Source organism: Grus americana, chromosome Z, assembly GCF_028858705.1.
Source record: "Grus americana isolate bGruAme1 chromosome Z, bGruAme1.mat, whole genome shotgun sequence".
In the NCBI taxonomy this organism is placed as follows: Eukaryota; Metazoa; Chordata; class Aves; order Gruiformes; family Gruidae; genus Grus; species Grus americana.
The window spans coordinates 60,686,875-60,831,053 of NC_072891.1; positions in this window are offsets into that span (position 1 = coordinate 60,686,875).

The following is a 144,179-nucleotide window of genomic DNA, read 5'->3' on the forward strand; positions in this document are numbered from 1 at the left end:
ACCACCCCACCAGCGAGTAGGCTGGGGGTGCACAAGGAGTTGGAAGGGGACACAGCCAGGACAGCTGACCCCAACTGACCAAAGGGATATTCCATACCATATGATGTCATACTCAGCATATAAAGATGGGGGAAGAAGAAGCAAAGGGGGAACATTTGGAGCAATGACATTTGTCTTCCTGAGTAACCATTACGTGTGATGGAGCCTTGATTTCCTGGAGATGGCTGAACACCTGCCTGCCCATGGGAAGTGGTGAATGAATTCCTTGTTTTGCTTTGTTTGCATGTGTGTCTTTTGCTGTACTTATTAAACTGTCTTTATCTCAATCCACAAGTTTTCTCATTTTTAATCTTCCAATTCTCTCCCTCATACTGCTGGTGGGGGAGTGAGTGAGCAGTTCTGTGGTGCTTAGTTACTGGTTGGGGTTAAACCATGACAGTCACCAACTCTAAACTGTTACAAAAGGATTGTCTTTCAGGAAGAAAAGTCTATTCAAATAAATGTTTTCTTGTCCAGCATGTTTCTACTTTGCTAAGGAAAAAAAAGGAAAAAAAACCCCACTCAACTGTTGCCTGTCATTCGGTCAATTGTCCTTACAGAGAGATGCCAAAAATCATTCTGAAGCTGATTGCTTCTCCTTAAAGAAAAATATGGCAGTGGTACATTTGCAGAAATGTCACTATATTGTAGTTGTTCTTTGAACAACCCTTCTGGTCATGCTTTCCTGTTTTTTCCTCTGTTCTGCAGAAGTTTCAAAGCAGCATTGTGCTTAAACTTTAAATGATATTTCAACTTACTGCAAAACCCCAAGGCGCTGGCACACTTCCAAGGCATTTAGGACTTCTCCCCCTTTTTAAAGAGAGAGGAAAGAGAGTTTGTAAGAGAGAGAGAGAGGGAGAAACAACTTGTAATGAATTCCACACCTGCATAGCTGAAAGGCGTGTTATGTATTAGAGGTCTCTGGAGTTTTTCAGGTCTGGAGATTATAATGTAGCAATTAAAGCAGCCATTGTAGTAGTACTCATTATCTTAGCAGATCTCTATCATCTGTAATTGACAGAGAATGTTTAATTTGAGATATTTAGTAAAATAATGTCTGGAACAGTCACATTAAGTAGAGGGGAAAGAAACCATGGTTGGGGTCATATTACATTTCGAAACATGAAATAAGCAATAATTCTGTGGAAACTTCCATTTCCAAGGCAAAACAACAACATAGATGTGGTTCTTGCAGCAATAATTAATTTGTGGGGCTGATGCATTAATAAAAGGATTAATTGCCAAGTTTCTTGGGTTTGGCTTCTAATAAGTCATTTGTGATTTTACTTCATCCACTAACCGGAGCTGCCTTCACTTCATTTTGGAGTAAGTGCCAATGTTTATTTAAAAAGTGAATATTAGTCATATCAAACACGCTAAAATACTCCAGCTGGGGTCACTCTCTTAACATCAGTGGAGACATTTGAGATCCGTTACACCCATGCCAAGGGGAAACACACTCCTTTAAGTAAAACTATTCTTTTTTCCAAGTAGTGGATCCAAATGATAGAAAATTAAGTTGTCTGCTCCTGTGACTACATCATATCCAGCTATAATTCCCATTTTTCATTTATTCTCTACGATCTAGAAACAAGTGCTATTACAATATTTTTGTTGGTGTAAATGGACTGCAGAGCTGCAACTATACCATTTGATGTGTGCTTATTCATAAAATAGACCACAACCTTGGCTAGGTTATGTTTTTTTGCAGCTGATATTATTTACATTTGGAAACTCTTGTCCAGTGTGTGAGAAAAGCTGGAGATATCAGCACAGCTGCAGTTGAACACCAGGTCATAGGTGCTGAAAGAGTTAATAGATTCTAATCACTCCTGAGGAAAAAAACAGTAGTGGAATGTGAAATGGAGGAAAGTTGGAATTCAAGCTGAAAAGTTAGAGTTTACAAATCAGAAATTCAGGCAATTTAATTTAAAAATCTTAAAGGCAAACTATCAAAGAAATAGGAGAAGCTCTAATACCCTCTCCACCCCACACTTCTTAATTCTAACAATGTTATTGTATAAAATTTGGTAAGCTGCCACATTAAATGAACAAATATTATTATCTAGGAGTGGTTTTCTTCCAACCATTCTTCCAGATTATCTCACAATCCAATTTTGCGAGATTGTATTGGATATAAAAGGACCTGTGGCACATATACTCAGAAAACATACAACATCAACAAAAAGCACTTCTTAGCTGTTACATAGCATTAGGAGAATGAGGATAATGTGGAATATGTAGTTTAAAATTTGACAGTGCCTGGAGTAGTTTGTTGTTCAAATCCTTTCACAAATATCTTTCTCAATGGGAGTGTAATAAGACTAATTTATAGGTCATAAATTATACTTCTGCTCCTCAGAAAAGTACACACTGTGCATGCTCTAATGGAGACTAAATCCTCCATTGAGAAGGATGTAATCATTTACAGTGTGCTAAGGAAAACAAATCTGTACCCTGTCCTCCACAGATCTACTGGAATGACTTTCTGCTGCTTTATGTTATATATCCCAGCTAAAGGAAGTGACTGCAGTAACCTGAAAATTCTATGTATGAAAATGTTTTAGCCATTTTGTTTACTTACCTCTAATTCATGGGACACTGAGAAGTCATTGAGAAAAACACATGCCAATCTTTTATGAACTCAGGAAAAGAAATGAGCATCCAACTCATTGATGTCATACTGAAAAACCCATTTTATGTTTCTACCTTCCAGAAAAACATGGGAGAGAATAACAGGAAGCAATCTGAAAGAGGATCTCAGGAGCAATAGCATGTAGACTGATTCATAAAACATAGCAGGGAAAAAAGCACAGCTTTTTCATAAATGTAAAAAAACAGCTGGCCCTTGGCAGATATATGCAATTATTGACCAAGAGGACATTATATGAATAAATATATACCTACAGAAAACCAAGAGCAGGAGCAAAACCATTAAAGAAATGCCAGTAATTGAAACTAAAAGTAAAATTCCACAATAGCACACTTTTTCATGGTTACTTCTAGACATTAGTGCTGTATGGAAATACAGAGTTGGATTAAAAGCGGATGGGATTCTCGGTGAGACTTTTTTTTTTTATCTTGTCTGCATGCTTTGTGTTGTATTGCCAGTTTCTTCCACTTTTCTCTATTTTTATCTTTTCTTGAATAGCTTCTGGCCTTTTTAGAAGGACTGATACAAATGGGGACAGCTTCATGTTTTTTTGTTTCTGTGTACACTCTGGCATCAATAGTTTCCAAGGTACACAATCAGCCAAACATGTATGGTAGACACAATTTTTGCTACTGCAGATGCTTCCCAAACTGATCTTCTAAGTTTATTTCTCCTGACTACCATGTATAGTAGATCTTGTCTGACAGTCATTAATTTATGGTAAAGAACAAAATTATTTTTGAAAATCAAAATGTCATGTTCAGTTCTCCTAATTAATTCTTCTATGCGTAAGCATGGGTGTTTCCCTCTTTCTGAGTGATGTTTTGCAATATCCAGAAGCTCAATGGAAATCTCCAAGGTAAGAGGACAGATCAGCTGGTGAGAAATTCTTCTTAAACACTTTACTTTCTTTCTGACACTACTCCCATTATCAACACTACTTTGCTTCAAATATCAAGAAAAGATGGCATTTTCATAGAAGCTGAAATACTGAGATAAGCGTACAATGTACTCACAGAACTTTAAAAGCATGTGGAAGTACAGATTTTTTTGTGGTTTTGTTTGTTCATGTGTTTGTTTTACTTATTGTCCATTTTTAGATTGAGTCCTTTGTGTTCTTGAATAACTCAGAAAACATCATCTGGGGGGAGAGGTGAGATGAAATTCATGGGGCAAGAGAAAGCTCATTCATGCAAGTTCCCTGCTGACCTTGGTAGCTGATGCCAGAGCTCCTGGCTGCAGCAGACAGGGCTGCCCCATGCAGGCACCCGTTGCCAGGATTGGTTATCCTGGGCACAGTTGCTTGACTCACCAGCTGTTTGGGGTCCAGATGATCTCCATAGCCATACAAGCTTTGCCAGGATTTGCCTCATTTAGTACTCAATAATTAGTTATGATGACTTTGTCCGGTGTTTCATGTGGTGAGGGAGAGTAAATTCAGAAGAGAGAAGAGAGTTTTATGAATCCTGAAACTTTCACTGAGATCACCATTTTGTTTTGTGAAGAAAGAAATCCTCGCAGCTATACACCTTCCTTTTGTGGCTTTTTAGTCCATAAGTGCTGCTTGCATTGGTAGAAATCTGCAGACAACAGTCACAGTGATAATATATAAAAAAAAACCATGCCAGTTTGGCTCTAGAGTTGAGAAAAGGGTTGAGCTGTGGCAGAGGCACAGTTTAAAAACAGTTTGTGAATGTATAACAGGAGCACATGCTTAGATTTTTTTTTTTTATAATTTTGTGGGGCAAATGAATCTAAGCCTGCATCTGCTCTGACCCCTCCATATTCTCTTTATCATGATGAAAATTCACATTTCTATTTTTCTTTGCAATATTTCAGGAAATAGCCTGTACCTACAAAAAGCAAGTGCATGTGATCTAGGTGAAACCAGACGTGGAACTTAAAGCCCAAATGACTACATATAACTTGTGTCAGCAGTATTTTCAATTACACGAATCAGATTTAAGCAGCTGGCAGCTGCATCTCTATAGGTAATAGCATTAAAATGCTTAAATTTCTGAACAATTAACAACTTATTTAACAGCATTAACAGTTTGTGGCTCCATTTTAGGCTGTTAACTTTGAAAATGACCTTTCAAGCTCAATATGATTGATTTCAATTACATTAATACTGATGTCACATTCTGGAAGTTTCTACAGTAACACATCTGTGGGATGTGAGGTATGTTCCAAAGGAAGACTGGGAACTTAATGTTAGCAAACCTAACTAGATAATAATGCAATCTTTCTATACATTAGTACAACTTGATTATAAAGAGATTTCATGAGCAGAAAAAAAAAAAAAGTATCTCAGTCTCTTATGTAGCACTTGAGTGACATAATATAGAAACAGGAACTCCTCCTTAAAAAGAAATCCAGGCCTTGATATTCCTGTCTGTCTTTTAAGTAATTTTAACTGAGGAGTGTCTGTGCCTGGGCCTGATAAGTAACCACTATAACTTACAACGTTAAATAGAATTAGTGTTATCTACTGAAATAATGTATTCTAAATTAAATATCCTTTCTCAGCATTATTGCCTGGCAATTTTTCTTTTCCCGTTGTATGAGATTTATTGCTATTTAGCCAATGAGAAATATTATATATTAGTATTTTTCCCACCCTGATAGCTTTGAGATATAACGAGAAAGCAACCCAGGACTTACAGGCCTGTTGCTGGTAACTCATTGAGCATGGGAATATCAACCTACACTGATGCCCATAGTGCCAGCCTTGTGGTCTGAGTTCTTTTTTCCTCTAAGTTATTCATAAATGGAAATATTTTCACATGGTTTATGCCAAATCATTCATTATGAGAAAATAAATTATTTCATCACTTACTAAATCATATAATTTTAGGATTGTGCCACTTAGTTTAACTAGTTTTTATATTAACTTCCTGTTATTTGCATGGTAAAAGCTTGGCTTGAGATATCTTTGGCTGAGTTGCTTCTAGACACTATTGTTTGTAAGAATTACTTTATGCAAAGAATAGAAAAATACTGTAGCTCATGAAACTTTCTCATAATACCCCCTTCTACAAGGACAGAGGAAGGTGATGACACACCTTTGTACAAACAAACACAATCAAGGTTGAAAGGCAAGTGCTTTGACAAAAGCTTCCAACAGATTTAGTTGCAAGAGAAATTTCACACCTTCTGGTTTCTGAAAAAAACCTAACAGCCTTATTTTACTGCAAATCACAAACTGATGGTAATTTCAATGGGACTGCAACTATCTCAAAACTTTTCACACAAATCCCTAGATTTATAAGAAGGAGACTGACAGAGTGTGCCTTCTGATACGTTTGAAATTTGGAGTTGGGGAAGAGGGCTGTCTGCGTGCATCATGGTCTACTACAGAAGTGGCTGCAACCAGCAAATACATTGGTTTATTTTAGTCCAGAAATGTCCTCTTTGTTTGTATAGTATCTGAATGGAGCAGGATCTGGATTCTGGGAATAACCTCTAGTTACAAGGCTAATAACAGCAGCAGCAGACTGGATAATTACCTAATTTTGTTTTATCTAATTGCATGAGATTGTGGAGGGCTAAAAGGCACTTATTACATTGAAGAATGTAGACACTTAAAGTGGGCTTTCTGGTACTGAATGCTCTTGGTAAGCTGCTTCTTCTCCCTGGGAATACCTGTACTTAAATGCATTAGGCACTTAGAGTTGTGTTTTTTCTCTTGTACAGGGCAAGTGCAGTGCAGTGCATGTGTCATGGTTTAGCCCCAGCTGCTCGCTCACCCCTTCCCCAGGTGGGATGAGGAGAATGGGAAGGCAAAGGCAAACCTCATGGGTTGGGATAAGGACAGTTTACTGGGACAGCCAAGGGAGAGGGAAATCACAACAGTACTTAGACCAGAATATACACAATGGGTGATAACACAAGTCAATTTCCCAACCTGACGACTGACCAGAAGCTCAGCCCATACTCAGACCGTCCCGGAGCGGCTCCGAACTGCCTCTCCCTGACTAGCCCCCTTTTATGGTGAGCATGACATCACATGGTATGGAATACCCCCTTGGCCAACTTGGCTTACCAGTCCTGGCTCCTTGTGAAAATTAACTCTATCCTAGCCCAAACCAGGATGTTATCTACCCCTTATTCTATACCATCTACATCATGCCCAGATCCTACACTTCCCATTAATCACTACCATTTTCCCCATCTTTGAGATATATAGGTATATACATATATGCATACACAGATATAATTTCCTTAGTCTACAGGCCATCCCTCTAAAATGTCCATTGAGTTCATTAAGTCCATGACTTTGGGCATAATAGTCTCTCAGGGCAGGAGCGATGCTGTGTGCTGTTGGATTGTTGCATGCTGCATCTGGAGCTTGCGGCTGGTGTGCCTGGTATGGTCTATGCTCGCAGTCTGCATGTTGAAGATGTTGATTTTCAAGGAGGTTGGTGGGCATCAGTTGCTGAAGTCAGTTCTAGTTCCATCATCATGGCACTTTGCTCAGTTTCATCAAAGTTCACCCTTCCTTAATTCGGGTGATTCTTACCATAATACCACTGATATGGTATATAGCAATTGTAGCAATGATGAAATATAATGGCAGGGTTATTTAGCAATTAACATTATACAATTTAATTTATTGACTATTCTCACCCCAAATCAGATCCCGTTGAGGTACACATCGAACTTCCCCATCCTTCCACATCACACACCAAGTGCACCCTGGTCCCCAAGCAAAAAGCAACCCCACAGCTGGGTTTGCCCTTACCTGAAGCAGGGATAACCCAGACTGTCTTCCTCAACATATTTTTCATGTGCATTACAGGGACTTTATCCCCTTCTGCTGGGTGTGGAAGTTTTGATTGGGCAGGGCCAGCTTGATTGGCAGATCTCCTAGTGTTAACTAACCAGGTGGCCTTTGCTAAATGTGTGTCCCAATGTTTGAGGGTCTCACCACCCACTGTTCTCAGTGTAGTCTTTAGCTGTCCACTGTATCGTTCAATTTTCCCGGAGACTGGTGCATGATAGGGGATGTGATACACCCACTCAATGCCATGCTCTTTGGCCCAGGTGTCTATGAGGTTGTTTTGGAAATGAGTCCTGTTGTCTGACTCAGTTCTTTCTGGGGTGCCATGTCACCACAGGACTTGCTTTTCAAGGCCCAGGATAGTGTTCTGGGTGGTGGCACAGGGCACAGGACATGTTTCAACCATCCGGTGATTGCTTCCACCATTGTAAGTACATGGGGCTTGCCTTGGCAGGTTTGGGGGAGTGTGACATAATCAATCTGCCAGGCCTCTCCACATTTATGTTTCAGCCATCATCCTCCATACCAGAGAGGCTTTAACCACTTGGCTTGCTTGATTGCAGCGCATGTTTCACATTTATGGATGACCTGTGAGATAGCATCCATGGTCAAGTCCAGCCCTCAATCACAAGCCCGTCTATATGTTGCATCTCTTCCTTGGTGGCCTGAGGTGTCATGGCCCACCGAGCTACAAATAATTCACCCTTACGCTGCCGTTGCAAAACCACCTGAGCCACTTCAATCTTGTCAGCCTGGTCCACCTGCTGGTTGTTCTGATGTTCCTCAGTGGCCCAACTCTTGGCTACATGGGCATGTACGTGATGTACTTTTACATCCAGCTTCTCTAGCTGGGCAGCAATATCTTGCCACAATGGGGCAGCCCAGATGGGTTTGCCTCTGTGCTGCCAGTTGCTCCGCTTCCACTGCTGTAACCACCCCCACAGGGCATTTGTCACCACCCATGAGTCAGTATAGAGGCAGAGCATCGGCCACTTTTCTCATTCAGCAATGTCTAAAGCCAGCTGGATGGCTTTCACCTCTGCAAACTGGCTCGATTCACCTTCTCCTTCCGCAGCTTCTGCACCTCATCTTGTACAGCTCCATACAGCAGCCTTCCACCTCTGCTGCTTTCCCACGATGTGACAGGACCCATCAGTGAACAGGGCATATTGCGTCTCATTTTCTGGTAGTTTATTATACAGTGGAACTTCTTCAGCACGCATCACCTCCTCCTCCGGTGACAGTCCAAACTCTTTGCCTTCTGGTCAGTCTGTGATCACTCCCAGAATTCCTGGGTGATTGGGGTTTCCTATTCCAACCTGCCATGTAATCAGTGTGACCCACTTACTCCACGTAGCATTGTTTGCATGATGTGTAGGAGGGCCCTCCCTTTGAACATCCAGCCCTGCACTGGCAGTCGGGGTGCCAGGAGGAGCTGTGCTTCAGTGCCAATCACCTCTGAAGCAGCTCGAACCCCTTCATAGGCTGCCAATATCTCCTTTTCCGTTGGAGTGTAGCGGGCCTCAGATCCTCTGTATCCCCAACTCCAAAACCCCAGGGGTCGGCCTCGAGTCTCCCCTGGTGCTTTCTGCCAGAGACTCCAGGTGGGGCCATTCTCCCCAGCTGTGGTGTAGAGCACATTTTTCACATCTGGCCCTGCCCAGACTGGCCCCAGAGCTACTGCATGAAGTATTTCCTGTTTAATTTGTTCAAAAGCTTGTCGTTGCTCAGGGCCCCATTTGAAATCATTCTTCTTCCGGGTTACGTGGCAGAGAGGGCTTACTATCAGACGGAATGTGCATTCTCCAGAAATGCACAACACCTAAAAAAGCCTGTGTTTCCTTTTTGTTGGTTGGTGGAGACATGGCTGCTATTTTGTTGATAATATCCATTGGGACCTGACGCCGCCCCTCATGCCACCTTATTCCTAAAAACTGGATTTCCTGCGCAGGCCCCTTGACCTTACTTTGTTTTATGGCAAAGCCAGCCTGCAGCAGGAGTTGGATTATTTTCTTCCCTTTCTCAGAAACTTCCTCTGCTGAGTTGCCCCATACAATGATGTCATCAATGTATTGCAGGTTCTCTGGGGCTTCACCCTTTTCCAGTGCAGTCTGGATCAGTCCATGGCAAATGGTGGGGCTGTGTTTCCACCCCTGGGGCTGTCGATTCCAGGTGTACTGGACGCCCCTCCAAGTGCAGGCAAACTGTGGCCTGCACTCCGCTGCCAAAGGGATCGAGAAAAATGCGTTAGCTATATCAATCGTGGCATACCATTTGGCTGCCTTTGACTCCAGTTCATATTGAAGTTCCAGCATGTCTGGCACGGCAGCGTGACTTCATTCAGGCCACGATAGTCTACCGTCAGCCTCCACTCTCCATTGGACTTCCGCACTGGCCATATGGGACTGTTAAAGGGTGAGTGGGTTCTGCTGTTCACTCCCTCACCCTCCAGTTGACGAATTAGCTTGTGGATGGGAACCAGGGAGTCTCTGTTGGTGCGGTATTGCCGCCGGTGCACAGTTGTGGTAGCGATTGGCACCTGTTGCTCTTCAACCCTTAGCAACCCTACAACAGAAGGGGCCTCTGAGAGACCGGGCAATCTAGACAATGGTTCAATTTCCTCTGCTTCCAAGGCAGCTATTCCAAAAGCCCACCGGTAGCCTTTTGGGTCTTTGAAATACCCTCTCTGGAGGTAGTCTATGCCCAGGATGCACGGAGCCTCTGGCCCAGTCACAATGGGGTGCTTTTGTCACTCATTCCCAGTTAGACTTACTTCAGCCTCCAACAAAGTCAACTATTGGGATCCACCCGTTACACCAGAAATAGATATCGGTTCCACCCTGTGTTGGGTTTGCGTGGCAGGGTTTTGGTAGCGGGGGGGCTACAGGAGTGGCTTCTGTGAGAAGCTGCTAGAAGCTCCCCCTGTGTCTGATAGAGCCAATGCCAGCCGGCTCTAAGACGGGCCCGCCGCTGGCCAAGGCCAAGCCAATCAGCGCCTCTGTGATAACATATTTAAGAAGTAGAAAAACACTTAGAGAGAGAGAGCTTTTGCAGCTGGAGAGAGGAGTGAGAAGATGTAAGAAACTCTGCAGACACCAAGGTCAGTGCAGATGGAGGGGGAGGAGGAGCTCCAGGCGCCGGAGCAGAGATCCCCCTGCAGCCCGTGGTGAAGGCCATGGTGAAGCAGGCTGTCCCCCTGCAGCCCATGGAGGAAGGATGAGGGGGTGTAGCGATTCCACCTGCAGCCCGTGGAGGACCCCACGCTGGAGCAGGTGGAGGCACCTGAAGGAGGCTGTGGCCTGTGGGAAGCCCACGCTGGAGCAAGTTCCTGGCCGGACCTGTGGACCCGTGAAGAGGGGAGCCCACGCCAGGGCAGGTTTGCTGGCAGGACTTGTGACCCCGTGGGGGACCCCATGCTGGAGCAGTTTGCTCCTGAAGGTCTGCACCCTGTGAGAGGGACTCCATGCTGGAGCAGGGGAATGATGAGAGGAGTCCTCCCCCTGAGGATGAAGAGGCGGCAGAAACAACATGTGATGAACTGACCGTAACCCCCATTCCCCGTCCCCCTGTGCTGCTGAGCGGGGGAAAGGTTGAAGCTGGGAGTGAAGTTGAGCCCGGGAAGATGGGAGGGGTGGGGGGAAGTGTTTTAAGAGTTGATTTTATTTTCTCATTCCTCTACTCTGTTTTGCCTAGTAATAAATTAGATGAATTCCCTCTCTAAGTTTGGTCTGTTTTGCTCGTGACAACAATTAGTGAGTGATCTCTCCCTGTCCTTATCTCGACTTACAAGCATTTCGTTATGCCTTTTCTCCCCTGTTTAGTGAATGAGGGGAGTGAGAGAGCGGCTCTGGTGGGCACCTGGCCTCTAGCCAGGGTCAACCCACTACACCCCTTCATAGCTGAATGGCATTAGGGTACACTGTGCACCGGTGTCCACTAGGGCCTTGTACTCCTGTGGGTCCGATGTGCCAGGCCATTGGATCCACACAATTCAATATACCCAGTTGTCCCTTCCCTCCACCCGACTGGAGGCAGGACCACTCTAATCCTGCTCGTCATATTTGCTACTCACTTCTTGCAGAAAGGACTTAGAAGTCCCTTTAAGAGGATCACAAGTACAATCAGACCTTTCACTCAGTCTGGGGCACTGCTCGCTGGAAACTGGAGTGGCATTTTTCCTGGAAGAATCCCCTTTTCTGAATGTTTAGCCTTGCAGCTCAAGTACTGGTGCCCATAGGGTTGAGGTGGGTTTTCCATCCCACTTCCTCATGTCCTCTCCATGGTCATGCAGGTAAAACCACAGAATGCCTTGGCCTCTCTACCCTCTAATTCCACGCTACTAATCCTGTTATCCCAGCATCGGAGCAGCCAGGTAATGATGTACTCACCTGGATGATGGCTGAAATCTTTTCGCATCTCTCACAGCTCACTCAAGGTCAGGCATTGGGTGATTACCTCTGGTTCTGCCGCTTCCTCCTGTTCTCCTGATGGTCCTGGTTCATCGTCATCCCTTACTAAGCACACTGATTTCTTTGTGTATGTATTCTTGTGTATAGGGCGACTGACACCAGCATGGGTTGGTTTTTAGGCTCAGCTGCAGTCCCTGTCACAGGGATTTGAGTAGCCGCAGTGCCTGTTGCTCTGTTTTCCCTCTCTTCCCCCTGATGGTGCTGCCTAATATCGAGCAGTGTTTGGTAGACAGTGGCCAGGGCCCAGCACATTGCAGTAAGCTGTGCCTCTTTGGAATAGCCACAGCATTTTCCTTTCCAATAGTCCATCACTTTATCAGGGTCCTGTAGTCGTTTGGGAGTGAAGTTCCAAACCATTGGAGGTTCTCTAGATACCTGCCCATATTCTCCCACGTGCCATGCCACCCTTGACTATTCAGCCTCGGGGCAGATCTCTGAGTGGTATTTTTAAAACAATTTTTTGTAACCCTAAAGAAGACTTGGAACACTTTCATAAGACATAGCAATAGAAGCATGCTGGCTTGAACATCCCAAGGGTGTTCAAAATTCTCAAAAGCTGCTGTAACCAGCCTGAAGGGAAAAGGGGAGGTGAAAGAGAAGAGAAAGTATCCCCCCCGTCTTCCCCATAGATCGAGTGCAATTATTAATCAATTCTGAGAGATGTCGTCTGAGGTACAGGCATGACAGCAATGCCATATACAAGTATCACCTTAGGCTCATGACCAGTGATGTCATAAGTCAGTATGACATGATAGAGCAAAATGAGAATCCAGACCCCTCTCCCAGAGGTGATAAACAAGCCGGCAGTGATCACACAGAGTAAGTACTGGTTTACATACCACCGCCACGTGATGAGACATAACATCATTGTGACAAGTGACTGTTTAAATATCATTATAAATACTTATCACAATTTTGTTTTTAACAGGCTCCTGTCAGATCTGTCGTTATCACAACCCTTTGTGCCCCATGTTGGGCTGTCATGGTTCAGCCCCAGCCGCAGTTGAGCACCAGGCGGCTGCTCGCTCACCCCTCCCCCCTGGGGGGGATGGGGAGGAGAATGGGAAGAAAAGGTGAACCTCATGGACTGGGATAAGGACAGTTTACTGGGACAGCACAGGGAGAGGGAAATAACAACAGTACTTACAGTGGAATATACACAACAGGTGATAAGGCAATTTACCGACCTGACCACCAACCAGACACTCAGCCCATGCTCAGACCATCCTAGAGCCACACCAAACTGCCCTCCCTGACTAGCCCCCTTTTATGGTGAGCATGGCGTCACATGGTATGGAATAGTCCCCTGGCCATCTTGGCTCACCTGTCCTGGCTCCTTGTGAAAATTAACTCTATCCTAGCCAAAACATGGACAGCATGGTAGGTTCACACCTGACTGGCCAGATCTGGATCACCAAACTAGGTATTTCAGCAGAGAGAAATAAGCAACCTATTGAAAACTAATGCAAATGAACAAGATAGTGGGCTGCACAAAATGGCTTTGTGAATTCATTATCTGATAAATACATTTGCCAAATAGAGAAACAAATGATTGTTGTTGAGATGGTGTCTTTTGTTTATATTAAGCTCAGTGCTTGATGAGTTCAGTCCTATAGCACCAACTGTTCTGGCAGATACATTCAGAAATCAAAATGATCATGAAAATCGGTCTGAAGTTAACAGGTTGAAATTTAGCATAGACAAGAGTACAATACCAAAAAGAAAAAAGAAAAACAAACAAAAAAAAAGAGAAATCAAACAAACAAAATGGGAAATATCTGGGTAGGCAGCCATCTATTAGCAAATATCATGTGGTTCACACATTACATACAAGTCACAAAAAAGATATTTTTGTGGAAAAGTCATCCCTTAGTTGATCCTACCAGAAGTATTTTATGCAGAATATTCAGAAAAATAACTTGGCTTCCGTCTAGCTCTACTTACAGCAGTCAAACCAGTCGCAACAGTTATTAAAATTAATTAGAAGGAGATTATTAGTATATATTAGTATTACAGGAGACATAACATCATTTGTCTCTGCCATAAACTTTCATATTCCTGATTAGAAAATCTCAAAACATTATGACTGATTACTGAATATATTAGGTGACTGTCATAGATAGGACTTGATGACCTCTTGAGGCCCCTACCTACTCTACATTTCACTGATGCTAGGGTATCTTAGTTTTAGTTCCAAGTGACACTCTGTAGGACCCTATGCCATGATAAACCCATTTTCTAGATTTTGGAAAGGAAGTTAATAGGTTATTGAGATATTAGCCAGATACTTAATAAAAAACCATGATGTTAGTCAGGTTAAATATTTCTGGAACAGTAATTGCAGGAGAGATGAAGGCACCATTCGATGTTTTGCAAGGAAGCAATATGTTCCATTTATCCCAGCAAGTCAATCATGCTTCATACATCAGAAGGTATAAGTCCCTTAAAGGGTCCTGCCAATCTAAAAGAGTGGAAAATTCCTTTCTTAATCAGGGGAGAAAGGTATGTCTGACATGTACCCATAGTTGGTAGAATCTATCTATCATCTGAGAGCACAGACATGACTAAGGCTGATATGTGCCTCAGAGGAAACCAGGGAAAAAATCCAACCCCAGAGATCAAACTATCCATCAAAGACAAATCTTTCCTGACCTCTATAGATTATTAAATGAAACTTAAAGTATGAAATGTGATTAAGTTTATTATCATGATATAGAACTGCAACTGTTAAAGTGATGTTACTCTTGGTTTGTTTGGTTGGTTGTTGGTTTGGGGTTTTTTTGAGTAGAAATTATGTAAGAAATTGTATCTTAGTGGTTAGCACTTTTTAATCCAATTGTGATTCCTAGTGTTAGTTCAGATATAAATGCTGGCATCAAAACCAGTCCAATTGTAAACTGGATCTGGACATAGCTTCCATCAGTCCATTTTTAATAAGAATTGCATTTTTTTCTTAGTATGAATAAGGGAGAAAAGAAATTAGAGTGCTGTGAATTTGGTCCTCTTACCTACCCACTTTCTAAGCAGTGAAGTAAAAATTTAGAGGTTTTATATTCTGCACATTGCATCACTCACAATTTATCTAAGCACTATAGAGTATAATTATCTAAAACAAATACTTGCATAAATTAATTTGGTCCTAAGTCAACATGATTTTCTGAGTTTCTTTACAAGTTTGATTGCTCCTGCAAAGCGTTAGAAATTGTTCCTTCTGTGACCATTCACAGTGGCAATAAAGTACAGGATCTTGTGATATATGAAACTAAAATGCTCACTGTTGATTCATAACAAAATGTCATAATTATTTTGAAATTCATCAGGGGTAAGGCAAAGTCTTTTTGAGATCTATCAGCCTTTTGAGTGTCTATCATGTATGGCTTTTATTCTGAGGAGTGTTATTCAAACATATTTGAAGTTATTGTCTAGCTGGCAATAAGAAGTTCTCTTAGCAGTTACTTTGTTTGCAAGGCCATTAAACTCCTTTGTAACTTGGCCTGAGGTCCCTTTAGTCACTCAGAAGAGGAGCTGCTAGATGAAAATTAGCAGCATTTTTATTAACAGTGTAAGTGCTTAGCTCCAGGTCCTCAAAGGTTTTTAATGCATCCAATCACTATTTAGGCAACTACTCTGCATAACTTCTAACTCTGTTTAACCTTCTGGAAATATCTGCTCATTGCACGTACCAAATGGTTAACTCCATCATTAGTCCAGCAACTTCCTCACTTACCATTACATCTGTCTGTAAGCGTAGATACTCCTATATAAGCCATTTATCCTTACCTGGTTCTCCTCTTCATAGATAAGTGTCAGCATTTTTTTTTTAATTGCTGAAGACATGGTTTGATACTAAACATAAAGTGAGAATGATGATATTAAATAAAATATTAGTAAGTGAGAACATACCATTTTTATGGCAGAGGTATATGGCACGCTAACACAATGTAACCATGCAATTGATTTCATATGGATTTTCAATTTTTTGTGCTTTCAGCTGATCTTCAGAAAAACAAAGGAGGAAGGTTTCTCCTCTTCATTAATATCTCCTGCATTCCCAAAATGCTTAAGTGAATTGTTGAAGCCTTTAGCCTTCCTCTGCACATCAAGCATTGATCCTTGCCAGAGGCAGGAGACCTTGTTAACTAGGAGTCAGATCTGTTACATATTCCTTAGTTATAATAGATTTCGAGTATCTTGCCTTTGTTGGAAAAGGGAAGGGTATTTTAACCAAAATCTAGCCTGAGCTATGTTTTGCAATCCCATTGTTGTCATCCTGTTCTTACCAAGGTCTGCATTTAGACCAATTTGAGTTAAAAAGCACAGAAGGAAATTCTCAGTATTTCTTTTACATGTTAATGTTAATTTGTTGATTAAATGTTAATGTTAATTAAGTGTTCATCCTTGTTAAATTTAAATTGTTAAGTCCAGGATTTTGATTCAGAATATTTTTACACTTTAGCATGATCTTTAAAAAGTTTTCAAAGTAGTTCCCTGGTGGTGAACGGAGTTCCCCTCTGCTGAGTGGACTTGCATGCCCATTATCTGCGCAGATACTTGATAGATTTTCTCAGCTCCTTTTGGATCACTTCCCAGATTAGTAGATGGCACATTTCCATAGTAAGCCTGTTTGAGCCCATCTTTAGAAAATCTGGAGATATTACTTTGGTCAGGATCATTTGCACGTATGATGTGAGGCAGGGAGGTTTAAACCACGGAATTATTTCTGATGTTTTCAAAAACCATTTTGACTTGATACTTTTCCACAGAATCAACCTCTTTATTTTGATCCACTTTTAGCAGAAAAAATCACTAATGCAGAAAACACAGTTATATTTAGTTCTTTCTGCATTAAGGCTACTGAAAGAAAAAGCAGTGACTGAATGGCTATGAGGAGGAAAATCATAGCAACAAAGTAGGAAAAGAATATGGCCTTCAAAATACCAGAGTCAGTGAAATCCTGTCCTCCAAATAATAACTAGTTTAGCAATCTGAGTAAGAGTCAGAGCTGGCCAGCTAATGACCTGAGAGTCTCAGCTTGGGAGATTTTCACTAATCATGGTCAGAATTGGTTTATCCACCAGCAAAACCAGGCCATGTCTTATTTTATTGGTGATAACAAGCTTTGAGCTGCAATCCTAAGATGACCATATAATATTTTTTCCACAATTATGTTCTGGATTGTGGAAGCACATAGTTTGGGTAGTCACAATGTTCATGGGAGAACAAACACACAAACAGCCCTGCCCAAAACCTTGTTTAGTAAACTGTTCTTGTATGTCACACTAAAAACTGATCTCTCAATTTATGTGAGCACTTACATTCCTCAGAGATCATGCAGATATACCTACAGTATTTTGCTTAGGTATAAACATAATTTAACATGCTTAGGCTTTTTGAATAATTTCTTTCCACAAAAAGCAGGCAAAACAACTTTTCACAAGATGCATGTGTGCCATATAGATCTCAAAAAACATTTATTATGATGTTTGTTGCTATATGGGCAGATCCTGTAGCTGGCTGCTGACAAGTGAAAAATACATTCAGATGGACAACAAATCAATTGAGCTGTGGCTATTAGTGCCCTTTATGAAATGTGCTATGGCTAATAATGGTCAATTTCTTATTGCTACACAGCCAACATGACAATAACCACAAGTGATCTTTGGTTTCTCCATATATTCTGCAAGAACTTTTCTTATACAGTCAGGGTGACTCAAAAGGCTTTTGTATTCTGATGACAGAGTTTGGGGGAAAAAACCCAAAAACACCCCAAAATAAACCAGGTAAGATTGAAATTATCTTCCTAATGTTTTTACATGTTTTGCTTTTCCTTTAGGGTCCAACTTGTGTCTCCTCCTTTCTTTATAAAAAAAAGGATAATACTTTCATATTTGTGTTATGAATTAGAAATGAAGACTTCCTTTAAATGTATTTTTTCCTAATTTTTCATAGTAGACTAACAGTTTCATTTAAAGTATTGATTAACTTGGAGACAGATAATGCCAACCACAAGCCTGATCGGTGCATTCAGTGTCAGTATAGTTCTTTATTCCAAAAATTCCAAGAAAATTTAAAGTCTTCCTTAATAAATATTCCACAGTTTCTATTGCTTCTATTTTATTTTGTTTTTAATGCATTTGCTGTGATGTGATAGCAGGTATTAAAAAGTTTATGACTTAAAAATTCTGCTTTTTTGTCACTGTCAAAACCTGTGTATAATAAAAGAAAATACAGGTTACTACCAGACACACAATAATTCTGTGCCAGACAAAGATACATGTTTATTTTTTACCAGAAAGTATTTGGCTTCCCATTAACTCAGCCAAAAGCATTGGAATCCTTGGGATTGTAATAATACATTACAATCTCAGTGTTCATTATTCACTGTGGAAATTTATGGGATCACTGCTGTGGACTTTCAGACCTTTTCTGAGGGTGTCTAGGATGAGGGCATCGTTCATGTCGGTTGGCATTTGGTGATGTAGGCCAGTTGGCTATTTTTGTATGTTTACTTCACAGCTCTCTACTTTCCTCTGTCCCAAAGATGTGAAGCATCCTTACTGAACTCAGTGATTGCAGCACTACAATTCATTCACCTTTAAGGATCAGATCATCCATAACAGTTAGCTCTTCCTGAAATGTCTCTTTTGGCAGATACAGTGATTTTTCTTTTGTCCAACCAGCAATGATGATTTTCAGCATTGATTGTTGAATGAAGGAAGTGACGATTCAATAGGTGTCACTCTTTCCTTTGATTCAAAACTCAGTAGGCTTTGGAACATAGGTTTCTGAAGGTATCTTCCATGGAGAAATAAAATAGATCTGTCTTTACTAGTTTAAGAGGAAATGACATATTTAATAAAGTAGATGACCACATCAGGCCTCCCATTTTGGCCACATTTCATTTTTGGTAAGGCGTTGTGTTAGGTTTGCGTGGCAAGGTTTTGGTAGCGGGGCGGGGGTGGCTACAGGGGTGGCTTCTGTGAGAAGCTGCTAGAAGCTTCCCCTGTGTCTGACAGAGCCAATGCCAGCCGGCTCCAAGAGGGACCTGCCGCTGGCCAAGGCCAAGCCAATCAGCGCCTCTGTGATAACATATTTAAGAAGAAAAAAACACAGTTAGAGAGAGCTTTTGCAGCCGGAGAGAGGAGTGAGAAGATGTGAAACAGCCCTGCAGACACCAAGGTCAGTGCAGAAGGAGGGGGAGGAGGTGCTCCAGGTGCCGGAACAGAGATCCCCCTGCAACCTGTGGTGAAGACCATGGTGAAGCAGGCTGTCCCCCTGCAGCCCATGGAGGAAGGATGAGGGGGTGTAGAGATTCCACCTGCAGCCTGTGGAGGACCCCACGCTGGAGCAGGTGGAGGTACCTGAAGGAGGCTGTGGCCCATGGGAAGCCCACGCTGGAGCAAGATCCTGGCAGGACTTGTGGCCCCATGGAGAGAGGAGCCTATGCCAGAGCAGGTTTGCTGGCAGGACTTGTGACCCTGTGGGGGACCCCACGCTGGAGCAGTTTGCTCCTGAAGGTCTGCACCCTGTGGGAGAGACCCCTGCTGGAGCAGTTTGTGAAGGACTGTAGCCTGTGGGAGAGACTCACGTTGGAGAAGTTTGTGAGGGACTGTCTCCCGTGAGAGGGGCTCCATGCTGGAGCAGGGGAAGGATGAGAGGAGTCCTCCCCCTGAGGATGAAGAAGCGGCAGAAACAACGTGTGATGAACTGACCGTAACCCCCATTCCCCATCCCCCTGTGCCACTGAGCGGGGGGTGGAGTTTGAAGCTGGGAGTGAAGTTGAGCCCAGGAAGATGGGAGGGGCGTGGGGAGGTGTTTTAAGAATTGCTGCTCCGGCGTGGAGTCCTCCACAGGCTGCAGGTGGAATCTCTACACCCCCTCATCCTTCCTCCATGGGCTGCAGGGGGACAGCCTGCTTCACCATGGTCTTCACCACAGGTTGCAGGGGGATCTCTGCTCCGGCGCCTGGAGCACCTCCTCCCCCTCCTTCTGCACTGACCTTGGTGTCTGCAGGGCTGTTTCACATCTTCTCACTCCTCTCTCCAGCTGCAAAAGCTCTTTTTCCTTCTTAAATATGTTATCACAGAGGCGCTGATTGGCTTGGCCTTGGCCAGGGGTGGGGCCATCTTGGAGCCGGCTGGCATTGGCTCTATCAGACACAAGGGAAGCTTCTAGCAGCTTCTCACAGAAGCCACCCCTGTAGCCCACCCCCCCCCCCCCCTCCCCCGGCTACCAAAACCTTGCCACGCAAACCCAACACAGGCGTTTTGGCCAATAATTTTTTTTAAAAATTGAGTACCATACTCTTGTTCACTTCTCTTCAATACTCTTCACTTCTCTCCTGCTAATTTGCAGTGAGGCAAATAACACATAGAATTACATCACACACTAGAATATGAAATAATGATTGTAAATTCCTAATGCTGCAATTGTGTATTCTGTGAAAATTAAGCAGCCAACTGTTGTCAAACATTCTGAGCTCCTTAAATGAAAGCATCTGCATGTAAATTAAAGTAAATTAAAGTAGATGCATCCCAGGGTCTGGAGTGAATTTTCTGGTGTAGTTGCCAAGCCACTCTTCATCATATTCAGAAAGTCATGGTGGTCAGGCAAAGTCCCCAGTGACTGGAAAAAGGGAAACACAACGCCATTTTAAAAAAAGATAAAATGCAGGACCCTGGAGACTATTGATCAGTGAGCCTCACCTCTATGCCCAGTAAGATCATGGAGCAGATCCTTCTGGAAGACATGACAAACATATGGAAGACAAGCAAGTGATTAGAGACATGATTAGGTAGCATGGCTTCAACAAAGGCAAATTGTGCCTGACTATCTAGTCACCTTCTATGATGGAGTGAGGGCATCAGTGGACAAGGAAAGAGCTATAGATGTCATCTACCTAGATGTCATCTACTCTGAGGCTTTTGATATGGTCCCCCACAATGTTCTTGCTACTAAATTGGAGATATATAGGTTTGATGGATTGTGCTGGTATGGCTGGGACAGAATTAATTTTCTCCATAGTAGCTAGTATGGGACTATGTTTTAGATTTGTGCTGAAAACAGTGTTGATAACACAGGGATATTCTAGTTAGTGCTAAGCAGTGCTTACACAGACTCAAGGCCTTTTCTGCTTCTCACACCATCCCACCAGCAGGTAGGCTAGCGGTGCACAAGAAGTTGGGAGGGGACACAGCCGGGACACCTGAGCCCAAGTGACCAAAGGGATATTCCATACCATATGATGTATACTCAACAACAAAAGAGGGGAGGTTACGGGGGGGGAAGGTGCACTGCTTTTGGACTGGCTGGTGGAATTCCAGCTGGAATTGGTCAGTTGCTGGTAAGCAATTGTTTTCATTTGCATCACTTGTCTTTCTTGTGTTTTATTTCTCTCTCTTTGTTATTTTCCTTTTAATTACAATTTATTATTATTATTGTTATTGTTGTTATTATTATAATTATTATTATAATAATTATATTTCAATTATTAAATTGGTTTCATCTCAACTCACGAGTTTTCTCACTTTTGATTCTGATTCTCTCCCTCCATCCCACTGGGGGGCAAGTGAGTGAGTCACTGTGTGGTGTTTAGTTGCCAGCTGGGGTTAAACCATGACATGGATGGACTTTTAGATGGAGAAGGAATTGGCTGGATGGCTACGTCCAAAGAGTTACAGCGAATGGTCAATGTCCAAGTGAAAACCAGTAATGAATGGTGTCACTTAAGGGCCTGTACTGGCACCAATACTATTTAATATCTTCATCAATGATGTAGGCAGTGGGATTGAGTGAACCCTCAGCAAATTTGCAGGTGACATCAAGCAGAGTGGTGCAGTTGATTTGGTAGAAGGAAGGGATGCCATCCAGAGGCACCTTGACACATTTGAGGACCAGGCCCATGTGAACTTCATTAAATGCAACAAAGCTAAGTGCAAAGTCCTGCAGCTGGGTCAGGGCAATTCCCAATATCAATACAGACTGGAAGATTAATTTACAGAGAGAAGCCTTGTGGAGAAGGACTTGGGGATACTGCTTGATGTAAAATTGTACATTAGCTGGCAATGTGTGCTTGCAGCCCAGAAAGCAAATCATATCCTGGTCTGGATAAAAAGCAGTATGACCAGCAGATCAAGGGAGGGGATTCTGCCCCTCTGCTCCACTCTGGTGAGACCCCTCTGCAGTACTGCGTCCAGCTCTGGGGGCCCCAGTACAAGAGAGACATGGAGCTGTTGGAGTGAGTCCAGAGGAGGGCCACGAAGCTGATCAGAGGGCTGGAGCACCTCTCCTATGAAGACAGACTGAGAGAGTTGGGATTGTTCAGCCTGGAGAAGACAGGAGTCCAGGGAGACTTTCTATATATAAAGTGGTCTGTAGTTACAGAAGGGGCAATGGTTTTAGACTAAAAGAGAGTCAATTTAGATTGGATATAAGAAAGAAATTTTTTTACAATGAGGGTGGCAAGACACTGGAACAGGTTGCGCAGAGATGCAGATACCCCATCACTGGCAGTGTTCAAAGTCAGGTTGGATGGAGCTTTGAGCAATCTGACCTAGTGAAATAGCCCATGGCAGGGAGGTTGGACTAGACGATCTTTGAAGGTCCCTTTCAATGCAAAACATTCTGTGATTCCATGATTCTATGATTCTATGATAAACATGAAGTAGTTTAGCTGTTAATCAATTTTTTTTTAAGCCAAAGTTTTCATTCATCTCTACCTGTATCACTAGGGATCTATTCTATGTTTTAATAATGTTTTGACAGGGTTAATTTCTTGAACCTTGTTGTCATGCAATCATTTCAAGTTTATTAGCCTATTCCTGATGCAGAAGTGATTAGTGTAAGAGCTCATTAGATTTAAGTACTCTGTAAGATAAATAATGTAAACATTAATAAAAATTTGCTCATGTATATCACATGTATATGTAAATGAAAGTAATTTAGATATTCCAGATACTCTGCTAAGCTTTTAAACCCAGGCAAGGAAAATACATCACAGCAAACTTCAACTGGTTTTAATATGACTGGGAGAGGTTCCAATAGATCAGCCAAATCCTTTGGATTTTGTCTGCAGGTAGACAATAAAGTGGAAAATGGCTTGTTTCTGGTTTTGATATAAACTAAGCCAAAATTTCCTGTTATCAAGATTTTAGTGTCTTAGGATACATGTGTAAAACTTATTTTGTCTTTTACACGATCTTACCTAGTAACCAAAAGTAAATATCAAGGTATCAAAGACTGTTTCTCCACACTATGCTTAAGGTTGTCAAAGTTTCTTTTAAAGTAAGTTGTCTGTGTTTATAATGTTTCCAAATAAAAGATTCTTCCTTACTGTTTAATTCTGAAAGTGGTTGAGCATACCATTTTCTAATCATACAAGTATATGAGATTTTAATGTTCATGGAATTTTAAGCCATGTATCTATGTGAGTAAAATATATTGTTGAACTAATTAAAAAAAAAAATCAAGTCTCAGTAAGTCTTGTGCTACTTAATCATTATTCATCTCTTGTCAGTTAAGAGAGAGAGATCATATTCCCTTCATGCTCCTACAATGAGAACTGATAGTGGGAGATTACCATATCAGGGAACAACCTGCCCTTCCACTGACTACTTCAGCTTATGGCCAAAATAGCTTTGGAAATGAGTTACACTGATGATATGTTTATATCAGATTTACTTGTACCTTTGAGTAACTTTTTGCTGTCCTTTTAACTTCAGAGAATTGCACCACTTACATGAAAGTTGAATTTGGCCTCATGGATTGAAAGTCTACTGACATTCAGAGAAATAGGTTCATGACAATGCCAACAAAATGGGATGAAAAAGGTCATGCTTGTACTAGATAATAATACACATTTCAGAACTCTGAAGAGAATAAGAGAATATCTTGCATTATTTTCTTGATACACTAAGCTCAAAATAAAAAGCTCTTTTTCCCCTTCATCAACTATAATTCAAGAAACTGGAGACTAGAATGGAACGATTTGCTTCCTCTGGTGGACAAATTCCAGACCTTTTCTTACCTTTTCTACCATTAGATTCCCTCTCTTCCTTACTTTAGCCAACATCAACCTCTTTTCACATTAGTATCATTCAGAAGTGGAGAATAGAGAACACCTTAAGGGTGAAATCAAATTACTCAACTGATTTTTTTCTCCCTCTATTTAGTACCTCATGCATGTGCCTATTTTTTTTTCCCCACAGCACATATGTGACAATTACAGGGAAAAGAGCTAAGTAAAGGTTTGACATGAATAATTTCAAAAGAATATTGTCTGACGTTGTCTGAACACTTGCTCTGTGGTCATTTTCTGCTTCCAGATCTGTTGTAGCACATTTGAAATGCAGACTTCTAGCTATCATTTTTCACTACTTACATATGTTAAACATTCTTACTGAGGGCACTTTGTTCTCCTAAGCTATCATTATTCTTTTGGTGTTTAAGTATGCACTTCTTTGTCCTCAGCTGTTCAAATTCCTTTCAGGTTGGCAGTCATCCTTCTAAGGATAATAGTAAAATGATATAGTGAACAGTAGTAGCACACAGTCCTTCAGAAGGTCCTTGAAAGGCACAAATTAGAGATGCTTTATATATTTATTTTTTAAAATGTTCAATTTGCTATGCACTTATGATCCCACTGAAACATTAGCCTTTATTTCTCTACGAGCTGAGCCGGCAGTCTGTCCCCTACACAGTGGCTAGATTATTTTACGCCTCCCCTTCTATGTTGTCAACCTGTGCTAATTGAAATGTTTATAAAATGCTGATACTAAAATATTGCAGCTTAGCAGTTCAATAGTTCTTTAATGAGCCCTCTGCTTTATTAATAAAATGATTTATAGAAATACTTAATCTCACTGATTTACCATTAGCATTAATGAGTCTAGTTATTAAGCACTTTATTTCAGAATGCCACAAAAATACAAACCCTGTAAAACATGCAGTATCTTGTACTAAGCTATTTTGCTTTTAGAGGGAATCAGTGGTGTTTAAATCGCACAGTTTTTCTTCAGTGAAGCAGAGTTATTCATTAGCATAGAAATAGATGACTCTTTTATATCATTTCCCTGTCATTATCAGATTTTATCCAAATAATTTAGCACAGGGCCAATCACAAAAGTAATCGCACAGACTGAAAATAGAAGTTCATATACAATCAGTAGAAATAAAGGTTTTTCCATTGTCCTTGAGTATTAAGCAAAGACTGCTTCATTATTGACTGTTAGTAAGAATCTGATTCTTTATTACTCCTATTCTAATTTCTTGAGAGAAATAATTTTCTAACACATTGTAGTCTATTACAAGATATATTAAAATAATACAACTATCACTCCTCTTTATATGTACCTTCACATCGTTGTACAAGTGAAGCACTATTAGTTAGACAGCTTTCACCCAGCCTCATGCATTAGGAAGTTCATAAAATGGTCACTTTATTTTGGGAGTAACTTTCTACCATGATGAGCTCAATGAAAAAGCTGCGAAAGTGACTTTCAGAGGCCTGAAAGGTGCCACAGGCAAATTGTTTCCCTCATTGACCCTTCCCAGCTTCAGCCTCAGACATCTAGGAAAGATAAACTGGGGAAAAAAATATTTTCTTAGTTCCATTAGTGCATTTGACCCATTTTTTATGCTCTCCTGTGGTTTTAATTGGGAAGAAGGGAGGCTTTTTTTTTCAGTCAGAGGACTGGGACTTCCCCCCACATCCCCCCACCATATCTAGGCTTTGCCACATAGATTTGCATTTATACATTTTCATCTGTGTTTTCCTTAATTGGAAAATTTGTTTAATGAAAAATTTTGGTATAATCAAGGCAATCAATTTTCAGTTAAATACTTTTTTCTATCTTTTCCTATTTAAACAAATCAATAAAATGAAACCTTTTCACAAAACCCACTAGATTTGGTTTCATGTGGATTTGCTGGAAGGCTAACCAAGGCCTCCCTAAATGTCTCTAAGTGTCATTAGACCTTCTGAGAGATGTCATAGACCAGGGTGTATGTGACATATTTATGTCATGTAAAACCAGAGCAATCAGTGGGTTTGCAGGCGATTTCTGCAGTCTTAGGTTCATTCTGCAGAGTCTGTTTTTAGAGACTCACTTCTCCTGGTAAGAAAGAAGTGGTGCTATCACAGCTGTGATTAGCAGAGAGCATACATGTAGGAGCACATGCAGGCAGGGGCTTGTGTCTCTTAGATAAAGTTTTAATTACACAGAACCACATATGCATTACTGTAAAAATCCGTGATTTACAGTGGTGGATTAGACCACCATTTTTATAGGAAAAAGTTTTTATGAAAGGGTGTTTTACTGGAGCAGCTTTTCTCTGACTAGGCAGATGTGCAGATGTGGCAATTACACCAGAGTGTAAACTACACTGTCTGGTGCTAATGGGAGGAGATAATGGGGGGGATAAAAGCTCCCTTTTCTGCAGGGTAAATAATTGTCTGATCTGAACTGAGTCTTCATGTACAGAATTCACTTTTTACATTGATCTGAAGTAAACCCAGACACTCAGGCTATACTCTGTATTTATTCTCTGTTGCTGCATTGTAAATTGCTGCATCTGTTTTTACTGTACTTAGAGGCATTTCTGACTGGTCTGAGGATGATAGGATGTCACTTGCACTTCCAGTATTATTATCATTATTTCTATTATGATTGCTCTTACTTCTGCTATTATAATATTGTACTTTCACAGCAAAAGAGAAGTGCTAACTCTACTTGTTTGGTTTATATTATTTAAATACAAAACAAGAAAAAAAGGTATGTTGAATTTTAGGAACATGCAAGCAAAGTGAAAAAAAACCCTCATAAATAAATATTTTCCAGACAATTTTAGCCTATTAATCAGGCCATAGTTGCAGCTTTTCCCCCTAGCTGCTTCCTTGATGTTTTCTGTGAGGAGAAGCTGCCACTATCCTTTCCAATAAAAGACAGAACTGAAGGGAAATCTGGTGAGTTTAATTCATTTTGATACACTCTGTTTGTATGAGTGTATATGTGTGTGTGCATGTGCACACATGTGTGGATGTGTGCGGATGATGAACTGCTGTCATTTTTAAGAGTGTGCTCTGTACCATTCATCTGTGTATTTAAAAAAAGTTGTTGGAAATATACGATACTTCAGCCTTAAGCTGTCAAAAATGAGATTCCAAAGTATTCAGCAGCACAAAATAGCATAAAAAGAGCTTTGCCACTATTTATCTCTGCTTGCCAGCTTGTAATGTTGATGTATGATATGTCATAATAAAGCACTGAAATGAATACAGCTACATAAAAAAGTGAAGCTACATGGCCACAGACACTGAAATATTTCTGATTCCTCCCTGTCTCCCTCGTCCATCCACACACACATACGCTCAAAGACACACACACTGACAGTGATCCTGTTATAAATCTGCTACTTGACAGCATACAGATATGATGTACACTAGAGCCTTCCAAGTAATTGCAAAGAAAATGGTAAAAGTTGTTTTATGTATATCCCAAATTCATAATTTCCATTGACCTCAGTTACAGTGATGAGGCTCAACATCTTCTGAAATCCAAGTCTACATCAGATTTCCCCCCTCCATACAATTTCATCACCTTTTAAATTTATTTTAAATTCTTCATATATATGTGTGTCTGTGTATATATATGGTTTTTAACTTACAAAAATGCACAAAATTTGCTTTTTTCTCCCTTACGTGATATGAATATACATACAGAATACATAAATAAATATAATGAACAAAGCAAGACACTCCATCTGGTAAATTTAACAAATTTTAATGTTTATTAAGGGAAATCCATTCACAATAAATCACTAAATCACAAGTTTTTACAGTATTTGTGAGAAAAGACAGTATTTCTGATTTTTCCATGCTTATTAAAAGAAATTGCTCTGCAATAAATGAAATTAACTAAGAAAAAAATTTCCCCCAAATGGACATGTTAATAGGAATATCACTAAACAAAATCCCTGTGTTAAATAACACTTTCCCCTTTAGCTGTTGATCTGGCAGCAAATCTCTATCACAGACCCCATGTGGAAACAACAATGAAGTACGGGATTACTAGCTTAAATAAAATATGTGACACTTTTATAAATTAATGAAAAAAAGAACAGTTAAAAATCTATTTCTTTTAGCACTACAACTGGTTTCCAACCAGTTCTCAATATTACATTCCCTCTGCTAGGTCAGATATTCTGCTGATTTATGAATATCTGTGCCATAATTTGTACTTTGTGCAATCACCAGTCCAACCTTAACAGTTTTACAGATAATTGACTTTCAGAACAAATTTAGTTACCTGGGTGCAATAGGAGTCAGAATTTATTCTAATTTTTTTATCACGTGAGATTGATTTTTTCACCACGAGTATATTTTCCTTCATTTCCACTTCTACTTTTAATTTTTTATCTTTATTCTTTTTCTGTTTCATGCTTTGAGTATGTCCATTCCATGTAGTGTCCAGATTTGTTTGTGAGGTTATTATTCTATGGCAAGCACTTTCTTATACTGAAATTAGCAGTATTATTTCTGTGTGCCTAATAAACAAAAATGTCACAAAAAGACTATTCAAAATTGCCCAGATGTCTGTCTGTAATGTATTATGTGAAGGGTAATTAACTATTGTAATTATATGCAAGTATTTTATCACACAAATTACATACATGTACACATACATGCACAGAAATGACATACATTTAGTAACTGCTTATGAGCATAGACAAGAAGCATATACCACCAGAGGAATATACAATTTCAGAATGTGTAGTCCATTGTTTGAAAGCAAAAAGGAAACAGCATATCTGAGTGACCTATCTCTACTGGAGAGCATTAGAAAAAGAAAATGCCCTGAAGGCAGTTGCTGTTTGTTTCATTAGTCTGTGGATTTTTTAAAGTTTACAGTCCTTAGACATTCTGTGAAGAAACATTGCTAAGATGTTCTTGCCGTGATGTCTCTGTGAGGATATGGATTTCCACACATTTCAAGATAGAAATGTTGAAATCATTACTCCTCCTGTCATCCCAAAATATTATCAAAGGAAAGCAACCCACTGTCACAGAAGAGGGCATTACATTGGCCATCCTCCATCTTGAATTTCACTTCCTCTTCTCACTGCATCTCTCTAAGGTGACTAGTCCCCCGTTGATCTTACGTGCTGATTATGGCAGCCATTGTATGCTGTTGCTATGGCCACAGACACTGTGCTGCAAAACTGCAGATTTTGATTTTCCTAGCATTTTCCACATGTTTCATGCTTCAGTTTTAAAAGCAAAACAAATTCTCTGATCTTGTATTTAGTTTATGAAAAAATATAAGGGGCAATTGCAGATAAAAAGGGGTTTTTTTATTACCTCTTAACATATGTATGAACAGAACTATCGTATGTTAACATTACAACAGTCTTTTCCACATTAGGACTTTAACATGGGTTAACAAATGTCCTGAAAAGCATGATCAACAAACAAAAGTTCCTGTTTTATCAGAGCAAGGAAGGTAAACGTCATGAGAAGATGAAGCCTGAAGGTTCAGTATGTTCTATTCCTTGCCATGAATCAAGGAAGTGGAAAGATCTTTTAGAAAGTTTCTTAAGCTCTGTCTTAAAATTAGCTACATTTCTGTTAGATACTAGCTAAATTATGTATGGAGGCAAGTTTCTTTGAAATTTAAATGCCCTGATAACAAGTTTTTTTCTTAATATCCATCCCATGCATCCATTCTTATATCAGCTCAGAGATTCATTTATGCAGAATATTTATATATATGTGGAGATTCATTTCTAGGCAGAACTCAGATCATGCCTTTTCATGGCTAGACTATGAAAATCAAATTCTTCTCATAAAAAGGATTTTTCTCTCCCTCAAGAATCCTAGTAGCCCTTCTCTGCACCTGCTCTAAAAAAAAATTAATTAATCTTTCTTCATTGTGGGTCAGCACAGATATACTTTCTATATATCCCACAAGGTCTAAAAATGTCTTGTATTAGGAAATGAACGGTCCCCCAACTCTCCAAGAAACTGCTAACCCACCATCCTAAGGTAAAATGTTACTCCTTTTCATCCATCTCTCTCTGAATCGACCTGGGAGGTGTGAACCTCTCGTTCAATAAAACTGAAACCTACGGTGCTAGAAACTGAAAACTGACTGGTGGTCTTATAAGAAGAGGCTGTCAGTGCTATTTAATAGAAATCAGACTATAAGATGGCAATTTAAAACCATTTAAAACTAAAGAGGTCATAATAAAATGTTCAATGTCACAGATTTCATAGATAACTTTTCCAGAGTTCACCAAGGTAGCCAAGGAATGTGCATAATGGAATTCTATCCTATGATAATTTCAATGAAGATAGAGAAAAAAGAAAAAAACTTTAAGATGCCTGACACTAGAATGGGATCAGGTGCCTTGAAAAAACTGTAGAAAAATGATAAAATCCCTTTTAGATCATCTTTTAAAAATATTAATTGATGCATAATGTAGCAGCTGCCAATTTCCCTGAAAAATCAGCTGTTGCCATTATAAAGTCTTTTTTGTCTCTATTGAGGGCTTGATAACATCACTGCAGTGTACTGTAAAAGTGAGATCTTCAATTTATAGTCAGTGGTGGGGACACATGCATGGAAATTTTGAATCTTTTCCACTGTAGATAGATTTATTTGAATGGATAGTTAGAAAATGCCCCATATATATTATGTGATAAATCTTAATGCTTTCCATTTTTAAAACCTCATATTAAAATGGTCACAGGACCAAATTTAGATTAGATTTTAGGAAGTACCACCATAAAAAGGCTAATGGAATAGTGAATTAATTTTTTTTTTTTAGAAATTCCACCATAAAATTTGCCGACATAGCAAGAGTTAGAAAATACTAGGGACTATATATCTTTAACTGAGCCAATTACTCATTTCTTTCAGTTTCATAAAAAACATTGCTCAGTTCTGGTAATGTTAAAATCAATAGTTTCACTGATCCTAACTGCAGCATGATAAGACGAGTAATAGTAATACTTACGAACTCAAGCACTCACATGTGGTATTAGTAAATGCACAGGACTGTACTTGACCTTAAATAATCAGTGAAGGAAAGCACATAATAAAGTTGTTCATAATAGAGATTGTAGAGTGACTGATTAAGTGATTAATTTTCCCGAGAGAAAAAATATGCTGACCTAAATCTTAGCACAAACCTTTGAAGAAATTTGTTGGGTCAGTCTCCTTCCATGTAAGAAGTTTCCATGTGGAAAACTGAGTATTAACAATAAAATTATTAGTTAAAAAAAAAGTGATAATATAAAATATTTTTGTTAAATATATAATATTTAACAAAATATTTTAAATTATATATTAATATAATTACTAATATATAATTATATTAAAATAGATGTCTTTTTGTATAAAAGACATTTGTAGCAGACTAGGGATTTGTCTTATGCTTCCAAACACATTGAAACAAATGAAACTTACCACATATATACACAGTTCTGACTATTTATCAAAGAGCTGCTCACAAGATGGCCTTTGAGGTGAACCAAGGCAGTGCCACACACTCAGAGTTTTGCTGCCCAGGAGTTCAGATTCAGCCGTGGAAGAGCCGTGGTTGCTGGTGCATTAATGGGGCAGGGAGAAGGTGCTATCTCCCAGCATGCTCCTGCCCACAAACAAAGGCAAGAGAGAGGTTGCAAGAAGAGAAATGTTCTGATGATAGGCATGGTTTACAGAGAAGGGAAAAAACAAGAAAAAATTGGTATAGTTTACCCTGCATATGAATGAAAGAAAGAACCAGAAGTGGGATAGTATCTTTGTTTTGACAGGCTGAATATTGCTGAATATACATGTAATTTAATTAATATTTTATTGCCAAGGAATACAAAGATAGTAAGTTTCTAGTTTAGAAAACTGCACCAAGTAGAAAACTGCATATACACTTTCCTCATTAAACAACACACAGGTCTTTTGTTGTGATTCTGCCCCAGCCGCAGCTGAGCACCAGACAGCTGCTTGCTCACCCCTCCCCCCTAGCGGGATGGGGAGGAGAAGCAGAAGAAAAAGGTAAAACTTGTGGGTTGGGATAAGGACAGTTTACTGGTACAGCAAAAGGAGAGGGAAATAACAACATCACTACTTATAACAGAATACACAAAGTGAGTGATACACAATGCAATTTGCTCACCACTTGGAACCCAATCCTGATCCCAACTCTGAGCAGCAATCCCTCCTCCATGGTCAGCTATCCCCCTTATATACTGAGCATGATGTCACATGGTATCGAATATCCCTTTGGCTAGTTTGGGTCAGCTATCCTGGCTGGTTCCCCTCCCAGCTTCCTGTGAAAATTAACTCATTCCCAGCCAAAAACCAGGACAGTCTTAGAAGAAACTATTTAATTGATCAGAAGGATCTCTAGAACACAGCTGCTATAATAATTGTTAAATCTTTGCAACAGTACCTATCAAAGGTTGTTAAATGCTTAACTGGCCATGTTTTAGACCTTTACTAGACCAAGTTTCAAAAAATACAGACATATCGGATTCATACTATGGGTGAAGGTATCTCGAAAAAGTGGTTTGGAAAACATACTTTAAATAAAACATTAGCAAGTCAAAATACTTGGAAGGAAAAATGTCTCAGAGCTGAGAGCAGAGGAGAGGTCATAACACCATTGACTGAAGCTTTGTGCCATGGGATGATATGATGAGTTCCTATGGGAAAGTTTTATATATATAGATAGTTAGATATAAACCTCCCATATATGTACTTGTATATTTACAAATCTGTTTTGTTCCTTTCCTGTGATGGGGAACATATGTGTAGGGGGTGGGGAGAGAGAGAGAGAGGGAGACAAAGAGAGACAGAAGTTTTGTTCCTTCCCTGTGATTTAATCTGAAGATGTTCAGACTAAATCTATTTAGGAAAGTCCTATCTAGGGATATAAACAAACTTTTCACACAATTTTTTTCCTCTTACACACTGATATTCTTTAACAAGCTTGACTTTTGGAAATGCACTGTTGAATGCTGCAAAAATTCAGCCAATCTTTTCCTTCAGGATAAGAGGTATCCCACAGTCACATGAAGGAAAACACAAAGAAGGTAGGTACCAACCTGAAACTATCTCTTGGAAATGCAAATCTCCTAATAAACAGTGCTACTCTGCTTAGTGTGGCACTCCAACTGTTGACAAAACCTCAAGAGTACCAGTGGAGAGGTGAGAACTGGAGGTTGTGGTCTGAATTGCACTAATGAATGTAATTTCTACAAATTTTTTCACTTGTGCTCCACACCGAAGGATGGTTTTTAGAATACCTTGCAAAAATGCAGTTGTAGAAGTGAGATGTTCTGAGAGAGATCTGCTCTTGCTTTATTACACAGTTTAAAATATTTGTTGGGAGAAAGGGGCCCTGATTTAAAAGGTAAGACTGCTTTCGGAGGACCTCCTCAAACACTCTTTGCTGTGATTCCTACTGTAGCCTAGCTATGCACTTAGAAAGTCACGTCAAAGAGCAGCCAAAGGTAAAAAAGTTTTATTAAACATGCTTTGAGATAGTTTAAAGCCTGTGGATAATGTGCCATGTTCTTTGATTGTTTGTAATTGGCCAACTTGAATTGTGTTTCAACATACTTTCTTGAATTACCTACTCAGATGAGAAATCCTTTTGACTACAGTGAGTTTATTGGTATAGGATCTCATAGTCTGATTTATATGATTGGGACACAGATATTTTGCCTTCCTCCCATACCAAACTTCTATGATTTATGTTCTTCTTTGATCCAGAAGTTTATCTGGATCAATGCATTTTGTGATTTTGAAAACCTAAAGTGAATCATAAAAAAGTCAGGTCCTCTCCAGTAAGAATAAGATCACCCTTACATTTCTTTACAATGTTTGTCTTTGATGCCTGATTTTGTTTTATTCACTTCATGATGTTTCCATCAATATTGAATTAGGCAACTTGGGTGTACACTTCTCAAGACTTAATGCATATATAGTCTTACTTCCTCTATTCTACCATACTCTCTTACTTGCCCATCTGATTTTCGCCTTCGATGCAACTTTAGTGAGCAAGCCAGTTTCTCCTTCAGAGTGAAATAAATTTCTTCTTGTTATTGTTGTTAGCCATCAATACAAATTGCCCTATTTTTTTTGTTTGTTTATTTATTTCTTGGTAAATAACTTCAAATTGCTACCCTTATTTTCATTTCTGTTAATTGATTGTCTTGTTTCTTTTTCTTCTTTAAAGTGTACGGAAAACCAGTACATGATGATGTAAAGACTACCTATTAATAAATAAATGGAAGCAGAGCACAAACACACTTGAAAGTGAAAACTTAAATACTGTTATTAATACGAAGCCATGTCTGCAAAAAAATCTTGACAAATAAAAATGAAGTGCTCTGTGTTATAAAATAGAACCATGAACCACTTCTACTTCAGGCCTGTCCTTTCTGATATGAAGAGCACAAGAGTGAATGCAGAATTCACTATGACAATATAATAGTTTATCCAATAGCAGTAAAAGTGTGTAATATCTTGCCATTTCTTAATAAGGCTGCCAGGCCTTAATTTCCTCTGCTCAGAGGAATAACAAAATATTTCCTGTATGTTGCAATATGAAGAGCTTAGAAACTCTTCTGTAAATGTGTTTAGTCAGAAAGTTGCAGTCTCTATTTTTAAATTTAGCCTTTCCAAAATGATCCATTTTGATCAAGTTTTACAATGACTATTTTCTTTCCTTAGACTTTCATTAACTGAGAACTCCATAGTAAACAACATTGCTTGTGTCACTGGAGGTTTTATTTTAAAATCTAATTGGCAAACCATTTTCTTTAGAGAAATGTTCATGAAGAAATGATTCTGTATATGACCACACTCTTCTACAAAGTTGTTTATTATTATTAATATTATTATTATTTCCATTTAATAGAATGTGCAAATTGTGTAAACTTGCTTTTGATACTATCACCTAGAGTACTTCAATGAGTAATAGACAAATAAACAATGAAAGAAAGCAGATCAATCATTTATCTTTGTGCTTTTCCTTCCATTTAAATTTAACTAAGCTTATATTTTCTCCAGTTGGCATTTATCTTTTTGTCCCAGGCCCTCTGAGAGCTGTGTAAAGAAGATGACTAAACCCATTCCTTCCATTGAAGAAGACAGATTAGTGTTAGGAGAACATACCGGAAACTTCACTGCAATTTCCTTTGTATTCTGCTTTTAAATCTTTGGGAATGTGTATTTGGGAAAGAGAACATCTGGGTTTGTGTACAGTCCCAGCAGCTATGTTAACTAGCTGTTTGGATGCCCTGCTAGGTCTTTTCTTGACAAATACCAGCTATGTACATGCAAAAGAAGTAATTGTCTCAGCATTATGCCTTGAGAAACATTATTAACCTAAATAAAGGATCATTGTGTGTGTTATCTCTACCTCTTGACCGGCAGCATCAATGGCTGGGTTTAATTTCTACTTATCATTATTAAATACTGTTGGAAAACTCACTGGGAAATTGGGGAAATTACATGAAACTGACAGAGTGTTCAATGAACTATTCGTTTCCACTGACAGGTGATGAATCAAATGTCCTTTACAAAACAGCATGATAGGGGAAAGAGGAATGAAAATGAGAGCAAGAAAACAAAGTGTAACACGAGGCAAGTAGGTACTCTTTTCCCAAAGGAAAACAATGATGGTTTCAAGCACTTCATTCTCATATCTTTGAGAGACAACTGATAAGTCTGCTGGTTGCTTTCTATTGCTTGTAGTTTTTCCTTCATGGTAAAGTCCTGTAACTTTGTTATATACCCAGCTAGGCTTCACATATTAGTAATTTCCTGTATCAACTCTTATTTTCCACTGGCCTTTCTGCTTCCTCAAGGGCCTTCGCTCTTCAGAAGGAATACCACAACTCATAGGCCCATCTTCGGCTCCTGACTGACAGAAAACACTGTCTTCATCTCCTGTTATGTGGAAACTTCTGCATGCTAAAGCTTCAGGTTATCACATTGGAAATTTACTCATCCCAGGCACATTTTTTAGCACCATTAAATTGCCCAGAATTGCAGATAGTGCAAACATGCCCATAAAATATGACAAAACATAAATACAATGAAAACATAAAATGCAGAATGAACAAGTTTCAATGACTGCTTTCATTCAGTTCCCCTTCTGTACATCAGACACACAGAGCTTTCTTACACCTTGGGCTTCTAACCCTGCTAGCTTCTCTGGGAATCAGTACACTTTGCCTTAGGTCTCATCCACCTTTATACAGTTTGAAACTGAGGCACTGCAAAATGATATATTTAGCCCGTAGTCACTAGAATTCATGGCAGAGAGGAACAATAGATCCTGTTTTCTGAATCTGATGTCTTAGGCAAAAACTCATCAACTATCTGGAAATTCAGCAGTATCGCTCCAAAAATAACCTAGCAAGACTTAACCAAATGAGACACATTAACCAAAAATTCGCATTTCTACAAAATGGGTTGTGGTGGGTTGACCCTGGCTGGAGGCCAGGTGCCCACCAGAGCCGCTCTATCACTCCCCTCATTCACCAAACAGGGGAGAAAAAGTATAACGAAATGCTTGTAGGTCGAGATAAGGACAGGGAGAGATCACTCACTAATCGTTGTCACAAGCAAAACAGACCAAACTTAGAGAGGGAATTCATCTAATTTATTACTAGGCAAAACAGAGTAGAGGAATGAGAAAATAAAATCAACTCTTAAAACACCTCCCCCCACCCCTCCCATCTTCCCGGGCTCATCTTCACTCCCGGCTTCAACCTTCCCCCCCTCAGCGGCACACGGGGAATGGGGGTTATGGTCAGTTCATCTCACGGTGTTTCTGCCGCTTCGTCATCCTCAGGGGGAGGACTCCTCCCATCATTCCCCTGCTCCAGCATGGAGTCCCTCTCACGGGGTGCAGACCCTCAGGAGCAAACTGCTCCAGCGTGGGGTACCCCACGAGGTCACAAGTCCTGCCAGCAAACCTGCCCTGGCGTGGGCTCCCCTCTGCACGGGTCCACAGGTCCGGCCAGGAACTTGCTCCAGCGTGGGCTTCCCACGGGCCACAGCCTCCTTCAGGTGCCTCCACCTGCTCCAGCGTGGGGTCCTCCACGGGCTGCAGGTGGAATCGCTACACCCCCTCATCCTTCCTCCATGGGCTGCAGGGGGACAGCCTGCTTTACCATGGTCTTCACCACGGGCTGCAGGGGGATCTCTGCTCCGGCGCCTGGAGCACCTCCTCCCCCTCCTTCTTCACTGACCTTGGTGTCTGCAGAGTTTCTTACATCTTCTCACTCCTCTCTCTGGCGGCACAAGGTCTCCCTAACTGTTTTTTTCTTCTTCTTAAATATGTTATCACAGAGGCGCTGATTGGCTTGGCCTTGGCCAGTGGCAGGCCCGTCTTGGAGCCGGCTGGCATTGGCTCTGTCAGACACAGGGGGAGCTTCTAGCAGCTTCTCACAGAAGCCACCCCTGTAGCCCCCCGCTACCAAAACCTTGCCACGCAAACCCAACACATGGGTTTTCAAATAATTTTGAGATTGAGGACATATATTTAAAGTAGGTATGGTGGCCGACACTTTTTTTTTTAATCAGAGTCAGAAAACCTGTGAAAGTGAAGAGCAATTTAAATAAGCTATATGAACACAGAACAACTAATTATTTTCTCTTTTTCTAATGTAAAGCTACTGCTAAAATTGGTAAACTTCTTGTATTATACAATCTAACTCTGCAAATTGTCTTTAAAAAAGGATTATTCGGGTAGGACTAAATTTTTCTGAGTTTGTTTTTTTATTCAGTTTTAAAACAATTATATGGAAGATAGAAATATGAGGGGAAGAAAATGAATACAGGCACTCAGGTATGACATTCATTCATATCACTTTCTGAAAAGCACTTTCCATTGGATCTTGGAAAGAAATAGAGAATTTAGTTACTATTTATGTCCCATTTGTACTGATTTTATTTTGCAGAACAGGTCAAAACTAAAGAAAATATCTTAAGGTCATGCATTTACTGTTTATCTTTCATCTCTCATCCATATAAATGGAGGCCTCACGATTTCAGAATTTACATCTGGGGCAAGGAAGTCAAAGCAAGCTTGTAGTCTGGAGGGAGAACGTCTCTTAGTTCCAACTAAAATGCGCAATCCACACTTAGTAAAATAAAAATGATAGGATTTTTTTTTCAAAGAAAAGGACTAATGTTTGGGTTAAGCCTCCTGTGGAAAGATCTAACTTCCACACTTACTATTTATGGGGATTTTCAAGCTCAATTTACTTACCTATTCAATAAGGGAAAGTAATTGTTATCCCGTTCCTTTCATTACAAATGCAAATGCTATCTCTACAGTACAGAAATGCTTCTTCAAATTGGATGACAGAATATAGGGTTTATTCCAGTAGTTTGAACATGCATTTAAGGGACAATTAATCTATTTTCAGTGAAAAATAATTTTTCTGAGTTTGTTTTTTTATTCAGTTTTAAAACAAATAATTATATGGAAGATAGAAATATGAGGGGAAGAAAATGTATACAGGCAATAGCTGGTTTATTTCTGATTTGCTTCTTAGTCCAGGCTTCCCTTATATATATATATATATATATATATATATATATGTAATTTTTTTAAAATTTTTTATTTTCTGAAAGGCAAATCGAGTTCTTTGTATTACAACTGTGTATAGATATGTGGAGTAGTGGGCTTCTGTATCAGATATGGTGCAAGGTAAAAGACTCTCACCACTGATTTGCAGATGCTGGCCTAAAGAGAGCACATTGGTATGTTTTTCTAGGCAATGAGATAAACTGCTCTGTTTAGGACAAGCTGTAACCTCCAATCAGCTGAAAATCAGATTTCTGTGGTAATTCCTGGAGAAATTGTAATCCAGGACAAGGAGAAGAAAAAAAGAGTGACTTCAAAGCCCGTATGATTCTTTAAGGGTAGCTGGATGACACTTAGCCCTGGGCCAGCTCCAGGATGAAAGGGGTGTAACTGTGTTCTGGCAATAGTATTGTATTCTCTGATTCCTTGTGGTCTACAAGAGAGGGTATCACTACATCAGTTCCACAGCTTCTGCCAGAAGCTGTCATTGGATGGGTACAGGTATAGTATATCAGAAGATATTTGGGTATGAGAGGTAGAAGACAGGGGGCATGAGTTAGTCTTGATTCTCAGAGGTCTGTAAGAACGTGTCAAATTCACACAGCTCTTACTCACTTACTCTTCTGCACTTTGGTGAATGAAACTGATGTGATCTGCTTTTATGAGTTCGGGATTTGCCAGATGTGTATAATTCATATTTCTTTACCAGTTATATTTGGAAACTTTATTTATTCTTTCCTCTTTTTACAGTCTTTTGATAGTCCCAAACCATATATTAATGCTGTAGTTTACTGCTTGAGGTGCCTGAATGTCTTTGTCTTCAGTTACTTTTACCAGAAAGTATAGATGTGGAGAACAAGTACAGAGAGAGTTTATTTCAAGACCTCTGCTGTGTCTGCTAACATTTTGAACTACCTTTGGATTTTAATGGAGCTTCACTGAACACCAAATTCAGCTGCAGCTGATAGAAAACCCCTTGCATGATACAGATCCAGACACTGTAGGACAACAAAGATGCAAAATGAACTCTCATTATTTATCCTCTATCTAGTCCTGCACTAGAGATGTTAATATAGATTGGAAAGTTGTAAGCACTCTGCCCTCAAACAGAAAGAAGTGTCTTGTAATAGATATCTGTGCAGGTACTGAAGGATCTCTGTCAGATGAGTTCTGAGACCTAAAGGTTTTCTGTAAACAGGTCTAGCTCAGTGTGATTGAGCATCCATGACTTTCCATGATTAAAAAAATGTTAAAGAATTTTCCAGTTTCTGTCTTTGTCAAGTGGTGAGTAAATAATTTCCTTGCTTGCCACCTACACTCCCACCAGATTTATCTCTACCTTTGGATGAAGGAGAGAGACACAGTATCTTATCTGTCCCTAAGAAAGTCAATTGACAAGGGATTTTTATGATACAAATGCGGAAAAATACCATTGATATATTAGGAGGGTAAAAATTCCTGGGCTGTAATAAAATTAAATGGAATCTGTATCACCTCCTGTCCTGTCTCGCTATTGACAAATAGGTTGGATCAGCTTAAACGACCACTGGTGTCATCTCTATCTGCTTACTGTTCTTCAAGAAAAATGGCTTGCTGAGATAAATAATTGCTATCTCCTTCAGAAAGGCAGGGAAGAGGAAAAAAAAAACAACACCCCCCCCACCCCCCCATGTTAAATCTTTTAAACTGCTGTAGGCAGTAAGAATATCATATGGAAATTTTCTTAACCTGCTTCAAAAGTAGTAAAAATGCACAAATTTGAATGTCTATTCTGTAAGCAAGATAATTGACTATTTAGATTGAAGAATGTATTCCGAGAAGTCTGTAGCTGTGAGAATGCTGATTCTGAGACAAAGAAGGTGTAAAGCAGAGCTTCTCCGCATTGTGAAAACAGCTCTCTATGTACTAATGACAAGGTCTGGTGGGAAAATGTAGAAGTATTTTTTTGTCATTGTGGGGAATGCAGAAAAAGTGTGATTTTTTTTGTCATTATCACTTACAACCCCCTCAAGCCAGTGTGTGTGTGTTGTTACCCTCTTCCCCTCCCAATTTTTGAACATTATACAGTACACAACAAATGAGGTGAAGAAAAAACAAAAGCAATATCCATCTAGGCACTCCTATATTAAAGGTGGACTTAGGAGTTCTGCTGTGTAAAAGATGAACAATAATTTTGGTTGCTTTCCAGTGGTCTACCAACGTCATATGTTGTAAAAGGCAGGATGAGCTGGTGGATCTAATACTTGTTTTTTCATCTCTGTTAAACCTTCCTAGAACTGAGTTTTGTAGTCTTAATTGATTCACTCCTGAGAGAGTATAGTTTTCATCTTTAAAACTGCTATATATGATTTAATGTTCTCAACTGTTTGACTGGTCTTTTTGATTGAATAAAAAGTTGGAATGCAACTTTATTAAAGGTTATTTTTGCTAACTTACAAATAAGTCCACATATTTTCCTTTTTATCATTTTAAAATAACCTTTTGCATTACCTAGATAAACCATTTTTAGAAAATCTGCACCAACTCCCTTTAAATTGTTATAAAGCCTTGAATAAAGGAATCAAAAAATAATGAAGGAAATATACACAGTATTTATAGAAGTGCTGCCTCCTTAACGCAAATGAGGTTATTAGTTGTGTGAAACACACTTCAGAGTCCATCACATATTACCAAGTCTGGAGTGGAAAATTGAGCACACTAATAAGAAAACTAAAGTTGTAGTTTGAAAGAGTAATAAAGCCTGAGCAAATGCTGGTTATTTTTCTTTCTGGGTTTTTGGGTTGTTTTTTTTTTTTTTTTTGGGTAGTATGACATAAAAACTGGGATATTTTTGAGATGGAGAAAACTATACACATAGTATTCTGAGGTTTTGGAACACAGTGGAAAATTCAAGAATCACAGCCTAACTTCCATTTTGTACTGTTACTTCCATCGTGAATTAGAAGCTCCATTTTTTGCTGTGTGCTCTGGGTCTTATGTTAAACCTTTCTGGAGTTAAATTTATTAGTAAGTCTGTCTCGGAAGTTCAGTCTGGTACTGTAGATACCAGCTATTAAATCACAGTTCATTCTTGTGCTCTCTTAAAACAAGGTCTATTCCTTACTGCTGGCCCAACTCCTGGCAGGATAGTATCATAGAATCATAGAATGGTTTGGGTTGGAAGGGACCTTGAAGATCATCTAGTTCCAACCCCGCTGCTGCGGGCAGGGACACCCTCCACTAGACCACGTTGCCCAAAGCCTCATCCAAACCTGGTCTTAAACACTTCCAGGGATGGGGCATCCACAACCTCTTTGGGCAACCTCCTCCAGTGCCTCACCACTCTAACAGTAAAGAATTTCTTTCTAACATCTCATCTAAATTGACCCTCCTTCAGCTTGAACCCATTACCCCTTGTCCTGTCACTACACTCCCTGATAAACAGTCCCTCTCCAGCTTTCTTGTAGGCCCCCTTCAGGTACTGGTAAGCAGCAATTAGATCTCCCCAGAGCCTTCTTTTCTCCAGGCTGAACAATCCCAGCTCTCTCAGCCTGTCCTCATAAGAGAGGTGCTCCATCCCTCCATACCACCTGTGCTCAGCTGGCCAGACAGTCACCTTCTTCTATTCCTCTCTTCTTTTCCTGCTCAGCTGTGGGCTGGGGAAACCTGCTTTTTGAAGTATCTGGTGAATGAACTTGCAGAAGCCAGAAAGAAACTTGTGAGTTTCCATCTCAATAGCTACCCTATTTTCACAGATCAGTAGTCTCTTCATGGAGGTGACTGGTCTCTGAGCACATCATGAGGCAGAAGTAATGCATACTTTATTTAGGAAGGTTTGCTTTTCTCCTATGACAATCTAGCGCTCTCACATGCAAGAAAACTGGAATGGAGACAGAGGAAGTGGAAACTGTAATATTCTCACGTGATGATTAATGAAAGCTCTTTTAGGAGGACATTATAAATAGGGTGGCCATTTAATATAACATAAAAACTAACAAACATTACAGATATAGCTAGACAGGGGAACAAACATATGCATGTATTCTCCTTAAGGTTGATACCCATGTGTCTTACCAATTCAGCTAGATTCATGCTGCCTCACAGAACCCAAGTCCTAAACAGAAACATGTTGTCATAAGAAGAAATCCATCTAGATGAAAATGCCAACAGGACTTCAAGCCACTTATAGAGATAAATCTGATTTGAAGTGGGTAACAAGAAGCCAAGTATCAACAGAAGTCTGCAAACATATTTGTAAGCAGTTAAGGGATAGGGAGGCACTTAAGGAAGTTGATACACAATTTTTCAGAGTCTAAAGAGCAAATATTTCATTGAAAGAAAGGTTTCAGACAAAAGTGCTCCCAGAGCACCAAGTACAGTGACTATACTTGTCTGAGACACAGCAGACCCATAAACAGCTGACTGAACAACTCACACAAGCGCTGAAGAGGGTCAAGTTGTACGTGTAATGCAGCAACACTTCCATGAAATAGGAACAATGGTTTTCATATTCTTTCGATGCCTGGGTTGAAATTCAGAAGATTTACCGTCTACCTACACTTTTCATTTTAAAAATGCCACAATTCTGTCAAATGAAAATGTCAGTATTCTACTAGTTCATGCTTAAAAGAGGTTATAACAAAAAAGATGGAGTAATTTTACAAATATTTAGAGGGACTCCTGTCAAACATGAGGGAGAAACCAGAAATTATGACTGTAAAAAATTTTTAAAATTACAATTTGCCTTTTATTAGCTAGGATTGGCATTTGCTAGTGAAGGAAAATTGCTAGGTAGACAGTGGATAAGCAAGTTAAACCAAAACATTAAAAACATCGCAAATGTTCATATTTAACTGAAATTTATTTTTGGTGGAGTCTTAATAAAATTATTATATTAAATGATCTCTGTCATATTGAAAATAAAATTTAACCTAGAATTGTATTGCCAATATGCAGTGTTTATAGCAACCTTAAAAAACCACACAAACACTCACCCCAAAAAACAACATAAGGATAGCTCAATATGTGTTCTTCTGTTCATAGTACTAGTATCAAGAATAAAAATGTTATTTCAATTGGTTTTATTAATAACATTTTGCCATAGTAAAAGGGCATATAATAATAGAAGGAATAATATCTTTTTAAGATTTGTGTATGGTGTTGTCATTTAGAGATTAGAACAGCTCTTCTGTGTCTGAATTCAATGGCACGTAGGCACATTTCAAAAACATTGCTGAAGTATTGATTTGAGCAAAAGAATGTTTGATGTTAAGAAAATAATCCTTGTATTCCTCACAAATTTTTACACACTATAGCCAGCGACCTTGGCCCAAGACAGCACTGATGCATCCAGGACTTGAAGATTTTAGAGACCTAAATTCACACAGATCACAAGTGTGTGCATGGCTACATGTCTTGTGAAACCAGCTCCTGCTTTTTTGTGCTCCACAGGAAGAGAAGAAGATTAAAACGGAAAATGTTTATTTCCTGCTTTATTTAAAACAGTGAAGCTGCTCATGTCAGGCTATCTAACAAGATCTAGAAAACAGGCAGCAGCAGTACCAGCAGTTGTTCTGTTCTTCCACAAGTAGTGCTGTGGCTGTCCTCTTCTTGCAGCTGGTGGGCCCATGGTTTGTTACATATATACATTATAGCTGAGCTAGCGCTCCTTAGTTTTGCAGCCACATGAGTGATTTTGTTAAGAAATGTGCTGGCACCACTGGGCAGCTGACTAGGGAGAAAAACCTCTCAAACAGGGAGGGTTAAAGGATATGGTTTTGTAGGAACAAAAGTCATTAATCTTAAAGATAAAAGGGGCCCTGTATCATTAACTCTAAAACGGCAGGAACTACTTGGGACTGGCTGTGACACTACAGAGAGTTTATACAACACCAATCAGCAGGAACTTAGACACCGAACCCTCTTTTCTGCTTTGAGTGTCATCTGAACTGTGTGCTCTGGGAGCATTGTTCAGAGAATACCTAGAGATGAAAGAACAGGGTAATTAAAGCTCCCCAAAGTTGAATATCCTCGAAGACGTGGTAGATAAATAATAAAGGTAAAAATGGTGCTTTATTCTGTTTCTAAAGGCAACGGGCATGAATAAAAATGTATTATCAATAGACTTCCGTTTTAATACAACTAGTGCTGAAGCCACCAAAGTTTTTAATAATTTAAAGTAAGTTTGGGCAGAGGAAGACAACTATGAATCCATATTAAGTTTCTGTGAGAAGTACTGTCTTACATCAAAGAAGGAATTATATGACAAACAGAGGAGGGGGGGAAATGTACAAGAGTTTTTAATTATCTGAGCCCCAAAAAACAATTTTACAATTTTTCAAATCTTGATAAGAAGTCTAGAGCAAAAGATTCAGAGAGTGAAGGAGATGCAGGAAAAAAAAGCCTTACCAGTGTAGTGGAAACTTGCCAGGCAAAGGATACTCTCACTCCCCATGGAAGATTACTGGATATTGAGAAGCCTCTGAATGTTAGAGTGAATAAAAAACACTGGAAAAGAGATTTGAGACAGAAAGGCTCGATAATCAAAACCAGAGTGAAACAGGAAAACAACAAACTGCAAATGCTTTTGTAAACAATACAACATCTGATTTTTTTTTTTTTTTTGGGGGGGGGGAAGAGGGTAGCGGAAAAGCAGCACATGGCATCACTTTGCATGAGCTTCCATGTGATATTAAACTCATTTTGCACGGTGCTCAGAAGGTTTCTTCATATGATCACAGTGTGGCACAGTGTGAATCCAGCTCAGAAAACCCAAGGAAGATGAAGGATTTTTTTTATAATATTAAATTTAATATATGTGCATGAAAAAATGTGATGTTGGAATGACTGGACTGGTGTTACAATTGAAAGATCGACCCTCTGCCAAAAAGAAGTAGAATGAAGAAAACTAAGTAAAATTTAGGTAGAACTCAGAACTTTTAAAGGACCATGAATAAAAAAAAGTGAGAAAATTACATACTGAAGTTGTATTGTTACGACATTATGCAAGGAATATAAAATATTGAGTTATATATATGTCAAATCTTCGGTCTGATACATTCATTGAAAGGAAGGAGGACTGAAATAATGGAGAAAAAGCTTGAGAAAGTTAAGGAAGATTTTAACTGAATAAAAATATGATTAAATGAGCATGCATGTTCTTTGAGCATTGGCCTTAGAATTCCAATTTCTTCAAGCAGACAGTTGCTAAAATAAGATAAGGTGTTAAGCTGCTGTTCTTTTTTCCTGTTGAAATCACTGGGTGAATAAAAGAACTGAGTACCAACACAGTTGTTCATCACTGTTGAAGAAAATGCATGAAAAATGTTATTTAACTGTAAACATCAGATATCTACATAAATGTATAAAGCTGAAACATTTATTGCTAACTAATGGGGAAATTATTGGTGAAATGGCAGCTGCCAGCTATTTCTCTTTACTCTGTTGTCTATCAGCAGGGTTCTGAATAGTGTCATTACAAAACTATATACATTCCATATCTGATTGAGAGACTTAATTTCTTTGTGCAGCTGTTTGTGTTGTTTTAGGCTCTTGAGTTGTTTCATGGGAAGAAAAAAAGAACATATTTTTGATTGTCTAGAAAATTAAGGGGTTTGTGTGTGATAATGTGAATTTAGGTGAAACATCAGAAGATTCAGAGAACCTTGGAGGTACCACTCCTGTAGCAAAGCTAAGCAAGTGATTATATATCCTACATTAAAAAAAAAAAAAAGTATCTCTGGTAATAATACAATAAGGTGTGCTTTAATATTAAACAGGACTGAGGTCATCAATTTTGCCTCGAGGAACAAATGCAAACATGAAGATTACTTGGCAAGGTAAAAATTAAGAAAAAATTATGCTAATCTACAATAATATGCTACTGTGACATACATATTACATAACAGAGACTAGGAGTTAGTGATTCTAAATACCAAGGTAATAGGTTTCTTTTCAAGCCTTTTTGGAAACCTGAAGACTAATTGGATACATAAGTAAGGCTCTCAATTCTCCCAGATAGCCCCATTGAGGACAGCTCATAGCAGGAGTTTACAAGAAGTTACATGCAAGCTATGGTGCAATAAAAGACCTTTTTGCACTCAGAAGTGGAGGAAAAATGGATAGTGGGGCATTATTTGCCCAAAGATACCTCACCAAGAGAACAAAGGTGGAACCCATCTCGCAACAGTGATGATGATATGCCATGAAAGACTGCAAGGCTCAGAGATCAACTTTTTGAAGGTGTTTAGACTTCTGTATTATGTTATTGTTAATTAGAAGTTGCTATTATTATCTTTGAGGCAGAAAACTAAGGGGTTCTTAAGAACATCTGTAAGTAGTCCTACAACATTTTTTGTAATGCTGAAGGATTAGAATTCAGACTTTAAATGAGGCATATCCTCCAAATTTTTAAGGCTGTAAAACAACTATCAAGTGTGCTGGTCTTAAAACTTACACAGACTGGCTGACAACCCTTCTGGTAGGTTTTCTTTTGTAGAAGGTGGCTTATTTTTAACAGATGTAGCGGATGCAGGAATAAAATTTCCCTACGACATACCAGGACAGAAGTTGTGATCAAGTCTGAGACGTAGGTATCCATGCTATATTTGAAGTAACATCACTAACCATTCTTAATTATCAGAGTTGAAATACCAGCTGACAGTAGTATGGGAGTGCTACTATCTGCATGATATTTGAGTTTTAGTATTAACCCTTCTTTTGCAGCCATACATATATTTGGATGCAGCACTGACATTTTTAACTGAAAATAGAGTAAACTTTTTCTCTTTGCCTTTTTTTTTTGTTGCTCTTTCTCTTCCATCTGTCTTCAAAGCGCTCTGCCTATTTTACATCTGACACCAGACACCTTAGGAGAGCAGGCTTTTAGCGGCTTTTAGAAAACTACCAAATTTCATATCCATTACTTGCTTTCCATTTGGTACAAGCTATTTAGACAGTTATTACAATAAAATTTAATTTTTCAATTTGTACATCTCCAATGATTCCAAAAGTCTTAATTTGATTTATGCAGCTCATCTCTTTCAGTTCTGCTAGTGCATCTAGTACAAAATTTTGAATGTGCCGGTAGTCATATGTAGTTTCAAATTATTGGGGGAAAAAAACCCCTTGACCTATAATTCTACTGTTTTCATTTCTAGATTTCTGTTATATGTAAATAAGTAGTAAGATGGTAAGCAGACCTAGTTTTGGCTCTTGGAAATATAACATTTATGGTTTTTTTAACACTGATTTTTGTTATATTTGTTTTAATGTTTTAGGTCCTGAGGAAGAACCGCTGCAGTATTCACACAAGAAGGGCTCTTATTTTCTTGATGAATTCCTGGCTGTACTGAAGTACTATGCGAGGATTTTCACTGAAGCTCTCTGTGGTTCCCATTTTCCATTAATGATATCTGGATGCTTTACTGTGCAATTATGACTCAGAGTACACCAACTATATCTACCAAAATCTTGAAAGCAGTATGTTCTTACATAGAGCCATTTGGACAGTCTTACTGTGTTTCTTTCCATTAATGTACTATACTTTCAAAAGCATACTGTGAGATTGGATACAATGTCCAGATTGTCACAAAAATTGATTAATTTTGTTCCAATTCTAATTTTCTCAACAATATTTGCCTTATGAATGGACAAAGATCATTTTACCCTGAGTTCTCTTTAGTCTTAAGATTGTCACAACAATGGATTGGGTGTCATTTTCTCTTCTTGTTACAGTCTCTGTCATGAGTTCTCACAAACCTTTAATATTTTCTCATTCTCATCACATATTCTCATTCCCATAACAGATTATAATGAGAGAAGATGTCATAAAATTAATCCATTCTCATAACAGACTGTAATGAGGACAGAAAATGGAACAAAATTAATCCATTCTCATAACAATGTGAAGATTGTAATAAGAACAGAAAATGGCATGAAATTTATCCTTCTTGTGACAATCTTAAAATTGTACCAGGGCAGGAAAAGATACAAGATTAACTGGCCCTCAAGACAAAAGCTCTAGCTGGAACTGAACATTGTACCAAAGTTATCCATTCTTGTTGTAAAAACAAAAATGTAATTCTATGCTTGTGTGGAGATCCCATATATAAATCACTAACCACTTTAAAGTGCCCTAAAATAGCTTGAGACTTATACCTATTTTGCCACAGGGGACTAAAAAAAGTACGTATAGTTTGTAACACTCAGACCGTGAGGTCAAAATTTCAGCTCATGATTGGGAAGAATTTATGGAAGTTACACCAATAAAATTTAGTGTACTTAAGTATAACGTGCCTAACTCTGAAAACTCATTATTTGTATTGAACAAATTTGACCGAATATTAAAGCAGGTATTTTTGGTGTTGAGGCTTTTCTTCCAGATTATAGAAAAACTTTAGCACCTCTCATTCCTCATATATGTGGGGCTTCATTCATAAAAGGCTTCAGGTACTAAACTCCTCCTTAACCCTCAAATTAAGTTTGTCAGTCAAAAACCACAACCCACAAACGTCTCCTCAGCCATCCCTTCCTGACACCTGGAGGTACTGGGAGGAAGATTTTAGTATCAGTTTTCTATTTGTAAGTTCTTCAGTAGTTTAGGGTATGTTCGCAGATGTGATGTGCCCAGGTTTTACCTTGACAGTCATGATCATCTCCAGGGGATTTAAAAACTGAGTGGTCCCTCCTGCTGACTGTCATTAAGAAATCAGCATTTGCCAAACACTGCCATTTACGGGCATAAGCATGCTTTAAACAACTTGAAAGAAATATTTTTTTATCCTAAATTATACTGCATTAAGATGAAACAACTTGCCATGTCTTACAAGAATTTAGTAATCTATACTGATTAAAAAAATACCCAACACATAATCTTCTATGATTTTCTTGAAAGTAATTGTTTTTGTATGGCCTCATGAATGAAAATGACTTACTGTTTCTGACTCCTATCCACTGTGTTTGATAGGGTGCACTCTTTTTACCAAGCTGTTAATCTATCTTCTCTTGTTCCCTGAGTATTGATCTGTCCAAGAGAGTTAGACTTTTATTTTTACCACTATAAACATGCACCATTACAGCTGGGAATTTTTGCTCATTGCTGTTCTTATAGTGCCTTCTGAAAACTGTAACCACAGAAGCTTTCCTATCATTTAACTCCCAAGAATTTTAATCCTGTACAGTACTGCTTATATAATTATGTAGCATAAATGAAAGCTAACTATTCTTGTTCAAACTTACGTCTCATTAACATAAATAGTACTTTATTCTTTAACCTACGTAAATGAGAGGAGTAATATGTGAAGAGAGCAACAGAAATAGTAGTAATTTCTGCTTTGTGTCATCCTTCATTCAGTTGTTTGTTGGGGGTTTTGGGTTTTTTATTGGTTAAAATTTGCAAAGCCTGATTATGAGCATTCACAGTTCCAGATGAATTTTGAAAAATAGTCCTATGCGTTTCCCAAAATGTTTTGTTGAATGAACTGTTCACTCTATTAGCCTTTCTTACTCCTTCTTGTCCACTCAGGTCAAAAACCATTGTCCAATGACACCAGTGAAAATCCTTCTATACGTCTAGTCTTTCCGTATCTTAAATGTGGAGTGGACACTGCTTGCTTTATCTCTTTCTGAAGTACCATATATATGTGCAAAGCCATAGGCTTATTTTTCAGAAGCTCTTACTTTTTAGCAGGTCTCAAACAGTAATATTTCCTAGCTGCTCTTCACCTCCAAGGTCTAAAAACTCTAATTCCCTCAAAGCTTCCATTTGCTGCTGAATCATCATTTCCAGTAAACTACATTCCTCGCATTTGGTCAAGAAGGGCAATGAGAATAAAATGGCTGAAGTTCAGACCAGAAATACGTTGTTGTAAGGATAAAAACAGTATGTTATCTAAAAGTGACCAGGGGTTATTACAGCTCTATATAGTTTTAGTTAGTGTTCGCCACTGTCAAGGCAAATTTCTGTGATGGGGTGCTTTTCTAGTGAAGAAATCCTGTAAACCATCTTATGATGACTGTTACATATTTTATACACAATTCACTAACAAGTTATAATGGCCTCTTTGTGATGTGGATCTTAGAGATTCCTTTCATGTCATATAGATATATTACTAAAAGGATAATGTACATGGAATTAGAAATTTGCTAAGCAAAATAATTTGGTATGAGTATATTCTATGTAAATATGTACATTTCATAAATGATATGGGTATAATTTGGGATGTAATTTACAATTTCACTTTACACATCCTGAAAAAACATCCTGTAGGAACTGGTGACCCTCAAGTACAATTTATGGTTTTATTCTCATGTTTTACTATCATTTCTTCATAAACAGTTGGCCTAGATATATTCTTACAAGTGGGGAATTTGAATTCTGAAGAACTGTAGGACCTTCCTCTCTGTCAGCCAACCAGCCCTGACTCAATGTAAGTCACATCTAAAAAGTAAAATATTCATTTGACTGTAGACGGTTCATGACTTATTTATAAATAGAGAAGTTTTTACAGGGTGCAGAATTAACTCTCCTCTTTAGCAGAGGAAAAAAAAGAGTAAGGGTAGGCAGACTGCCATTGCCAATGCAGTTGCAGGCAGAGCATACAAATACTTTTTTTTTTCATTTTACTTCTGACAGTAATCAAGCATTTAACATTTTGTGGCCCTCTATTCCATAACCAAAATGGTACTGGAGTGGTTGGAAAGACAATGAAATTAAATATTCTCAATAATGGTGTATATATGAGTTTTCTTTACACATTTAATGTAATGGTCTTGGCATCTTTCCCCAGCAAAATGTAGCTTTGTTTGTTTGTTTGTTTTTTCCCTTGAATCTGCCTCTCTGATTTAAAAACTACAGTACAGTGAGAACCCTAAAGCTCTGTTGCACAGCCAAAACTTTTACACATTGGGGAGCTGAACCATGATGAACAATATAAGTGCACAAAATCAATAAATTACATTTATAGGATTTTTTATGCTAAAGAGATATTCCATGGCCAGATCACTTGCTGTCCAATTAAGCGAGAATTTGTTTCCAAGTTTTCAATAAAATAGGGAAAGTGTTATTTCCTAAAGAAGATGACAAACTCAATATGATTTTGGCATCAGTCAGTTATCAGAAGAAATGAAGTCCTAGGAGCCCAATCGATTCTGAATGTCCTAGGTTTATACTGCAGGTCTGTATTATCAAAGAACACATGCAGTTCATGCAGCTTATTCAGAATGCATGTCGATGTGTGGAAATGGTATAAATCTGAGATAGCCAGAATTTACACATAAAACTAGTTGCACAGAACAAGCAAGTATTTTTTATGTATTTGAGATGCACTGCCTCACAGCCTTGAAGTTGGTATGTCACCCAGTTACAGAACCATTTATGTTGGCAGGGACATCTTGAGATCAGCTGGTCCCACTTCCCTGCTCAAGAAGGCTGCCTGGGACCATGTCCAGTCATGTTTTGTATATCTGCATAGATGGAGACTCCACAGCATCTCTGAGCAACCGGGTCCTGTGTTTGCCCATCCTCACAGTAACAACACAATTCCCAATATTCAGAGACAGCCTCCTGTGTTTCAGTTTGTGTCCATTGCCTCTTGTCCTGACACTGGACACCACTGAAAAGAGCCTGGCTTTATCTTCTTCATTCCCTCTCAACAGGTATTTGCACATGTTGGTAAGATTCCCTTAAGCTTTCTCTTCTATAGGCCAAAAAAAAGAATCAGCTCTTTCAGCCTCTCCTTGTATGAAGAATGATGTGACAATTTCCTTTAGAAATCTAGGACACTGACGACCAAACTCTTTAACTGAGCTGTCTGAAAAGGGCTTGAACTCTAAGATCTATTACTGCAATTGGCAAAGACCCACAAAAAATGATGGTTTTCTGTCAAAACCATGTATGCATTATCAAAATAGGCAGGATATAGCACAAACTGATTGTGAAAGGGTTTGGGGGATAGCTCAGTTAGGCTGCTTTCATGCATTACATACACTTCTGATTTGGAAGTAGGTCCAGAAGTCTTTTTCAAGGATACAAAAATTCTTGTCTAATTCTATACAATTTATTCCTAAGGAAAAATGATGTTCATAGCTCTTTGTCCAGCTTTGTAATAGTGCAAAATCATGCTAGGGCTGAGGGAAATAAGAGAAATTCCTCCTTTGAAGACGTAGTTTGTGTTGTAGTGCCAGGGAGCACGTGCTTCCTGAACTGTTGCTTAGGATACAGTAATATCCTGACTGTCCACATCTGTTCTATGAGGGGGAGAAAATCAAGAATAAGCCTTCCAGGCTTGTTCTTCCCCGTTTTATTAGGGCTGTCATGCACTATTTCACTGTCCAGTGCAAACCTGCTTCCTCCATGTCCCAGGTGCCAAGAAACCAGGGAAAAAACACTTAGGAATACTGTACCTACAGCTGAACCTAAGCTTACCTATCTTTGCTCTCAGCAGAGCTTATAACTTAAGCTTAGCACTGTGCCAGTCACTTTCTAACGTCCTCTGGTTACACTGGGGAATAAAAAGCTGTGCATGTTTTACCCGTGATGCACTACTGAGATTTGCCCAGCTGGTTAAACAGCAGACTTTGGGGTGGGTGGCTTCCTCTCCCCAGCCCTACCAACAGAACTGGAGGAGGGGAGAGCCTGTCACAGTCTGAGAAGGACACCACCACCTGCAATGGGTCAGCACAGGGAAAAGGAGGGGGGGAAGCTCCTTCCCTGCTCCTGACCCTCAGAACTTCACTAGACTGGTTTTTATGCTACAGTTTATAGGCCAATACCCGATTCACTATTTTCTGTAGCTTTTAATTTTGTAACAAACCCAAGACTTTCTAATTTGTTAAGGAGACAAAGAGTTCTGCAAAAATTAGATTTATTTTAATTCCTATTTACTGGTTGTTATATCTAGCAGACTGATACTACACAGAAATAACAGTTGCTTGCTCTACAATTATTGATCTGCTTTCTGGTTTGATGAGAGAAAGTGTGGAGAGGAAGTGGAAGCCCCAGAGATCCGCTCTCAGTATGAAACACAAATGCCTTTCCCAAACTTGTGAATTCAGGTCTCCTGTTAAACAGGTAGCTGTGAAGGTTCCACCTCAGGATGAACTTCCCTAAAGCCTAGCGATATTCATATCCAGAATTTTGCATAAAATTGTAATCCCATTATTTGCTTCAGCTAGTCAAAGATCATCTTATCCATCAAATAGCTATTTAAAATATGCTTTTATGAATTAATTGGTTTCCTACAGAGAGGCCTGCAATGAATTGAATTTTGTATCCTTCGGTTTATATCTGTGTATGTGTTAGTGTTAAATTGAAAATTACAGTTTGGCCAACTGATTCTGTCTACTGCATACTTGTTTATTACTTTGAATACATCCATTGGTGTTCTGAATTTATTTCAGAGGATGCATAGTGCATAACCTATGAAAGATGACATATCTTTTAAGCTTGACACTAGAAAAGGGGCTAATGCCTGAGGAGAGAGACTGCGTGTGGGTGGTGCCTACACAGCCTCATGCACTGAGGCATAATTTCACTTTGTTCTCAGTGTTGGGATCTGAGTGGACATGGTAGCACTGTCTTTTAAAGTTCTTTATTTAGAGTGATTTAACACTGCGATGCTGATAGCAAGATACTGGGACCTGTAAGTGGACTTTGAAAACCAGATTCTCAGCTCTCTGTAAATCTCCCAGTTTCCAATGATTCAAAGAGGATTAATTGTTACCTAAAATAGAAAGGAAGAAAAAGGTAATCTTTCTTTCTCATTGTTTTTTCCTGGTTATAGGGGATATACCTGTCCTGGTTTTTGGCTAGGGTAGTGTTAATTTTCATGAGAACCTAGGAGGGGACAGAGCCAGGACAGGTAACCCAAAGCAGCAAAACGGGTATTCCATACCATATGACATCATACTCAGGATATAAAGGGGGCTGGCCAGGGAGGAGGGGCCACTGCTCGGTGATGTGCTGGGCATCCGGTCAGGTGAGCAAATTGCATTGTGTATCACCTGCTTCATATATCCTAAGTATTGTTGTTACTTTCTTCTTCCTTTGCTGTCCCAGTAAACTGTCCTTATCCCAATCCACCAGTTTTACCTTTTTCTTTTGACTCTCCTCCTCATCCCACGGAGTGGAGGTGGGGAGGGAGGGCGGGGAGAGGTGAGCGAGCAGCTGCCTGGTGCTCAGCTGCCAGCTGGGGCTAAACATGACAATCCTTTTTGGCACCCAACATGGGTCCTAAAGGGTTGAGACAATGACAGATCTGACCAGAGAATATTAAAACAAAGTTGTTATATGCATTTATTATATTAGGTAAACAGTCGCTGGACACAATGGTGTTTTGTTTCTTCACATGACTGTGGTATGTAAACCCCTACTTGCTGAATCCATTTCCTGTGGTGCTGTTTATCACCTCTGGGAGAGGGGTCTGGATTCTCATTTTGCTCTATCATGTCATACTGACTTATGACATCACTGGTCATGAGCCTAAGGTGATACTTGTATATGGCATTGCTGTCATGCCTGTACCTCAGACGACATCTCTCAGAATTGATTAATAATTGCACTCGATCTATGGGGAAGACGGGGGGGATACTTTCTCTTCTCTTTCACCTCCCCTTTTCCCTTCAGGCTGGTTACAGCAGCTTTTGAGAATTTTGAACACCCTTGGGATGTTCAAGCCAGCATGCTTCTATTGCTATGTCTTATGAAAGTGTTCCAAGTCTTCTTTAGGGTTACAAAAAATTGTTTTAAAAATACCACTCAGAGATCTGCCCCGAGGCTGAATAGTCAAGGGTGGCATGGCACGTGGGAGAATATGGGCAGGTATCTAGAGAACCTCCAATGGTTTGGAACTTCACTCCCAAACGACTACAGGACCCTGATAAAGTGATGGACTATTGGAAAGGAAAATGCTGTGGCTATTCCAAAGAGGCACAGCTTACTGCAATGTGCTGGGCCCTGGCCACTGTCTACCAAACACTGCTCGATATTAGGCAGCACCATCAGGGGGAAGAGAGGGAAAACAGAGCAACAGGCACTGCGGCTACTCAAATCCCTGTGACAGGGACTGCAGCTGAGCCTAAAAACCAACCCATGCTGGTGTCAGTCGCCCTATACACAAGAATACATACACAAAGAAATCAGTGTGCTTAGTAAGGGATGACGATGAACCAGGACCATCAGGAGAACAGGAGGAAGCGGCAGAACCAGAGGTAATCACCCAATGCCTGACCTTGAGTGAGCTGTGAGAGATGCGAAAAGATTTCAGCCATCATCCAGGTGAGTACATCATTACCTGGCTGCTCCGATGCTGGGATAACAGGATTAGTAGCGTGGAATTAGAGGGTAGAGAGGCCAAGGCATTCTGTGGTTTTACCTGCATGACCATGGAGAGGACATGAGGAAGTGGGATGGAAAACCCACCTCAACCCTATGGGCACCAGTACTTGAGCTGCAAGGCTAAACATTCAGAAAAGGGGATTCTTCCAGGAAAAATGCCACTCCAGTTTCCAGCGAGCAGTGCCCCAGACTGAGTGAAAGGTCTGATTGTACTTGTGATCCTCTTAAAGGGACTTCTAAGTCCTTTCTGCAAGAAGTGAGTAGCAAATATGACGAGCAGGATTAGAGTGGTCCTGCCTCCAGTCGGGTGGAGGGAAGGGACAACTGGGTATATTGAATTGTGTGGATCCAATGGCCTGGCACATCGGACCCACAGGAGTACAAGGCCCTAGTGGACACCGGTGCATAGTGTACCCTAATGCCATTCAGCTATGAAGGGGTGTAGTGGGTTGACCCTGGCTAGAGGCCAGGTGCCCACCAGAGCCGCTCTCTCACTCCCCTCATTCACTAAACAGGGGAGAAAAGGCATAACGAAATGCTTGTAGGTCGAGATAAGGACAGGGAGAGATCACTCACTAATTGTTGTCACGAGCAAAACAGACCAAACTTAGAGAGGGAATTCATCTAATTTATTACTAGGCAAAACAGAGTAGAGGAATGAGAAAATAAAATCAACTCTTAAAACACTTCCCCCCACCCCTCCCATCTTCCCGGGCTCAACTTCACTCCCGGCTTCAACCTTTCCCCCGCTCAGCAGCACAGGGGGACGGGGAATGGGGGTTACGGTCAGTTCATCACATGTTGTTTCTGCCGCCTCTTCATCCTCAGGGGGAGGACTCCTCTCATCATTCCCCTGCTCCAGCATGGAGTCCCTCTCACAGGGTGCAGACCTTCAGGAGCAAACTGCTCCAGCATGGGGTCCCCCACGGGGTCACAAGTCCTGCCAGCAAACCTGCCCTGGCGTGGGCTCCCCTCTTCACGGGTCCACAGGTCCGGCCAGGAACTTGCTCCAGCGTGGGCTTCCCACAGGCCACAGCCTCCTTCAGGTGCCTCCACCTGCTCCAGCGTGGGGTCCTCCACGGGCTGCAGGTGGAATCGCTACACCCCCTCATCCTTCCTCCATGGGCTGCAGGGGGACAGCCTGCTTCACCATGGTCTTCACCACGGGCTGCAGGGGGATCTCTGCTCCGGCGCCTGGAGCTCCTCCTCCCCCTCCATCTGCACTGACCTTGGTGTCTGCAGAGTTTCTTACATCTTCTCACTCCTCTCTCCAGCTGCAAAAGCTCTCTCTCTCTAAGTGTTTTTCTACTTCTTAAATATGTTATCACAGAGGCGCTGATTGGCTTGGCCTTGGCCAGCGGCGGGCCCGTCTTAGAGCCGGCTGGCATTGGCTCTATCAGACACAGGGGGAGCTTCTAGCAGCTTCTCACAGAAGCCACTCCTGTAGCCCCCCCGCTACCAAAACCCTGCCACGCAAACCCAACACAGGGTGGAACCGATATCTATTTCTGGTGTAACGGGTGGATCCCAATAGTTGACTTTGTTGGAGGCTGAAGTAAGTCTAACTGGGAATGAGTGACAAAAGCACCCCATTGTGACTGGGCCAGAGGCTCCGTGCATCCTGGGCATAGACTACCTCCAGAGAGGGTATTTCAAAGACCCAAAAGGCTACCGGTGGGCTTTTGGAATAGCTGCCTTGGAAGCAGAGGAAATTGAACCATTGTCTAGATTGCCCGGTCTCTCAGAGGCCCCTTCTGTTGTAGGGTTGCTAAGGGTTGAAGAGCAACAGGTGCCAATCGCTACCACAACTGTGCACCGGCGGCAATACCGCACCAACAGAGACTCCCTGGTTCCCATCCACAAGCTAATTCGTCAACTGGAGGGTGAGGGAGTGAACAGCAGAACCCACTCACCCTTTAACAGTCCCATATGGCCAGTGCGGAAGTCCAATGGAGAGTGGAGGCTGACGGTAGATTATCGTGGCCTGAATGAAGTCACGCTGCCGTGCCAGACATGCTGGAACTTCAATATGAACTGGAGTCAAAGGCAGCCAAATGGTATGCCACGATTGATATAGCTAACGCATTTTTCTCGATCCCTTTGGCAGCGGAGTGCAGGCCACAGTTTGCCTGCACTTGGAGGGGCGTCCAGTACACCTGGAATCGACAGCCCCAGGGGTGGAAACACAGCCCCACCATTTGCCATGGACTGATCCAGACTGCACTGGAAAAGGGTGAAGCCCCAGAGAACCTGCAATACATTGATGACATCATTGTATGGGGCAACTCAGCAGAGGAAGTTTCTGAGAAAGGGAAGAAAATAATCCAACTCCTGCTGCAGGCTGGCTTTGCCATAAAACAAAGTAAGGTCAAGGGGCCTGCGCAGGAAATCCAGTTTTTAGGAATAAGGTGGCATGAGGGGCGGCGTCAGGTCCCAATGGATATTATCAACAAAATAGCAGCCATGTCTCCACCAACCAACAAAAAGGAAACACAGGCTTTTTTAGGTGTTGTGCATTTCTGGAGAATGCACATTCCGTCTGATAGTAAGCCCTCTCTGCCACGTAACCCGGAAGAAGAATGATTTCAAATGGGGCCCTGAGCAACGACAAGCTTTTGAACAAATTAAACAGGAAATACTTCATGCAGTAGCTCTTGGGCCAGTCTGGGCAGGGCCAGATGTGAAAAATGTGCTCTACACCACAGCTGGGGAGAATGGCCCCACCTGGAGTCTCTGGCAGAAAGCACCAGGGGAGACTCGAGGCCGACCCCTGGGGTTTTGGAGTTGGGGATACAGAGGATCTGAGGCCCGCTACACTCCAACGGAAAAGGAGATATTGGCAGCCTATGAAGGGGTTCGAGCTGCTTCAGAGGTGATTGGCACTGAAGCACAGCTCCTCCTGGCACCCTGACTGCCAGTGCAGGGCTGGATGTTCAAAGGGAGGGCCCTCCTACACATCATGCAAACAATGCTACGTGGAGTAAGTGGGTCACACTGATTACATGGCAGGTTGGAATAGGAAACCCCAATCACCCAGGAATTCTGGGAGTGATCACAGACTGACCAGAAGGCAAAGAGTTTGGACTGTCACCGGAGGAGGAGGTGATGCGTGCTGAAGAAGTTCCACTGTATAATAAACTACCAGAAAATGAGACGCAATATGCCCTGTTCACTGATGGGTCCTGTCACATCGTGGGAAAGCAGCAGAGGTGGAAGGCTGCTGTATGGAGCTGTACAAGATGAGGTGCAGAAGCTGCGGAAGGAGAAGGTGAATCGAGCCAGTTTGCAGAGGTGAAAGCCATCCAGCTGGCTTTAGACATTGCTGAATGAGAAAAGTGGCCGATGCTCTGCCTCTATACTGACTCATGGGTGGTGACAAATGCCCTGTGGGGGTGGTTACAGCAGTGGAAGCGGAGCAACTGGCAGCACAGAGGCAAACCCATCTGGGCTGCCCCATTGTGGCAAGATATTGCTGCCCAGCTAGAGAAGCTGGATGTAAAAGTACATCACGTACATGCCCATGTAGCCAAGAGTTGGGCCACTGAGGAACATCAGAACAACCAGCAGGTGGACCAGGCTGACAAGATTGAAGTGGCTCAGGTGGTTTTGCAACGGCAGCGTAAGGGTGAATTATTTGTAGCTCGGTGGGCCATGACACCTCAGGCCACCAAGGAAGAGATGCAACATATAGACGGGCTTGTGATTGAGGGCTGGACTTGACCATGGATGCTATCTCACAGGTCATCCATAAATGTGAAACATGCGCTGCAATCAAGCAAGCCAAGTGGTTAAAGCCTCTCTGGTATGGAGGATGATGGCTGAAACATAAATGTGGAGAGGCCTGGCAGATTGATTATGTCACACTCCCCCAAACCTGCCAAGGCAAGCCCCATGTACTTACAATGGTGGAAGCAATCACCGGATGGTTGAAACATGTCCTGTGCCCTGTGCCACCACCCAGAACACTATCCTGGGCCTTGAAAAGCAAGTCCTGTGGTGACATGGCACCCCAGAAAGAACTGAGTCAGACAACAGGACTCATTTCCAAAACAACCTCATAGACACCTGGGCCAAAGAGCATGGCATTGAGTGGGTGTATCACATCCCCTATCATGCACCAGTCTCCGGGAAAATTGAACGATACAGTGGACAGCTAAAGACTACACTGAGAACAGTGGGTGGTGAGACCCTCAAACATTGGGACACACATTTAGCAAAGGCCACCTGGTTAGTTAACACTAGGAGATCTGCCAATCAAGCTGGCCCTGCCCAATCAAAACTTCCACACCCAGCAGAAGGGGATAAAGTCCCTGTAATGCACATGAAAAATATGTTGAGGAAGACAGTCTGGGTTATCCCTGCTTCAGGTAAGGGCAAACCCAGCTGTGGGGTTGCTTTTTGCTTGGGGACCAGGGTGCACTTGGTGTGTGATGTGGAAGGATGGGGAAGTTCGATGTGTACCTCAAGGGGATTTGATTTGGGGTAAGAATACAATACAAATTGTGTGTGGTCCAGATACACCCACCATGACTTCCAGATGCAGCATGCAACAATCCAACATCACAAACTACCCCTCCTGCCCTGAAATATTGTTATCACAGATGGATCCCAAAGTCATGGATTAAATGAAGTTAATGGACATTTTAGAGGGACAGCCCAATGACTAAGGGTATTATATCTGCATCTGTATATTTACATATATATATGAAAGACAGGCAAAGTGGTTGTGATTAATTGGACAGTGCAGAATCTGGGCATGACGTAGATGGTACAGAATAAGGGGTGGATAATGTCCTTGCTTTTGGCTAGGGTAGAGTTAATTTTCACGAGAACCTGCGAAGGGACACAGCCAGGACAGGTGACCCAAACTAGCCAAAGGAGTATTCCACACCTTATGACATCATGTTCAGCTGTGTTGGGTTTACGTGGCAAGGTTTTGGTAGCGGGGGGGCTACAGAGGTGGCTTCTGTGAGAAGCTGCTAGAAGCTTCCCCTGTGTCTGATAAAGCCAATGCCAGCCGGCTCTAAGACAGGCCCGCCGCTGGCCAAGGCCAAGCCAATCAGCACCTCTGTGATAACATATTTAAGAAGAAGAAAAAAAACACTGAGAGAGAGCTTTTGCAGCCGGAGAGAGGAGTGAGAAGATGTGAAACAGCCCTGCAGACACCAAGGTCAGTGCAGAAGGAGGGGGAGGAGGTGCTCCAGGCGCCGGAGCAGAGATCCCCCTGCAGCCCGTGGTGAAGACCATGGTAAAGCAGGCTGTCCCCCTGCAGCCCATGGAGGAAGGATGAGGGGGTGTAGCGATTCCACCTGCAGCCTGTGGAGGACCCCACGCTGGAGCAGGTGGAGGCACCTGAAGGAGGCTGTGGCCCGTGGGAAGCCCACGCTGGAGCAAGTTCCTGGCAGGACCTGTGGAGAGAGGAGCCCACGCCAGGGCAGGTTTGCTGGCAGGACTTGTGACCCTGTGGGGGTCCTGAAGGTCTGCACCCCGTGAGAGGGACTCCATGCTGGAGCAGGGGAACGATGGGAGGAGTCCTCCCCCTGAGGATGAAGAAGCGGCAGAAACAACGTGAGACAAACTGACCGTAACCCCCATTCCCCGTCCCCCTGTGCCGCTGAGGGGGGGAAGGTTGAAGCCAGGAGTGAAGTCGAGCCCGGGAAGATGGGAGGGGTGGGGGGAGGTGTTTTAAGAGTTGATTTTATTTCTCATTCCTCTACTCTGTTTTGCCTAGTAATAAATTAGATGAATTCCCTCTCTAAGTTCGGTCTGTTTTGCTCATGACAACAATTAGTGAGTGATCTCTCCCTGTCCTTATCTCGACCTACAAGCATTTCGTTATGCCTTTTCTCCCCTGTTTAGTGAATAAGGGGAGTGATAGAGCGGCTCTGGTGGGCACCTGGCCTCCAGCCAGGGTCAACCCACCACATCAGCATATAATGGGGGCTGGCTAGGAGGAGGGGCTGCTGCTCAAGGACAGGCTGGGCATCTGGTCGGGTGTGCAAATTGCGTTGTGTATCACCCAACTGGTATATTCTTTTATAAGAATTGTTGTTGTTACTTTCCTCTTTATTTGCCATCTTAGTAAACTGTCCTTATCCAAACCCACTAGTTTGACCTTTTTCTTCTGATTCTCCTCCTCTTCCCACCGGGGTGGGGGAGGGGCAAGCAAGCTGCTATGTGGTGCTCAGCTGCTGGCTGGGGCTAAACCATGACCATACCATTGATGGAAAAGTGTCCCATTATTCCTGTGCCGCTCGTTTCTGGGAGAGGCAACTGGATGGTTTCAGGCAGTGTTTTCTGTTAGGCTAATTTTTTCTGGTGGTTTCAGTACTGGGAAAATGGAGAGATTTTATAGGGTTACTCTTCTGGAAAAAAACAAACCAGAAAAAAACTCTAGAGTTGCCTTTCAGTAGGTGATGTCAGATATGCAAAATGACTGACATGATTCAAGTTTCTAACTGATTGATTAAAATGAGTGGGAAGCACACATCCAGAAAGTACCTGTTTACACTGATAACCATCAAAATGCCCTCAGTGAGTTGTATGCTCTTTCTGCAATGATACAGAACTCTACTTTTCAACTCTACTTTTCCTATCTTCAAACGATGTTAAAATATTGTGCTCTTTAATCTGGTAAGTATATTTCTTCTCTTTTTTCCAAAGTATTTAGAAAGTCGCAGAATCATTTGTAAAGGTAGCAGTCTGCCTCTTTTCTACAAACCTACTGCTTTGGAAAGCATTTATGACATTTCCTCTTCCTTTTGATCTGAGGAGGTTAATTTGGATGTAGTTCAAGCATGTCTGAGTGTCTGTTTCTCCATTTGCCTTGTTTTGGATGCAAACTGAGTACTCAGAAATGTTTCTCCTTTGACTCAGTTTATGTGCGAGCAAACAAAGTAAAAATTAGATCCTCAGATCTTTGTAAATTTATTTTTTGATCATAACAATGTTTAAATATTTTTATTTAATATCTTTACCCTGATCTGAACCATTTACATTTTCTTTTCACATGGGAGTCTGTTTTACCTAAGCATTTCAGCTGCACAGGTAGGAAAACAGATGCCAGTAAACTGAAGTATCAGTGAATTGTTAAGGACCTTCTGGACTCTCCATTTTAGTCTAAGTACTGGATGACATATTCTTAAGATACTGTATGATGAAATAAAAGTCATCAGCTTTCTATAATTATATTCTGCCAGTCAATCACAGTATAATAGAATCATAGCATGGTTTGTATTGGCACTGGTATTAGCAGTAGGAGTCAACTTTTAATGGCAACCCTTAGCACAATACTATCTGAAATGTTCACCTACCCACAAATCATCTGGTTCCTATAGCTAACCCACAGCCAGGATTCCTGCATTACATGTGACAGTCTGAAGTAACCATTGGTAAAGATTTGATTTTTAATAGCTGTGCATTTAATTATGTTTGCAAAACCCTTGCAAGTTAAGTTAAAAATAGTACTGCCATATGAATGGCTAGAAAAGAAGGACTCAGTTCATTACAGGGAATGACACAACTAGCATGGAGCTCTCTGAGATGACTAACGCAACATCAGTATTAACAGCTAAATAATACAAAAATATGTTGTTAAGTAAATGTAAAATGGGAATTTGCATGTATCTCAAATCTGCTTTGATTTATTTATTCCAAAATTTCAATTGATAATTACAGAATCCCATTAAAAGAGACATATATAAATGAGAAGTGAAATTTGGCAGTTTATTCAAAGTTGTCTGCTAGAAAGTAAAGTGAAGGAATATACAGAATATAGAACCTCATTAAACCTTTTAGTCTTGGCCACATGTTGAAAACCAACTCTCAGTTTATCCCATCTTATATTTTAGCTTTTTTGCTATAAAGCACCAGACTGCTTGTACTTGCTGCTGAGTTATGTATTTTATTGTATTTAAATATATCGCTATTTCAATTCAAATTGCCTTACCTAGTTTTCTTTCTAGCAATACAGGGACAAGACTGAAAGAAATAGTGTGTTTCAAAAAGTACATATTTCTGTTTACTCTTTATATAGTATTTCATCCACAATCTATCCCTTCATTTCTGTGGCTCACGAGGATCCTCTGCCAGTACCACAAATCTTTATTGACTTGGCTACACTTTGCTCTTTAACTTCCCAGCCAGGTTGACTTTTCTGTAGTACACTGTGTGGGGGGCATAAACATGTCGGTGGGATGTGGAGCCCTGCTTCCTTCCAAAATGTTTTGAAAGGTGGAGCTGAGGCATGAACGTGATGTGCAAGGCTGAAATGGCAGCAGCAGTGTGGCATCGTCATCGCTAACTGGGTACTAAGTGTGCTGCCCTAAGATGCTGGCAAGGCACCTGCACACATAGTGTCCTGTGCAGAGTTTTGCTATGAGCAAAGAAGATTGACAATGATTAATGCAATGAGAAGAATGTACACTTCTCAGCCATTCAGGAAATTACTTAGACCTGTTTTCTCAGCCCCTTCTTCATTTCATCTCAGAAAAGTAAGACCTTTATTTTACTTCTACTGCAAACTTGATAACTCAGACCATTTTTATTTGCATGTGTATGAAAAGGATTCCTAACTTTTTCTCAGACATCCTGTGTCAAAAAGGATGAGGGTGAACACTCATAATCAGACACATTGGTACAAATCAGGTGACCTGTATTTTCTGCAAGGTGGAAGCTGCAGTCATTGGTGTACCAATGATGGGCTACCTCAAATAATAGTCATAAAACTTATTCACAAAATAAGTGCATATCGCAGACAGATTTTCAAAGTTCCTAGAAAAGAAAAGCTAAAATCATAAATTGAAAAGCATGTTTTTGTTATTTCAGATGCTTACAGCTAGCATAACTATCAGGGTGGGTATCATTGTGTCCAGATGAACTGCAGGGTGAGGAATGATTACTTCATATGATCCAAATAATGGAATGTAATGTTGCAAAACTCTGAAATAATTGTGGATGTTAAGAATGGAGACAATAAGTTAGTTTTCAAATTATGGCCATCAGTGAAACTTATGTTGTGTGGAATGAAATACTGTGTAAAAATTATTAAGCTTTAGAACCTCATATATTACAGTCTCTGTGTTGCAGCATGAAGGATCTGGTATTAAGTAAGCCCCATACAGTGTAATTGAATGTGTTCAAAGAAGAGCTAAAAATGTTTATAAAAAAGCTGCAGTGGGAATAAAGACAGAATGTGAAAACTTTCTGTAAAATTAAGTTGTATGAAGGGATTTTAACTTAAACAAAAGCAGAAAAAAAAGAGAAAAATTAAATACAAAATAGAGATACATATTAAAAATCAAACTAAAGCACTCCTGAAAGACAGGAATACAGGACAATCAATAATTATGCATTGTATTCACTCAAAGATGGGAGAAATTCAATTAACGTTTAGCCTTGTAAAAAGGTTTAAAATCAGGTTTTGTTTATTTTTGTCTGAAAGTTTTCATGTAATTCTACAGGAGAAGATTTAGTAAATACCCTCTGCATGGATATTAGAGGAATTTACTAGTTGCTAAACTACTGGGGGGGAGGGGAAGTTGTTGCAATGGCATATTACATTTGGCTACAAATCCACACACATGGAGAGTATTTATAAAGTCTATGCAAGACTGCCCAAATTTTTGAGCCTAAGAACTGTAATTCTTTCAGGCTGCACATGGGAGAAGGGTCCTAGCAAATCATACTTCTCAAGAGTGAAGCAGATGCTGACCTTAAGCAAATTAAGGTAATAGCTGAAACATTCAGAATTGATTTTCATCTCATAAGTATGTTCTCTTTTTTTTTTTTTTACTCTGTGGCAAACAGGGTGGGGAAGTGAACTAGTGGAATGGTGGACAACTAATAATAGAAGTGAGCTATAGTCCTTTAATCAGCTCTCAATACATGCGATGACACTCATATCAAAGCCAATTGCAGTTAAATCCTGAAAATTATCGAATGCTTTGGAGAAACAACCAAACAAAAAAAGCAGTTACTATTTCCGTTATCTATTAGGTTTAGAGTTTCTTCAGATAAATAAACAAAAGCAGGTCTGTCCTTTATGTACATTTCTTATACTTCCAGTGAAAACTAGGAGATCATTTTCAGTAAGTCTGTTCTCATCACCAGCCTGAATTTTATCTTTTACCTTTTGATTCCTCATTATTGAGGCATCTGAGCACTTCTTAAATTCCATACATCCTCAGAACATCCTTATGAGGCAGGAAACTGTTGTCATCACCTATCAACACAAAAGAGCACTTACCAAGTTCTTTGGGAGTAAGTTTGAATCCTTGGTATTGATTCATCTTTTGGTAGGTATAGAAACCAGATGTGGGGTAATGTTTCCTTTGAAATTTGTCTTTTTCCTTTTTTTTTTCCAGTTTTCCATAGATCATTTTAAAAACAGATGCATGCATAGAAGTAGGTTGATGTATATCAGGTAACTGCTTAGTCCTTGGCATTTAGCTGCTGCTGGACTAAGGCTGCCTGTGTCTATGCGGATTAGGTATTTGCTGCAGTCTGTGACCTGGTAGCATCAGGATGTAGATATAGCATGTGGCTCTTTGCTGGAAGCAGGTCTGGAGAGGGGCCAGCAGCATAGCTTCTTCATCAGCCCTGCTTCAGTGTGGCTGTAAGAAAGAGAACAATGCCATCCAACTGTACACCTGAGCTGCATTCTCCTCCTCTTTGTTCACATATTTGTATGCATGGGTGGGCAGCTGTCTTGACTTGCACCAAGGAACTAAACTTTATGCTACAACCCCGAGATCAGGAGAACATAAAAAGACACTTCTAAACCTGTCAAGACCTCAGGATTCACTTCAAATTATTCTATGTTTTCATGAAAGAGAAGTAAGATGCTTTTTATTAGTATTAATTTTTTTCGGTACTGAATGTATATACCCAACTTCCCATCTCCTGTGTTGCAGCATAACTTCTGAAGACTTTTTTTTCTTATGAAGCATGTATTTTATTGTCCTTCTAAGTTCATAGCTCCCGAGGGCAACATTTTACAAGAACAGAAAATGTCTGAGACCAAGAAAAACAAGAATGGAATTTCTAGAAGAAAAAATTACATCTACAGCTTTTGCCAATGTTGTGACCCAAGTGTTTGTGCCTTTCTAAAGGATCATTTGGTTCAATTATACACAGTTTATTTGCTGTGCTTGTTGCATCACTGTTGCTCTTGAATCTTATTTTATGTGGGTCCAGGACAAGCTGAAGCATTCATTTTCTGTGTTTAGTGAACAATATGTTCTACAGCATTAGTATATCAAAGTCACTGGTTCTTTCAGATCAAAGTTGCATAAATGTTTCAATTTGCAGTGCCTTAATACATGATAAAACTTTTCAGAATAGGCCATAAGTAAGTATAAATTCTTAAGACTGTTCTTGCCCTGAATCTATTTGCTACTGTATGATCACGTTCAGACTTTGTGGAGGTAACTGTGTGAGTGTGCCTTAATTTCTGGCAAATTTATACACAACAAGAACAAAGGCAACCTCTCCTGTCACAGAAGGTACAGAGAGATACATTAAAACTAACAAAGCAGAAAGGGGGCTGAAATTGAAGCAGTTTTTAAAATGACAGTTTAATGAAAGCAGTGTGAAAATACTGTCAGTCTGATGGAAAACATCTGCCCTCAACTATTCTTGAATGATGGAAGGTTGTGAGACACTTCAAGAATTTTTTACCAGTCTATGGTTTTATCAACAGTAGGTCAGGTATAACTGTCTCTTTTAATATCATAGTGACACTCCACAACATAAAACGTGGCAGATGATCTGTAGATCCTGTATAAGTCCTTCTGCGCTAAAGGAATCCTTCAAAAGTATTGCATGTCATCATTCATGGATTTATAATTAAGTTACAACTTGCACTGTTATTTTAAATAAAAGCCTGAGAGTGTAAAATAACTATCGTGAAATATGAATGACATATTGTAGTAATGTTGTGCAGGAGATAAATGGCATTATATAAATCTAGTACATTACCTATCGTTGTATCTGAATCCATAAATACTAACTACAAACTGTGATGAAAGTGATTTGTCATTTTATCCTTACAGATTTCCTCAGTTTGCTGATGTTTGTTTAATGGTTTCAAGCAACGTTTCTTATTGATCACTTTCCATTTCTGCCTAGTATTTTATACTCCATGGTGCATTTTCAAAGCAGTATTACATATTCAAATTCTGTCCTCATTGAAATCCACAACCAACCTTGACTGACAGTAGCAACAAGTTAGTCACTACTTTATATTCATTTTTTACACTATGATATCAATGGTGTCTTACTGCCAACATACATAAAATCATTTGCAATTCTAGCAGAGCCGTTCATGCTGCTGTGGTCAAGGGTATGCCATTACTTCAAGTTTAAAACCCTCTGATATAACTCAACAGTGCAAATTTGCTTCAGGCAGATGGCACAGAGGTTCTCAAATTCTATTTTTTTTCTCCAGAATGTGAAAATAATTGGTCATTTTTTTTGTGTTCCAAGAGGGAAAGGAAAAAAAATTAAGGCAGAAGTTTGGAACAATTTGAAAGTGACTCAAGTAAGTACTGTTAGCAAATGAATCTGTGCAGGTGATTAGTCTCTGATTTATAAAAGAAACACTGGGGAGAGGGTACTAATTAAATAAGAACAGACACTGGGGACACTTTCCTGGAAAACAGCTTGAATCTCCACGTTGATTAGGTAATGTCACTTTGTACTGTACCACACAATACATTTTCACATACACGTTTCTGAATTTACTTCACTGGGATTGGTGGTAATCAGACCCGCACTCCTGAGAAGAGCTGGTATCTGAATTTTAGCCCTGTCGAGGACATCGCTTTCTCTTTTTCTTGTCTGTTTTTTAATGTATTTTGTAGCCCTATATTGAACATACATCACCTAAGGAGTGCCAGAAAGGCTACAGCACCTTTTTCTTCTCCCCCCCCGCCCCCGCTTTACTTCCTGCATTGAAATGACCTAGGGGCTCTACACTTACGTGTGTGGTTGGCCATACCTATTTCCCTGTGAACTACAGAGGATGAGCAAGCTCTTACAGCTACAAGAACCCTTCCAAGAAAGGCTTTATTCCTCCACTTCCTCACAAAAGCCCCTTTTCAGGTGAAGTTTATTTTAGTTTATGTGGCAGCATGGGAAACCATCTGATAAGCCTTAGGAACTGGAAGGGTCTCATGTTACTAGTATGAGGAGAGCCTTTTTGCACTGCAGTAGTAGCTACAGGTTACCTGCTAAAACTCCTTCATATTAGATGTTACACATAGACAGACAAAACCCCAACAATCCATGCCCTACAAAGACAGGAAATGAGAAGTCTGAGAGGAGTACAAGACAATACTTGTGCCATAATTTGAGAAAAATAGTATGCTATTGCTGTGGTTTAACCCAGCAGGCAGCTAAAACAACCACATAGCCGTTTGCTCATTCCCTCCTCCCAGTGGGATGAGGGAGAGAATTGAAAATGGAAAAGGAAAAAAAACCTCGTGGGTTGAGATAAAGACAATTTAATAGGATGAAACAACAACAAAAAAAATCTGCAAAACAAAAAAATAAATATACAAAAGAAGTGATGAACAGCACAATTCCTCACCACCCAAAGTCAATGCTCCGCAAGACCCCAAGCTGACCTGCCTCCTGGCCCAGCCCCAGTTATATATGGAACATGACATTGTACAGTATGGGATATCCCCTTGGTCAGTTTGGGTCAGCTGCCCTGGCTATGTCCTCTCCCAGCTTCTTGGGTGGACCCACCTTCTCAGTGGCAGGGTAGTATGAGAAGCTGAAAAGTCCTTGACTGCTTGGGAACAACTTAAAACATCAGTGTGTTATCAACATTATTCTCATCCTCTATCCAAAACACAGCACTATACCAGCTACTAGAAAGAAAATTACCTCTATCCCTACTGAAACCAGGACAGCTATACACTCATCTTTTAAAAATAAATAAAATTGTAATAGTTTTGTCATAACTTAAATTCATATTATTTCCAAACTTTCAGGCTTATTATATTGGGTGCAGGTGCCCAGGTGCTGGCAATGGGGTGGCTGCAGGGCAGCCTCTGTGGGGAGGGGAGGGGAGGGGAGGCGAGGCGAGGCGAGGCGAGGCGAGGCGAGGCGAGGCGAGGCGAGGATGGGGCTGCCCCATGGCAGACACAGCTGGTTCTAACCCACCCACCACAGCGCACAGCTAAGCCTCTTGGCCAGGGTGGTGCTGCCTCTGTGGAAACATTTAAGAAAGAGCAGAAAAACCCTGCGGGGGAGAGAGAGGAAGGTGGAGCAAAAAGAGTAAGAAACAGCAGAAGAGGTATGTAGTGGATGGAGTCATGCACTTCACTCGTAAAAGAGAAGCAACAATATTGTAAATGTGACAATGGTTTAACAAGACTTGATGGCAAGGTACACTTGATTATTTACTGCATTATTAACTGCATAGAGGACAGGGTCAGAAAAAACTGTCATGGAGACCTTCTCATTGAATCAGGAGGTTCAAAAAGTACCCTCTTGCTTTCTAAACTTCTCAGAGAGGTCAGAGAGGAGTCTAGGTGCACCTGGATCCAATTCTAGCCCTAGACTTGATCAACAGTTTATGTCTAAAGGATTATATATGCACAATCAATTCTTTATATCACTTAGCTATGATTTCAAAGTTTAGCATGTTATTAGGAGGATCTGTTGTGGCAAGGAATCTCTCAACCTTAAGGAGTAGCCTTGAGAGGTGTCCCTACTCAATGCGAGATCCTGGCATGCAGCCCACTGCCATGCAGGAGAGAATCTGCTCTGGTGCTGTCCAGTATTTATAGAGTAAGATACTTGACTTACAGTCATATTTGCATACCACCAAGACATCTGGGTTACTGTTCCAGACAGCCTTGGCTACCATGTTGCCATGCATGCCCCCAAGTCCAGTGCAAGCCAGATGCAGTCATCATGATCCTCAATGGTCGTTATGGCTTAAGGTGGAGGCGGGGGGAGGAGCACACTGCCAGAGAGCAGCAAGGTGAGAGGAGGAGGAGGAGGTGCTGTGTGGTGCCAGAGAAGGCACATCCCTGATGGGATTGCAGCATGTTGAAGACCCACTCAGGAGCAGAGGAAAAGAGTGGGAAGAAAGAAGCCACAAGAGAAACCACAACATCCTGACTGCAGCTCCCCCCTGTGCCACTCATTACCTCATTGAGGGGTGTAAGGGTACATGGAAGGAGAGTGTCTGCTCCATTAAGGGTATCTGGTCAAGGACCTTTTTCAATGAAACAGGAGATATCAAGAAAAGGAGGAAGCCATAAACAGAGAGACACAAATCTAACAAAAAGTGATAAAGGAGGCAACAATCATAAAAACCTGGTCAGCCACACTAATTGGTAAGAGTGTGGGAATGTTTATTCTAGTGAGGTTATCTGATCAGGTACCTGGTCAGTTGGGAAACTAAGAGAAAAAGGGGAAAGCCAGAAAGAAAATATACAGAGACCCAGCAAAACCAATGGTGACAATGACAAGGAACAAATCTCGATGGGCATATTAATTGATGGACTATTGAGAAACCACAGTTGCCACTTTGAGGAAGATCCACCTGACTGCAAACCCGGGGCCCCGGGCTGTGAGAATCGATAGAGCTGTACATACGTGCAGGGGAAGGTGGAGCAGCGAGGAAAATGAGGGGGCAGGCAGAAAGGGGTACAAAGGAGTCCAGTCGTGTGCAAAACAGGGCCAGTCAGTACACTTCTCTGGCTGAGCCCTGTGCCTGATTGCCACAGTCTGTCCTATCCTCTTATTAAAACTTTTCTTAACCACCTTTCTGCGTAATCTCACTTTCTGTCCCATGCGTGTGAGTGTTGCAAGGACTCAGTGCCAGATATGGGGGGGACCTGTGTGTGTGCGTGAGTGGAATTTGGTGCCAGCCACTGGAGTCAGACCAGGGCTGCGGGCACCCCTGGCCTGCGGTGTCAGAGACTGGAGTGAGTGGGGGATCCCAGCATGAGCTACTGGAGCAGGTGGGGTCTTTAGCCTCCAGCCATGGCGCAAGAATGGGGTGTGTTCCCAAAACCAGCTACCTGGGGGCACCGGCATGAGTGAGGGGCTCAGCACTGGTGTCTGGAAGAGGGGTGAGTGTCTGTATCCTCCCCAAACCTGGTGAGTGTGTCTGTGTAGTCACCAGCAAATTTCAAGCTGGATCAGAAACCCCAGCTTGGGACAGGGAAGCTGGGCAGGCAGAGGGGCCGTGCCAGTACTTGGGGATCTGTGAATGTGTGTGCGCTTGTGAACCTGGACAATGTCCTGTGTGTGCTGCACCTGTGTCCGCCAGCCCAGGAGGAGGAGAGGGCTGGGCTGCCTGCCCTTGGGTTTGTGTGAGTCCTCTGTGGGGGTGCTCCTCCTCTGTGGCAGTGTGAGTCACTGGCCATGTCAGTGTCCTCTGTGTACGTGTATGTCTCTGGGACAAGCACTCAGTTTCTTTACTAGTTGAACCTGCAAATGGGAAAAGGTTACCTGCCTCTCTTTGGCCTGGGCAGAGACCCCAGGTCCCTGGACACTGGTACGGACTCCATCAGCAAAGCTGGAGAGGTCCTGGGCTGGAGTGGCTGGAGGAGGTGGCCACTCATATGTCCCTTAACAAAGGGACTGAGTGTAACCTGCCTTGGTGGCAAGGGAGGAGGAGAGGAGTCTGAAGGAGTGCTGTTGAGTTCAAGAAAGAGGAAGGAATAGTGCTCTCCCTAAGTGTATAAATGTTGGTGCTTTTCTGTTTTTGTTTCCTAGTACCTTAATCAGTACTTATACATTAATTTTAATTGGCAATGAATTTAGTTAAAATCCCCAAGTCAATTCTGTTTTGCCTGTGAAAGCAACTGGTCAGTGATTAGTTTGACCTGTTAGTCTTGCCTGTCTCGTTCTCATTATTCTCTCTCTGCACCTCTGTCTTGCAGGGGTGGGTGTACCAAGGGGTTGTTTGGGTGCTTGGCTGCCAGCAGAGGTCAGCCCACCACACTTACACTCACATATACTCATGGTTTTACATGACTAGATAAAATATACATGTGTGTGTGTGTGTGTATATATATACACCTACAAATCTGAATATTGCTGTAAGCTCTTAGCAAGAAGTTTAAACCTGACTGTATGTTACGAGTCCTGGTCTGCTGGCCATTTTTGCCAACTCAAATGTTCTTGTTCAAAGATGCATAGTCTCCTATTTTGAATATTGTGCAATTTTTATACTTCCTCAGCCAAATGGAAATTTGTAAGATCCACTGAGAGCATTTCTGAAGCCATAAAACGTTGTTAGCTCAGCACTTCAGTTTCAACCCTGGGTGAAAATATAAATGTTTACAATTGAGATGTGAATTCAAGCTCCAGCCTTAAAAATACTGGGTGAAATCCTAGGGTCACTGAAATCAGTGATCAAACTAATTCTATACAGGTAGCATTTCATGTGTGAAGCTGTACAGCATTTTGCTATTTGCTTCCTATAGGATAATGAACAAAAACTTTCTGAAGTGTCTAAAGAAGATAGGTCACAGTTTCAGTTCAGATACAGATTAGTACAAGAGCCAATCCTAATACTACAGATATTAGTGAGGCAAAATGTTAACCCTATTCAAATGAAACCACTGTAAAAGCAGAAAAAATTTAAACAAACTGGAACAGTTCCTTACACAACTGTGACATCTAAAGCATACAGAGAAACTAACATACAGGGTTGGGACAAACCTGATGAAGGGTGAACATAGTTGCAGAGAAATGAAAAAGTGTTTCTCCAAGAGTAGATATGAAGAAATGGAGGAAGAGAAGTACACAGGCACATATTATGCACATATACACAGACAACTGAAACATCAACATATAGCAAACTCCCTAATGAACGTTGTTTGGAAAGGCAGAGATTTTGCATATGTTTGTAGAAAAATCTTTCCCTTTTGCATTAGTAGTAACCTATATCCACAATGGAAAGAAAAAAAAGGACATTTTGATTTGAAGGAAGCTCTATAAATAAGTATGTTGCACATTCAGCACTCTGCCACAATCCTACCCTGTGGCAGTGCGAGTTTCCAGATGAAAATACAGTCGCAGTGTCCTTTCTTCTTGTGCCAATAGGCATTTTAATCACCTAGCAATCAAGTAAATTTTAGCCTCATCATGAAAATTTAAGGATATATAAATGCATTTATTTCTTTTTTTGGATAGAATGATATTGGTGTAAAGGTATATCTTTAGAACCAAATTAGAGCCCTATTTTAGGTTACACTGCTGGGATTTACCCACCAAAGGTTAAAGATGGAAAATATCTTTTGTATGCCCGTCTTCCTGTTTTTTCCCTGCGTGTTTGTAAGTGGATAGCATGGTTCTGCTAAAAGGTTATATTTGTTGTAATAGTTTTCTTCAGAAATCTCCATTTATAAACATTGTTTGGGGCACTATGTTGTATGTTTGGAGAAAGTGGTGCGGTGTGCAGCATGTGAGAGGGCTGTTGCACTGTGGATACTATCTGCTCATTGCTGGGAGCTCCAGCTGATTAAACAAGACTGTTGTACCTTGCAGGTCTAGGGTGAGTCCTAGATCAGTCAATGATCTAATGCATAAATAGAAGGATCAGCATGGGTCTTTCATTAAGAAGCTGTCTGAGATGCTAGCTGCTGCCCTAACTACCTAGCAATGTGCTGACAGCTAGAGCAATTGCCTAGGAACAGGAGGAAAAAACCTGGCTTAGGCAAAGTCCCTGAGCTGCAAACAGACATCAGAATTTAAAGTTCCTAACATACAGCAACAAAGTTTGTAAGCAAAGTTCTCAGGCTAAAAATAGGAAAGCTGAGTAACTAGGAATATGTGACTCTGCTGTTTAAATCATTGCTGAACACGATTCCTTAGCAGTTGAGCAAGTTTCCATACAGTCCATGCATAGAAAATTAAGAGTAAAGAGGGAAAATAAAGGCAAACAATTAATATTTAAGTTGGTCAGAAAGAAAGCCCAAAACTCTCCTTAATAGAGAACCTGAAGAGAAGCCCGACCCCCACAGAGTGTGAGAAAAAGCAAATCTGGCCATAATTTCAAGTGCTAGAGGCACTTTTCTGAAGGTTGCATAAAATAACTTTGCAAACCACTGGGTATGAGGATGTGCTGTACTTAATATAAACCTTTGGTTGTTTCAAGTTTTCTAGCCTCCAGGCAATGGCAAATCTTTCTGTAGTAACTTATGCAGCGTGAAACTGAGATCATACATAAGAGAGAGTGGCTTACACAAGGGAATGGCTTATTTACCATCATTACAATGATGTTTCCTGCCTATTTAAGCACACCTATGGTATCTAGCTAGAATGGGAAATGGACGTAGCAATAAAGACTTCTTGCAGAATTGTATGTTCAGTCACTCTGCTTTAATTTTCTTAAGTACACTAAGCAGCCCTTAGCAGTGTTTGGCTTCTAGGCATCTCTTAGTATGCTGACCTCTTTACATTTAAATAAGTTAGTTTGCTTAAAAGTAGGGTGCTCCTTCTATCCAAAGTTCAGCTAGTTCCTGCACCTGATGGCAAATGTCACAAAAATATTCAGTAAATGCAAACCCTACATAGACAGGATTTCTACTCAGATGCCAGTAGCTATTGCTACATGTCACATTAGAGAAGACATGCATAAAAAATGGCAGTTTTGACTGAATCTTAAAAGTTTTGTTTTCCACTCTATAAAAAACTTACCTTGAAAATCAATACTCAGTACTCATCTGTCAACCAGACATGATTAGTACACATGAGAAAAGTTGGGGAGAGGAGGAAAATAATATGGAGAAGAGTAAGATGACTACCTGATTTGCAGGTTTACAACAATTTTTGACCATTGTCTTTGACCGCTCGTAGCTAGAGTATCTGGTGTGCCCAGGCAGTGATAGGAAGGAATGATGCTGGATGCAGGAGAAAAAAGCATGACTTCCAGGCAAAACAAGCACCTGTAGCAAATTCGGTAGTGTATTTTCAGGAGCAACAATCTCCTCCTCTTTAGAAGCTATTTAAATTCTATGAGGAAATCAGCCCTTTGATGAAGAGCACCCAGTTCAAATTGAACTATGTTTGTAAATAGATATTTTCTTTAAAGCACTCACAAACACTTTGCATCTGAAAATACAGCCCATTTTCATAAAAATGTTGAGAGACTTGGATTATGCTGTAATCTTAGCAGAATCTTGAATGGCCATTTCTAAAAATGTTTTCTTTCTGCCACATCTCAGTTGGAAGGAACGTTTCCTTTTTCTGATAGTTAGCAGTGCTTGCATGCCTGCATTCCTTTCAAAGATGTTTCTAAAGCCTGCAGAGCTGACAGTAATGGTAGCCTGGAGACAGGGGCTTTTGCTACAGCAACACTGCGTCCCCTGAGCTGACTATTTTACAGGTTGATCTGTCCAAAGTTGTCTTTGATTGCAGGCTTGGCAAGCCCAAATGCATAGGAGCTTTAGGGCTCTGACTGCCCAACACTTGTGCCATATGCTCTGTACACCATCACTCTGTCCCAGGTCACTTCAGAGTCTTGTAAAGGCACAGTTCCCCACATCTAACCTCCCCAGTCTCTGCTCAGCTGCAGTTTACAAAGGTTAGGAGGGCTGCTGAAGTAATCGATCTGATCCTGCTTCTCTTACAATACTAGGGAAAATCCAGCTGACTACTGGAAGTAGAATCATAGTTGTAATAAAGATAGAAAAGAGTGAAAGTGGTGTGTTAGGAAACCTGATCCTTTTACCAGCTTACACAGAATTATTTCTGATGGGAAAAGCATAGGTGGTTTTACTGATAAAAAATATAAGCTTAGTTTTATTTGCACCTAGATTGCAGGAGGAATCTGGGTGTGAATAAAACTGCCTGTGGAGTTTTGATGTTTTTATTTAAGTTTGGCTCTAGGAATTCTGTAATCTTAATGATCACATCATATGAAGATGAGGTATTAAATAAAATGTCTTGTCTAGTTTGCAGTTGTAATGATTTGCCCAGAGGGTCTTACTTTGCATGTGGTAATTGCACACCATCCTTTCACAGTGGAAACAATGTGTTTGGGAATGAATACTTGAGATCTCCAGAATGTATACTGAGAGAGCAGAGGTAATTGTAGAATCAATATCTCCTTTAAAACTAAAAGTTGTACTGGTTAATATTTTATACAGAGAAATAGTTGTACTGCATAAGAAACTTGATGAGAAGCACATACCTCTTGTAAATTTAATGAACCAACCCAAACACCTTGTATTGTCTGAAAATAACATGAAGGATTTAGAATAGTCTCTGAGCATGTGAAATTGACATACAATATTTCAAGCTGAAAATAAAGGGAATAGAAGCACTTTTGGGACCCTCTTTGGAGGTCAGCAGCTATTTGGAAGAGCTGGGATCCAGCTGACTATGTGGGGCAAAGCTGTCTTTGCCAACAGCCTGGTATGGCTGGTAAGAAACCTGGTAGGAAGAACTTTAAACTACAAGGGAGGGAGAGATTCCTCAACAAGTGAAGAAGCTGTGGGTGGTGTAGGCAAGCCAAAGGCCTGGGATGATGGGAGCAGAAGGGACATAGTAATCAACAAAACAGAGTGCAAACTCTTTGAGTATTAGGCATGTAGCAGAACAGCCTTGTGGGGAAAGCTCTCAGGCCTGTACTGGGGAATCAGCACACTTGGGTGCCTCTCTGTGGTGGGTTGACCCTGGCTGGATGCCAAGTACTCATCACGCCACTCTATCACTCCCCCTCCTTAGCTGAGAGGGGGAGAAAAATACCACGAAAAGTTTGTGGGTTGAGCTGCTTGGCTCAGCTTTGGCCAGCAGTTGTGTCCGTGTCATGTTGTCTGTGTGTCATCCCCCCCCCCCCCGCCCAGCTACCAAAACCTTGCAACAGAAACCAATGCCTCTTTGCAATGCCTCAAAATGCATGCTGCATGGGGAGCGAACAGGAGGAGTTTGTATGCAGTCACAGGGCTACCACCTCGCTGGGACCAAGGAAGTGGTCCCACACGCACACAGCACACACAACTGGAGTGCTGTGCTGGATGGATAAAGGCTCATTAGGAAAGAATGAGCAGGCAGGTGAGGTGGAGTAGTTGCCCTTTGTGTTGCCCTTTATGTGAGAGAGCAGCTGGAGCGCATGGAGCTCTGCCCAGGGATGGATAAGGAGACAGCTGAGAGCTTGCAAGTGAAGATTAGCAGACCAATGTGGTTACTGTTGCAGTGGGTACCTGCTATAGGCCTACTAACCAGGAAGACATAGTAGATGAGGCCTTCTTCAGATGACTGGAAGGAACATCACATTCCCAGGCCCTCGTCCTTATGAGGTACTTTAACTGCCCTGATATCTGCTGGGGGGACAACACAGAAGGGTTCAAGCAATCTTGAAGATTTTCTAGAGTGCATTGATGACAACTTCCTGACACAGGGGATTCAGGAGCCAACAAGGAAGGGTGCTCTGCTGGACCTGTTACAAGCAAGGATATGAAGGATGTCATGGATGTGAAAGTCAGGGACAACCGTGGCTGCAGTGAACAGTTGGGTTCTTGATCCTACAAGGAGGCAGCAAGGAAAAAAGCAGGACCACAGCTCTGCAAGACCACAGTAGAGCAGACTTTGGCCTCTTAAGGGATCCGCTTGCCCAGTAACGTATTATATGTTATTACAGCATTTCAGGCTTTCTTACATAGCCACATAAATATTAGATTTCTCAGAAAGTTTATGTATCTATGGGTAACTTACAATCCTATGGAAGAGAATACCATTTTCTGGATTTTTGAAAGAGGGAGACACTGATTTTGTAAGCAGTTTTGTCTTCATTTATACTTTAATGTCAGAGACTGTGCTGATAGAATTCAAATGAATACAGCTGTAATTCTCCACCCCAGCACACCCCATCCAGGCAGGAGACTTTGAATACCTGTGTAATGCCTTCATTATTTGCTTTCAAATCCTTCCTCAAAACCCTTTTTTGCAGCAGTGCCTACAAAGACATGCCATGGCTAAAGCACTCATGCGTGGCCTCTGCTGCCTATCACAACGATCATTTCAGGCTTATTGTTTCCTTAAATTCCTCTGTGCATCTGTGCTCATCTTTTACTTCTTACTCCTGCTTGCATTGTAGGCTCTTCCAAGGAAGAAAAGTGTTCATACTGGTCAGTTCTTCTGTTTTGTATTTCTGTTCTGTGTTTGTATGGGAGATCCTTGCCTTTTGATAATCCTGTCTAAGATACTCTTGTGTCTTAGACGGTGACAGTACAGTTACTACTGCTTTTGCTTTTGCTTTTACTATAATTGCTGTTTTTACCAGCAGAGGATCTGATCTGTTTGTATAAACGTAGGTCTATTATTTGGCCTGGAACTGTCTCTCTCTAAAAGTAGATGAGCTATCAGGAATACAACTTTTAATACTTGGCATCCCACACTCTCCTTTGCTGCTCAGCAGAATTCAAAACCAAAGTACTGCTTCTTCGAATTAATTTTGTCACAATTGGGCAGGTTTTTTGTGTAACTCACTGCTTCAGTGCTTCATTTTTCTGTCTCAGTGTTAGGTATGAAGGGAAGAAAAAGCTCTAACTACTCAAACCTTTCTGCCTTTTTAATTCATTTAGCACTAATCAATTTAATGTGACTGTTCAGGAAAAATAAGTGCAATCTGGCCTCACTAGAATCAAAATCACTAGAACTAAGCTAGGTGTTTCACTATCAGAAAATGAAAATGGACTTATAGTTACAGAAGAGATTATATCAACTTCCTGTTGTTTATTTTCTGTTCTTTGCTCCATTCTTTTCCTCATGACAAATATAGTCATAAAATGTAATACACGCTCGGTAGTCTCTGAGAAATAGAAAATATATGATCAGCCCTGTCACCGAAATCCGGGAATAAACCTCGTAACACCAATGTAGTGTTAAAAGGCAGGCATTCTTTATTGCAGCTCTGGATGCACGGGGGATAGCTCCACCCAACGTGCATGCCAGGTGATCACCAACACACAGGTTATGTAGGATCAAAACATACATATTCATCATTTGTCTCAGAAAGGGCAGTCCTATGATAATCATTTCTTAGAATCTATTTCCATATTCTCCTCCCCGTCACGCATGCTCAGTGATTTGAGTCGGTGGTCCTCAAGGGTCTCTGGTGGTCATCAGTGGTCTCGCACCCGTGTCCGCTGCATGACCCTCTTCTTGCAGGCATGCGCAGTATCCTTGCTGTGGATGCATCTGTCCATAACAACTTACTTCATAAGATTAATATCTCCAAACCTATTGTTCAGTTTGGTAGGGACTGTACATGGAACATAGCAGCACTGTACCTTGCCATGGGCAGTTAGCTTCATTACCTATTACCTTGGCTACAAACTAATTATCTCAACCTGATTCTATAGTTTCTGTTTCACGGCCCCTATTCCACGGTTACAGCCCCACTGTGGTTTTGCAGATCAGACATTGTCTTTCTACTATGCCATGAAACTATATACAGCTCTTGAGCATCCCACAGAAACTCTGTTTTGGCCTTTCTCCAGATGAGAGAAAACAGCTGGCTAGAGCACTGAGGAAATACAGTAAAAATAAAATAAACTCAGGATTTAAATACTTATATGCACAATACATTAGAGAATTTAATCTATACTGAAAAATTTAGGAGAAACATCATATTCAGTTCCTATCCTGTTTCCTCTACTTCATTTTTTATGAGTCTCTTGAAATGATGGAACTCTACATTTGGTTTCCACAGTAACTTCCTATGATATAAAATATGCTGTTGTGTCAGTAGTGACTTCAGACTGCTTTTGTACTTTCTAAAAGCACATCAATGGAGGTGTGCTTTAGCACCAGCAGGTTTTGTTTATCATAATCCAGGGACATACTCTGATAACAGATACCTGATCAGTAACCAGGCAGCCTATCTTTCTTTAGAGGAAACACTCCAGTTTTCATAACAACATTAAAAATGATGCAATTTTTGCAATTGGAAAAATTATTCATTTCAACAGGAAAAAAAAGGAAAAGAATGAATGCAACATATATTTCAAATACAACAAAAATTGTTATAAAATTGAGTCTCCTTACTCAACAACTTCAGTGAGCTTGCATTAATGTAATAATTTGTATGTCTTACTTGTTAAATGTAACAGAGTAACTGCCTGTTTCCACTTTGTTTCATGTCTTTTCTCATTATCATAATGATACCATTAAATATCCAATCCTGTCCTAAGCTAATTTGCATCAGGCTTAAGGAACCTTTAAGGATTATGGATATATTTGGGTTCTCATTGGTTTCTGACAATCAAAATGTGCAAAAGAAAAGGATTGGTATTACTGTATCAGTATATTTAGTTGCTTTCTTTCTTACACCCTTTTATCAAATAAATTAAAACCTACTCCATACTTGGATTTTCTAAGCAAAAGTTATCAAGAAAAAAGAGAGAAGAATCCACTCTGGTCAGTCTTTTAAATCTTCTATTACTCTGAGCATCCCATCTCTTAAATTTTTTTCCCCAGTGCAATCATTGAGCTAGCAGCAGAGATCTCTGTGAAATGAAAACATCCTTTTAAGACTTTTGTTTGCTGGATTTATTTTTTACTGCTGTTGGTTTTAGTTGGTTTTTGTTGGTGGTGGTGGTGGTTTTCTTCTCCAAGTCCTTCCCCTATATTTGTCATTCTTCCTCAGGACAAATAGTGAGCTCTGAAATGATCTTGCTCTCAGATATGCCAGAACAGCATGCACAGGGATCACTTCAACCTAGCTAAGAACAAAAAAAATCCCTAAATGTCAAAATGGGTGATTTCTAATCTGTTGTTTGTCCTCTGTGGAGATGATTTCACACTCCACTTTCTCCTGGGTGAAAGAGATCAAGAAGGTTCCATTTTTACATATGTCATTAACGTGTACCGCACTGACTCAGCCCTACTCTACTTAACAAAGTGAGACCCTTTGAGGAGTTATTTCTATTAATAACATGCTTTGGATGCTTCAAATCAAATGAGTGATTAAAATGTCTCCAGGAGGACTATAATTTTCCAGAACAATTCTTACAGAGCAGAGGATGACAGAATTATTTTTCCCCTCCGGTATGTGAAGCAACTTGGATACCTTGAGGTATACTTAAACTTTAAAGCTTGATATTATGGAGGGTATTTTAATTTTGTAAAATGAATCAGTTCATGCATAATACCTTCTTCAAAATGCTAGCAACCCTGATCAAGGACTAATCCGGTAATTGTTCTAATCAGGTAATTGTTAAAGTAATGTCTTAGCTGTTTTCTTTAAATCAGTTTCATTACTGAGATCTATGATCTATGAAGTCCGTACCAGCTATTACAGTACAATTCATCTTAAATTAAAATGATGCTTTTCTTTGACAAGACAACACAATGTTCTTTGTCATGCAATGAATTATATGAGTATACTTGTCAGTATAAATTTTCTGGCAACAGTAATAAACTATTCTATCATTCATTGTATTGCTGGAGAAAATAATCTTTTCTTATTCACACTGACGTAGTGCTTCCATTACTCCTTAAGAAAGACTTGGCAATACTTCAAACTGAGTGTTATTAGAAAACATTCTATTACTGCTCAGTAAATATATTAGTTTCTTTTCCATTATACTTACCACTCTCCAAAGGAGGACTTGCTTTGATTACACTGGTCTACTCTGGCGTAGCAGCTGCCTACTTCAGAATCTGTTCATCCATTAAGTGGCTTTCCATGGAAGCACCTCTCACCTGCACAGTGCCATTGCAGTGGCACAGCTCACGATACTTCTCTCACTGTCCAGTCATAGCACTCCTACACATGGTCAAAATAGTGCACATGTATAATTATATTTCTAATAAGCAGGTATTAGTCAACTTGCTATAATTGTCAAACTCCCCTAACTAATTTATATAAATGACTATGACATGTGCTGTGACTGTAGTTTCTTCTCCATTCTGATTAGACCAGAAAGCCTCCAGAGTACTTATTCAATGTTCAGTTTTCAAAAGTTTTGATTATAATTAGCAACATAGTTAACATTTTCAATTAGGAATATTCTGTGCTGTGTGCCAACATCCATTCAAGCCTCAGCTATGCCCTGAAAAGGCAGGTCTGCAGTATCAACACTATGCTCTGAGCTGAACTTCATCTACAATTCTTCAGGTAACAAAGACAAACATTTGAGTCTTTGCTGAAGGCATAGTATGCAAAACCAATGCCATAATGAAGTTTTTAGAAGTAATGTGTGACCCACAAATTTAGTATTGCTGTGTTAAGCATGTATTTGGGAAGTTGTAAATTATGAACATGAATTTAATTTCCAGTTGGTGGAAGTATGCAGAATAATATTTTAGATCAGTAGACCTATGTTTTTGCTTTATTCTGTTTTATGTTTGTTGAGTGGATGGCAAAAGAGTGCTGGAGACTCAGGAAAAGGAAGACAATGTGCAGAAAATGAAATTCACCCTAATGTAAAATTCTGTATGTAATCAAAGCCTCCTTCCTGTCCAATGACACTTTTTGTGCTATGTTGATCAACATATTATTTTCATTCCCTCCCCTCTGTTGTATTTTTCTTCCTGGAAAATGAGTAGGAAGTAGAAGAGAAATCAGTAAAAATTAAATCTTGTCCTAGTTCCTCCACAAGCCACAATTTAAAATGGATAAAGTAATCAATATTATGTGCTACTCTTCAGAGTTACTGGCGTGCTCTCTGTTTCATTTTTTAAAAAAGAGGTCAAGGAGGCAAAAGTGATGGCCTCAGGGCAGTGGTGTGTGCAAGGGAACACATTTAAGTGTTAAAAAAGCATCCATATTAAGTCTTTGAAACCCAACATGAGATTGCAGTGGCCGATCTCAGCCTGGGTCGAGACTGCCATTTATTTGCTCCTTTGTTTTGCTGTAAGTCCCTGGTATGGCCAGGCTATATCCCAGCACCCTGGAGGGAATGATGCAGCAAAGCAGAATTAGCTGAAGGGCTCATGCATTTTTGCTGGATATCCTTTAACATAGAATCTGTACTCTTTCTTATAGAGAGTTTTGTCTATTTGAATGTGAAGTGCAGCTTTGCCTGCTGTGCTTTTTTCTAACTTTCTTCCTTCTACTAAGTAGTTGCAAAGCTACGAAACAAGTAAGGAAGAAATTAATCCTCCCTGTACATGCATCTTTGATCCTAGACAGGTCTAGCACTCCAGACAGGGAGGGATAGGGGCTGACTTCCAAGTATTGCCATCTGTAATGTCATCACCCTTCTCTGGTTCTTTCCTAGTATCTGTCAGAGATCCTATCATTACCATCTCTTCGTAGGTGTCCTATTCCTATGTCTTTGTACGTGCCTTGCAAATTAATCTTTCTTAACTACAGTGTGCTTCAAAGCAGAACTGTTTCTTCAGACTTTCCTACATATATTGATTCTGCCTCCAGGACCACAATTCACTCCAGATGTACCACCTTAGAATAATTTGTTCCCCAGAAGATGATAATAAAGAAGGCATTGAGATCAATATCAATTAGCATCCATTCATAAATTAATAACAAATCAACAAGCCTTCTAATATAAACAAAAATGGAAAATCCATCAAGGACTTCAAGAAGAGTAGAAAGGTTAGGGAAAAAGGTAATACTAAGTGATTTTTTTTTTCCTCTTTCTCCCACCCCTCTCATTATTGCCTTTTTTTTGTAACGTGTGATCAAGATTTGTGTTCCTGTTTTGTTGCCTCACTTATATCCAGAAACTTACCAAGAGGACTGCAGGAAGGACTGGTGCTCAGACAATAACAATTCTATTATACAATATCACTACTAAGATAACGCAGATCACAGAGCTGCAGCTTCAGTAGATTTTTTTAGATTACAGATTTTTCAGTGTTTGAAAGGAATTGTGTCTTTGTCCTTCAGAAAATACCCAGGACTTTGGGTCTGCTTCTGTGTTAGGAAAATGCCTAGCATATTTGGGGATCATTAAATAATAAAAATAATCCCAAGTGTGCTCCTCTCTTAGTATGTTTTTCGCTGGATCACACTATAAGCCCTTCATGAGAATGGAGTTCTCCTTGTCCAGTATAAGAAAAATTTTAATTGGGTGTATGAGAAAGACAGATAACTGTTTATCAATACGGAAATGATTTGGCAGAAAATACGTGCCTTAAGAGCAAAGAAAACCTAGTTACTATTGGCGTCAACACAAAAGATATCTCTTTATTTCCTGTAAAAGAAAAGAGTCAAAGTGGTCTCATTATTTAGGAACAACAGCCTGATTTCACGAATCTTAAATGCATTTTCTTATGGAATGCATTAATTATCAGTGACAAGGAGAAATGTTTAGGATGTGAAGCTCCACGTATTCTTACAGTGTCACAGCAGTAAATTAATGGCATCAAGAACTCATACTGATATAATCCCATATAACTTGCTACTTCAAGTACTGTGCAAATTACCTCTGTGGCTTATGATTAAGTTTAAAAAGCAAAGATGATTTTATGGGTTGTGGGTTAAAGTTTGAGAACTTATGAATATAGGAAGCAGGAAGGTGCTAAAAAACAAAGCCATGTTTCACTGTGGTAGTATTACTGCAATTTGTTTTTTCAGAGAAAGTGTTATCTTGCATGTCTCTTCGTTAAAGAATAAAATAGATTAGAACAAATGTATGGAAGAATGAGAGCGACAAACATAAATAAAAGGGTGCAGGATTCAGATAAGAAATTTGTGAAATAATAGCATAATTGCATATCTGAATAAATCTAAAACAAGAAATGGAATTTCAAATTTAGCTGTGTCAACATTTATAAAAGAAAAAAATCAGACAAAAATTACTGTCATTCAAGTAAACAGTAAAAACATGGAACAAATAAACATTCATATCAAGGAAAGAATCTGAAAACATGGTCTTTCTATAGGTTTTTGATTTTCTCTGTATTCCAAAGTACAAAGTTAGTTATACTAACAACTAATGAGTTGTTAGGTAGTAATCAAATGAAAAACCAGAGTAAATACCACAACCCCCCTAATGATTGTATTCTCTTTTGTATAACTTAATGTGCAATAGGAAAACATAATAAAATGCATATAGAATTATCTTGGGAGTGAATGTGTTATCTGAGCTAAAATTCTTTCAATCAAGATTCATTAGAGTTACTTTTCCTCTATAGATGTTCAAGTGAAAGTACAGTTTTATTTCCGATTTCTGGTATTATTTTTTTCCTCAATAATTTCAGTTTCCACAGCTAAGAAATCATATACTGTTTTCTGAATGGATTAATTTATTTTTTTTTCATCGGTTGAGATGAACATAATCCAGAATGTTGTCTACATGCACTGAGTACAATTAAGGAGACAAAACACAAGAGACTACTCCCAGATTGTTTTACAGTGGTGTACACCGGCATCTCTCCTCAAATAGATCAAGAGGGCTTCAGTGACACTGCACTATATAGCCTCAAGCACAGGAACTGTTTCCTGTATTACCTATGATCAGGATTAAAAATTATAAGGTTAAATTAAAGATGATAATGCTTAGAAAAATCATATAAAGCTTAATTTCCTATTTTTGGTCTTTTGCATCTATAATGTTGGAGAAAAGCCTCTATTATACTTTTCTGTTTTTATCCAATTAACCTGAATGAAGAAAGAAAGAAGGAAGGAAGGAAGAAGGAGAAGGAGAAGGAGAAGGAGAAGGAGAAGGAGAAGGAGAAAGAGAAAGAAAGATATTTTGCAGTCTGAAAGTTTATTTGCTACCTACCTGGAGCAGTAATATCATTATATATTGTAAGTTATAATTAACAAAAAACAGGTTGGAAAAAAAGCATTAGTAATAAACTTAGATACTTTATGAAAAGTGAAGTAAAATGCCACCTTTACAAAAGTGCTAAATTGACATTTTTTGAGGGAATGTGCCTGCTAAAATCAGTCCAATGTCTTGTTTAGTCTGGGTGGCAGCTAGGAAATTTTTCAGGATGGCAAAATAATTTAAATATTCTGGGAAATTTTTAAATTTGTTTGTGAGTTATTCCCTGTCTTTTTTAAGGCTTAGTAGACTGCAGAATTGAACAGGAGACACAAAGCACAATGGATATTCCCCCAAACCCTCTTCCTTTTTTGGAATACTCAAGAGAATGTGCTTGAAACAGGTCTTTAGACATCTCTACTACCAAGTAAAACAGGGACAGGGATTGCTCTGGCTAATTGTCACCACCTGGCTGTATCCACAGTAATTAGTAATTGGCTTTGGGTCTCTCTTGAACCTCATGTAATGGTTCTAAGGCACAGTTGCAATTTTTTGTATATTTTCTTTTTTTGAGGTCCTGAATACCTGAAATGATCCAAGTGTGGAGGTTATATAATTTTAGCATCATTTCTGAGATTCTGGAGAGAGGCAGAGGTATGGTCAATAATAGACCTTTTTATTGCACCACTGCACACCACGGTGATCATTTCATTGCATTAGTTTCTTGCCCTGCGATGTTGCATTCCTATGCATAGGTGAGTATTCAAAAGAGCAAAGGTATACTGTTAAAGGACCATGGAGAGCTGAAGGAGCCTAACGTGGTGCAGTTTTGTACACACTGCCTGTTGGGAGGATCTGTTGTACTTCACTAAATTGTACTTCACAGAATCACCGAATTGCTTATATTGGAAGTGGGCCTCTTGAGACATTGTCCAGACCAAGCACCCAGCTCAACCAGGCTCAGCAAGATCAAGTTGCCCAGGACTGTGTCTAGTCACGTTTTGCAAATGGAATTTCCTGGTGTTTTGATTTGTACTTATCACCTCTTGTCAGTGAAAGGAGTCTAGCTCCATCTTCTTTGCACCTTCTCTTCAGGTGTTAATAAGATCCCCTGCCATGCCTTCTTTTCTCTGGGCTAGACAGTCCCATCTCTCTCAGCCTTTCCTCATGAGATATGCTCCTATCCATTAATCAGCTTTGTGGCCCTTTGCTGGAATTGCTCCCTTGTCCTGGGGAGCCCAAAACTGGCTGCAGCACTCCACAGGTGCTGTGCTTCCTCTGCTGAGTGGAGAGGAAGGATCACTTTCATCAGACTGCTGGTGATGCTCTTCCTAATGCAGCACGGTATGCTGCTGGCTGACTTTGCCATGAGAATACTTTGCTGGCTCATAGGCAACTTTTTGCCCCCCAGGATTCCCAGGGCTTTCTTTTTAACCTTGCAAAGAACAGATCAGTCCCGAGCATGTGCTGGTGCCTGGGGTTGTTCCTCCCCAGGTGCAAGACTCGGCACTTCCCCTTTTTGAACTTCATGAGCTTCTTGTCAGCCCATTTCTCCAGCGTTTCATGGTCCCTCTGAATCGTAACACAAACATCTTGTCTACCAATCACTCCTCCCAGATTTTTATTGTCTGTCTCCCAGAAATGCTAGCTGGCATGGACCAAAACTATGCCGGGAATGAGCTAACAGTGAAGCAATATGCATGATCAGATGCTAATGGCTTGAATTCACTCTTCAGCCACCCCTGTCCAGTGTATTGATATGGGTGACACCTAAGCCAGGAAGGCACTGATTTATTTTTCCCTGTTAAGAAATAGTCAGAGTGTATAGTCTATATGTTATTCTGCTATGCTATAGTAAGAATTTCTTAAAGTTGAAGTACATATACCTGGAGTATAAATGTTTTTCTTTTACTAGTCAAGAGAACACTGAAGGTTTTCTCTCCCCATCCCCCCCAGTCTCCCCAGTGCCCCAATTCTGTTTTCTGTTCTTTGTTACCAAAACACTAGAATACTGTTTAAACTGTGTGTTAGACAGTCAGCCTCCACCATGACTGACACCAGAAATTCCAATCAAACCCCAATGATTTTAGTAAAGCCAACAGGAAAATAGCACTGATTTGTAACAGTAGACCAGCTAACAAGGGGATGTAGAACAAATGCTTGCACATGGAAACATGACAATGAAAGATTGATTAGAAGCAAATGCAAAATCAGCCTAGAGATAATGGTGACAACATTATGTGAATGATCTCTTTCTTTTCAGTTTGAACTTATGACCTTAAATAACTGATGTACACATTTGCTTATTTGACATCCAGATAGATATTTTTCCAAATTAATGGGATACTTTTATGTCAAATTATCTAAATTGTGTCTGGAATTATTTGCATCAGCAAAAGTGATATCTTATAATGGCCTGACTAAAACACACTCTACAAATTCAATATCAAAATCAATATCTAGCAGTGCAATATTTTGGCTTGATAAAAGTCTGTGATACATGCAAAGCTCCAAGGAGCTTGCAAAATTTTATTTCCTGTGACTGCAGAGTACTTTTGTACTTCTGTATGCATAATGAAGATGAATATAAAATTTAAAAAAAACCCACAAAATTAAACAGTAGACACAAAATTAAAATCTAGAAGGGAAGCCCTCGTTTGACTGAGATTAATAATACACCATAAGTATTCCAATAAGTCAGGAAATGAGCTCATGTGGTGCTTTAAGTGCAGTAAGTTGGATATGTCCACTTGTGTGAGTTCAAAAGGGAGGAAGGCACTGATTTATTTGTCTCTGTTACGAAATAGTCACAGCATATAGTCTAGCTGATATTCCATTGTAGAGATAAATAGGGAAAAATATCTAATATGACAGGGTAAGGGAAGAAGGAAGATTACACTGAAGTGCAAGACTGGAGAGCACATGAGAAATGACTAGCCCAAGCCTTTGAAGCAAATGGTATGAAACATTTTGCAAAGGATAGTGCCACCCTGTCATGGAAGTAAGCCTGATTCTGATTTATAAAAAGTGTATCAGTTTTATGCTACAATTGCTTGATTAATTTCAATTTATTTATAATAAAAGGAGGAAGAGCAGAATCAGGATGAAGTAATAAAAACATAGATCCTCCCTTGTCCTATACTTTGCCAAGATACTGATAATGTACACATGCCATGAAGCTGTGCCAGTCGGATGTGTTGAAAACAGTTATTTATGCTACACAGTTGTGGAAATCTGTTTCATATTCTGAGCAAGATTCTGATACCTTTGTGGTTAATATTGAATCAGTGGTTTTAAGCACTCACATACATAAAATTTAGCAGATCCAATGTGTCATGATAAAATCAATGCTTTGTTAAAATATGTTAAAATCTGAAGATGCTTGTAATAGTTGAAAGGCTGAAATTTCACCAGCAGAACATAACATGAACCCTAACATTTTTTATGACATTTAAATAGCAGAATATGAGAGGTTTGCATAGTTTTTAAAGAAAGCTTCATATGAGAGTTTTCTGCATAAATTAGCACTGGCAGCACAAGGGAAGCTACAGGACATGTTATGTTAGAAAGTGCTTTGGATAAAGCTGTCAAGTGCAGGGCTATAGAGTATCAAAGAAAGCATTGAAAATGTGTCCAGCCCAACAGGTAAACTCAAAGGCAGTTGAATTTTTCACTGTAATAAATAAATGTTCTCGGTATGTATAGGATTTTATAAATACACAGAAAGGTACAAAACCTAGCTCAGGCACATTAACTGGACAAGCAGAAAGAAACATCAAAAACAAATGAACATTAACAATGAAAGGGAGATGAAAAGCATGCTGAGAAAAGCAAAAGAAAAATATTTTAAATAGTCTTCAAAATGTATTTTTACTTCTTTTTAAGAAGAGTGAATGCTGTCTGACAAAAGCAATATAAAACACATTGCATTGTTTTGGTTGACTTGAAGTGCCATGCTTTAGAAAGCATTACTTATGAAAATGCAGCAGCCATTCTGAGCGCTGCTTAGTGGCAAGCACTCAGCATGCTCTGCCTTTGACATGGTGTTCTCTGATCTCAGGCAAAAGCTGGAAATCCATTAATATTTCTGAACAAACTGTATATCCATTTTTTCCCCTTTTCTCCACTTTTGATTTGTTCACAACTGTATTGTAAAATTCCGGAAAGTGTAACTGGAATTTTTCTTAATAGTTTCCTAAATAATAATTCAAGATCTTTTACAGACTTGTATCAAAAATTTCAGTTTGTAGTATTATTATACACTTAGGATCCTCGAGAGCTGATTTATGTGCTGTGATTTTGCTCCAGTACATATATTTAAAATACATGAAGAATTCTACTCTGGCCACAGGGTTTGCATTTGGAGTTATGATTACCTCTAACAATTACACAGAATGTTAAGAGATTAGTATTCAATAAACAAACAAAAATACTTCTTTTTACTCAATAGTCAAACAGCCCATGTGGGTTTGTATTTACTCTTTAGTTAGGAGCTTTAAATAATCATAGCAATAGTGTTGTTGCATAAGGTAGAATGGAGACTATTTTTTATTAAAGAATCAAATTATATGCAGGAACACAGGTGAGCTTTCAGGTGACTGTCATAGCCTTTTCAGGTCATCAATCTGGTTATTTTCCCAGAAAACACTGATGCTGATGTGGCTATTCTGATAGTGGCAATTCTTTTGACTCAACAGTTATTCGCAGAGATATTTTCCTTTCATTAGTTCACATCCAGGAAACACACAGTAGATTTCATTTATTTTACTTGTCTGAACAACAAGATGGGAAACATTTAGTCAGACCTTTTATGACTGTTTAATTCTAATGAAAGACTCTCCAGAAGTCTTGTATTTCTGCCACACAGTAGGAAAAGGAACTACAGTATTTAATTTATTTTAATAAGTTGCTAGAGGACGATCAGCAACAGAATTGTTTCTCCTTTGTGATCTGAATTTACAGTGTCCCTGGCATGCCATACCCAGCAAGAATAAATAGCTTCAATTGCCAGTGCTATTTCTCCTTAAACAGAATCTCTTTATGTGCAGAAGTTGGGGCTATACCACACTATATCTGTCTTTCTGTTATGAAAGCATATGATCTCATATTCTCTGTCCCTACTTAAAGATGTGCATTAGTACTTCAATGCTTTCATGATCAGGGGTAGATTGTCTTCCTTAGGGTGACACCTGCATACACAGTTAAGGGTGATACAAAAGGACTAGCATCAGGAAATTTCTTCAAGCACGTGTGTGGGAGGTTAGTACCATGCTACCCTGGAATAGGGTAGTATTTTTTAATTGGCTCTACTCATTTTTCAATTGGAACACACATTTTGTTATATAATTTAGAAGTCACCAGAAACTATTAAAGGAAGAAACTATTAAAGAAACTATTAAAGGCAGTTTTTATATGTTCAGTAATTACAGTTAGTTAGACCCCACTGTGCCTCTATGGCCTGCGATATTAAGTTTTTGAGTACAGAGCAAGAAGACAAAACCTCATCCTTTTATACTTAGTGAGTTAACTTTTCCACTTTCCCTGCTGTGTCTGGCTGAACTCAATTCAAAGATGCAGAGGTGAAGAGCCAAGTGAAAATGGACAACATCAGTCTAGGTCAAAATATTACCCTATGCAATTCAGTTTCAAAGGACATCTATAAGCAGCCATTAAAATTCTAATATCCGAGTCTTAGACAAAATTTAAAGAGAGGAGCAGATGACCAAACATTAATCAGGTCTCTTGACAAAGGTTAAAGGAATGGAAAGTGATAATAACTCATCCTTGCTATAGTTTTCACATAATCATCTTATGGCCTACCTAGGTTACTGAGCTGTATGTCATCCTAAAGTGCATGAGTAGGGACTGAACCTTGTTTCTCCCTGCTAATAGTTCTTCTTCAAGTTTTCGTAGTGTTAACTATTTCTTTGTTTTCACATTTTGTGCCTTGCTGTCCTAAAACTTCCAATAAGAATTGACAAACAAACAAACAAACAAATCTGGTTGTCATATTCTCTGAGGTCCTTAAACTAAATCTTATTTTTTCATAGGTCTTGTAATAGACTGGATTTATTGTTGTGTCAGCTTACACTAGGCAAGCCTCTTATTATAGTCGCTCTTTAATAGCTCATAGAGAAAGACCTTTGAGAAAATGTAGACAAACTACAGAACACATACAATTATTTATGTTTACTTGTCTTAAGGGGGCAGCAGCAGCACACTGTGCATCTCGAGAGCTACATTTGTCTGCTCTGCCTGTGGACAAGATTAAGTGCAACTCTTTATTCAGTAGTAGAGCTTAATGGGATCTCAGTGATGTTTCTCGTATCAGGTCTTTATGAAAACAAAGTCCAATGTTTCAGTCTGATAGTGTTCATTTTCTGACATTTGTTAGAAACGTAAACAATTTAATATCGTGTTGAGGTACTTGGTATGTGTCACTGTAGTTTGGCTGGACAGGTATACGGCTGCTGCTGTGAGCAGCAGCCATGTATGTGTGTTTTCACAAACATAACTCATCTGGAATTGCTTTCTGTAGTCATTACTGAGGCCTAGGGGACATAATATGGAAATAATAGAATGCAAATTTACTCTGGCACCACTCTTTAAAAGCCACAAGGTTTCTGTACTTTGACATACTGAACTCTAAATGTCTTACACACAACACACTTGATCTAATATGTTCTGAATCACTGTCATGTTCTCCTCAAGTATGATACTTAGTAGCCTTTTGCCTGCTTTCAGAAGCCAATTTCTAAACAAGTTAATAGCTGTCCCTCAGCTTTCCTTTAATACTGTATCTTGTTAATTCCATATCCCATCTACTGTATCAAGTCACAAATATTTCCACCCAGGTAAAACGCTATGAATCAATGGAATTCAGATCAAATATCTGGTATCAGTCTATGTGATTGTGGGATGCCGGACTAGTCCAGGCTTGTTGGTGCCGAATACAGGGCCATTATGACCCAGCAGAAGGGGCCCTGGGGGAGTCCAGCTTGGGCGAGAGCAGGGATTGAGCAACTTGCTTATCTTGCACTGATAAGCACCGGACCTGAACAGGGGTAGGAGATGAGCAATTTGTTCATCTTAACAAGCAGTGGCATCTGACGGGTCTACTCCTTAATCAACTAAGTGACGCCTGGGGTGAGGGGGAGCCTTCACAGCTTGAAACTAAACACACCACCGCTCCTCTGTACTGAATGCCTTTGTTCTCTGCCACTTCCCCCCCCCCAGCCCCGATCAACTGCACAACAAGCCTTGTTAAGGGCCAATCGGCACACAATACCTGACTTAGTCCCACCTCGCCAAAAGTATAAATCTGGCATTTAGAATCCTCTTTTTTGAGGACGAGAACTCCAACTATCCAGACGGGTCGACGGGCCTGGACCTCTCTCCTCCCCAAGCAGGGACGCCTCTTTGATAAGATTTGCGCCTCCGATTATGTCGGATGTTACCCCAGGAAAACTATCATTAACAAAAGCGCTGAACTATTAACTTGAGCTCAAAATTGTTGCAGTAAGTGCATTTATCAACGGCAATTCTGAACTTTTATATCTGTTGCCTCAATAAATTACTTATTTTTCTTTTCAACTTTGCGAAACTGTTTCAGTGAAAGTCCTTAGTGGGGCTCTGACAGGCAAACGTTGACTCTGATATGTGGCTACACATATAATCCTTAGACATAAACCGTTGACCAAGTCTGGGACTAAGACTGGACCTAGCCGCACCTAGGCTCCTCTCTGAGAAGGAGTTTAGAAAGCAAGGGGGTCCTTTCTGAACCTCGTGACTCAACGGGAGGGCCTCCCTCAGCCACACATCAGACTTGTACCCTTTCACGCGGCAGTGATGAGAATCAGTATTTTACGAAGTGTCTTCCCAAAGCAAATATATATTTCTTCTGTAAGTGACTTTATCTGCGAAATCTTCAGATGCCTTTAAATGCACATAACTGCTACTTAGTAAAGTTTTGGGAGACTGAAACTGCATAGGAATAGAGAAGATAACACCCAAATCAGTACATCTCTGCATGTGATGTCGAGAAAAGAAATAGCTGATACTATAGCTAGTTTTGTTTTTCATAAAATTTAGCTCTATTCATCAGCTATGCATTGTATGCAAATAGTGAAGCTGAAGGTAACAACTATGTTGTCCAAAATTTACTGACTAATCAGTCAATAATAAAGTGATGTAATGATCAGTGGCAGTTATATTAGAATGGCCACTTATAGTGAAAAACCCCAACTGTTGAAAGAAAGGCATTTTTGTTGTGAAAAGGTACAGTTACCAAATTACTGTGATAATCAGATAAATGTAACACCTTACACTATGGCTATAACTGACCCAAAAGGGGGCAATTTTGCTGTCTATAAAGTTGGTCTTTTTGTATGTATGCTGTTGTTGTATGCAACTGCATATTGAATTCTGTTGTCATCATCATGTGTGAAAGCAAACTTCATCCAGTTTTCATGCTTGGAATAATTTTGATTTTTAAACAATCAGAACTCTAAGGCAAAGGTGAACAAAGTGTATATGACTTAAATACTTTTCATATCTTCTGTGTCAAGTGATACACCCATTCTGTCTTTGGAAATGGTAGCTGCACCTGCAGGCTCACAGACCTGAGCGAAAAAAAAAAAAATAAAAGAAGCTACACTCCTCTCCCCAAGCAAATACAAATATAAGTCCATAATAATAATAATAATAATAATAATAATAATAATAATAATAATAATAAAAACCCTGCAATGATGCAATACAAAGAAAGCAATGGTAGAAAAAAACATTTTCCCACATTAGATATTCTGGACCTCATTTTTGTGTGAAGCTACTGTGCTTCCACAACACAATAGACAGTTTTCCTTAATTTTAGAGAAGTGTTGAGAAAGAGCGTGCTCCTGAGAGGTATAGTGTACCACCTGTATGGTAAAGACCATTAATAATATTCAGTGTCTGAAAGAAGTTTTCAGAGTATTCTTATCTCACAGAACGGAACACAGCTATAGGAAAATACAGTCAAATCAGGTTGTTTGCCCACATATTGGCAGTAGGCACATAGCATCCATTGTTACAAGAACCTCTGTAAGGTGAATAAAAAGTAAGAAACATACAAAGATCACAAAAATGTAAACCAAGAAATCCTACTGAAGATATTTCACCATTTTAATAGTAATAGGGGGAAAGTTTTGAAGTTGTTCTTCTTTATACGTTTGTGTATTTTTCCTCATTTCCTCTCTATAAACATGTAAGAAAGATGAGAACAAATGAGGGTGTTTAAAGTTTGACCAGAATCATAGAATGATTTAGGTTGCAAAAGACCTTTAAGATCATCAAGTCCAACCATTAACCTAGCACTGCCAAGTCCAACCACTAAAAAACGTCCCTAAGCACTACATCTACCTCCAGGGATGGTGACTCAACCATGATGTTGTCAACAGCCTTTTCGAGTGCCTTGACAACCTTTTTGGTGAAGAAATTTTTCCTAACCTCCAATCTAAACCTCCCCGGGACAACTTGAGGCCATTTCATCTTGTACTATCACTTGTTACCTTGGAAAAGAGACCAACACCCACCTGGATACAACCTCCTTTCAGGTAGTTGTAGAGAGCGATAAACTCTCCCCCAGCCTCCTCTTCTCCAGACTAAATAACAATCCCAATTCCCTCAGCCACTCCTCATAAGATTTGTTTTCTAGACCCTTCACCAGCTTTGTTGCCCTTCTTTGGACATGCTCCAGCACCTCAATGTCTTTCTTGTAGTGAAGGACAGGACTCGAGGTGCGGCTTCACCAGTGCCGAGTACAGAGCGACAATCACTGCCCTAGTCCTGCTGGCCACACTATTTCTGATACAAGCCAGGATGCTGTTGGCCTTCTTGACCACCGGGGCACACTGCTCACTCATGTTCAGCCAGCTATTGACCAACACCCCCAGGTCCTTTTCTGCCAGGCAGCTTTCCAGCCACTCTTCCCCAAGCCTGTAGCATTGCATGGGGTTCTTGTGACCCAAGCGCAGGACCCGGCACTTGGCCTTGTTGAACCTCATACAGTTGGCCTCAGCACATCGATCCAGCCTGTCTAGATCCCTCTGTAGAGCCTTCTTACCCTCAAGCAGATCGATACTCCTGCAAACACCGCTTATGACTGGCCACCAGCTGGATTTAACTCCATTCATCATAACTCTTTGGGCTCAGCCATCCAGCCAATTTTTTAACCAGTGAGGATTATGCCTGTCCAAGCCATGAGCAGTCAAGGAGAATCCTGCATTGCTCAACAAGATCATAATATGCTGAATTGTCTGGGCTAGGTGAGACAATAAACAACAGCATAAGGATGCTCTGTTTTTTTTCCTAGGTTTGTCTCTTTGCTCCTCCATTTTGCATTGTGCCTGAGAGAACCTGTGCACCCTTCCACACATTGTAATATGCTTCATATGATCACCTCACATAGCTGTTCTCCTTCTTGCCATAATAATATATTGGACAGAAAACGCTAAATGGCATCTGATTATAAATATAATTTCAATGATTCTATAATTCCAAGACCTCTGATTTTTAAAGATCAACTTCCTTATTAGAAGTGTCCTGATCAATACTCTGTGGAAAAGTGAAACTATCCTTGTAGGCCTGGTGCCTGAAGATGCTGAACACAGCATAGTCTCTGCTATAGCTATCTAACCTGGTTCATTTATAGCCTTTATATCCTATAATAACTTTAAATGTGTTCTCTGATTTGGGGCAAGAACCCCCAAAACCAATACATGAAAAGTTGCTTATTTTAGAGTAAACGTGTTTTCAGTTATCATGAAAAACATTTGCTGTTTTTGGTAATGAGATAACAAAACTGTAAAGGTGTGTTTGCCTTCATGGTAAATCTGGTGGTTTCGGTCTGATCATCCACTGCTTCAGACACTGACAGTGATCAGAACATACTGCTTCAAGCTTTTTTCATCCTCCCAGCTCAGATGATTTCAGTGCACTGTTTCATATGCCACTATCCACTCTAGAAACGGTGGCAGACTGAAGAAAACAGGATGTCTTAGAACTGGCCTTAGGCACTAGGAAGCAGGCAGCTACTTGAGTCAGAAGGCTGTCCTGTTGTGCCAATGCCCATGGAAACACTGAGCAACACTTATTGTAAAAATGCTTACCCTGAATACCCCATTCGCTATTGCTAGTGAGAAAGGAGTCAGAATGCATTGGGGACTAAGATGGGAGGGATGAAAATGACACTTATTTTAAATAACCACAGCTTTCTGTAAACCTCTGTCTCAAAAAATGGCATGCTGTTGTCTTAAGGATTTTGTCCTCATCCTCAGGTGAGGATTTGATTGTACCTACCCTGCTGAAAAGCTCTGAGACTTCAAGCTTAGAAACTGACATGTAAGATTTTAAAGCCCTCTAAAAGCAGTCCTCAGAAGTTGCATCTGCAGCAGTAAGAGAAGGTTGGTTTGGTTTAGTTTGGGGGGCTTTTCAGCATGTTTTTTGTTTTTTGTTTGTTTGTTTTCCCTAAATGCAGATAGATTGCATTTTGCTTTTACTTTTTAATGTGGATAATACTGGTCTGAAAACGATTCCCTAAAATGAAAGCTGTTCTTGTGTCTCCAAATATGGTAAATGTAACAGCAGCAATGTTTAGGCTGCAAGAGAGTACAGAATTGTTCTGAATAATTTCTAGAAAGTGGGCCCAGACACAAAAGGCACATGTGAAATGTCAGGGTGACAGAATGAGGCTGTGCAAAGAATGTAGTCCCTCAAATAAAAAAACACTGCACACAGTTGATGGAAACAATAAAGCATATGAAATTGTCCAGGAGAATGCCATGACACATGAGATCTGCACAGAGGAAGGATGACTTAACAGTAAAATAAATACAGCTCTCTCTTACTTTAGTAGTTTTGACAGTCTGTGTTATAGGCTATGTCAAAGACAGTCTAAGGGGGAAACTATCAACTTCAAGAAGGTCAAAAAGTTATACTGCCCACCATGCTGATTCAGCACAGTGGCATTTATCAAAGCACACAGGGTTCTCCTACAGTAAAGAAAGCCTTCCTGGGCATCAGGAGAAATCTGACATTTTTTTTGTTTCCTGCAGGCTCCTGGGTTTTGATGCCAGGAAGGACATCTGCGGAAACTGGCTAAAAAGTTGGCAAACCATGGCAAGTGCCAAGGAGAGTGATTTATCTCCTTCTAACCCATTTGTAGGAGATCTGTGCCCTAATATTTATAGTAAAAACATCACAGCAATGAAATGCTTAACAGTGATTTTTTTTTAAGTGCTTATGTTTAAAAAAAGGGAAAAAAAAAAAAAGAAAGAACAGAAGAAAAATTGCAAACCCAAACTGAGACATGTAAGAATCAAGAACTGAAAACCATATTGAATCCTACCTTTTTTTTTTCCATTATAGACAGCATTCAAATAATTCTTTTGAAAATCCAAACTTCATAGGCTGCAGTTTAAGAGGTTTTTTCCCCGCATGGAAAGTAATGGCAATAATATGAGAAATTTTCTACTTTCTGTCCTATAATTACTTTACTTTTACTTTAAAGTAATAGCCAATACAATCACATAATAGAAAGTGTGGTTTAATTTGAGATAGTTTGACTTCCTATTTCTAAGCAGCTTTATATGAAAGCTCAATGCATGAGCTATGGTTGTTTCATAATTTATCACTCTGGAAGCTTTAGCTTTACGTATTAGGAATAAATCTATGACAAAAGGTTGAAGGTAAGAGCTTTTTTTATATTAAAAGGATGCAGGTAATGTACACAACCTTTCAGGATCTAATTATACTACCCCTCCTCTCATTTTCACCAGATGTTGGATTTGAGACACTATCAGTAAAGCGAGGGGGACAATTTGTAAGATCTTGAGCTTATGCAAAGAAGTCTGAAAATTACCACATTCAGTGGGTCTAATAAAATAAATAATATTTTCTTAAGGGCACATCCTGTCATATGGATAGCAAGCCCAGGGGACTTAAACCATGCAGAACATCAGTGTATTAAGACTCTGCTTTTCACCCAAATAAAATCCATATCTCTGTGGAGCAGTTCCTGTTTCTGAACAGATCATGAAGGCACTGTCATACCCTCCTCTCCTTGCACCCAAACCCTGTGCAAACAAACATTCTCTCTGATCTTTGAGGAATGTGGATTTTTCCAGTGACTCTCCACAGAAAGAAAATGTTGAAATATATCTTAGAGGGTCAAAAAGGTTGGCAATTGCTGTTTCACTAATGATTTTTGGTATATTAGGAAGATATTTCTGGAAAATAAGTAGTTATTCCTCTGTTCATTTTTTTCCATAACAGAAGAAGGGTACTGAAAAGCAAATGCAAAGCCCCAAAAACAGAGTGACAAAAACTCTGATAGTAAATTACTGTTGTACTGACAACAGAGTGAGTGTTCTTCAGGACATGTATGGATTATCTTTCAATTCACAAATAAGGAAAAATTTACTATAAGCTCCAAAATAATCATCAGAAAAGGACAGAGAGCAGAGCTCATTATCTGGCCCAACTCAATGACTGTTTTAGGAATAACAATTCCGCAAACCAATAATTGGATTTCATTCATCCCGGTATTTTTTCCTACTGACAGTAATATGCTGCATAGAAAAAGAGGGAAATTACTTACATGAGAAGCAGAAGGACTTCAGTTCAGTAAACTCACATTAGGTGTTCAAAAGATGTGTCATAAGCAAAATAAAACTTTAGATGGAAACAAAAGTCTTAGTAATAGTTCTGTGTTTTGGAAAGCTGTGTCATACATTACAAAAAATTGCTGCCCCATTTGCTGAATTCTTGAGATTGTATATCTATTACAAAGTAAAACAAGTATCTATCAGTTTAGGATTATTACCATAGTAAGAAAAATGTATACTTAAATAGTTCATTATCAAAAGTATTATGCTGGATGGAGGAGATGAGTAGATTACATACTCCAAAAAATGAGGTCTTTCATAATGAAGCTGTGGCTACCAGACCAATCGAATCTGTTGTCCATGTTCTTCACAGGTGGTTTACACCTGTGCAACAGAGTTGATCTGTTTGGGAAGCCGTAAACTACCATGCATGTGCAGAAATAATTCTGCAGAGTCTGTGCAGGTGTGTGGTACTTCCAAGAAACTTTGAACCTATGGAGCTTATGATATGGACCATCTGTTTATCAGATACAGATACAATGTATAAGCCCTCCGAATAGGAGGACTTCACTCCTATTGGGAAACTTCCCAAACTCACTTCACTTGTAGTACTTACTGCAAGTGCAGTCATTTCCATTTGGAAAAACAAAGCAGAAGAAAACAACCCTTTACAAAGAGTGTGTGCAGACACTTTATATGAGGAGTATGAGAAATAAGAAAGATCTTTTCCTAGTTCATCCAATCAGATGAAGTTGGCCCTCTATTATTGACGTGGTTTAGCCCCAGCCGGTAGCTAGGTGCCACGGGCTGCTCACTCACCCCTCCCCTGGCGGGCTGGGAAGGAGAACGGAAAAACAACGGCAAAGCCTCGAGGGTTGGGATAAGGGCAGTTTACTGGGACAGCAAGGGAGAGGGAAACAAGCAACAACAGCACTGATAACAGATATTCACAATGGGTGATAACAGAGAACAATTTACCGATCCCATGACCGACCGACCGACCGACCGACCAACCGACCCACCGGACGCTCAGCCTGTCCCGGAGCCACACCCAACCCGCCCCGGCCCGACTAGCCCCCTTTTATGGTGAGCATGACGTCATATGGTATGGAATAGCCCCCGGCCAGCTTGGGTCACCTGTCCTGGCTCTTTGTGAAATTAACTCTATCCTTGCCAGAACCAGGACAGGAATAGAAATCTCTGCTGCCTTAACAAAGCATATAGGGATTTATTATAAGGAGTCTGGGAAAGAGCTGTACTGACCTCCATCGCCTATCTCCTTGTCATTGTTCTGCACGTAACTGTACAGTTGTGAACATTGCAGGACCTGCAACTTTGAATTCAAAATTGCTTTGCCATTGGTTGGAATACTCACCGGACCATAACTTGCTGCTGCCACTGATTTTTTGATTAATCAAAGTCCCCTTTTGGAAGGTTTATTAAGGAGAAATCCCTATAAAAAGGGTATGCCTGAAATGGCACATATTTATATTTAGATTTTGTTCTCGGCTCACCAATATCATCAGTTCACTGATGAGATAAAAGTGGCATGATTCTTCCACTGCCAAAAAGTTCAAAGTTATTTTTCTACAATTTTTTTTTTTCAAAATAAAATATCTTATGTTATTGCCACCATGAAGACACTTTGATTTTAAATAATACTTTAAAGGACTGCAAGTTTTGCTTTGCTGGAACAACATTTTTTTCTGGGATGGAAGTAGAACATCAAACTTAATCACTGAGCAGCATTTTTGCTACTTTTGCCTTTCAAGAAACAGTATCTTCATCCAGGTATTTTAACTGTGTCTAGAAAGGAAACCATCCTTAAATTTCTGGAAAACATACACACAGCATAAAATTAATGCAAATTGGAAACCAAGATGTTAAGAAACATATTCCACCTACGATACCAGTGTTAGGTATGACAGTTTCCTACAGGATGTCCCAAACAATGTCTACCTCAGTCAAATATGCACAATTCCAAATAATATTTTGTAAGGAGTTCTACATTCAGATACAAGCTTTGCTCCTTATTTGAGATATATAATTACTGACTTAATATACATGACAGAAGGATTTTGAGTTATTCTTACAGAATAGAGTTACATTGACTTTGAATTGATCCTAGAAGCAGTTCAGTGCCCTCACCTCCTGAAGTCTTTAGTGAAAGCTGGAAGCCTTCTGTAAGTTACAGGAAGATATCTTTGGTCATGTTTTATACTTCTGCTAAACATACAGACAGCTAAATTGTTTAAAGCAAGGAATATAAGAAATTAAGTTTGAACTATTCTCTTTGTATGCTCCATAAGTAGGCTTCAACTTTTAGGAGACTTTGTTATGCAGAAAAATCTACTAAAAATCATGTAGTTATATTTCATTGTTATACTGTATTTTAAAACTGTTCATGCCACCCATAACTTTGGTTATTTATGATGTAATCACAGAATGGTGAGAGTGGAAGGGACCTCTGGAGTTCATCTAGTCCAACCCCCTGCCCAGGCAGGGTCACCTACAGCTAGGTGCCCAGGACCATGTCCAGACAGATCTTCAGTATCTCCAAGGATGGAGATTCCACCACCTGTCTGGGCAACTTGTGCCAATGTTCCAGCACCCTCACAGTGAAAAAGTGTTTCCTGATGTTCAGAGGGAACCTCCTGTGTTTCAGATTATGCCCATTGCCTTTGATCCTGTTACTGGGCACCACTGAAAAAACCCTGGCTCCATCCTCTTTGCACCTTCCCTTCAAATATTTATATACATTGATAGGATCCCCCTGACCATCCTCTTCTCCAGGCTGAACAGTCTCAACTCTCTCAGCCTTTCCTCTTAGGAGAAACACTCCAATCTCTTCATTATCTTTGTAGCCCTTCATTAGACTCTCTACAGTATGTCCACATCTCTCTTGTACTGGGGAGCCCAGAACTGGACAAAATACTCCAGGTGGGACCTCACCAGGGCTGAGTAGAGGGAAAGGATCCCTTCCCTTGACCTACTGGCAACACTCCTGCTAGGGCAACCCACGACACCATTAGCCTTCTTTGCTGCAAGGGCACATTGCTGGTGCATGTGATCGATCATGTAAATACATTTGTATTATAATGGGAAATTTGTTAAAAAGGAAAAAGAAAATTAAAGAGGTTTCTAGAGGATAGACTGAGACCATTTCAATTAAGAAATGCCATAGGAAAACAGCATGAAAACAACTTAGAAATTCTCATTATGTGTGAACTTTATTGGAGAACAAAAATTACTGTTATATTTTGCAATTTACAGTTTGTGAAAAACTACTGAAAAGAGTTTTAGAGTTGTCATGGAAAACCAGTTGCTTTTGTGAACAACAAGCTTGCAGTTATTTAGGACTCTCTTTCCCACCCCTCATCAACAACTTCCTTCTGCTGATAGCCATCAGTTCTCTGAAAAGAAAACTTATTCTTTTATAGAGTGAATGAATTGTAAGGAAAAAAATTCAAGTCCACATCACACATGACAGCTTAATGGGTGCAGTGGAAATGGAAAGCCTGACATCACTCTAGGGGGATTAAAAAAACCAAAAATGATGCAACCCTTTATTTCTCTCCTTTAATTCAGACTTACTGACAGGATGTAAATCTCATCAGGAGCTTCCTGTAAATCTTAGCCATGCATCCCACTGCCTGGCTCTACCCAGTCCAGTCCCATCCCTGGAGCAGTGAGCGGGTTTGTGCGCAACCTTTGTGCTGTGTGATGAGTCAAGAACCACCTTGTCAGCTCTTTAAGCTCCTTATCCACCCAAACTGAAAAAAAAAAATCATTAATTACTCTGTCCAAACCTTCAACGCTGACAATGGGCAGCCAGGCCTGACACCACTGTCCGTCTTGCCCATGATCCTGAAATCACAGGCACAGCCTAATGCACAGGTCTTGGCCCCTCAGTTCCAGCTTCTGCCCCTCTCAGAAGCTTTTGCTGTTACACTGAGGTCCCTTCCATGCCTCAACCAGTCCCTGCCCCATCACACGTCAATGCTTCTTCAGCACTCAGACAGAGAAGAAAAGACCTGTTGCAGCAAGGGATAACTGTCTCTGTTTTTTTTTAATTAAGAGATGGTGGTTTGGTGGCCCAAACTGCGGTGTTTAAGCCAAGAAGAGGTTAAAATTTCAATGAGTCAGGGTCTAAAATTTATATAAATGTCTTACAGCAAGGCTGAGGTCTTATATTTTAGAATTTGCTGTACAAAATTAAAACTAGCCATTATAAAAAAAATTATGCATAAAGTATTTTTTTAAAAAATTGTTAACTCTAGTGATACAAATGATATCTTTTTACTGTCACTGGTTCCTACATTTTTATTAGCTTTAGTGTCCACAGTTTCAAAAGTAAGATTGTTACTTATTTTATATAATTACATTATAGAAAAAAAGCGACATTTAATATGTTCTTGTAGTGAATTGACAATTTTCCATTTTCAAGAGTAAGACTGGAAGGAAGACCATACCTTTAAAATCTTTCTGAACTAGAACTAGAATTTCTGAAAACCTTAAAAAAAAGGCAACAAAGAACTGTTTATCAAAAATCATATCTATACCAATGAATGCCTGCATGCCAGCATGCACACATGTGTGCATGTATGTGTGGCAGGTAAAACAAAGTCAAACAATAAAGAAACGCTATGACAGTGCCTCTAAGTTAAGGCTTTTTGTCTTCATGCTAATGTCCTCAATCTCCCAGATTATATTAAATTTTCCATTATGTACTGTGACGTTGTTTCATGATGAAAAGTGGATACAGAAGACCACTGCTGTCCCAACTGCTTTGCATCAGAGAAAATGCATTCCTTATGGAAGGGGCTTATGTGATATATTTGGATGGAAAGATTTTATTTCTTGTCCATATGTGTGTTCAGCAAACTCTTTCTTTTGTTCTTCCCTGTGAAAATGTGCCGCACACATTTTCCACAGAAAGTAGAATTTTAAGAATAATTCTGTAATTAAGAATATTTAAGAACTTGCAAGAATTAAAACCATACTATTTTATTTGAAAATCATTCTGACTTAGGAGAAGGAACTGGTAGCCGATTAGCTAAATGCATACATACATATTGGTACGTATGCATGTGTATACACATCTACATATACAAAAAACCATACATATATCTATATAAATATGTTTGTATGTGTAGACCTGTATCTACTTGTATGTCTCTATGTATCGAGAAGGAGAAAGGAGAGCTATTTGTTGATTGTTTTTAATACTTTGGCACTACAGTTCATTTGCTATGGTCCTTCAGTGCTGTCACAGTAAAACTACTGCGACACAAACGAAGAGATATACTTTTGGAAGCATAGAATTGTTTTGGTTGGAAAAGACCTCTAAGATCATCAGGTCCAACCGTTAACCCAGCACTACCAAGTCCAACCACTAAAGCGTGTCCCTAAACACCACATCTACACATCTTTTAAATACCTCCAGGGATGGTGACTCAACTACTTCCCTGGGCAGCCTGTTTCAGTGCCCAACCATTTTAGTGAAGAAATTTTTTCCTAATATCCAATCTAAACCTCCCTTGGCACAACCTGAAGCCATTTCCTCTTGTCCTTATCACTTGTTACCTTGGAAAAGAGATCAACACCCACCTCAGTACAATCTCCTTTCAGGTAGCTGTAGAGAGCAATAAGGTCTCTCCTCAGCCTCCTTTTCTCCAGACTAAACAATCTCAGTTCCCTCAGCCACTCCTCGTAAGAATTATTCTCTAGACCCTTCACCAGCTTTGTTGCCCTTCTTTGGACACGCTCCAAAGATCCAATGCATCCCAACATCCCTGCGGCAGTGGCATGTTTTAATAGTGACTCATGTTGCATGGCCATTCTTACCCTAAGGCAGTTCCTAAGTAGGAACATTTAGTTCTCTGCATCGTTTTTAAGCATAAATATCTTTTCACTGGAGACCAGGCTAATCTCCTAGCTCATTTCTTTCAAGCATTTTACAAGTTTTAAACAGTCATTCTCTACGATGTAAGGTCTATTTCAGTTAACCCTGATTGAAATGTTCAGTTTTATTACTAGTTTCTCTGTGGACCTTATTAAATTAGGATTTCACTGCCTCACAAACTTCAAAGACCATATTCTCATGATATATATTTGACAAAATTTTTAATGTTTTGAGGACAAATTTAAGGCATAGTTTAAGTAATTCACTAAAAGTCATGTAGGAGAAATGTGTCAAAGGGGGTGCTATGCGCCTACCACCTGCTCATTATTCAGTGTCTTGATCACTATACAGTCTTCTGGTGAGTCATAGGTTGTGGTGTATGATAGGCATGGACTCTGTAGGGTTCAAGTACAGAATCAACTTTATTACAGAATTTTCTGATTATATAGTATTTCTTGTTAAAAGGGGAGGCTCTTTTATTCCCCAATCATCACCCGATTCGTGTTCCCCGCAAGATCTGTTATTCTGTTTTTCTCTTGCACCTGGCAGGCACCTGGCTGTCTGTTCTCAGCTCCTTATCTCCTGAATTCGGCCAGTCACGTTATTTACGAGCTACTGAAGAATGCAAGGCCTGTTTTGTGCATATCTTTTCTTTGAACTGCTGTTTTTCGCTGCTTTAGCACACGGGTCAAAATTGCACATTTCCCATGCCATCTTTATTCACTAAAGCGTTGTTCTCCACAATAGGTGGCCTGGATCCCGCAATCAATAGAATTATTCAGGTGCTTAAAATTATGCACAAGATGAAATACATTGCAAGATCAAAGGTTCAATGTGCTTACCAATTTATGGACAGTATAGTGGGGAGGCTAGGTAGGGGTCAAGGAGAAATTAAAATCTTCATGACAAGGTGTGATATGTGTGATCCTGGGTGTGATATGGTAATTGATCCTGAATCATTAAGAGTAAAAAAGAGTTACAGCTAAATTCACTGTAGTAGAAGACCTATTGCTTGATGTTTGGTTTTTTTTCTGTTGAGCTCAGTGAACTTTCTGCTACAATTTTAGACATACATATTACTCTTACACTCTGAGGGAACAATTAAATTTTATTGTGCAATTTGTATCCCCCACATAAGTGGTTTAAATCTCTATCTTTTTCTCTTGGAAAGTAGAGGTAAATTTGTAGTAAAGAAAGGATTAATTAATCTTAATTGTTGCAAGTTAGTATTACAGACTGGTATGAATGGCAAAGACATGAATGGAAACCAAAATGTTGTGGAAAATAGAATGCATCAGTAGATGTGGCTGCACAGTCCATCTCAGTGATGCTGGGAAAGCTTAGGGATGTAGAAAAAATGTCCTATAACAGCTGTTCCAGCTCTGCCATCTTCATTGTCACATAGATTTTTTCCTGACCTCAACACAATGTGATATTGCCAGAATTAGAGAAATGCAAGACATAAGTTTTGTAATGCACTTTGATAAATTGCTTTAGTTTGAAAATCAAATTAAAGCACAAAACATAATTTTATTTTTTTTTTAAATCCCTATAAAATTTTGCTGAAACCTATTTGAATCTTACTGAACTTAATGGAAAATAAAATAAGCACTAAGAAAAGGAAAGGGAAAGAGGACATATCTTCAACTATTTTAAACTGGAATACTATTTTCCAAAATTGCAGTATACAAGTATAATTTAGTGTCTTTTCTCTGTTGTGAAATGCAGGCTACTGTTTTGCATAACCTAGAATTTGAAAAAGGACAGTTTTGATGTTCTCAGTTAAATGACTTTGTAATGTTAAGTACACTGGCCAGAAGTTACTTATACCAAACAACAAATTGAAGTACTTTTCTGTCAAAATAATGATGATGATGACAATAGCAACAACTAATTAAAATAATGTTTCAGATTACATATAAATGATGCTGACTTATGAATGCTGTAACTTAGTAGTAAATAGAAATTGAAATAAGTAGAATTTAAGATAGGTAGATCCATTGATAAAAGGATGGTTTGGTGCTGAGATATCCAGAAAAAAAACCCTGTAAATTCAGTATTATTTGATGGTATTGGACTGATGAATATTTTTTGGAAGGTGTTATGAAATGTTATTGGTGCATTTGTGGCTCTTTGTTAATAATTCCACATACAAATCATATGCCCATATGCTTATAAGACCTTCTAGGATTTGTTTAGCCTATGGGTTTCCAATATGTGTATACAAAATAATGAAAAAATGTATACAAACACATTTAAAAACTGAGTCTTTGCATGTATACACACAATTACAGAGACTAAACATGCTTTCAGAAAAGGAATTTCCTCTTTAGAGTAGCTATTCATCCAGGAGCCTAAATAATGTGATCTCATCACTCAGTACTGTTTGAAATGGTGACATCATTTGCATAACAGGATTGAAACAGAGAAACACTAGCCCATCATTGGGAAAGACTGTCATTTTATGCATGATGGTATAGGTTGCAAGAAATTATTGTACTGAATTATATGTCTGAAAATATGTACGAGAAATGACATCTTTTATATTACTGAAAGGAGTCTCCAGGCCTTTTTTTCTCATTAGCTGTCTTTTCTACTATTTGTGCTTCATGATTCATAGGATGATAATAATCTTGGTGCAGCTAGTGACCATTGCTCAGGAATACTTTGGCTAGGTCAGCTTTCAAGTAGTGCAAAGCAGTCATAAAGGTATATACTGCAATTTTATTTATTTATTTATTTATTTGATGCTTTTTTTTTTAATAAAAGTATGTAAAACCAGATGCGGTGGCAAACAGAGCATGATTTTAGGAGACTCTGAATGTCTTTGGCTCTACCGACATCTGAAAATTACATCACTCATCTGAATGCATGATCCTAAACATCTGACACTGGAAATTTGAGCTTAAATTAACATAAATAAGATTTAGCATGTGTTATTCCTGATTTCTTAATTGTCATTCTGTATGAAGAAAATGGCATCTTAAAATGTGAATGTCTGTCTTTTAAGAAGGTATATTAAAGCTTTAAGATTTCACATCTTCCATTAGAATAAGCATGTCAGTCTGTGCATGGCTAATATGCATGCACGAGAACTATGATGCCATGCATAAATAATGAAATCGTATAATTGTGCATGTAAATGGCAGACAGGACTTCAAGAACAATTGTGACATTCATTTGTGCCCTTTCATTTTTGTATCTATAATTTTAACCCAAATTTTGGAAAAAAATGACATCTAAATTTAAGGCTTCTAACACCTAATCACTCAAGCACCATCTTCTAATACCATTCAAAGCTGCACAAAAAACAATTGTAGAATGTACATAGACATATTTCATTCCTGAATATTGATGAATTTTCCTCATCTGCTACCAACACTGCCCAATTTGGTGCATCTTGCCTGCTGACAAAGTCTCACTAGGTTGGTGAAGAACTGTTATTTTATGAAAGTGGGATTTTTCAAGTGTCAAATTTTTAAGCAGCTGATGTTTAAACAGCAACTTACACTGTTGATGGAGTCAGACTGAAAATGCAGTAAGATACGTTTTCAAGCAGAAATAGAAGTTCTGAATAAAACTACATATTGTATATATTCAGGCCAGTTGCTTCACTGTTTCCCAGTGATTTACCTATTGTTTTCATTCTTTCTCCAACTTCTGTATTGAAACCAACTTCTGATTTAGATATTTTAAGAAAAACTTTGATCCAGCTGTAGAAATTAATACTGCTTTCTTGACCACAAATTGTCTGAACCTTCTTAAATTCCACTCACTGGGAAATTTTTCATAGGAAAAAAGGAGATAACATTTGTTAGGAAAATTATTTCAGGTATGCAATAACACTCCTGGTCAAACAGAAGGAAAGGAGAGCGAGAGAGAAGCTGCAGATTAGCAAATACAGTTGTGGTCAGTGCTTGTCTTCACAACCTGGTTAGTTCATTCTTGAAGATTCCTGCAGTGCAAATGACCCAGAATTGACTTCTTGCACCCATTTTAAAGTGTCCCAGAAATCACCAGGCCTGCCCACACAGTATAAAAAGTGGAGTAACCTGAAGCAAGCCTGCAGTCCCAACAGGCTCTGCAGAATAACAAAGCAGGCTTTTTTAAGACCAAGTGGTAACCTGTCCTGTCTGCATCATCTAAAACTACCTGATGCAAGAGACTTGACCTCTTACCCATCAGCATCAAAATACTTTACCTTGCATGAGTACTCCTACTGTCTTGTGTCTGTAAGATTTAGAAACTGTAGGCTCCAAAGAGAAGCAGGTAGGGTGAGAGATTGGTCATATAATTTTTTTTTCTCACTGTCTAATTTATCCCAGGAGGTAAGACAGCATAGGTAAGCTGCAGGGCCTGTGTAAACTGCTTAGTGACAAGCAGAGAACATGGCAATGCCAATGCTGATTTCATGTCAAACATTTATTTGCTGTTCTTTGGGTTGTGTTTCTAAATTCACTGATAGCACCAGACTGGCCACAAAATGAGAATTTCAGCAGCCTGGGAAGGTTGCTGTGAAAAAAGGATCAAAGACAAAGCCATCGACACATAGCAGTGAAGTTCCCCTTTCCAAAACACTTCATCTGTTTAAGCCAGGTGCCATGGCTTCACCTTTCCCTCTTTCTCCTCCTCCTTCCCTTGGTCATTTCCCTTTATTTTCTCCCCACAAAACCACTCCATCTGCTGCTTCTAGAATACCACGCAGCCATGTGGCTATCCAGTGTGGCTATATCATGCTAAAAATATTTTCCAAGAGAGTAACCTGCTTCTCCATGTGCAAAAATCCCTCTGTATAGTGTATCCTCTCAGTGCCCTGCTTCAAGAAACCTCCTACCATGCAGAGATATACCAGCTTACCAACTTCTTCCAAAACATGCTCAAAGTGCTGCTTCAGAAATCTCATGTAAAAGCAAGAATCCACCTGACAGTCCTTTCTGGAGGGCTGCTTCAGTCCTCCATGCTTTTTTCCTACACCCTCATGCCCCCTAATCTCCCCACTCCAGTCATCACATAAATATCAGTGGAGCACTGTTTTTGTTTTGCCTTGGGCTCATGATTTACTGTCTGTGGGGCTGACCTTGGCACTTTCTGAGACCTATCTAAGGCTCTCCCCAGGGATGAGTACCACTGCTCCTGCCCTGAATCTTCCCTTTTCTACTGTCTCCTTAGCCTGAGACTGCTCCTCTCTTGGGGAAGACTAGAGATACCCATCTGTAGATGAAGCAGTTATTCCCTTCAGCCACGAGCAGCATACACATATACATGGCTTCTGTACTCGTAGGTAAATAAATGTATTAGAGCTGGCTCCTTCTTACAGAAATCAAGCACTTTTTTTAACATACCAAAAGAAATTTACTGCTCTCCACTACAAAACATTTAAGATGTGAAGTGCAAGCAAACAGGCACTTGGCTAGGATTCAGACTGATAAGGCAGTCTGTATATCATCACATCAGTCTAGGGTCTGTCTGCTGCACTGGGAGATTAACAAATCTGAGGAAAGATTTACAGACAAGTAAATTTGTCTCAGTGTACAAGGTTTGATTAGTTAGGGTCCACAGGTAAAAAAATTTTGCATATAGGTGACCCTTGATTACTGGAGCATGTGCATTTGGGGCATAGTCCTGCCAAAAATGATTGAGGGACAAGTTGCTCTTTCTTGGCAATCTGGAAATTGTCAGAGCCCACATAGAACTAAAACACATCTACAGGCCTTCTCTTGGCATTGGTCAAGGATGAATTGCTGTAAGAAAGATAGGGAACATAATACAGGTTTTGCTCACCTTTAGAGTCAAATGAGAAATGGACAGTGCTACTTTAGGATCAAGATGATGTACATTACACAAAAGGAAGGATTGCTACTGTCTCTTGCTGTGAAGTTCCAGGGTTTAGATCCAGACCATGAGATTTCTACCTGTGGACCTATAAAATAGGCCTGGTATTAGAGTCTGTGAATGAAGATAGGACATCCCACTCAATGGAAGAACATATACAACTGCATATATCTGTAGAGATCCACATATAAAACATATTCATACACATGAATTATACATTGATATATGTACTCATGTACACATGTAGACAGACAGACACACATACATACATATTTCTTGCTTATAGCTGATGTACTATTTCATTATTTCAGGGAATATCATTCTTCTATTCATTTTTAAGTCTATTCATTTTTGGAATTTTTTGCCCTCTGATGATACCTGTGCAGATCTCATTGGCATTGAGTTAGAATTTACTTTCCATGAGACTGAGTGCTTGCTTAAAGACTATAAATTCTAAGAGAAAGCATTTTTACTTTCTTTCTGCCTCTGGATCAGCATTAACATCATGAAGTTCAACAAGGCCAAGTGCAAGGTCCCGCACCTGAGTCAAGGCAATCCTCAATATCAATACAGACTGGGGGATTGAACAGATTTAGAGAAGCCTTGCAGATACTTGAGATACTGTGAGATTAAAAAATGGGAATGAGCTGGCAATGTGCACTTGCAGCCCAGAAAAAAGTGTAGCCAGAAGATTGAGGGAGGTGATTCTCCTCTACTCCACTCTTGTGAGACCCCACCTGGAGTACTGTGTCCAACTCCAGGGTTCCCTGCGCAAGAAAAACATGGAGCTGTTTGAGTAAAGTGATCAGAGGGCTGGAACACCTTGCCTATGAAAAAAGGCTGAGAGAGTTGGGGTTGTTCAGCCTGCAGAAGAGAAGGCTCTGGGGAGACTTTATTGCAGCCTTTCAGTATATAAAAGCGGCTTATAAGAAAGATGGAGAGACACTTTTTACCAAGGTCTGTAGTAACAAGACAAGGGGGAATGGTTTTAAACTAAAGCAGTTTTTATGATGATGGTGGTGAGACACTGGAACAGGTTGCCCAGAGAAGCTGTGGATGCCCCATCATTGGCGGTGTCTGAAGTCAGGCTGGATGGCACTTTGAGCAATTGGATCTAGTTATGGCAGGGGGCTTGGACTAGATGATCTTTAAAGGTCCCTTTGAATCCAAACAATTTTATGATTCTATGATCAAAAACTTCTTTACTCTGAAGGTGACAGAGCACTGCAACAGGTTGCCCAGAGAGGTTGTGGAGTCTCCTTCTCTGGAGATATTAAAAACCCGCCTGGACGCAATCCTGTGCAACCTGCTCTAGATGATCATGTTTTAGCAGTGGGGTTGGACTAGATCTCCAGAGGTCCCTTCCAAACCCTACCATTCTGTGATTCTATGATTTTTTAAAAATTATTAAACACGAAGAAAAAAAAAGAGCTTTGCTTTTAAACCTGAAAACATATGTCTTTGATAGGTGAGTTCCAAGTTTTTGACTATTTTTGTTAATCTGCTGAGCAACTGTTTTTCCTACTTTCCTTCTCTCTTCCCCTCCCTCCTCCACCCTCATATTTTCTTTGGCAATATTTATTTGTGGAAGAAACCTACATACCTCTGCTATTCTGAAAGTCACTGTACAAAAAAGAAACAAATAGTAAGGATTTTATACATGGATTTGATAAAACAAGAAAGAATGTGAATGCAGAAGATTGCATCTGTGCCACAGATTAATCTCTGTCAACATGTAGGTGGCCTGGAGCAGTGCTTTGCACAAGAACTAGAGGATATTTTCTTTTTAAGATTTTTTGACATAGTCAGGAGAAGCCATCAGATCATAGCCTGGAATCATACCTTCCCAAGGAGGTTCCTGGCAGAATTGTGTGGAGCATGTCCATGGAGCAATAGCTACACTCAGATTAGACAGTTACTAACCTTGTTTGAATTTAGCTTGTGTGCCCTTATGTTACAATGCAGTCACAGAGTCATAGACAAAGAGAAGTTAAAGCTTCTCAAAAACAAAACAAAGTAAATCCCCAGAATTGGGAGACTGCAGAATTGTATAAATATATGATATCTGAAAGCAAAATGACTTTGAGTCCTAATCCATGATTACATATGAAACTTGACATACCTTCTATTCTGAGCATTTGATGAACATCGTAACTTTACGCTAGCTTCCGCTTTTCCACTCTCAGGTATTTCCAGGACTTTTTTTTGTCACCCCAACTTTTGCTTGTTGTTATGTTCTTCATGATATGCTAGTCTATCTATATCATCTTGACAGATGCTTTACAGAGGTCTTTAGTGAAGCCCACACATAGCTTTTTTTTCTGCCTTTATCATGCAGTCTTTCATTTAGATTAAATGGACTCACTGGGAGTACTGAATGCGTCCACATGTTTGTCCATCAGACAAGCTGTGTGTCATTCCTAATGCATTTTTAAATTAACAGTTAGAAGAAAATATTGCCTTAAAATACAGTCCTACCATCTATTTGTGTTTTGTTGGGGTTTTCTGATTTATTTTTTTTTATAATATTGCCATTGCTAATCTCAATAAGCATAAAGTAGAAATTGGCTAGCTGACACTGGTTTTTGTTCTTGTGGAAAACTTCACGTAACTTTCTGAGGTTGAATTTATATGAGGAACCACCCAAATATGTTTTAAATTTTGTTGAACTCAAACCTCCTTCATTAATCTTTGCACCTTTATTTCCCTGAGAAGGACTATAAATCATTGTATTGTATTGCTGCTATTCAAGAAAGATGCTTTACTTTAAGGTATATAATTCATCACAGAATGGTTATTCATGCATAAATGTCTCTCCTGGACCAAAGTAATTCGATCCCATAAACAAAAAGAGAAAATCAAGTAAAAAACAATACTAGATTAATTACAATGATTTTAAAGTATTATCATGTGCCACTTTTAACTCAAATTAGAGAAGTGTTACTTCTTAACACAGGAATTCCTTCTTATCACAGAAAACCATCCTTTATTTTGGCAAAAACATTTGTTGACCATCATCTTTACTATTCCAAGTAAAAAAAGATAGACCCAAAATGCAATGATGGAGCTAGCCTACTCTCTGATACCAAAAATACTACATCAACTGGAAATCTTTGTTATTTTGTTTGCAAAAATCTTTCACTTGACAGTGCTAATTAAAAATCCCACTGACTTGCATTATAAAAAACAAGCTATATGTGAGTTGAGAAATACTTATTGACTCCAGGAGCATTTTAAAACCTCTTTCGTTGATAAAAGTTCCAGATGCATGCAAAATCTGTGTGGTGCACAGAAACTGCAAAGGATACCTTAAAGATGGCCTACAATGATTGATAGGCAGATTGTGGAAGCTTCTCTTTCTCCCTATGGTTAATGATATACAGTCCAACTCCATCAAAGAAGAGGAAATAAATGTCATTACAAATACCAGTTTATTAACAAGGTGCTTTCTGGGCAGTATTCATCTCAGTCACTAAAGCATAAAGTAAAGCCTGAACTTGGTATGATCAAAGTTCTTAGATGTGGTTACTCAAGTGGCATGAATCACAGATATACTGTGTATCTTAGGGGCTAGTCAGTAGGGACTGTCTATTTTAATCCTTTCTTTTACAGACAAATATGCCCTTGGAGTTTCTGCTGCTGATTCAATGATGATGTCTAATTGACGATTTAAGATCTGCACGTGCTATGCTTCTGTACCTAATCCCAAAGCCATATTTATGCCTCCTGTAAGTCATAAGCAGGCCAAGGACATTAAGGTCTTACAGTTTCAACAGCCTGTGGGAGTCTTTTGATATACACTAGTCTCTTCACATACAACCTGCTCAAAAATTTCATTGGCAATGACACTAAGAAATGTCTTTGTCTTCTGGTGGGCTGAGCAATATTCTTCCTTCAACGGAAGAAAAATGACACTCTGTAAATCAGTCAAATGTGCTCAGAGTAAGAATTCATGCTCACTGCACCGAGGTACTGAAGCATGTGTCATGATTTCAGACTTTTGTGGTGACTTCATGTGCTTTTTTTGGACCTTAAAATAAAGACTACAATGGATCTGATTTTGAAAATTATTTTTTCTATTATTTTTCATATTAAAAACTATTTGTGCAAATAACTGTGGCTTAATTTTTTGTACATCAGTGTCTAATTGTAGGTCCTCCATACAGTTAGACTATATTTGTAGTAATTCGTAAAATTCACAGTGAACTGATAGAGATTGTAAGTGTCCTGCTCAAACCTGCAAAAGAATTTACTCCCTTCATAAAGACTCTGTAAGGCAACATGAAACAGGAAGAGACAAGATATTTGGAAGTTGATTGCTGAGTCCCTGTAGTACAACTGTCAACAAAGCTATTGTAGGATAGAATTAAATGAAAATCTCCCTACGTGCTGTGGCAAAGGTGTGAAAGTTTTGGGTTTTTTTAAATTTCCTGCATTTGGAGCAAATTACAGTCTAGCGTGTTTGATTTTTGAATAGTACATATGAATGGATGACAGAAGATCTACTCTTGTCTCAACTACAATTTAGGTTTGAAAGTGTCCTTTCATCAAGGAAACCTCACAAAACATGACTGCCAGTAGAAGTGGAGAGCAGCATGTTTGCTAACAGGTCCAGAACAAGTTCTTACAGAAGGGCTTTTACAAGTCTGGGGAGGATTTATTGCACACAGGTATGTGGAAAAGTGAAGGGTGGGTTGCGCATGTTGAAAAGTCTGAGGTCAGGTTTCTTTCCTGATGCTCTGAAAGCAAATTCGTTGTACTCTGTGCTCTGCTATTGCATTTCTTCTTGCTATATATAGAATTAAGAAGGAACCACAAGACCATATCTATAAAATTAAAATTTATAAAGCTAAGTTCCATAGTTAGATACCGGAATGATTTGTTTTTTTCACTGAATCCACAGCAGTGGATTTCCCAACAGGAAAAATCAGGTTATTTATATGTCTTTACATATCAACTGTAGATGCTTAACTTCAGGTGCACTCAGGTTTGAACAGGCAACCAAAAGTAGAAGCATTTAAAGTAATTCTGCTGATTTCAGTGGGATCTTTCCTGAGACAATTTGCTCTTTTAATTTCCACAAAAACCAGTATCTTCCAAAATAGGAGAAGGAAAACAATAAATGCAGGTATCTGTGTGGGTACGTGAACATTCACTTCCTTCTGAAAAGTGAGATGGTCGCCACAGCCTTGTCTTCTGACAGCCAGGAGACATCATGTACTCCCTTGTCTCTGCATTTTCTGAGCAAAGAATAAACTTATGCCTAGCCCTGATTTCAGAACTGTTTTTTACAAGCTTAAGTCACAGACATAGCAATCAAGTTGTGGGCAACCAAACAGTTGGTAGAAAACTCAAAGGATGTCCTCAATCTTACTATGTCATGTATACAGAAGGGGGAGATTCATTTCAGGTTAGTCATTATGAAATAGGTGGGTGGTAAATATTATAATCTTCTTCTAGGCTCCATTTTTGATGGATATATATGTGCATCAAGAAAATGCATTATTCCACTAAAAATTGTGAAATGAATCCACTTTGGACATAGCTGTCATGCTATCAGGTTATAAAATGTTTTTTAGCATTGACTTCATCCAGAAACTCAGCTTTGAGATGGATAACATTAAGTTATACAAATGTCACCCTGAGTTTTCTGGAGCTGATATGTCACAAAACCTCACTGCGTGAAGCACCCCCAAAACAATGTTCTGTTATACTGTTACGCCTTTGCTTGTTCTCTAGCTGTGCTATGTGCTTCCCTACTGCAGCTGAAAACTCAGCCCTACAAGTGGTCCTAAATTCTCTAAAGGTGGACAATATGTTTATTGAACCAAGAACTAACCATTTTTGCAAAAAATATTATTTACCATCCATTTTCTGTTGTCCACATAACAAATATTTTCATGACTGCAGAGTGTGTAAGGAATATGTATTTGAAGCAGTGCACTATGATTTAGCTATCCAAATCCCATTAATGCCAATGCGGGTCATGCTGCTAAATCCCCACATATTTTTTGGGAAAAGTACAGCTGGTTATCTAATGCTGTACTTTTTCATGCAGGCTGAGGAACTTTGGTGCTGAGAATGTCATTCAAAAAACGTATGGATCTGTACAACACCTTTAAGTCCCCAGATCATGCCTGTCATAAGCTGGCTCTGAAAATAAACAGGCACTATGTGAACAAGAAAGAGAGGCATGTTTTTCTTCGCTTTGAAGGCACAAAACAAGTCAAATGCATTTTGGTTTTTGAGCACATCTTTATGCATTCAGTGTAAACTTCATAGAAATATTATCTGACAAATATATTGGACACCCCTGGGGATGGCCAAGGATTATTATTACATCTCTCCAGATAGAGAAACAAAAGCAGAAAAGTGAAATGACTTGCTGACAATTTTCTAGAAAATTATTATCGGAGAAAGGATTAGGAAACAGTACCTTCCAACAGTCAATTTCTGCTCATTTCTCCAAGCCTGTCTGTTTCTCATTTATAATTTTAAAATAATATGGTCTGGCCTTATAGAGACTTACTAGTGAGTATGATATTTTTGTTTAGCAATTCCAGCTGTGAACCAGTGCACAAGAACTTTCAGCTGGGACTATTAATCTGAGAATGAAACATTAAGAAAAAACAGTTATTGACTGCTTTGAAGACAAACCACAAGATGTGGCGACCCAAGAGACAGTCACTGACAGAGGTGAACATGTCATATTCATTATATTAACAACTTAGAGCAAAAATTTAGTTTTTAATGACAGTCTTGAAAATTAAAAAAAAAAAAAAATTAGCCTGCATGATATATACCTTATAGTCTGCAGGCATGCATGTAGTATCTATCTGTAAAAGTTTCTATCAAACCTAGTTACTATTTCTTTCTGCTTGTCCTTCAGTTGACCTTAGAATTTCATTATGGAAAATAAATGTCCATCACAATATTTCTAATACATGTACAAGTTTAGCTGAAACTTATGGATATCCTCCCTCTACCCTCTGTGTCACTTTAGAAGGGTAAATCATCAAAGGCATGCTTAAACTATAAGTTTAGTTAAAGAATGTAAATAAAAATTTGAACTAGAATTTAAAATGAAATTTCATTCAAATTGATCCTATAAAAATATTGCAACAGCAACTGTTTTGTAAACTAAAATATCTTTTAGCATCTTTATTTATGTTCTTGTAGATAATCTGAGAAATTAGAGGAAAAGATTCAGAATTTTGTTATATGTGAATATTTGTGTGCATATACTTGTATATGCATAAGAGTAGATAAATGAAAGGTTGAGCTTGAAATGCGACTGTTGCTGGTAAATACCCTCATGCATGGAATATTAACGTATAGTGCTGTGAGTTTTCTTTGAATTTCACTCATTTCACTCAGCTGTTTACTTATACATGGTGATTTTGAGTTGTGACAGAAGGATCCATTTCCTAATGATGACAGTCTCTCTGGACAGCTAATAAAGACATGGAAACACATGTGGTGCAGAAGTCTTTGGTGGAATCAAAAAGCAGAGGGGAGAATGATGTGAAGCAACAGTAAATATGTTTTATTCATCTGGGACCAAAAAAACCACACTTCCTCCAAACTTATGTTTTTTATGTAAACATATGCGAATGGGAAAATATAAGGAAAATATTGAATGGTTTATGGAGCCAGAGGAAAAATAGAAAGTTCCATTGACAACTTTACATGGCTTTTCCTATTACATTTAGAGATGGTGAGAAACTTCGAGGAAGCTTTTCTCAAGAAACATCCTGGCAAGCTCCAGCCTTTAGGAGATGATGACCCTCACGACTCCACAGCTGGATCTCAGGATCAGTCGGGTTATGTCAGAGGATGTAAGAAGACTGGCAAGTACAGCCTAGGTGGATGAGATTTATATTACCTCCAGCCATTTAAAATACAGATATTTACATCAGAACTAGGTTCTAGATTCATTGTAACCTAAGTGAGAGAGACCATTTTACTCTCAGGTATCCGGATAATGGCAAAAATATTTCTATATTTGGATATAAATCAAACAAGTAATAAGTGTATAAACAGGAAGTACGTCTTCCCCTCCTTCTCATCCCCTCTCAGCTGAGATGTTGTATCAGGACTAAAACCCACTTACAAGTTTTAGAAGTTTATTCAAAGTAGAAATGAAGATTAAATAATTTCATATTGATTTAAAAAAAAACAAAGTAGAGAAATATTTCAGCTGTGTCAATGGCAGTTGCATTATCACTGTGCATGAGTCAGCCAATATATCTCCTTGTGTTTTACAGGGTCACTCAACAGCATCATTACCACTAATGTCCTGAGTGTCTTCAGCCATGGTTCTCTGATTACCTCCCGTAGTAGGCTGTTCTGTTGTCCAATTATGCTCACTTTTTCTGATGAATTTGGGACTGAACAGCATGAGTTTTCATTTCAAGTGACTTGTTTCCAATGGAGAATCACCATGTGGTTACCATGCACAGACAAAAAGTAATGCTACTAATGCACTGCCATTTATTAAGACATCTCCCCTACAGAAGAAACATGATTTTTTTTTTTTTCATGTTAATATATCTCAAAATTATTTTAAGTAAAGCTCAAAATATATTATGAGAAACTTGGGAAGATAACATCAGATGAGGTACAAAGGCAAGGTTTTCCCTTGACTATGGCATGCACTGCTTGAGAGAATTTTATACCATTTTATAATTATTCTTGATATTACTTTATGGTGAAGTGTGATCCACACTTCTAGTTTCTATGCAGGTATCTGTGGTCCATGATTTACAGAGTTTATATAAACAGCTGCATAATCTAGTGATGACATTCTTTTCTGCCACACCAAATAGTAAGCCTCCCTTCCCACCCCAAACCTACATATTTTTCTCTGTTTTTGAGGGGACTCAAATACTTTTAAAATTTATTTAATTTTTAAAAGTTCTTAATTTGCTGTCATTAAACCTTTTCCACTGTGACTAAAATTTATATAAGTGAGGCCAAGTCCAAAGATGCCCAAGTTTTCAGCAAAATACCATTCGAATATGAGTTTTTCTGACATGTAAAATTGTATATTAGTTTTTAGAATACTATCCACTTCTGTGATTCATTCAGAATAGTTTATATTAGTTCCTGGACAGACTGTCAGAAGATTTCTAGGGATTAGGTGATGTCTGTAAGGTCTCTGACTCCACAGATGTTCAACCACTGCCTGACTAACTCCAGCGTAATGCGAGATCCCTTATGTCTTCAGTTATTGTTTGTTATTTCGAGGAATGATCTTCAACATAAAAAGAATATAAAGCAATTCTATACAATTTTTGTACTGGAAATCTCTATAGGACTGGAGAGGATATGCTATGTTTTGCACTATGCTTGTTCCCGCTCATGTTTCATTGTGGTAATACTAGTTTTCTCCAGATATTTTGGACTCCTGTGGCAAGGTTAGATGATTTTCTGCAGGTTAAGACTGAGAATGAGTTTGCACAGTATTATTAATTAAGGGTGAATAATATAAATTATGCAAAGTTACATTCAAAAGTCATTTTTTTTGCAAGGTTATTGCTGTCAAGTCAAGGAAAAGATAACTCCTATGTGATGTCACTTCTGAGTTTCCTCAATACTAAAAGCTCTGGAGTTCTGCTTATTGATCGATCATATAATAGTCATGCTACCAATACAGGACAAAACCGGCATCATTTAAAAGATAAATCAATAAATGAAATGTGCAAGTATTGTTTGTATTATTTTGTTGATCCAAACAAACACAAAAAACCTCACGCATACATGTCTATTTTAATATGTAACTATTATTAACTGGTTCATTTCCTGTGAACTCTTTGCTTATTTCTAAAGTATATTGTAAAACTTAAATTTCTTCAAGGGGCAAGTACAATCCGTCAGAACTAAAAATGTGATTTGACTCGCCTAAACAATTATGGAGACATTAGTTATATACTCCCCTTCCAGACTTTATTTCTACTTAAGAAATAAAACTCCCAGGAGGTTGTCACCACAGTTTTTAAAATGGTCTGTGCTCTGTGACTATCCATCTTACTCCACTGACTACAACCCCCTCCACACCCCCTCCCCCAGACAACTAGATTATATCACGCATCCAATTTACAGATGTCTAGCAGCTCGGATCGAGGAAGGACAGACTTACCCGAGTCTGACGTGTATTGGGTGCCTTTCCTCCAGCATGAATGGAATTTTGGTAAAGCCATCATCCTACACAGGCCCTCAAAATGATGTTTGTGTTGGAGTCAACTAATGCATGGATCCCACATTGGCCCTCTGCACTGTGCTGAATTTCTTTTTCAGTGGCAATTTAAGATTTTATTAAATTGTTTCATGCTTAGCACACCAGAACTTTCATAAGTTACATTTTCTTGTATAACTGCAGTTTCTCATGAAGCAAAAAATTCAATGTCTTGATGCTTTTATACGTAGTAAATCAAACAGCTGGGAAAAAATGGAATCCACGCACTAAATAGGATTTAACAAAGCTCTGTAATCTTCAGAGCCAGTGTATTTACTCACTCACTTGAATGGTAAATTTGAAAAGGAGCAATTCCAAGAAGCTATGTATGCCACTGTGCTCACTGTTCAAAATCCTCTTGGCATAAAATAAAGACAAAAGGGCAAAATCTCATATTCTCCAGCATTACAGCAGTATAATAATGAAAGGCTTTAACAAGATTAAGGCAGGAGTGTCATGAAATCTGTAATTTACATGACTTCTGAACTTTTTATTTTTGTAAACCCCTTTACAATATAGTAAAGTTTCTCTGTAATGTCACTGCTGTCTCACAAATGTGCAGCCCTGGAACGGTGAAAGGTGATCCATTTCATCTGGGTGAAATTAAGTTTGTGATCTTATTTCATAAATAGACTTGAGTTGAAAATTATATGCATGCTGGGGCTGTGTGAATGCAAACATTCTGTGTCTGGCAAAACATGGACTTGAAGAAACTATGAAAGGAGGCAATGCACAACCTGGGTTTAGCATGGGGCGGCCAAGAGGCTTGTTGTGCCTCTCTACCTACAACTACCATTAGCAACATCTGCGGTGGTACATGCTCTGAGACATGTCATGGAAATTTCCTTCACTGTAACCCTTGCTTCCCTTTCCCTCCAATTCCATGAGGCTCCTGCAGCTGCTGAAGCATTTAGCCAAACATCTTATTTATCCATTTTGGGTATTTTATCTGAATTGCAAGTTTGAAAAGATTCCAAATGTATTGAGTTTCTAATTCAAGTTTGGTTCTATCCAAATGGATAAGATATTGATCAAAAAGCATACTGAGGACTGCCCTACAGTCTGACCAAAAGGCAGAGTGGATGAGATGTGGTACAGAGGAAGAAATGACCTACCAAAGGATACAAAATAGGATATGCAGCAGCACGCATAAATGTACAAAACTAGGGTTATTAATCAGACCTTCTGATTTATAGTTCTCTGTTTTATAAATTTGATTGTGGTAGTTTTGGGGAGCTGAGAGGAGTTTGTTTTTTTTTTTTTTTTTTTCAGATTATTTCACGCACCTCTTTAGGAAGGTCTACATATTCATAAATATTCGGCATTCACCATGAAGCATTCAATCATCCAGCCCAAAATATCACTGGCAATGCCACCCTCTTTCCTCCATACATCTCCCCAAAATTGCACATCCCTTATACTTAATCCATGTCTGTGAAGAAGAAAAGTGTATAAAGTCATGTTGCCTGTATGTTTGAGACTTTTTGCTTTTGTTTTTGTCAGTTAATTTCAGCCAAATTCACCACAGAGATCCTCAAAAGTAGCATGATACTATAAAGTTTGTGAAAACAGGAGTTTAGGTGGTAGAAAGACTCAAATTAGTGCTTCCACTGAGCAAAAAATTAAAACATAAACTTAGCTGTATTATTCAGCACTAGAGAACCCCTAGCAGAAGAAGATCCCAGATTCCAACCATAGGAATAGCTTTGGCCAGAGCTTGCACTTTTTCAGATGTGGGGTTAGTGCAACAATGAGACATGAAGGTGGAGGAAAACACTCTTCATGACTCGTTAGTTACAAAAACCTCTTTTTTTTTTAAATTTTATTAATTTTAAGTCTTGTGCAATTTTTTTTCTACATGAATGATGGTCAACTCTTACCTTTGCTGTTGATTATTATGCCTTGGTTCATAATGTAAAATGACTAGCTGAAATGCTTCAAGTTAATATAACTGTAAAGCTTTTCAGTGGAAAATGCCCTGTGTAATGAACATGTGGTGGTAAATGGTCTGCTAATCTGAATACAGCTGAGAACAATTCCAGTGTCACAGTGCAGTGCCTTATGCTCAGTTAGGAATAGGCAAACCTTAAGTAGTTTACAGTTACGAGGAACACACAAACAGCACTACAGTTTCTTTTCAGAAATCTTATACAAGACACAATTGGATAAAAGTATGTTGTGAAAAATTGTTTTGAGACTAGTGAGATCAGAACCTCTGGCTGCAACTGATTACGGGAAAATGTTTCATCTCCTGATCTGAAAGAAATACTGAATTAAGACTGCATGGAATATAGAATTTGATCTGTTAGTGGCCCAATATAGATATGTTAATTTCTTTTTTGTGTCAATAGTGATAGAACTAGTTCCACAGCTTTTCAGAATAACTGGGGTTTTTAAGGTGCAAACTTCTCTTCACCGCACCTCCCCCCTGCCCCCCCATCGATTCCAGACATATTTAACCTATTCAGACATTTTCAAGCATAGTTCTGAAAATATTAACTGACCTAATCTAATATCTGGTTTTCCCGTAATGGCATGAAGTACTTCAAAATTTACAATATTTAGACACAGAATAAGGTAGCAATGTCTTCTATTATAGTTCTTTCTATTTGAGGGTTTCACTTTCCTCTTTTATTGACTCTTGGAAGGTTTTAGTTGCGCTGGAAATACTATTGCTAAGAATGCATAGGTAATCTGCACTGTATGAGTCTTTCTTTTCAAGAAATTATATCTATGAAAATTGGTGATAGGAGAAAAGAAACATAATTTCTCCCTGTGAAAACACACACATTCAAATTAAAAACCTGCACACCACTTCATCTCACATTCCTTCATACTACAGCACACCACTTATTTCCACTGCCTGGATTATTTGGGATACGAATTTTATATCTATCAGATATCCCAGTTTGATGTAGATAGATTGTTGAAAGGTGGATATCGAGTAACATGCAGCATTTATGATCTTATTACTTTGATTTTTACTTTTTCAAAATCTGATAAGCTAATAGGCCATTTTTGCTGGAAGGCTGAGTACTCACAAATTCACTGCCTCCAGTTGGAATTCTGTTTCATACCACTGAAAATGTTTTTACATGTCTTTCTGTTGCTTAGCTTTTGCAGCTTATGTTCTGACTTTAAAGGACTCATCAGACAATTCATTGGTATGTCCACCCTTAGCCCCTAGAATTATTCTAAAAAGTAAGAACGCAGATATTTTATTTTTTCCTACTTCCTTTGATGCATTTCCTTGTCTATCTGAAGCTACCTCCATGCATATGGAAGGGGAAAAAAAATAATAAAAACAACTAACATTCAGAATCTACTAAGTATCCAGTGACATCATTTGAAACATTGCCTGATTGGTATTGCCTCTGCCAACCTTGGCACTTGATGCTCTTTGCTGTTTCCTGGCAGCTCTTTGGCACCATTTTAAGGCAAGTCACTCATCGTCATAAGCCAGATTGGTGAGCTGTAGTGAAATGCACCATTTTCAGCAGATTTTTTTAGTTTGGCTTTTTAATGCAAGTATAATGGGCAAACAGTTCACTGCATCTCTAGCTCCTGGCATATGGCATCCAGGAGAACAAGTCAGCCCATCAGATTAACCATGTAATAGACCCAGAAGCAGCTTTAAAACTGTAAAACAAAATTGCTTATGGAGTCTGCCAAAATACCAGATGCTGCTGTTGGAATAAATATTTTCTAGTGCTTAGCATCTGGGCTCTGAGGTTGCCAGCAAAACCTGAAAAAAGTTGCTAGCCACTATCTACTAATTTATTTCTATAGGTTTCTTTCAATGTGAGATTGTTATTGTTTTCATAATTATTACTGCCATTGAAGTTGCTGCTCTTTCTGAATATTTGAAAATGTTTTCTATTAGTTGTATTTCACAGTAAAATAGATTTATATTGAAATTTTTCTTCAGAACAACAATTAATTTAATCTAGTATTTTATCTCTGATAATGATCAGAAATGTGACCAATAGCGTGCAAAAGTCATTTAAGATACAGTTAAATGAGTAAAGAAGATGCCTGAAGTAGGTATAAAGAATCTTTAATAGGTAGGTACCAGCAGAACAAACGAGCTCAAAGATGAAAAGAAAAAAGTTAGCACAATACTGCCAAGTCTATATGCAAATTGGCTTTGTATTGGGAGCAGCACATTTGCTTATATCATGGCAATTCCATGCCATACAGCTACCACAGATGTATCTGTTATGTTGCTAGCATGAATGTTTTATATCCTTCACAGATTTCTGTAATGTCTATTTTTTTTACAACATATGTAAATAGAGCAGCAATTTTTTATCCATTAAAGTACTTAATTTTATAGGGAAACGCTTGAATCCTGGGTCTTAACTAAATTTTTTGGCAATTAATTTAATAAGTTTATTATATGCTCAGTGAAGTATAGAAGCTATTTGACTGATATAAGTGAACCTGTAGCCAAGTTTATACTAGGATGGAGCCTCAATCTTTGCATATATCTTTCTAATTACAGAAAAAAATATATCTTGCTTTTACATCTACTGGGACAAATTCTGTCCTCAGATGTAAGTTTAGATTAAAAAAAAAAAAAAAAGAGAAAAAGTGCTCTTTTTTACACTACTAATCATGTTCTTTATGGAATCTGGGGGTTAATAGTGATACTGGCATTGTGAACAGCAGTATGTTAAAAATAAAATATCCTAATGAAATCCATTGCATTTGTAAAACAGTTTTCAAATAATCTATCTTCTCCCTTATGGCATTTTGCATTCAGAATACCTTTGCTGATTTCAGCTGAATGAAGAATAGAAGCTAACCTATATATTAGCTTTATAGTATGCCTTTAAAAACATGATGCATTAAGAGATGTCATGATTAATTGCTATCGAGCAAACCAGCATCCTTATTCATCAAAATTCCACTACATTACTGTAGCATTGTAAGACATTATGGCAGATGCCATCCAACTGCTTTGCAGCTGCATGATCGATGCTATCATTTTTGATTGACGTTTCTGACACTGTGGCATTCAAAACAGAGCAAAATCTCATATGATTTTGAGAGGTGACGAATATAAACTTACAATGTGAGAAATTATTATGTGGAAGAGCTGCAAATCTGCAGTGAAGGTTCCCGCAACCGTTAGGATGTCCTTCATTGAAGGAAAGGAGGCACAGAATTTGGGGATATACAAGAGAGAGGGTGAGATTTTTATTTTAGGATACTTTTAGGTAAAAAGCTTCTTCCTCATTCTTTGACAACACAGAAAACTAGTTTTTGCAATACATAAAACAGAGTTCTTTCAGAAAAATATCTTTTCACTCTTCTATATAGATACGGTGTGCTTATCTCAGGGCAGAACTGAGGGCAGCTGGCCATAAACCAGTTCATCGGTTCAGCTAGTGAGCGGTCCTTCAGAGAGTTAATAAAAATAAACACTGAACAAGCACCATGGTCACCTCAGATCAATATGGGAGAATGTTGGTGGGATCACGCTGGGCTTATAAATAAGGTTTAAGGTATGGGCAAGAAATGAGCTAGTCTGTAAGCTACTCTTCTGTAGTCAACAGGTGACCTGCCAATGTTTTAAATAACAATTTTTTAAATCATGTAGGTAGGTTTCGGATACGGTAAGACAGTGGAAGAAGGCTAGCAGGTATAATATGGCTTGGCCAGAAATGCGTCTGAACAATTAGCATTAGTCTGATAAATGTTAAGTAAACAAAAGTCTCTGGAAAAATACTAAGTTGGAAAAACACTGCAGAAGACCATTATTACTTAACAGTATTTGTCATGACTGTCCATTTTCTTCCTTGTTTTTGGCATTTAGAGGAAACTCTAAGCACTATTATGAGCACGCATATAATTTTGTTTGGGGGTGTGTCATGGTTTAACTCCAGCCCTCAGCTGATCACCACGCAGCTGCTCGCTCACTCCCCCCTGCAGTGGGATGGGGGAGAGAATCAGAACACTAGAAGTGAGAAAATTCATGGCTTGAGATAAAGACAGTTTAATAGGTAAAGCAAAACCCCTGCACACAAGCAAAGCAAAACAAGGAATTCATTCCCCACTTCCCATGGGCAGGCAGGTGTTCAGCCGTCTACAGGAAAGCAAGGCTCCATCATGCATAATGGTGACTTGGGAAGACAAATGCCATCACTCTGAATGTTGCCCCCTCCCTCCTTCTTGCCCCAGTGTTATATGCTGAGCATGATGTCATATGGTATGGAATATAGCTTTGGTCAGTTGGGGTCAGCTGTCCTGGCTATGTCCCCTCCCAGTTCTTTTGCACCCCTAGCCTACTCGCTGGTGGGGTGGTGTAAGAAGCAGAAAAGACCTTGGCTCTGTCTAAGCATTGCTCAGCAATAACAAAAACATCCCTGTGTTATCAACACTATTTTCAGCACAAATCCATAACACAGCCCCATATTAGCTACTATGAAGAAAATTAACTCTATCCCAGACAAAACCAGCACAAAGTGGAATCATGAAGCAGTGTATTAGTTTCCCTGAAACAAAAAATTCAGGGATAGAAAAGAAACAGTTGTAGTGAAACAGAATTAAGATGGCAAAAAAATGGTATATATAGCAAGAAACAACTCATGTTATTACTCAACATATTCTGTCAATTAAGTACTGTAAACCAGAGGGGAAAAACAGAGATATGTTGCTGCTGTTATAGTGCAGAAATAGTGTATACTTCAAAGCCTTTGGTAGCTGACGTAGAAAGTCTTCACTGATTTTAACAAGTTTTCGGTTCAGGCAATAGATGTAGGTGAAGGAGTAGTAGGGGTCAGAGCAACTGCGGCAGCAAATGCATCAGCAGTCGCGGCAGCTGTTGTTAGCACTGCACTTTCTCTTGTGTTTGAAGAGTCAACAGAGGCAGAAGGTAATTCCCCTACCTGTCCCATGAACATAAAGTTACTTCTGTCTACCACAGTCAGAATCAGCTGTGAGGTGCCCTCTTTTTCTTCAATTAATTGGAAGCAAATAAAATCTTACTACAAGAACACCACAAATTACCCAATATAATCAACAGAATTGATGGTTCCTGATTACATGGGTGCACTACAGTGGAACAGAACTGGGATCAACTTCCAGTAACACTCCACTCTGCATCTGCTTGCTAAGGTGAGTGAAACTATTGACACTGTAAAGAGAAAGTGGGTTTGTCTGATTTGTGGAAGCCAGGAGCGACTAAAGTAAACTGTGGCTAAAGAAGACATTTAATCAGAAACGATAGAAAGTACCAAGTACTTCGTTGCTGATTGAGTATTTTTTAATTTGAGTATTTTTTTGAGATTTCATGTTTCTTTTGGACTGCTGACTATGTATCAGACAGTAAGAGTTTAAGATTCCTTACACAGCTATTCTTCTTTGCATCTACCCTTGGTTCTGGCTTTGTAAATGATACTAGCAAATTTAGCATGAGATGTAAATAAAGAAGAAACAAAACTGTAAAATTGTCAGGGAGGAATAACCACATCAGATGAAAAAAATTCAGTTCTGCATTTGTCCAAACCTCATTTTTTCTACTAGTCTACGCAAAGTGACAACTCTGTGGTGCATCTGTGGTGAAGATAGTTTTCTGTAATGTGGTCATGTCTTCCTCAAGCTTTATAGTGAATTATTGTCTCATTATGCTCTGCAGTGGTCAAATACTGAGAAACTGCAACACAATGCAACGCCAATGAAATTGCAACACATTATAATAATGTACCCATTGATGAAGTTTGCTCCTGGCACATTAGACAATGCAAAATTTTGATCTTTCCTCCCCATATTCAAAGAGAGAGAAGACACACATTTAGATTTGTCACTGGCAAAACAAAATTCCAGGTAAATTACAAATGTTGTATTTCAAAGAAATGAGAAGCTGGGAAATGTACTCTTATTGAATTAGACTTACCATTACCAGTAATCACAGTGATTCAGTCTGTCTTAATTCACTGAATTTAACATAGTCTACAGTAGGCTTAGTTAACTAAGATTCATTGTGATGGATATTACAGGCGACTTTAATCCTGATGACACTGCAGTATCCCAGCTGCCCATCCTCAAAACCACTCAGGAAGCATTCTGGAGCTGCTAGAAAATGTGTATTTTGCTGCAGATAAGCTCTGAATAAATAACATGGCCAATGCTTCTAATTCCTTAAAATCAACGTAAAAGCCTTGCAAGCTATTTCATGCCAGCTTTGACAGGTGATGATAATGTTTTAGAAGGCACAGGATATATTCTGGTGATAGCAGCAAATGGTGACAGATTTAAGGTGTGCTAGAGAAGGGAGCTGAACAAGCTTGGATAAGTGAAATTGAAATGTTTCATAACACACAGAAGGGGTTTTTTAACTGACTTTAGAGCTGTGTCTTGGATTACTTTTAAATTCTTGCAGGTTTTAAGGATGAGAAATGAATATGATAATAGCAGGAAAAATGTACTTATTCAAGGGTATGGAAGATGGAAGGAATGAGAGCTTGCCTTACAGAAATGAAGGTGTTTCAATCCATGAGTTTGTTAGGTTTAAAACATTTTTTTGCTTGTTTGTTTTATTTTATAGCTTCATAATTTCCACTAATTACAGGTTCTCTCATAGTCTGCATTTTCATCCTTACAATGTCAACACATGGATCAAAAGATTTGTATGTGTTTTGTTCTGTTTAGAAACATTTCCAAAACAAGACATTTCTTTCTCTTCTCCAGTGATATAGTAAATTGTATGTCTTTGTATCAAATTATAATACAAACAACTTCTGATGAAATGTCTGTTAATGCAAATAAGAAAATGCAACACAGCATCGCTATGCTTCACTTCAACAGAAAAAATAATTACACAGTATCAATATTCATGAGGGCAAAGAAAAGAATCTCACAAAGAGCAACAGACTACCAGGCCTGAGAACTCGTATTTACTCCCTTCTGATTGAGTTTCATTGGTCTTTTCCTGTGCAAAACTTTGGATGAAGAAGAGAGCACGGCTGTCAGAGCTGCATAGGATGGAATAAGAGTGGAACCTCTCCCAAACAGATATGCTGGTTTCCAAGAAGCGTTTAACCATTTGTACTCCAGCAAGGAATACAGTTTGAACATAAATCCACACTTACAGAGAAATGAGGAACAGCAACTTCATGGCACCTTTCTTGTCGTGCTGCCCCCTCTGCCCCCCAATTCCCCAGAGATACCAAAAGAAGAGCGGGCACAGCTGGGCAAAATATCATTGTTCTTCAACCATATTTCTTTTGCTGCCAGACTCTATACTAAAAGACATTTTTCTTGCTGTAATTTTCCATATAGGACAACTAAGAATGCAGAAAGGGCGGGAATGTGAGCCAAAGATTATCATTGGGAGAATGCAAAGCAGAGTCTATTACACTGAAAAAGAAAAAAAAGACAGTATAAGAAATGACATGGTAATGAGAAAGACAAACTAAAGATTATAAAAAAATGGAAATTAATCCCAAAGTTGACAAAAAATCAACTAAGGAAAAAATTAAGAAAGATGAAGAAAAATATTTGAAAAATAGGGGTGGGAAATGGAAATAAATGGAAACATATCCAAGCAGATTAATTAAAACAACTGTATCAGTAGCATTATATAGTGACAAAGGTCAACACAAATGGCTACATCCCAAATATGAACGTCTGCTATTTCTGCTGCTCTGAAACATGCAAATCATTTAATTAAAAATGTATTCATATGTCAGCTATGCATCTTAGAAAGACAGAGGAAAACCCCTTAGCATTGAACAGAAAAGCAACCTTTAGGATGCTAAGCAGTGAATTTTCTTCATGTGTTACAAGCACTGGGATGATTCCTGTGGTGGAAGCATATGCCTGGGCTTAAAACTACTGTTCTGATATTGCATCTCCTAACATTTTCAAATTAAGAATTGCTTTTCATAACTGCTCCACACTTTCCCATCTACATTTCTAAAACAAAAAAAATAAGGGAACTAATTGGGGAAAAGTTTAGGAGTGACAGTAAGGTTTACTAAAAGCCTATTTAATGATAGAGGGAAAAAACCCCTTACCCCTGGCTTCTCATAACCTATTCTCTGACTATGTGTGAAAGCCCTCTTTTGGCTAGACAGCAATGTTGATCTCATTTCACACTGATTATAACCTTGGTGGCACAATCAGCAGAGGTTTTCCTGATTAATTGTGTTACAAGACAAAATTCATACCTTAATTTCAGAAAAAAATGTCTCCCTGTCTCTCAAGTCTTAAAGACTTAGAATGCTCCAAGTAGCTTTATATCAGAGAACATTATCTTCATGCCAAATATTTTTCACATTTTTACAATGTAAACATTTGTAGATTCTTAGTATGATGTATGTCATAGTGTTTTAGTATACATATGCACATTTCATTTAAGAACTAATCAAAATGACCAACTAACTCAGCATGAAACAACAGGATTTTGCATTCCTTATTATCCCTGTAATTCAGGAGTGAATAGTGGGAATGTGTGAAATTAGTGGAAGAAGATAAGGACAAGAACTTTCAGTCAATATAATTCAATATACAGCCTAGACATACATGACTAGGGGTAAGATGTCACTGTTTCAGTTTTTCATATGAAAGTAGAAAGAAATCTGTTCCAGGCATGAAAACTGATGAAATCTATTTTGTGTTTGATGTTATTAATCGCATTCAGCTCTTGTACAATATACTGCATATGATTTTGGCAGTCTACCATCCAAAACAAACTGCTGGATTATATATTGATTTGTTGTATATATACATATTATTTATTCTTTTTAAGAATATATGTTTATATTATTAAGCTGATCTTTGCAGAATATATGCACATATATATTCTATTATGCATATATAGCACATGTCTCTAAATAATGCTATTCCAGTTTATTTTTTTAAGTACTGAGGAATCTGCCCTGGACTGCACATCCAGATCAAGGTAAGAAGGTAGGCCTCATAAACAGGCATATGTTATTTGGGTTCTGTTGTTTTCACAAGCAAATTTACTTATTTCAGTAAAAAAACTGAATCCAAACTGACTGCTTATTTGGAATGGACAGAACTGGTGTAAACAGTACAGCCTTTGAAAGAAAACAGTAAACACTGTAGTCTACTGACTAGGTGAATTATACTGGAGCAGTTTATTGAGACATGTCAAAGATTCACGTAGCTGTGGAATTTCATTTTCATGTTTATATTCGCAGGACAGATGGTTTGGAATTACAATACTCTCTATGCACTGCCCTCTAGCCACTGGTAGCACCATATAACATACAGTATATGCCAAACTGACCTTTTTAGTCATACAGTCAGCTGCCTATACTTCCTAAACACAGTTTTAGAGATCAAGACCAATAGTTATATCTGATGGGCATATATAGTTTTGTTATCATTGAAATTAACAGAAGAATTCTGAAATATTTCCTTTCTTGCCTGCTTGCCTATTTCCTTGATTTGAGTAGTATCCTGTCTTAATGCAGCAGTACTTCCATTTGATTAATCTCTCTTGTGAGATAGTTTCCCTTAAGCTGCCTTGTACGTTGAACAGTTTCTGACACATAGGAATATGAATTTCGCACTTTAGTTTTGCCCTGAAACAAAGCAAAAGGAAATGGTTTTCCAAAATGAAGCATACCAAACATGCTGTTTCAATAATTTTTGTGAGATATTTCATGTTAATAAGATGTAAGATGCATCTTTCTTCCCGTATTGTGACATGACTGACAACACAAAATGTGTCTTAAATACAAACACGACCATATTACCTTAATAAGAATCTAAATCCATATTTCATTTGTATAGACCAGCATGGGCTTCAGATTAAGAGACACACACTATTTCTTGCAGTAGAAGAATTAAATGTTATCAAACAACACACATAAATACTAGAAGGTACTGTCTCATGCAGTGGGTGCTGCAACTGTGGAGCTCCCTGCCAAAGAAGGTTGTGGATGTTAAAAGTTTAAACGAATTTAAGGGGACTCTGGAGACATTCATGGAAGACACATCCATTCAGTGCTGCCATGTAAATAAAAGCTACATTTGGCTCAGGAGTGCTGGGGAAAGTGATGCATATGCTTGTCCTGTTTTTTTACCATTCCTCAGGCATTCTCTTGAGAGGAATGTTAAAGTCAGGCTCCTGGTCTGGTCTGACAAATTACGGTCATATTTATAGTCTCACCTCTGGAAAGAACAGAAATTGCTCAGTATCTCAAACATTTCCATGACATCAGTGTGTGGTACAGACTGCAGCAAAATCCTCTTGTTTTTGTGTTCTTGGTAGGGTGGTAAGAGTCAGAGGAGAGTGCTGAGAAGTTAATTGACTTCATGTCCATCTAAGTCCATGTTCCAGGATACAATAAGTTGTCTTATATACCAATGAAAAACTTAATATGAAATTAAATTTCACCTCAATATATAAAAAATTATGTTGCAAAGTGAACTTATGGGTACATATTACTCTGACTGAAGTTCTGCATATGTATTTTTGAACCTTTTATGCTTATATACAAAATGTCTTTGGCTAAAGTGATATAAGATAGGTGATAAAATAAAAATTAAGGTTTTTAAAGAAATGTCTTTTCTCAAATTCTAAGTTTATAATTATAGTTTAAATCTATGTGACTAACTGCGGTGTGGGCTAACTAGCATGATACTTTGCAATGCAGAAATTATTATGCTTGGCAGTAGTTTCAGTTTCGGTAACTGTTTGGAGAGTGCAAGAATGCATCCTACAACATCATAATGGAAATTATTGCTTTCTACCTTATTATCTAAGACTCCACACACATACTATACAATGGAGTGACTCAATATTTCTTGGAAAATAATTAGTTTTCATTGCTAGCACCTAAGCATCAAGAATAAGTTACACACAACAAAGTTAAATCTTCTGTGTTCAGTTGAAAGCCCGGGCTTTAAAAATATTAAATGCAGTATACTGCCAGGGAATATTAAGTTTTCACAAGGCAAATTCTACTGGTGAAACCTGATTTAGTGAAAGATGTCCCTGCCCATGACAGGGCATTTGGAGTAGATAATCTTTAAATGTCCCTTCCAAACCAAAAAAATTCTGTGATTCTACTACAATTTGAGAGTTTTTTTAAAGCTGCATCACTGTGTTCATTAAGATGGAATCCACTGCACATAATTTCGCCATCTACATGTTATAGATGTTTAGCCAGATAGTTAATCAAGCTTATTAATATTTAGCCAGATAGTTAATCAAGCTTATTAATAGTAAGAGGAATAAGATAATTCTAAAAGGTAACTCATCTCACCTATCATGTTGTCTATTTTACAAGGAAGTGAATTGGAAAAGCCTTATCATCAATTGAAAATCAAGAAGCCTAGAGCTTACAATGAAAAGTTCAAGACCAGTGACATAAATGAGTGAAACAGAGCAGAAAGGGAGACCACAAGGTTACACTGAGATCACTGTTATCAGTTTGATGAATGGTCACATTACAGTGGCTGCTTGTCCATTGTTATAAGTATTGTGACAGCAAACCAAAAGTGTAAATATGACTATCTCTGATCATGCATAAATAGTAAAAGGAGAAAAATGACAAAGGAAAGCACAAGTATGTAAGTAGTTGGGGAGTCCGTAGTTAGGGCCAGCATACGGAACTTAGTTGCAGGAGAATATCTCTCTTTAGGATAGAAAGATCGAAATGGCAGAGATCTTTCATGAAAGGAAGGTCAAATAGATGAAAACAGGACAGAGGAAGGCTGTCTTGGAGTTGAAGGATCAGTGGGTTCAGCTCATGTAAAAAGTAAGGAGCAAAAACTAGACTTCAGAAGGTAAAGGATGCTAGTGGAGAATGTAAAAGGTACAGCTGTGGGAAAAAAATTGGAGAGTGGTTTGAAAAAAAAGGCTTAGTATTTAGTGCAATAATGGGTAAATGGAATATGATTAGTAGTTGGAGAAGAAAGAGTTAGGATTAAAAGAACTGGGCTTGATATCAGCTGGAAAATTGTCAACACGATTAAGAAATGAAGTTTACCATGGGTGTATATCAACATACCTTAAACTACAAATGTATTTGTAGTCAGAAAAGAGAAGTATAGATGCCTACAAAATAAATATTATGTTGCCTAAATTGTACTGCAGTGTTTCCCTCATGGGATGAGGGGTTTTTCCTTGTCTGTTAGTCTGAATTGTGGAGCAAACATTTTGGTTTTATCTAGCTTTCTCAGTCAATAATGACACTTGGTAGGAAATTAATTCTATATTTTCTATAGCATTCACTTGTTACTAATGATTGTTTTCAAAATATTATTTATTGTAATACCCCACTGAACTCTATGTGGGTGCTCACTCTAAGAGATCATGTTCTAGCTGTCTTAGTGAAAGCCTTTTTATATCCTGTTACTATTCTTATTACTGTTACTATGCCATTATTACACTTGCAGAGATGTTTTTTTTTTTTAGCTTCTGATTTTGTGTAGATTGTTTGGCTGCTTATTAGGTGGCAGATAGATTCCTAGGATAGAATGAAAAAGTTATGATTATTTGTTAAGGTAATAACCTCTCAACTCTGATATTGAAAGTTAGAAAAAAATAGTAATGGTGATCTGCCAAGCCCATAAACTATGAACTAAGGAAGATTTAAAATACAGTTGATAAGGACTCATTTAAGGATGTTAAAGTCTATGAATTAATATGCTACTTTCTGACGTGACCTATTATTGAATGACATGAGATGATTGCAAGGGGTTCTGTGTGTTAACTATGTAATTATGGTTATCCCACTGAGGGAGTAGAATTTCCCAGTTTAACTGGCAGTTCCCTGGTAAAAAGTCCTTATTTTCACGGTTTATCAGATGTATCTGTGTAAATAATCATACTTCACCTATACTATATATGTCACATCGATTTAGTTGGGTCATTTTTCATGTTTTTTTCAGAGGTTACCCTTGATAATAACAATCTCACTAACTCTTGAAAATCCAGTTCTTACACAGTACATAACAATTTACTTTAGATTTCCTGTATAGATGCTTTAAATTGTGCTTTGTATTTCTTAGACTAAATGAGTCACTGTCATGGTTTAACCCCAGCTGGTAACTAAGCACCACGCAACTGCTCGCTCACCCCTCACCCAGCAAGGGGATGCGGAGGAGAATGGAGAAAAATCCACAAACTTGTGGGCTGAGATAAAGACATTTTAATAGAATAACAAGGAATGAGATTAACAATCATAACAATCATAATAATAAAACAAGTGATGCACAAATATAATTGCTCACCACACGCACAAGGAAAAAAAATAACAACCCAATGCTCAGTCTGTTTCTGAGCAGTGATCCCGTCTCCTGGATAGCTTCCCCAGTTAATATATGGAGCATGATGTCATATCTTAGGGAATATCCCCTTGGCCAGCCTGGGTCAGCTGTCCTGGCTGTGCTCTCCCAGCTTCTTTTGCACCTGGCAGAGTGTGAGAAGCTGAAAAGTTCTCGACTTAGTGTAGACACTACAACTACCTAGCCACAACTGAAAACATCAGTGTGCTACCAACATTATTCTTAGACTAAATCCAAAACACAGCACTATACCAGCTACTAGAAAGAAAATTAACTCTATCTCAGCCGAAAGCAGGACAGACATCAAAATATTTGCAAAAATGCATTACTGGGTTTTGTAGTTTAGACTGGGGATAGATTGTGTGAACAGTGAAGCATCCTATGAAGATGCTAGGACCAGGGAAGGCTTTAGACAGTCCTACAGTGTACTCTGCTTTGAGCACAATGGATGTTTCCTTTCATTCCAGAAGCGTTTTTTTTTTCCATTGACAGGTAAGCTATAACTGGAGTTCAGTCACAGAGAGACCACAATACAATATATACTACGGACAGATCAGACATATTATATTGTCTCACTGAAGAAATTGCATCTCTTTTGCAGTGAAAGGCTGTCTGTTCGGAACAGCAATGTCTGGCCATTAAGAGGATGTGTATTTGAACACCTAGTGACTATAGGGGTGCTACGATTCAGCTTAGTATTAATTTTTGCGCTTCTCCCCTAAAAATATTTTATTTTAACTAGAAAATAAAAGGGAGATAAGAGAAGACTCAAACAAAAGGTACAAGGTTGGAAAGGAGATGGTACACAGAAATACTAAGTGCATTGTGTCTCTGTGCAGGTTTCATGGTCTTTTGAGGTCACCATTGCACCTCTGATCAAGTCACAAAGGAGACTTTGGAGATGTCATGAGTATTTTCTTTTTTCCTTCATTTACTTTCACTCATCAGAACTAGTGGTTTTAACTACAGCTGCAAAATGATAACTGTGAATTAATAAATCCTAATGAGGAGCTGCCTGTAAGTTCCAGTACTTAATCCAGCTGTGGGCAGTAGTGATTTCTACTGCAGAAAAGGAGGAATGATTTTATGAGAATTCATTCATCTTTACTCTTGAACTTTGCATCATTTTCCAGAGAAAAGGCACTGAAGATATCGCTGTCTCTTTTTAGTCCATTTCCACCAGGTAACTAATGCTAAGTTTGGATACAGATAATGATGATTTGCAAAGTGTCACTAGCATTCCAGGGTAGGAAATAGATACCAGTTAAACTCAACAATAGACAGAGAAAAGAAACCAGTTTCTCCTAAGACTTAGGCCAAAGAGTTCAGATAAAGTGTATTCCTTCAGTTTTAAGCTAAAGATACCAGTGCTGTTTTCTGATAAATTAAAAGAGGATTGAAGCATGCAGGAAGTCATTGAGAAAGGGAACAAGCACAGCAACACCAATGACAATCTAAAAGCCCATCTATGTCTTTTGCTCTAATGCAGGTTTTCTTCCTATAGCAGAAGCTACAAATATATTGACCACAATCTCCTCTGTACTGAGTAAATGAAATATTTCTCTTAATCTGAGATGCCACTTTAAAATCTTATAACTCTTTCCACTGTGCAAAGGGAACTGAAGGCTCTCTCACACAAAAGGGTCATCAGTTAAAAACAAAAAAACCCAAACCCCCAAACCAAAACGACAAGAACAGAGGAGGAAAACATGTAAAGCCCACAAAAAAACCCCCAAAGTGCACACACATATGTACCCATAATAGATGGGTACATACATCTATTGTGAATCAACTTGAAGCTGGTGTAGACTACAGCCATACAAACAAGCTGTAAACAAAAAAAAAACCCCACCCTTTGTAAACAGCCATGACTTAGGAGTAGCCTATTCAAATGGTGTAACATTCAGTCATCTTCAACATTTTGATTTATGATCTCAATGAGACAGTAAATGACATCTTAATGACAATCAAAAAATTTTGTTAGGTTAGAGGGACTTACTAGTATCCATTGGAAACCCAGTGCTACAGAATGATTAGAAATGTGCAGTGAAAGAGATTTAGCTCAGAAATAAAAGAAGTTTTCAAGTCTCCTGGGTAAATTAATCTAAAAGTACTCATAGGAAGGGGAAGCAGTCATTTTGAAGGCACATAATGGTAATATTGGAAAACAGGTATGTACTAGAACCACATATGAGTCTGTAAAGGCTTATTGCAGAGAGAAAGGGTATCAAAATATTGGGCCACTTAAGCAAAACTAGGTCACCACATTATTTAGTGGAAAGGAGAATAATTTTTCTCTATTTGCCACTAACATTTAATGAAGTTGACTTCATGGACCCTGGCTCACTTTCTCAAAGATTGCTTGGTCAAGCTCAGTGGGGTTGTTTTCTTTCTGAATTGGAGTTTGTCCTGCATGAATTTTTATTTTAGCCAAAACCCTTTACAACAGATCTCATCGCTCTCTATCTGATTACTGTGAATACTCCTTCTTTGATACTCCGAAGTGTAAACTGTCCTTCAATATGTAAGAAAAATGAGACTTCATTTCCTGAGCCTGTCTCTTTCCAGTTTCTTCTGTATTTTTACCGCCTTAGCCAGCAACCTCCTCATTGCCTCCAAAGCCTGTCCCAATTCTGCCTTATTAATCTGCTGATGTGTCTTAACCCCTGGTCCACAGTACAAAAGCCAAGATCAGTATTACTGGACACGGTCACCAGTTTTACAGTCATTCCTAAGCACATGACAATGCTTTCCTGATCTACCATTGGGCTCTTCTTGCCCAACTATTTAATTTCCACTTCACTCATGAAACTGAGAAGGAGTAAACGTGTTAAGAGGTGAAGCTGGGAGTTATTTGTCAGTTTATATTACATGACTTTAGCATATAAATTGTACAGTAAATGGTCGTTCAGTCTGTAACTTCTTTCATATGTCACTTATCTTTTTAGTTTAAAATATCTTTGAAGCAATAACTATGCCAATAGCCTTTTTACCTTGTGTTTCACTGTGCATAATGTAAAAAACCAAAAAACAAACAAACAAAACTGTAACAATAATAAAGTATGAAAGGAAAATTGAAGGAATATATTCTCTGGGATTGTACGTACAGTGTAGAGATGAAAACTGGATGTATACACTTGGAGCACGTATTACCAGTATGGATAACAGCAGTTATGGTCTGCAGTGGGACAGAACCTTGGCTAGTACTTTTAATATCTTCTCCTATGATAAAATGTCAGACTTCAAGGCTACCTCTATAGTTTGTGTGAGTAATAACTAATACAGAAACATGATGACAGCTCGCAACTCCTGGAGGGGTTTAACTGCTGGGTAAGAGAAGAAATATTTACATTAGTTTAGCGTGGATCACTCTTGAGTAATGGGATGAGATTAAGAAAGGCAAAACTCAAGCTGAATTTCACATAAAAGCTTCCTGACAGTGAGATCTATTAGGCAATGGAATAACTTCCTTCAGGATATTTAAAAAAAAAGACTAAACTATATGTCTGTTGGGACAGTGGTGAATATGCAGTAAGAAACAATTTCACCTTGGAAGAGTGAAGGAGTAGCTAGTCCGATAAATTTTGGTGTTGTATGAATCCGTGAGTTTGAATAAAACTGGCAAAAGGAAATGCATTTTCTTAAATATCAAGCAGATCAGCAGCAGGGAAAGCTAATTGTGGCATAGCTTTGGTAATTTTATAGCTCATTGCTCTGCATGAAGACTGTCAATTTATACTAAACATGAAAGTAAGTGGCTCAATAGTAACCAGCCCAGTGCCCTCCAATCTGGAATGGCTTTATCTGTCACTCAAGCATAAAATGACCCCTTAAACCCAAGTAGTTCTTCTTTCACACCCCTCTCTCCCCCTCCCCCCTCATCACCATTTCCAAAGTACAAAATCTGGAATGGAATTTAACATATATGTTGCTGATGATAAGTGATGAAGTAGAGAAAACAGGAATAACTGGGAAGGTCTTCTACAACTATAAATACGTGGACATTCTTATAGGGTCACTTTTCTGCTGATAATTACTTTGAAGCATGCAGAAATATGACACTTAAATGGCAGAATTGTTTATTGACTATGTTTGGGATGCAAGAAACTGTGCAAATTTAAATTGTTGTCATCTGGCTGGCCAGCTTGCATTTCATGACTTGACTCTTGGACTTATGGGAATTATTTGCTGTTCTCAGAGTTGCAGAATGAACAGAGTAAATGACCTCACATGTACAAATGAGTCAACACAGTTGCACTAATGCTAGGACTTGATGATCTTAAAGGTGTTTTCCAATGAAAACAATTCTATGATTCTAAGAATAAGTTCTGGCACTCACAGGACTTTAGAACAGGCTGGTGTTGTTCAGAGTTCTTTATATAAGCTAGTCATTGTAAAGAATTTTCTAATATAATTTTTAAAAACCAAAAAACAAAAAACAAATTTACAATTATGTCGCCGAAGAGTGCAGCTCTGGTGCCGGCCCGACCCGCAGTGGAGTGGCAGATCCAGGCGCACAGAGGTTTCTTCCCGACTTTCCAGAGGCACGGAAACAGCAGGAACGTGGAAGAGACCCACCACGAGCCAGCTGCTCTCATGGGAACCGCTGACAAGACCTGGGCGTTACCAAAGCAACGGCACCCAGCCCCCAAACGCCTATAAGAAGCAGCAGAGTGTGGCACGGCAGTTTGCGCGGGCAGGGCCTAGTCAGTCTACCTCCTCAAGAGGAGAGTCCACTGCTGGTCATAGAAGGAGCTCAGCCACGGCACCCACCAGGTAGAAAGCCCAAAGCTCTGTGCTCACCAGAAGGCAGACAGAGCTGCAACAGAAGTGTGCAGCTACCCAGCTCTCAGGCTGCAGGGAGTGTCTGAGCTTGGCACTGGCAGGGGAAGGCAATAGTGAGATTGGCTGCCTGAGGTGTGACCAGGTGGATGACCTGCTCAGCCTGGTGGCAGAATTCCGTGAAGAAGTGGAGAGGTTAAGGAGCATCAGAGAGGTGGAGAGAGAGATAGATTGGTGGAGCCAAGCTCTGCCCTCCCTGAGACAGAAACAGGGACAACTAACAGACCAAAGCCAAAGTGAAGGGGACCCTGTATCCTCTCCTCGCCAGACAGAAGGCAGCAGCGTCAGAGAGGGGAGGGAATGGAAACAAGTCCACGTGCAGTGCGGGAGGTGAGCCTTCTCCTCCTCACCCACCTCGCCTTCCCACGTACCCCTGTGCAACAGGTATGAGGCTCTGGCTGTGGAAGGCCACTCGAGCGAGGATATGGATGACAGTCAAGCTACTCCAGAGGTAGCACCTAGGTCCAAAAGGCCTATGACTTGGGTCATGACCACCCCAACCAAGAAGAAAAGGAGAGTTATAGTCGTAGGGGACTCCCTTCTGAAGGGTACAGAAGGCCCGATATGCAGGGCAGACCCTCCTCTCAGAGAAGTCTGCTGCCTCCCCGGGGCCCGTGTCAAGGACATCGCTAGGAAACTCCCCAGCCTGGTACAGCCCTCTGACTATTACCCACTGCTGCTCCTCCATGTGGGTGGGGATGAAGCAGAGACACATACCACGAAAGTGATCGAAAGGGACTTCAGGCTCTTAGGACAGTCACTGAAGGATTCAGGGGCGCAGGTAATATTCTCCTCCCTCCTTCCAGTTGAGGGAAGCAATTTTGGGAGGAACAGGCGGACACAGTCCATAAATGCATGGCTCCGTGGCTGGCGTCAACACCGCAACTTTGGATTCTTTGACAATGGGACGGCCTACACAGCACCAGGCCTGATGAACCCTGATGGGATTCCTCTCTCTCAAAGGGGGAAGAGGATCTTTGCCCAGGAACTAGTGGGGCTCATCGACAGAGCTTTAAACTAGGCTCGAAGGGGGGGAGGAGGATAACATCAGGCTTGCCAGTGACATGCTGTGGGCTGATGTGCCCAGGTTGGAAGGACGGGGTGCTGGCGAGGGCCCTCAGCCTACTGCTCAGAGACGTGCCGGACGCACTACAGCACGCTGGAAGCCTAGAGGAGACGAGCCAGGGGCTCCGGATGCAACAGGAACCAACGGGGTAACACTGGGAAGACACATCAAAAGAATTCCAGCCACCCCAGCCAATAAGTCAGCCTCATCGGGGGCACAACTGAAATGCCTCTACGTGAACACGTGGAGCATGGGGAATAAACAAGAGGAGCTGGAGACATGTGTGTGCCTGCAAAGCTATGACCTTATGTCTCAATCCGATATCAGGGAGGTACCTATACGATCCCAAGAGTGAGATTAAGACACAAACGAGGTCAGATGTCGTACAATGTTTTAGCTTTATATTTTATGAACAGGGAGAAAAGAACTGTATAGAAAGAGACAACCGGGAGAGCTGGGAAGAGCAAAGGAGAGAGAGAGAGAGAGGGAAATAGAGAAATAGAGAGGTAGAGAGGGGGAGGGTCCAAGTCGGGGAGGAGTCTAATTACCACTACTCCCAGTCCAGTAATGTTACGTTAGCTCCCTCTATGGTGTCCAAGCGTCGCAGGTTTTGTCGAAGCAGGTCCCGGAAGATGCATGAGGAGGAGAGGAAGAAGGAGAAAAAGCCCAGCTGCTTACCGGAGCACGTGCGCTCCTTTATACAGGGTCCCACGCTCACGCACAGATAGCAGCTGCATTCGTGCAGTTCGTGCGGCACGTGCGGTACGTGTTGCCTCCTCGGGAAGCCTTTTTGCACCCTGGCTCTCGCGCATGCACATGGTGGCGCTCATCCGCAGACCGTGTGTGTG